Genomic DNA, 144179 nt, shown 5'->3' with positions numbered 1-144179 from the left:
AACGGTAAAGTTTGATGAGCGCAATTATAGCGAAGCACGGTGAGCGCAGTGAGCCACACTTACTAATATTTGCTAAGCCACCTGCCACTCTAGACAGGGCTTCTGCTTAGGACAGTGGCTCCCAAACTGTGGGCCTTATTCTGGTTGGAGCGGCCAAACGTGCGTACGTTCCAAAACAACGTACGCTATCCGTACGCGGCCGTTGGGGTTAAGTCCACCCACAACTCAGCCGCATACATACGGCCAGAAATAACGGCAAAGGGGAGTGGCGTACAATTGAGCGTACGCCAACGTACACGGACGGGCCAGCCCTTACACTCCGACAACTGGCGTACAACTGAGCGTACGCCACCGTTTACGGACGTCTCTCGTCCGTCTTCCCACCGACTTCTTGCGGAAATCTGAGCGTACGCCAGCTTGCACGGACGGGTCCCTATTGTTTTCAATAGAAAACTCCACTTATGTCACCGCTCGTGAGAGTGAGCGTACGTCCGTGTACGCTGGCATACCCTTCACATATATGGACCTGCAAATCTTGCCTTTCAACTATAATTATGAAAATTAATTAATTGATTGAATTAATTAATGGGCAAAATAGTGCCCATGGGCTTAAAACATTGCTGAAACATCCTTTGTAGGTGTTAGATGTGGTTTATGTTACTGTATCATAAATACAAAACCTATGTTTGTATTAGAGTGAACACGTTGACACATGTCGACTTGTGTAGATTGAGTGTGCTACTGTGTAGTCTATGAAAGCATGTAGTGAATGTGTATAACTGTTTAACAAATACCTACCTTAGCATATATAAGCAGGTCTTAAAAAGATTCTTACCTTAAATTAAACAAACCTTTAAATGTCGAGAAGTATAGAAAGATAAGCTTCCAATGTGTTTGAGTGCTGTGTGTGGCTTGCAGGTAGTGAAATCATGGTTTGGACTTAATAGACTGCAGCATTGGTTATTACATTCAGGTGTATGTGTTTGGTAGTAATCAGCGTAAATTAGCAAACCCAGGCGCACGCTGGCATGCGGTATCTGTAGGGGTGGTTTGAGATGGCGGTTGGCGGCCGCCTGTTTTGTGTCCGAAATGAACGGTGCCTTAGTCGATCGTGCGGTAGTAGCACCGCTCATTTTTGGTGCACACCCCCGTGTACGCCCATATTTACGCCCATTTTCCCTCATTATTTCGGCCGCTCCCCTCATCACGCCCCTATGCCGCCCCCAATGCCCGTACACTCGCGTATAGGTTTTTTCGCACGTAGAGACCCGTCCGTAAGCGTTGTGGAGTGTTCGCGCCTGCGCATTAGCGAATGTACGCATGCGCAGATCATAAAAAACCCCGGGACGTACGCGTACGGCCCGGCCGCTCCAACCAGAATAAGGCCCTGTGTGCCTAGGCACTATGGCGTGTCTCAAGGCTTTTGCAGGGGTGTCTCGGGTTGGTGGTTCAGGTCCAAATTAAATTGCTTGCCGTCAAAGTGATAGGTGAAACCAGCGCTGGTTGCGGCCAGTCATAAAAGGGGACAATCAGAAGAAGAACTCTGTACCTCACCTAAGGTAGGACAGGTAGGAACAATTTACTTACATTTGGAAATAAAAAAATTGTGTGCAGCAATTATTATGTATTCATCCTCCCAATCGTACCACCAAAGGAGAGTGCCTTGGCTGCAGTGCTGACTCCTAAACAGTGACAGAAGTTGGGTTCTACAAGTAATGATACAGAGCACCCGCGTCAGGACACTTACAGTGGTGCCTTGGGTTGGTGGACCAGGATTAATTCATATTAGTTATGTGCAATGTACCAGGCAAAACCAGTGCTAGTGGCTGCCAATCATAATATATGTGGACAAACAGGAGCAAATCCTGCCCCTCACCCAGGGCCGGCGCCACCACTAGGCAGCTTTAGGCATCCGCCTAGGGCGCCGGCCACTGGAGGGCGGCACTGAGTTGGAGAAAATAAGCCGCCCGCCATGCAAGGAGCATGAAAACAGCCTCCAGCCCATTTATCATATCAGCTGGACAGGCACGCTGCACTATCCTTCAGGGAAAAATATGTTATCCAGCCCCCAGCCACGAGTAGCCCAACAGGTCAGCAGTGGTGCCCGGTCCCCCACCCCTCCTCCCCCATATGGAGCAGGTTGGTGGTGGCCGCTCGCAGCACTCCCCCCCACCCCACCCCACAGCATGGAAGTCAGCTGTTTCTGCGGGTTGCGCCCGCACCTCCCCTCCTTGAAGCAGGTAGGCATCGGCAGGCTGCAGCACTCTCCTGACCCCACAGCATGGAAGTCAGCGGTGGCTGCAGGTAGTGCCCGCACCTCCCCCTCCTTGAAGCGGTGAGAGTTACACTTTTGCCTAGGGTGCTGTGGGACATTGCACCGGCCCTGCCCTCACCACATAACTGTGACATATAAACACAATGTGCTTAATTTTATATTTTTTCCTGAATTTCTCAATAAGACACATTTGGCCTAGGGTGCCTTGAAAACATTTTGATGCTCTAGGGTGCCGTGATTCAAAAAAGTTTGGGAACCCCTGCACTATGCCCTGGCATCCTGCTCCCACAAGTGCAGCATAGTGCCTCTCCTCTGTGTAGTGAATTAGCTCCAATGCTAATGTGATTTTGTAGAGATGAGCATTGCTACCACAAGAATCACATACAGTAGTATCTGCATGTGTGGTATCCCACTTCTGAGGTACCCCTGTTTATGTGTTTAAACTGGGAGTGCAGCCAAATGCTTCTTATGGAGCCCTTATGGACTGGGGCTGCAGGGGTTAATTGCCGTTCCTGGTGGTCTGGTAACAGGAGCAGCCAAAAAAGAGAGCATCTGTAGATCACTAGGACCCAGGGGAGTTGTCAGAATCCCTGAAAGAGAGGAAAACAGAGCTGTGCTGCTATTGGGCAGAGGTCAGAGAAGTGAAGGTTGAGTTGAGACAGAGGGGTGTATTCAATGCCGCGGCGAGCGGCCAGTGAGGATTGCAGAAAACCTGCGATCCTCGCTGTTTAACCCCCGCACCGGCCACTCGCTCTATTCAATGTTCTGCGGAATTCCCCAAAACAGCGAGACCCGCGGCTAAAGCAGGAAACTCGCTGTATTTAGCCGTGAGTCTCGCTGGTTCAGGAGCACCGCATACGCCAATTCCCCCTCGCTCAAAAAATGGAGCGAGGGGGAATTGGCGTATGAGGGGGCTGCGTTTAATACTGTCAGGGTGAGTGGTAACAGCGAGCAGGAAGCCCTGCTCGCTGTCACCACTCACCCACAGCATTGAATACCTGCCAAAGAGTGAGGAGAGCAGCAGCATGACATGGCTGCAGCAGAGTGAGAAGCAGTGTGGCAAGTGATGACAGGACCACATGTGAAGAGGACACAGCTTGGCAAGTTGTGGAGGACAGAGACAGCAGCTGCAGACAGAGTCAGCGGCATAACTATAGCACCGCAGCCCCCGCCACATGTGAGGGCACCGGGGGCTGCGGTGCTATAGTTACACCCCCCCCCCCAAATCCCCCGCAGACTTACCTATCTCGCTGGTCCCGGTGGCTCCGTTCTTCTGCTGAGGACCACCACAAAATGTCCGCCCCCATATAGCACACTGTTCTCTGAAACTGTCTGCTGTAGGGGGGCGGCCATTTTGTGGTGGTCCTCAGCAGAAGAACGGAGCTGCCTTGGACCAGCGCAATAGGTAAGGCTGCGGGGGATTGGGGGGGTTTGCATGGGCGGCGGGGGGGGGGGGGGTGCCTGGCGGGGGGGGGGGGCCCAAAACTTAGCTACAGTACGCCACTGAACAGAGTGTGTGCCTGTGGGAGAAGGAGCCACAAGTGGGAAGTGATTGGCAGAGGCCAGCAACTACAGCATACCCTCCAACAATTCCAAATACAAAATCGGTACAGGCCAGCGGGTGTGGCCATTTGTAAAGGGGGCGTGGTCCATGAGCCCCGGCTTCTGTGTCCTCCCACCACCTGGTCGCCGCTCACCTGAATTCCCTTGACTCGGCGCCCAGGTCATGTTGAGCCGGTGCGTGGGGTCAGGGCTCCAATCCGCCCGTCCAGCATGGAGAGGGCATGCAGGTCCCAGCTGCAAGAGGGGAGAGGGCGCTTGGAGGGGGGAGCGGCTCGCACACGGCGCCCCCCACAGTGGGGTTTTCTGGCGGTGTCATGGTGGCGCACGGGTCCGGGAGACAGGTTCTGGCTGCTGTGTGGAGGTGAAATCCCGGGGTGAGCGCGGCAGCCTCTCCCGGACATGGGGAAGATGCACGCCCAGGTGTCTGTCAACCTGGGTCTCTCCTTAAGCAGGGGGAGGCAGTCCTTCCCATGTCCCACTGCTGTGCACCCTGGGAGATGTAGTCCTGGCCAGCCGCTCCCCCACACTCCCTGGGGAGCAGTGAACTATAGCTTCCAGAGTCCTTCAGCGAGGGATATTAAAAAAATCGGTACAGTTAGATTTAGCCGGTACAGACTGTATTGGCTAAATCCGTACAGTTGGAGGGTATGCTACAGCAGTTAGTACAGGTACCCCAATAACACACAGCCCTTGCCAGTCCATGAACCCCTTGAGTATCTGCCCTGAGAGACTGCCCCTGTATCCACCTGAATGTATCCACAGTACCCCTGAAGCCCAGGCAGCGCATTTCAGGTAGCACTGGCCCCTTCTTGTCCCTGTACGTGCAGCAGCCACAGATACCTCAGCCCATGCCACACAGTTGCAAATTAACCAAGTTTAATTTCTCACAGTGTGACTTGAAAGAGACACTTATTCACCTCCCACTATAAAGGCCTGTGAGCACAGAAAGCTGCAGGAAAAGGACACCTTACTGCAAACAGCCCAGAGAGAGACAGAGACTGTTCAAGTAGGTTTTGTTTACATACAGCCCCCTCCATTGGAAGCCTATGCTGTACATCGCAAATAACTGCTCCATAGCACCACCACTACAAGTGCCTGTTCCAATGTACCTGTTGGATTATAAATACTGGGCACCATACTTTACAGCGCCCTCTGCAGGACATTCATGCATGGAACAATATATTACAAGTTCAGTCATACTTCGCAATATATCTCCACCTTGTGAGCAGTTTACTCCTTAATGGATTGATAGACTGAAAAGCTCATTCTTTTTTTTGTGCTGTGATTGATGATTATCTTTGACGTTATTTTATGATATGTGACTATTGCAATTATCGGTACTCTTTACCTAGCACGGCGCCCACGATGTCCATCGCGGTCATCGGGTGTAAAAAATCGCGGGCATCGCGTCCATCGTATGCACTAAAGTAACGAGTGCGACGCGACCGACGCGATGCCCGCGATTTCCCATAGGGATCAATGTTAAATTTTTCAATGGACCCGATTTTTCACTTCAATGCCTCAATGCCCGCGATTTTGCCATAGGAAACAATGTTAAATGGGCCACAGAGCCCAAATAGGCATCCTTAGCAGTGAAATGTCCCCCACAATTTTTAACGCCACCCCACGATCCACGCGAACCCGAAGCGTGGCGAGCGCAGCGGTACGCGCCCTCCGACCTTTTCATACCCCCACTATCCACGTCGGCGTGGAGTTGAGAATAGAATAGTGTGGCGAGCGCAGCGAGCCACCGAGCCCGAAGCGTGGCGAGCGCAGCGTGCCCCGCGAGGGGACGCGGATACCTTCACAGGTAAACGCGGCCCTACGCGGGCTTCACAGGTATCCGCGTCCCCTCGCGGGGCTCGCTGCGCTCGCCACGCTTCGGGCTCGGTGGCTCGCTGCGCTCGCCACACTATTCTATTCTCAACTCCACGCCGACGTGGATAGTGGGGGTATGAAAAGGTCGGAGGACGCGTACCGCCGCCCCTCGCGGGCTCGCTGCGCTCGCCACGCTTCGGGTTCGCGTGGATCGTGGGGTGGCGTTAAAAATTGTGAGGGACATTTCACTGCTAAGGATGCCTATTTGGGCTCTGTGGCCCATTTAACATTGTTTTCTATGGCAAAATCGCGGGCATTGAGGCATTGAAGTGAAAAATCGGGTCCATTGAAAAATTTAACATTGATCCCTATGGGAAATCGCGGGCATCGCGTCGGTCGCGTCGCACCCGTTACTTTAGTGCATAAGATGGACGCGATGCCCGCGATGGGCGCCGTCCTAGGTAAAGAGTACCCAATTATCTGATATTATTTCATGTTCTAGTGTGACGTTATACCTGCTAGTTATTACAAGATGTGATCTAACCTGAGTATTGCATTGATACAGAATATTTGAAATTGGTAGTAACATTTGCAGCGGTGACCAGTTAATTCCTTGGTTAATAAATATTGTTGTCACTGTCACTTCGTGTGCTAGTTACTGTATGTGTGTGGTGCTTGGGGTGTTCATCCTTCTGCCACAGGCTCCTGCTAAGGAAGAAGAAGTTGTTGAGTGCTGAACCCACCCATCATCTGGAAACCAGGTACAACACTACACCATCACAGGGGTGCTGTTACACATGCATTTATTAAGCAGCATGACTGAATGCAACTTGCACAGCCATGAACACCTACCTTGCTTGTGTTCACAGAGGATTATTTGTAAATAGTAATACATTTATTACTTTCCTCTTCAATAATATCTATTTAGAATCTGAATTTTGCCACAATGGGACTTTACTAGCAGCAAGCATTCTTCCTGGCAGTATGATAATCACCATCTGCTCTTAACACAAGTCCACAGCATGACACAGGTGCCCTTTAGCTGAACTTCCATTGTTAGAACGTCAGGACAATCACCATCTTACTGTAACTGAGTAGAACAACACATAGCGTGCTATAAATGGCAGCAGGCCAAACAAAGTGACTCATCTCTCATTCACAGCAACATTAGAAATTCCAGCAACCTGTCCGCTGTCTCAAACACATCCACAAATAGCTTTGTCATTTTCCCACTGCTTTAAATAAAGGTGCAACCCACAATTTCCTTGCAAGAATGCAGAGGACAACTGATTCATAATTTACAATATAACAAAAGGGTTACTGGTCAAAGGGGTCAATTTAATTAGCAGCGAGTTGGGATATGCAATTCATTTTCCCAGCACACTTACATTTTTTGTGCCAGGAGATACAAAGGTAGGAAAAATCATTACATTTAAATAAAAATGTGGGGATATTGGGCCTGATTCATGTTTGTGAGGCCTCTTTCACACTGGACCTCGGGCCCGGGATATTGCAGGGTATTTGACGTAACGATCCAGGTTGAGCAACCTAGCAATTGGACCCAGTTTATAAGAAGGGTTAAACCCGGGTTGCGCTTTGTGTAATAGCAAAACAGGTTTAATGTGAATGCGCCGAACCCAGGTCGGAGCCAGGATCGCAATCACAAGACCGACATGGCTTTGCGAGGTAAAAGAGGCATTAGTAAAGCAAAATAGCCAACAACTGGGCAAAACCACGCTGCACTAACTCTGTAACATGTGCAGAGAACTTATTGTATTTGTGGGCTATAGGTATTTACTCTGCAAAGAAACAATATAACCCACCCAAATCTAAACCTCTTTGGCCCACCTGCAGTGCAACATGAGACAGGCCCATAATGCAGAACCTCTGGTCAGAGGCGTAGCGAGCCCGGAGCCGTAGGAGCACACGCTCCGGGCGCAGGAACATAGCATGGCGCCGGAGCTGTGCTGTCACCGTCAGCTCGCTTGCTCACCCGCTCCCCCGCTCCCCTGCCCACTGTGTGCGGGAGAGACGTCCGTGCTGCTATGTAAAATTTATTCATAGCTCCCACTGGACCGCTAGCCAATAGGCGCTCGCGGTCCAGCAGCCACCAGTTGATTGGCTGCTGGACCGCAAGCGCCCATTGGCCAGCGGTCCAGCGGGAGATATGAATGAATTTTACATAGCAGCAGCACGTCTCTCTCCCGGGGGGAGCGGGGGCACAGCCACAGGACGCATTACAGCAGCACAGGCAGGGGGGGGACTCAGGATACACGCAGCACAGGCGGGGTTGAGTAAGGTCAGGAGTACTCCCACCCTGCTGCACCCCACCCTTGCACCCACCCTGCTGCACCCCACCCTCGCACCCACCCTGCTGTACACTAGTGCAAATCCACCCTGCTGCACATTACTGCAACCCACCCTGCTACACCCACCCTGCTGCACACTACTGCACCCACCCTGCTGCACACTACTGCACTTACCCTCCCACACCCACCCTGCTGCACCCTACTGCACCCACCCACCCTGCTGCACACTACTGCACCCACCTACCCTGCTGCATACTACTGACCCACCCTCCCTCCCTGCTGCACACCACCGCTCCCACCCTCCCTCCCTCCCTGCTGCACACCACCGGTGGTGCATTGAATTGAAAATAGCAGCCGGGAGCAGTCCGCTGCACAGTTCTGTCCCCCTTGGCAACGAGCAAATTCAGTCCCCCTTGGCATCGAGCATGAAGCCCCTTGGCAGCGAGCTTGAAGCCCTTTGGCATCGAGCATGAAGCCCCTGGCATTGAGCATGTAGGTAAGTGGCACTTGTGTGTCATATGTGTAATGGGCATTATGGTGTGTAATATAGTATGCAATGGGCATTGCGGAGTGTTATATGGTATGTCATGGGCATTGCGGAGTGTTATATAGTATGTCGTGGGCATTGCGGAGTGTTATACAGTATGTTGTGGGCATTGCGGAGTGTTATATAGTATGTCGTGGGCATTGCGGAGTGTTATATAGTATGTCATGGGCATCATGTGTGGGCTTATGTGTAATTGGAATTACAAAGTTCACTAATGTGCAATGGGCATTACGGTGTGTGGTATAATGTTGGTCCGTGCCCACTTTTCACTGCGCAGGAGCCTCACCTATTACAAATTGAGGGGGGGGGAGCGAAACATGCCCTTGCTCCGGGCGCCGTGGCACCTAGCTACACCACTGCCTCTGGTACATTTCTTCCAATAAATTATCATGCATTCGGATGGGTTTGAATACAATAATGTGCCCAATACAGACTTAGGTGTTCATTTACTAAGTGCTGATTTTGAGTTTTTCTGCGATTTTCTGCCAGACTGCTTTACTAAAGGCAAATCTGACCTTAGAGGACAATAGACCATTGGACATACAGTATTATAGATTATTTTAAATAGGCAACAAAAGAAAAGTTTTACTATCCATCGGATTTAGAACCCACTTCAAAGCTGCTCAAAGAAAATGTAGTAATGCATCAGACAAATAACCAGTTTATTTGAATGACCGCTTCTGTCTATTTTCCAGTGATTAGGAGCATATGGTAATATATGGGCGTAAATTAACATTTACTCTAATACATTACCAGATTTGCATTTGTTCAAGAGAGTTGTTCAGAGTTGATTGCTTTTGTGTGAATTCACAATCCTATCGATTATCACACAATTGCGCATGCATACGGATTGCAGCCTGCATGTGAGAGGCCAAACAGTGACAGAAATAGCAAAAATATCTATTTGCAATCCCCTCACAATTTGACGGACAGGAAGCTACCGTTTGTGGGTGAACACCGGCGTTTTCTGGGAGTGTCAGAAAGAATGCAGGCATGCCCAGGCGTTTCATTGAGTACCTTGATCAGCTTGATTCTGTCACAGAGTTGTGGAAGCTTCTCACATTTGTATAGAGTGAAAAAAATCATTTAGGGCCTTATTTTGGTTCATTCTTTCTGACAAAATCCTTCTTAGATGGGCAAAACCATGTGCACTGCAGGTGGGGCAGGTGTTACTTGTGCAGAGAGATTTAGATTTGGGTGGGGTTTTACTTCAAAGTGAGATCTATATTGCAGTGTAAAAATAAAGCAGTCAGTATTTACCCTGCACAGAAACAAAATAACTCACCCAAATCTAATTCTCTCTGCACATGTTACACCTGCCCCCCCTGCAGTGCACATGATTTTGTCCATCTAAGAAGGATTTTGTCAGAAAGAATGAACCAAAATAAGGCCCTCAATAATGAGCAGGGCTGCCACCAGTGATTGTGAGGCCTGGGACTAACAAAATAGGTAGGGGCCCCCTTTCCTTTCTTAAACACCGGGAAGGCCTGGCTGGTAGCACTGGCCAAACTACTCAACCTCCACATTGCTTCATGGGAAATGTGAACTTTGTTTAAGACAAATGAATTATACTTTATAAAATTTAGTCCTGGGCCCGGGGTTGAAGTCCCCACAGTTCCCCCTGATGGCTGCCCTGATGGTGTGTAAACCGCGGATGGATTTGCAGATGAGCAATCAGGTATGAATTAGGCCCCAGATTTAATAAGGTATACATTAAAAAACAACAACGCACAATAGGCATCGTAAAAGCTTGGATAAGCGAGGAAAACAAATAATTACATAAAACAATGTAAGTATTGCAGTCACATGACAAGAGATAGCGGTTAATATTAAACACTGCATGATTAAAACTGCCCTTGGGGAAACAAGATTTGTGGTGCAATAATGATTAACTCAGGAAAATCATTTACAGTTCTGCCTGATAGCTTTTATTTTCTTAAGTTCCAGGTGCAGAATGTAGAAAGAATGCGGTCAGTACTCACAGGCTAAGGGACTTTCACCTGCCAGCCAAACAACTCTGGATTTCTAGCTAGGCTTCCAATTTAATGACTGAGCATTCACTTGTTCCATGTCACCTTGTCTGATGAACCACAGAATAGTTTACTAAATGACCAGCAGGGCTGTACTTAGGGGACCGGGCCCCCTGGCAAGGCGAAGGAATTGATGTCCCAACATTTTCCATATAATAATTTTCTTTTATAACTTGTACATGCATGCTGTATAGAAACTTAAAATGTAGACGTAGGGGTTAGATACTTCAGAAAAAGGTGGGACAACAAACTTAGTGTTTCTTATGGGAAACTGAGAAGAAGACTATGCAGTAACTGTGGCAGGGGGGGTTAGGAGAAAGTAACAAAAGAAGTATAGGGCGCAATAACAATTGTGTCCGCTCCACTAATATATGAACGGAGATAATGAAGATCCAATTTGGTAGCTATGGTGGGTTAAACAACTACTCAAGGCTGCTCCCAGTGGCAATCTGGAAATTGCCTAAATAAGAATCATGTAAGAAATAAAAATACAATTGCAGTTTCAAAAATGAGTTTATATATATTTGGCGCTCTCACATATATATATATATAGAAACTAAATTTTGAGATTACAATTGTATTTAAATATCTTACAGGGTTGGGAGAAAGGGTGGGACAGAAGTGTAATAGGATAGGAGGGAGAGGGGGTTGGGATGCAAGGGCAGGGCCGAAACTAGGATTTCTGGTGCCCAGGGCAAACAACTAATTTGGGGCACCCCTAATCCCCCCCCCCCCAAAAAAAAAAAAACAGTCCGGGGGTACATACCCATCTCATGCTGGCTGACCACTGGGTAGTGCATACCTTCTCACACCCACCTGGTTAGGGTATGGTGCCAACCTGTGAGCATGTCTCCTGCACACCTGCACATAATAGACACCTCTGAGGTAAGTACAGGTGGGACACTCAACATGGTGCCACTGCAGCAGATGCCCCCCTAATCCAGCGCTTGGGTCGCATGACCCTCTAGCCCCCCCTAGTTATGGCCCTGGAAAGGGGCAAGGTGTGTCTGTCTTCACTGTGATCTACTTTCTGAGTACAGTTGCTGGACCTGCCTACTAAATGTGGAGGTTGCAGCCCGGCGCTACCCATGGAACGAGGAAATTAAGTTCAATATAATGAATAATAATAAAATATTATAGTGGGTCATCTGGTTAGCAGACAAGCCCCTAGGGGTGGTAGGCTGAAGCAGGTGGTGCCTCCATTTGTCCAGCATCCATGGCAAACCCTTAGTTACAGCCCTGCTGACCAGCACTACAGTTACAGCAATCCATAGCAATCATCATGCCTCTCAATGTTGGATTTTCAGCATGTTTTAATCAACATTACAAGTAATGGAAATTAAAAGAATTTTGTTAAATATTAACCTGGCATACAACAGAATGGAGACAGCTGACGAAATTATATGCATGACTGAAAACAAATAAATTATTCTGACTGAAGTAATGCAATAATAGTCCTTAATGGAATAAAAACTATGAAAATTAGTTGTGCTTAATTGTGCCTAATCAGGCATGAAGTATTTCCAATCAGAGGGTGAAGTACAGTATGTCCAATTTTCTGGTCCCTGTAATGCGCTGCTATGTCCCCTTTACCATGGTTCTGATTCCTGCACACTAAAAGGTTGGTAGGTATGCATGCATTTTGTTACTGCCACCACTTTATTTGCTTTCTGTCATATCTGTAGACCATTTTGTCCTGCTGAGAATGGTGGTGGGGGTTCTAGTAGTCTCCAGATCAAGATAAAAGGTAAACACATGAAACAAATGACCCACCTATGTGTAATAAGGACAATCTAGATGGGCCGTGCAAAAAATTTGCATGCAAATAAAATATGATTCATTTTATAGTGAAGTTGGTGGTTTGTAGTATTGGCAGAGTGTCTATATATACGTGCTGTGTGGTTGTTAGACGACACACTTTATAAGATGTAACCAGCTTGAGATTTATTCAAGTGATAAGCTTGCAGAATACAACAGTACTTCAGTGGTTAACTTCAGGTGTAATACAACTGATGCAGGAATCACAGTTTCAGGTGTTACTTATCTGTAGCGTTCAGCTTGTGCAGGGTTAATGGCAATTGACTGGTTTACGCTGCGGTATCTCTCCCAGCGATGCTACTGCCACAGATGATGGATCTCCCTGTATAAAGGACACGCTTGTAACGGGAGTACAGCGGGACTTGCTCTTACGCGCTCCGGTGCACGTGGAGCTGGAAACAGGCATGGAGGATGTCACATACGCGCACACACGCTGAGGCACACACTATCACTTCCCGACAAGAAGGAAACGCTGCCAGCAGGGTCAGGGGACTCTGCCCTGCTATTCGCTATGTGAGCTGTCACTCAGGGTGACGTCTAGCTACAGTGGCTGCAGGGGGACAAGGCAGTCTGTAGGCTGCCCACTAACCAGTGTATGGAGACAGACGCAGGGCGCTGCTTTCTAACACTCCCCCTCGCTCAAGGCTGTCTTCGGCTACATAAAAGAACTTAATACAATACTTCGTCCTTTGTTATACCTGTAACCGAAAATATGGTTAGAGAGAAAGACACTCAGAACATCAAAACTTCAAATCAACATTTTGAACTTAAACAAGTCCACAGTCCTTCACGAACTTAATAAGCAAGTTTGTCGACAGTCCTTTAGTAAGCATGTCAGCGACATTCTGTTCACTTGCAATGTATTCAACATCGATGGACTTGCTCTCCACTAGTTCCCTGATGAAGTGGTGTCTAATCGCGATGTGTTTCGACCTTCCATGGTGCTTGGTACTACAGGAAAGATCTATTGCTCCCCTGTTATCACATGCGATGCTGATAGTCTCTTCTTCATAAAGTAGACCTAACTCACACAAAGTCTCTTTGATCCAGAGTGCTTCCTTTGATGTCTCTGTAAGAGCCATGTACTCGGCCTCAGTTGTCGAGAGAGCAACGGTTGGTTGTTTTCTACTCGCCCAACTAACTGCTGCCCCAGCCAGTGTGAACAGGTAACCGGAAGACTTTCAAATTTGAATTGCTTGTCTTGGCGAACTATAATTTCAAAGAACTTGTACCTTTTAGGTATCTCAGAATCCTCTTCACTGCGATCCAGTGTTGCCTTCCAGGATTTATTGCAAATTGGCTCACCCGACTGACTGCATGAGTGATGTCTGGACGGGTTCCAATACTTGCATACATAAGACTTCCAACCACGTTCTTGTAAGGAACATCTTGCCAGGGCCGGTGCTAGGGTGTTTAGCGCCCTCCTGCGAACTATAAATTTGCGCCCTCACTCTCATAACTTCAGCGCATGTAACAAAACTAAAAGGCTTACTCTCACAAGAAGCATTGTCACACAAAGGTACCCACGTTTCATATTACACTGCAGAGTGGCACAATCTTAATCACAATACACCACATAGTAGTCTACCTTTTTCAAATACGGACTGCTTTATATTTACACTGACATATAGATCTCACTTTGAAGTAAAATCCCACCCAAATCTAACTCTCTCTGCACAAGTAACATCTGCCCCACCTGCAGTGCACATAGTTTTGTCCATCTAAGAAGGAATTTGCCAGAAGGAGTGAACCAGAATAAGGCCCTAAATCCCTATCACCCAATACCCTGAACTACATCACTACACTACATCCCCCAATCCTCTGCACGACATCACTACACTACCCTCTACACAAGGCATGTCCAACCTGTGGCCCTCCAGCTGTTGTGAAACTACACATCCCAAAATGCCTTGCCACAGTTTTGATATTAGGGCATGCAAAAACTATGGCAAGGCATGCTGGGATGTGTAGTTTCACAACAGCTGGAGGGCCGCAGGTTGGACATGCCTGCTCTAAACTATATCAATCGCTACATTCCCTATTTATGCTGCACTACATCACTATACTACATCTCCTTAAATGCTACAATACACAACATTAACATTACAGCTTATGCAGGAAAGGGATCTTTTCAGATTCCTTTTCCCTGCTCTTCACTGCCTCCAGCTCAGTGGCCAAAGTCTGCAACACGTTGAGCCCTGCTCCTGCCCATTACCCACACCTCCTATCCCCCTGGAGCACAGATTTTGTCTGCTGAACAGATACTGTATTGTAAATATAACTCACCAAGTACAGAGACGCAGTCAGTGCAGACACATAGGGCCCATTCGGCCAAGTCCGAATTCGCATTGGCCCGGCTGTGAACGGCCTAGGCAAATATTTCTATTAGCAAGCTGCTCGCAGCGTGATAGGGAGTGGGTATTTGAGGGTGTATCCCAGACATTTCATGTACATGCAAGGAAATATGGTGGGCGTGCCCAACAAAATGCTGGGAGTGTCCAGGAAAATTCAGGAGAGTCTATGCCTGCTAGCGGTGGGCGAAGGACGTTGGTGCCCGGCCAGAAGTGACTATTTTGCTCACAGACGCTGAGTAAGCCCTAGGCTACATGGCGGCTGGGATAACCAGGGACCAGAGGAAAAAATCATCCGAAGGAGAGTGAAAAATCAAATGATTTTTCCTCTAGACGGCCACATGCGAATGGATGTGTACCTGTACACATCCATTCACAGACCCTGCAAACAGATTCGTAAGGTGGGCTTTCATGGGGCAGTAGTTACCTGCTCACTTGGCGCCAAATACTCGAAGTCCAGTCCCATAATTTGTCCACTGGCCACGTCCAAAGCATTATTCTGCCTGGTGGGGGTTCCACAGAGTGCTTTGGGGTAGGGGCACCACCTCTGGGTGCCTTAAGAGGGGAAGGATTGGGGCTGTTAGAGGGGAAGACAGGGATAGGTCTAGACCTTGGAATGGGAGGAGTCAAGCACATTAGGTGGGAAGGTGAGCTGCATTGTGGCAGAGTGAATGAAGACTGCAGGCTATTGTGCATGACCACTCACAAAGCATTGTGCATAGTTATACAGCACAGGGCTTATACTGTACACACGGCATAGGGAGCACTCATTAGCACAGTACAGTACAGTGTATGGAGGCAGAGCATTGGTAGCACAGCAAAGTGATCATTACCATTAGTCAGCAGCCCAGGATGTCACTGACTTGTGTTAGCTGCATGGTACTGGCCGCAAGTGCATCATGTACCTGAAGTCTAGGTGCAGGGTGTCCAGCTTGGAGTCGGGGAACACCCAGGGCAAGCTGGAATGCCTAGCTCAGCATCCGCATTCAGGCTCTCCCGGGCACCCTGTCCTCCTTCCTCTGGGGCTGCTTGCTGTGCTTGCTCTCCTTGGAGGAGCAGGGCACCTGCTTTCTGTCACCGCTGCTGGCTGTGGCTGCCCCGTTTTCTCCTGCAGCCCACCGCAGCCAGAGCCAGCACTAGCCAATTTGATGCCCTAGGCAAAATTTTGGCTGGTGCCCCCTAGCACTCCCACTAGTTCCACCTCTGACCCAGCATCCATCACCTAGCAGCACAGATCCCAGCAGCAGCCAGCAACACTCACCATCCACTGGCGTATCTATATATATTACCTGTAGGTGCAAGGTGTGCAGTGCACATGGGCCCCTGGGTCGAGGGGGCCCCACACACACTGTACACCCTGCACCTATTTAATTCTACTTACCTCTCCCTTGGTCCAGCATCACAGCTGTAAAGATCACTGGGAATACTGTATGTCCGCTGTGGGCGATTTCTGGTGTTTCATGCATGTCCTCAAGCAGTGTGGGTACCATGATCCTGGAGACAGGAATTCCAGGACAATGAAATATGAATATGGGTCACTATGTGCTGTTTAATGTAAATAAAGGTCACTATGTGCTGTGTAATATCATTATGGGTCACTACTTGCTGTGACCCATATTAATTTTATTATTTATTAGCGCACACATATTCCGCAGCGCTTTACAGAGAATATTTGAACATTCACATCAGTCCCTGCCCCAGCGGAGCTTACAATCTATATTCCCTACCACATGTACATACAGACATTCTAGGGTTAATTTGTTGGGAACCAAAGTATTTTTTTGGATTGTGGGAGGAAACCGGAGTACCCGGTGGAAACCCACGCAAGTACTGGGAGAATATACAAACGCCACGCAGTTAGGGCCATGGTGGAAAATTAACCCATGACCTCAGCGCTGTGAGGCAGTAATGCTAACCATTACACCATCCGTGCTGCCCAATATTCACATTACCTAGCACGTAGTGGCCCATAGTCATATCACACAGCATGTAGTGACCTATATTCACATAACAGTGCGTACTTACCCATACTCGCATTACACAGCGCATAGTGTCCCACAGTTACATGACACAGCGCATAGTGTCCCGCAGTCACATGACACAGCTTGTACTGACCCTTTGTCACATTACACAGTCGGGATCCTGACAGGCATTTACCCGATGTCAGGATCCCGACTGTCACAACACTGACAGCCGGGATCCCGACGGCCGTCGGCTATTTTCCCTCGTGGGGGTCCATGACCCCCATAGAGGGAGAATAGAATAGGTGGCGAGTGTAGCGAGCCACCACACCTGCAGCGTGGTGAGCGCAGCAAGCCCGCAAGGGGCTTAGTTGGGCTCACCATGCTGTCTGGGTCCAGCCAGTCGGGATCCCGACGTCGGGCTAATGACTGTCGGACCCCTGTACCACACCCACTTAGTGACCCATATTTAAACACACACACACACAGCAAAACACAGACAACCAGTAAACATCACTAACACCCCCAGCAAAGCATTAATGATAACCCCCCTCAGCAAACATCATTTACTGACAACCCATCTCCCATGAAACATTACTGACACCCCAGCAAAACATAAATGACAACCCCCCAGCAAACATAATTTACTGAAACCCCCCTCCAATCAAACATTACTGACAGCCCACCCCACAGTAAACATTGCTGTCACCCCCAGAAAAACATTAATGACAACCCCCCCCCCCCCAGCAAACATTACTGGCATCCATATTAGGACTTGCCTGAGCCCCTGTTGCCCGAGTCTATGCTCCTGTAGTGTGGCTGCTGCTTTGTGTCTGCTGGCCGGGCTCCTCCATTGCACACGAGTGACTTCCTGTTCAGGAAGCCAGAGAGGTCAGGTGGCATTGTGTTTATATCAGTGGTTCCCAAACTGTGTGCCGTGGCACCCTGGGGTGCCTCAGAGCACTTGCAGGGGTGCCCTGGGATGGTGGTCTAGGCCTAATTCATTTTATTTATGGTCAATGTAAAAGGGAAAATCAGTGCTTGTGGCTTCCAATCATAAAATATGTGAACAACCCAGAGTGAATACTGTCCCTCACAACATAACTGGACTTAAGGATCACATATAAACACAATTTATATATAAGTAATCAATAAGAAACTTTTGGCCTAGGGGTGCCACGAAAATAATTCTGATACTCCAGGGTGCCGTGATTTCAAAAAGTTTGGGAACCCCTGGTTTATACTGATGGGAGGGAGGAGGGGGGACCCGGAGACGCTGTCTGTCAGTAATAGCTAGCCTCTAGCTGCTAGCATGACAGGGCAGCGCGGAGGAGAGGGAAGGGGGAGCCTGCCTCCTTACACAGGAGATAGCACTGCCAGCGCTGCTGCTGCTGCTGCCTGTCGTACAGTATGACAGGCTGGAGGCTGCAGCAGCAACACTTTCTCCACAGCCCCGCTTCCTTCTTCCGACATGTCCTGCCGCCGGCGCACAACATAGCCCCACCTCCTCCTACTGACCTCCGCAGCCAGGGGCGGATTGGCAGCAGCGCATAGCAGCAGGGTTGGCATAGCAGGCCGGGAGTGCGCCTCTCCAGACCGGCGCCTCCCTGCTTTGCAGGCGCTGCTGAGCGGGCAGCGCCGGCCCTGCATCTTGCATTTCCTCTACCTCTTCTTGTGTGGTTGGTGACATACCTTTTGTAATCTTGATACTTTTGTCAATTGGTGTATTTACTGACTTGAAGTCTGCCATCCCATACTTCAAGATTGTTGCCTCGATGTACATTTGTTGGTCGACTGTGACTGTTCCCTTTTGCAAGTCTTGAACAATTCTCATTCCCAACAAATGATTGGCTGGACCTAAGTCTTTCAACTTGAATCTCTGTTTTAGTTGACCTCTCACACCTATGATGTGATCTTCGTGACCTGCTATAAGTATATCATCCACATAGACTGCTATGATGAACAACTTTTCTCCCAGATCTTTGTGATAAAGGCAGTGGTCAGTCTCTGATCTAATAAAATTCATTTCAAGTAGTACTGCGTCCAATTTTATGTACCAGCAACGACTACTCTGTTTTAGGCCGTATATGGATTTCTTCAGAAGACACACCTTCTCTGTCTGAAGCTCATCCTCATTATAATGATCTGGCGATTCCATGTAGATTTCTTCAAGTAGTTCTCCATTTAGGAATGCTGAGTCGAAATCTAGTTGGTATAGCAGTAAGTTTTGTAAGGTGGCGACTGCAATTACTAATCTAAGAGTGCTATACCTCGCAACTGGTGAGTATATCTCCCCATAGTCAATTCCGGATCTCTGTGTGTATCCCTTAGCAACAAGACAGGCTTTTTAACGGTCAACTTCTCCGTCTGAATTTAACTTCTTGCAGAAGACCCACTTGTTTTTGACTGTCTTGCGGTTGCTTGGCCTATCTACTATGGTCCAAGTATTGTTCTCTTTCAGTGCTGATAGCTCTGTGTCTATTGCAGATTTCCATTTCGCCCAATCACTGCACGCTTTCGCTTCTCGAATACTCTGAGGTTCACTGAAAGCAATGTTCGCATATTCTTCCTCATACCTTCTGGCTGGTATGTCCTTGTTGCTTCTTACGGAAGCCCTGTTTGTTGGTTCGCTTCCCTCTTCGGTATTTTCTATTTCAGGTATGCTTTCTATTTCGCACACCTCTACTAGTGCTTGCTTTTCTTGCTCTTTTGCTTTTGTGGGTGATGCTGTTTCTTGAAATATCACATCTCTTGATTTCAGAAGACGTCTGTTCTCTGCATCCCAGAGCCTGTACCCTTTGCTCTCCTCACAATAGCCTAGCAGTATGCACTGTCTCGATTTCGGGTCAAGTTTCTTTCTCTTCTCCTTTGGAATATGTGCATAAGCTCTGCTCCCAAAGACACGGAGATGACTGATGTCTGGCTTCTTCCCAGACCAGGCCTCTAAGGGGGTTTTTCCCTTCACGGCTACTGTAGGTGTTCTGTTTTTCAGGTATACTGCAGTAGATACAGCTTCTGCCCAAAAACTCTTCTCCAGGCCAGCATCGTTCACCATCGCTCGTGCTCTTTCAACGATTGTTCGGTTCGCCCTTTCACTTACGCCATTCTGTTCAGGCGTGTAGGCCATCGTCAGCTGATGCTTTATGCCATGTTTTCTGAGAAAGTCGGTTAGTTCTTCATTTTCGTACTCTCCCCCATTGTCGGATCTCAGGGCTTTTAGCTTTAGGCCCGTCTGAGTCTCCACTAGGTTCTTGTACTCCACAATTTTCTTGACCACTTCACTTTTCTTCCTTATGAAGTATACGTGTGTCATTCTTGTGGCGTCATCGATGAGAGTCATGAAGTACTTGTAACCACTGGTTGACTCCTCTTCCATTGGTCCGCACACATCTGTGTTCACCAGAGCTAACTGTGATTCTGCTCTGCCTGCTGACTTGGGAAATGGGTTGCGGGTCTGCTTGCCTTTTATGCAACTCTCGCACACAGGTCTTTCGGTGTCTTTCACTGTGATCCCTGTTGCCTCAGCTAATTTCTGGACATTGTCATATCCTAAGTGTCCCAAACGTCTGTGCCAGAGTTCCATCGACTCATTTTCAGCAGAGGCTGCCAAAGCTACACATTCATATGTGTCTAGGACGTATAGTTGGTTGCATCGGGTTGCTGAAGCAATTACAGTCCCTCTTTCATTATGCACCATACACCTGCCCTTTGCAAACTGGACTCTGTAGCCTTTTGCCTCGAGTACGCTGATAGCGATGAGGTTACTTTCCAATTCTGGTACATACAGGACGTCTTGGATATCTGTGACTACTGTCTGTCCCTCAATTCTTAGTCTCACTGTGATTGTCCCAACACTTGATGCAGTAAGGACCTTTTCACCAATCCCTGTAACTGTTGTGGGTGTACACTGTGTTAAAGAATTGAACCACTCCTTGTTGCAGCTGAAGTGTCTAGAGGCTCCCGAGTCCATGTACCAGCAATCCCTCCTTGGCTTGTCTGCTACATTCAGTGCTGACTCGTTCTTCTTGTCATGCCGCTTGTGCGTACCACTAGTGTTCTTCATCCTGCACTCTGAAGCCTTGTGCCCTACCTTGTGGCACACATAACATTTGAATGTGCATTTCTTGGGTTTTGCACCCTTTGCTACTAAGGCAGAACCCTCAGCTATGGCATCCTTGTGGATTCTCTCTTGGAACTGTAGTAGCTTGGCCCTCACAACTTCTGTTGTAAGCTTGGTTTCATTCGACTCTAGTGCGACAACTAGGAAGTCAAATTCTTCTGTCAAATTCTGCAGCATTACCATCGCCACTTCTTCCTCATCCACTTTCACTCCTACACATGCCAATTGCTGAGCTATTGATAGTATTTTATCAATGTAATCGTTCATGTCCTTGCATGCATTCAACTTTGTTCCATACAGTGTGCGTCTCAAACTTATCCTCCTCATTAGGGCCCTTATTCTAATTCGGACGGTACGGCCCGCGTGCGGCCGTACCGCCGATGTTTTTATTCTGCACATGCGCAGAGGTCAATCTGCGCATGTGCAGCCCCCTTCGCCGCAGACGTATTTCGTCCGCCGCAAAGGGGGCGTATAGGGGCGTGAGGGGCTTCATACCCTCATTTCCCTATGTGTACGCCCCGCGTTTCATGGGCGTTCCCATGCAAACGCGGGGCGTATGCATGGTAATGAGGGTATGACGCAACTCATGGGGGCGGAAAGCTGACGTCGCCGGATGTCAGCTCTCAGCCCCCATACAAGCTAGCACACGGACGATTGTCCGTGTGGTCTCAGCTTGCGGGAGCTGCTGGGGCGTGCGGACCTGCCTTCGATGGTCGACGACCATCGAATGCAGGGGGCAGCTCCCACCATGGTGGAGGCGTACGCCTCCACCATTTTTATGCGGATCGCCAGCCGTCCGTGTACGGACGGCCGTGGCGATCCGTCTCGTGGGCGGGGATTGGTTTGTGCGGCCAGAGCACCGTGTGCGGCTCTGGCCGCACCAACCAGAATAAGGGCCTAGGCCTTTATTCTCATAAGCACCTTGTAGAGTTGTCCACATGTCCTTAGCGGACTCTTTCCCACAGATTGTAGAATAAACATGCTGCTCCACAGCCAGGCCTATTGTGCCAATGGCCTTGTCTACCTCTTCTGGGTTTGGACTATCTCCTGGGGCTATTGTGACTTTCCATAGCTTCTCCCTCTTAAGCTGCATTTCCATAGCGAACTTCCATGTAGTGTAATTCTCTGAGCCTTTGAGTTTTGGAAAGTTCATGCTATGCCCTGTACTGTGCATTCTCGTTAACTCTTCCACAAATGGCAATTTAGAAATATTTCTTTGTGTTCTTTTATGTACTGCGCTAGCACTTGGTCTTTAGGGGGTTAATCTTCGCGCACGTGACGTGCTGGGCCCATAACCTATTGGCAGAGTGTCTATATATACGTGCTGTGTGGTTGTTAGAAGACACACTTTATAAGTTGTAACCAGCTTGAGATTTATTCAAGTGATAAGCTTGCAGAATACAACAATACTTCAGTGGTTAACTTCAGGTGTAATACAACTGATGCAGGAATCACAGTTTCAGGTGTTACTTATCTGTAGCGTTCAGCTTGTGCAGGGTTAATGGCAATTGACTGGTTTACGCTGCGGTATCTCTCCCAGCGATGCTACTGCCACAGATGATGGATCTCCCTGTATAAAGGACACGCTTGTAACGGGAGTACAGCGGGACTTGCTCTTACGCGCTCCGGTGCACGTGGAGCTGGAAACAGGCATGGAGGATGTCACATACGCGCACACACGCTGAGGCACACACTATCACTTCCCGACAAGAAGGAAACGCTGCCAGCAGGGTCAGGGGACTCTGCCCTGCTATTCGCTATGTGAGCTGTCACTCAGGGTGACGTCTAGCTACAGTGGCTGCAGGGGGACAAGGCAGTCTGTAGGCTGCCCACTAACCAGTGTATGGAGACAGACGCAGGGCGCTGCTTTCTAACATGTAGTAGGATGAAAAAAGAACCGGTTCATTTGTAGACATTTCGAGTAGCCAAGCAAAACCGATCATCTTAGCCATGCCATATCAATGCATCCAGGGAAAGAACTCTAGAGCCAAAAGTACATTTTTTTATTTTAAATGAACAATTCTTCAGAAGCGGAGAATCTTTAAAATGGTGTCCTCATTTATTGATTTAGGTTAGGGATGAACGGAGAAAAAGGGATCATCAGCAAAAATCACTTTCTAGAAATAATATATATAATACCTTGTAAGTAAAAACTGAATATTATTTATGACATATACTTTCCAACAAAACAAACCCATAAAATTTCAGAACTGGTCTCTGAAGAGCAGTGGGCATGTGATAAAAAACACCAAAGAGAGCTGCCTTCCTAAGGTCAAGTCTTAGCTTTTGCTTACCTTGCAAGTGCTGCCACGACAAGAAAGGAAGCTACCAACAAAGAACAGGCAACATTTTAAAGTGCAAAACTAAAAGGGGATTGAGAGAGGGTCAATCAGTGGCGTAACTAGAAATTTTGCTCCCCCCTGCCAAAAAGTTTGTGGCGCCAACCCCCTCCCGGCTCCTCTCCAGGGTGTGACGCATAACAGAGAAGCTGAAGCGGGAAAGAGGAAGAAAAACCAGCAGAGTCTGAGCAGACACTGCTGATTCCCTTGGTTCCGACGCATCCCAGGCCGCCCCAGCACACCCATCCTGAACACAGTAGCCAATAGCCGGCGCTGTGTACAGTCAATTGAATCAGTGGAGGGATTTGTCGTCTCTGCCATGGCCGCACCCGCGCTGAGGCTGACTTGCCTCTGGTGCTCAGCCAGTGGGCAGTGGCAGGCAGCAGCATGTCAGTGCGTCCAGAGGGTGCTGGCGCCCACATAGACCCCACTGTGGCTTGCTACCCCAAGCGGCAGCTGGGGCTGCCTTACAGTAGTTACGCCACTGGGGTCAATGCAAAAATAGCACAAAATGACCGCAGCTATTTAAATGACTATCACTTTAAATAGGACAGCCAAAGGGTTAAAGTAGGAATGGAAATAACTGTGTTTCGTATAATACATTTTAAGACTGTACTAATTTTGATCATTTATTATGTGTCCTCACCTATGCCCATCCTCTATGGTTGTGGTATCTTTGGTATTCATTCAATAGGTTGACAGTGTCTATGTTGACAGTCCATAGGTTGACCACTATTGGTCAACAGGCAATAGATCGACACATGACACCGGTCCACATGGTCTAGATCGACATTGTCATAAGGTCAACACACGCAAAAGGTTGACATGTCAATGGAAAGGTTTACACAAGTCCAGAGGCGTAACTACTTTTTTTGCGCCCCCCCGCCGGACATTTCGGGCGCCCCCCCTCCCCCCTCCTGAAATATTAACCCCCTCCTTACCCGTCCCCATTGCCGCCGGCGCTTCTGCCTCTAACCCGACACGCAGATCTGTGTCGGGTGACGGGGGTCCCCGGCTCCGGCTGCAGTGCTAATATAATAACAGACACTCGGAAAATGGCTGCCCCCATACAGCATTATGGGGGCAGCCATTTTCCAAGTGTCTCTTATTATATTAGCACTGCAGCCGGAGCCGGGGACCGCCCGTCACCTGACACAGATCTGCGTGTCGGGTTAGAGGCAGCGGCGCCGGCGGCAATGGGGTAATGAGGGGGAGGGCAGGAGTCGGGACCAGGTGGTAACTATAGTCCCGCAGACCCCCCAGGCGCCCACACCTGCCTAGCGCCTCCCCGCCACCGCGGGGGCTGCGGGACTATAGTTACGCCACTGCACAAGTCTATCATTTTTTTTTCTTTTTAAACCGACTTGTACTCACATTGTGATCGAAGTGGCCATAGAGGGAGAGTAGTGCCCGAAGCAAGAGGGGCCCGATACACTAATCATGGTGTTCATGTCGACCAATAGACACTAATCATGGTGTTCATGTCGACCAATAGACACTAATCATGGTGTTCATGTCGACCAATAGACACTAATCATGGTGTTCATGTCGACACAGACACCACAAAAGTGAAAAACAATTGCTGAACTTTTGCTTGTGTGGACCCTTTGTCTATGACGACCTAGACCATGTCTACCTTTTGCCTGTCAACCAATATTGGTCAACCTAATGACTGTCGACCTACACATTGTCAACTTATTAATCCAAAACCATCATCTTTTTTAGGGTTAATCTTAGGCCATACACAGAAGCCTGTTTAGATAAAAATGCAGGGCAACCCCGAAAGTCATTGTGGAAATAAAGAACATTATTTTAGTGCTATTTAACATGGTGCCATCGTTGGGTGAGTAAACCGTAAAGTAATAACTGGTGCTGTCACTTTACTTCTGAGTTAGGACACAGCTGCACATGTTCATTTCAAAATACAACAGGCACAGTGGCCATCATATACAGCTGCAGCACATCAAGTAGGGATCATAAGATCCCTCTGTGGACGGCTTGCTCCATAAAGGTAAGTGGGTTAATGCATTCTTCAGATGCCTTTACCTAACGCAGATAAGATATGAAAAGCTTTACAAATTTCCCTACCAATACCTCCCCATACATTGCAAGGAGATGGGGATATGCTACGAATGTGTGTCAAATGTGGGATAGATCCATTACTGTATATCTCCTGCTCCATAAATATAAATACATAAATAATGCAGAAAAAGCTAGTTCTCCATTATCATTATTTATGGGGCTGAAGAGCTAGCTAAATTGACCCCTAAGACTAAAATTCTTAACCAAGGTCACCAAATGCTTTGCATCTACCTAGACAAAGTTTTACAACTAAAAAACTTCAAGGACCACAAATCACTCTCCCAGCACAAGTAACTAAAAGGATAGTGTTTGAGATTCTGTGACTGAGATAAAGAAGTAGATGCAGAGACCACGGGTGTCCTTCTGCCTATCCTCTGATGGAGGACTGTCTCCACGCTGATGTTTGAGGCTTACACAAAATGACAAAATGAGCGGGAAGGACTTTTTTTTTTTCACTTTTATCATATGGTAAACTGTCTCTTTACTTTATTTTTAGGTTTTCCTTCATTTATAATTCATGTGTAACCAAAATTATTTTTCCAGTATTGATGTTTGTCATTGATTTTCTCCTCACTGTAATAGCCAACATAAGTGATCTATTAAAAGACTGAAGTGCTGTTAATTTTTAAAGGCATAATATATACTACTCTGCATTTTTTATTGCTTGTTCATACCAATTGGAGTCTAATTCATATTGTAAAATAGACTTATACCCTGTATATATAAATAGTTTCATAAGGTTAGGGATGTTGAGAACTGAACTGGGCCCCTATTTAAAATCGGGGAGGTGTGGCTAAGTTCCCTGTGGGCGAAAAGAATGAATAAGCGCAGCACCCCTAAGCAGCACCCCCCATCAGTACTCGCTGGCTCTAGCATTATCGCCATATCACCTGTTTTATATATACTTTAATTAATGGAGATACCCTAACCCTATAGAAGCCTACCATTTGTTACAACGTATCTTTGCAAGCATTCCTTTTCGAGGATGATAGACATAAAAATGAACAAAAGGAACCGACTTTACTGCAAAAATGAAATGAGAGTGGCACTTGCCAAGGTGAAGATGCGCATTTCTGAACTTGTCTCTTAAAGGCAACAGCAAAAGTCACATTGATTTGCAGTGAATATTCATTGAATTATGTTTTTGTGTTTTGTGTGACATTCATGTTTCTTTTATGTTGTTCTTTAAACACAGTGATTTTATGAGCAACTGATGCATGGTTCATTTTGTGCACTAATAAAATATATATCTTTAGGTTTTGAATTAAAAAATTCCTATGAGGGTTTCTGTGAATGCATTTAAGAAACTTTCAGGGTTAAGTACCTCCAACAAGGTTAAGAACCACTGTAACAGACAATGCAACTGATTTTCAGACTACATGGATTACTGATTGAGAGAACAGAGAAGTCATCAGTCTGACTGACAGCAATATGGAGTTGTGACCCCATGCTGACATGGTCGTGACCCACTTTGGGGTCAGGACCCACAGTCTGAGAACTGCTGAGTTAAGGTATGCAGGATATCGCAGTTGCCATTACTTTGCAACATTTTCTAAATCTTAGCTTCTACCCATATTGAGTGATCGGGCCGAGGATTCTATATTTATGAGAGTGAAGCAAGTTATTCATTGGCATTTATTTTTTGTATAATATTTTATATTCTGACCTGCATTACCATACATGCTTATACACCAGTGTTTCCCTAATTGTGTGGCTGTATACCATGGAGTCCCCAGAGGCTTCTTCTTGGGTGCCTTGCTTTGGTAATCCAGGACCAAATCAAAATATTTATCGTCAAGTTGATAAGCAAAACCGGTGCAAAAACAGAAGCACAGCTGTACATCACCACATAACAAAATGACAGAATGGCACAATTTTTTTTTTATTTTTTTTTCAAAATATTTAAATAAAAAAGTTTTTATCCGAGGGGTGCCTTAAATTTTTTTTAATACACTATGGCACTGTGTACATGTGCAGAGTGTCAACGCCAGCCCCGGGGCATGCTGGGAGGGATCCCTCACAGAGCGCTGCAGAGAGAAGCCCTTGGGAGTATCTCAAGGGCTTTCTTAGCAATAAGAGGGTATGGTACAATTTGGTGACACCAAAACATAGAGAGCGTTGTTGTTCTGAAGAATTGCTGTTGAACCTTGCTCTGCTGAAGTTAAATGATTTCATTGAGGTACTCATCATTGACATCTGTTATCGCAACACTAAACGTGAACATCTGTCTCACCCATGCTGCATATGACTCTCTGTTGGGGAAGTATCCATCGAGAGACTTTGCGAGCTCATCTAAGTGCTTGGCCATTGCCTCCTTCAGTTCCCCGGGTACAGAAATGTTCCAAACTCATCTTCAAATGTTCTTACACAGTATTGTGTGAATTGCAAAAGTATAGCAATGCACCTGGCAACTCTGGCAAACGGAATGGACACACACCTGCGCCTGAGACTGACTCACCGGACACCTGGGGTTCGATTGAACTCAGGTTAAGAACCATTGGTCTGTTACTTCAGACTCCTTGCATCATTTTGTGCCGCCACAATACTGCCATTCATTTTGGTCTAATGACCACATATGTGTGGCGACCATTCTGTGGTAACTTGCTGGGGTCCTGTTATAATTTTTATTTTCCTGTGTAAAGTAGTTTTTGAACCCCTGCCTTAGCGGAATGCAGCAGATACTTATAATATCTCCATGCCTTCAGCCTTTGGTAAACTGCATGGAATTTGTTGCTTCTGCATGATTTAAGGGTTTGATAAGGGTCATAAATAAACCTTAAAGTTATATCAAAAGAGGGATTTTGAGATCAGATGTAAAACTAGGTGTATAAATTATTTGAAAAAAAAAAAAGATTTTCCTGTTTTACGTAATATGTGAAAAAGAAGACATAGAAGCTTTGATCAAGAAGTAACCAACATCCATCATCCTGGTACTTACTAACACATGATTGATGAAATATGGCAAGGCTTGTGTATGTGCGTGTGTGTAGGGGAAATTACTCTAGGAAAAGACTTAAAAGTTCCCAGAAACTGGAGAGCAGACCTTGCAGGAATCACTGTTTAATGTAATTTGTGTAATGTCTTTGTATGTATATTTGGGTAATTCAGACCTGATTGCATGGCGGCTGATTAACGACATACTGCACATGCATATGGGCCGCAATGCACATGCGCAACGCTGCGCAGCGATGAGAGCCTTCTACTTTTTTTTTTTAAACACATTTAATTGAGTGAATCACATTCAGGTGTAATAGAGTACCTTGGAAATTACAAATCAGCATTAGATTAGCTTACGTTAAAGTGATTCAAAATTTTTACATTTGAGAAAGAGAACCTCGCGGCGACGGTGTGGCAGACCGCCCGAAAAGGCATTTCAGCGAGGCAAGTATAGTAACCGAAAGCGAATGATGGAAAAAATGGAGAGAATAAGAAGAAAGGAAACAAGCAGGAAAGAGAGGGAAAGAAGGACAGACAGAAGGAAGGAAAGAAGGAAAGAAGGAAAGAAGGAAGGAAGGGGTGACCTCATAGCGATGTTTTAAAGACTTAATGGGGGGGGGGGGGGGGGGGGTATTTTGAGAGGACAGCCAGGGAGACCAGGATTTATTAAATGTTTTGAAGGAGTTACGTATAACAGCCGTCATGTATTCCATTTTATAAACATACCTAATACGGGACATAATCGTTTGCATGGGGGCTGGAGAGGGCTTTTTCCAGACAACGGCAATTTGACATGTCATAGCAGATATTATATGATAGAATAGTTTATTCTGATGATGAGTGAGAGAGGGTAGAGTTAATGGAAGCAGAAAGTATTTGGGATCAGTGGGAACAATAACATCAAATAGACTGGAGAGGAGGGTGACGACCTTCCTCCAAGTATTGGCAATTTTTGGACAGGACCACCAAATATGTATAAATGTCCCCTCTGCTGCGCAACCCCTCCAACACCTATGTGAAGCATCTGGGAACATAGTTTTTAAACAAGAGGGTACATAATACCAACAGTATAGCAGTTTGTATACATTTTCCTTAATTCTCACACATATCGAGCTGGAAGCAGCATTATCCCACATTTCAGTCCATTCTTCGGAATCTATAGAGTGTCCTAAATCTCGTTCCCATGCTAGCTCATGCAGTTCACGATTATTACTCGTATCCTTTCCTAGGAGTGAATAAATGATAGATCAGTCCTCTGGTAGATGATTGTTTCCAGCCAATATATTAAAAGGAGGTTAGGGGTCTGGCAGTGAGGGTGGATACAGTTTTAGAGTGGAAGTGTCGAATTTGCAAGTATCTGAAAAAATCTGTGGTTGGGACAGCTGTTTCATCACGGATATCTGAGAACTGAGGAAAACTGGTATCACTGGCTATATCGTTCAGATAATAAATATTTCCAAGTCTCCACTTAGTAAAGGAGGATTTACAAACACCAGGAGGGAAATCCGGGTTGTGATACAATGGGATCAATGGGGATGGGTTTGGGGCCAAACTAAAACTTTTATTAGCAAAGTCCCAGATAGCTAATGAGCGAGAGACCACTGGGTGGGCGAGTGCCGTACGGGGACGCTTAATCCTGGGGAGCCACATCAAGGACGACATTGTGGCCAACCCCAACTCTCCTGCCTCAATACCCACCCAGATCTTCTCCACACCCCCGGGGCTGCTCCATTGGACACATTGTGATAACTGTGCAGCATGGTAATATTTTCGAAAATCAGGGATACCCAAACCTCCCTGTCTAGCTGGGCGTTGAAGCAATTTAAGTCTAATCCGTGGGCGTTTTGCATAAAAAGTGGGTGGTTTGATGTTGTAGGAATTTAAAAACGTAGGTAGGGATATATATTGGAAGGGTTTGAAATAAGTAAAGGAGACGGGAGAGAAAATTTATTTTAACAGAGTTTATTCTACCTATCCAAGAAATAAAATAGGAAGACCACGTAATGAGATCGGATTTAATGGTATCTAAAAGGCGGGGGAAGTTTGCCTGAAACAATTGATGATGGTGGTGGGTCAGGTTGATTCCTAGATATTTGATTTTCCTTTTGTGCCAGTTACAAGGAAGAATGGCCTCTAAATCTGGTCTGAGTATTTGTGGGATATGAAAATCAAGGCCCTCAGTCTTTTCTACATTAATTTTATAACCGTAATGTTCAGAGTACAGTCGTATCTCAGAGGAAAGCCTTCTACTTTTATTGATTACTGGCTGTTTGCAAGGTGATTGACAGGAAGTAGGGGGTGGTGACCGGCCATTTAGTGTGAGTGCCAAGAAAAACATGCTAGGCGTGCCTAAGAAAATGCAGGCATGCCTAAGCGTTTTAGGGGAGGGGGTGTGCGATTTCAGCAACAGGCCGGATATGTCTGTTTTCATCATAGCCACCGAGTAAGTCACTGGTGAGCCTGTTATGATGGGATTTGGACATACTGTACTCACACGGCTGCAATTTCACTCCAACGGGGTGGCGTCTACCTGAATGCTGGCTGCTGCGAATTTGCGGCCGTGGGAACCGGTCTGAATTACCACCATTGGATGCAGATTAGCTGGCAGTGCAGTTTGCATTGCAATAAGGGTGCCACCCAATGGAGAGTGAGACGCAGCTCAGATCACTACTGCAGGTGCCTGCTTTTATTAGACTCCCCCTGCTACATTACCATACAGCACTATCAGTGGAAGCAGCAGCATACCTTCCAACATGGCCCATTCCATTAGGTACAAAATGCTCTGTTTCTGGACTTCTTTACCAGTGGCAGTTGCAGAGGTGGGGCTGCAGCACAGTCCAATATTCATAAAGGGGAGCCACACCTAATGCCACTCCAAACATCATTGTCCTGGACTCGCTGGCAGTTGATGTGCCCCCCCTCTTTAAATTTTGGACTGTGCTGGAGACCCACCTCTGTAACTGCCACTGGCAGGGAAGTCCAGGAACAGAGCATTTTGTACATAATGGAATAGGTCATGTTGGAGGGTATGCAGCAGTGGTAGCACCTACAACCACATCTGAGTATACTTCTTACTTACAGGATGTGTGTGTCACGCCACCATGGCTGCTACCCAGTTCCCCTGTGCTGTGCCTAGCCCTAGGTCCTGCATCAGCGTGTCTTCTACCCTGGCGCTCACATCAGCTCCTGTTCCTTGTGCTGGTGAGGTGCATGTTCCCGCACTGTCACCACGTGGTGACAGTGGTGCCTTGTGCTCCGGTGCCTTGCAGGGCATGGGTGGTGTGAGATGTGAGCCGCCATGTGTGTCTGTGCCTGGTTAGGCCTCTGGCTAGAAACGCCGGCAAACTGCGCAGCTGCGCACACTCACCGCCGGCTGGTTTCTGTCGCCTCCGATGGCGGTCGCCATCTTTTGGGTTCCTGCAACCTGTACTGTGCGGCTCCACCTCCACCTGTCAAACGGATATCCAATCGCCGCACAGCTCACTCCTTAAGTACTGACTGGCCGGGCAAGACCGGCAGTCAGTACAATGATGTCCATGCCTATGCATCATTGCTCACTCCTGGTTGTCTGTAGTGGTTACTACAGTTCTTGCGCCTTCGGTGAAGTTCCCTTCTAACTCCTGCTGATCATCTCACTGCTACTCCTGTGTACCACGGAACCTGCTGCCGCCAATACGGACTGGATAAGGTTAGCCCCCCAAAGGGGTTTTATCTTTCTCCTCACTCCTGACGGTTATTCTCCACGGTCACTCCCGGTTCTGCAGCCACGATCCAATCCAGCAAGGACATTCAAACTTCATCATTTAATCTTCAACCAATTATTCTTTCAACCACCCAATCATCCCATTGTTCTTCCAACCATCCCATCTTCATCCAATTGTTCTTCCAATCATCCAATTCTTCATCCAATCCTCATTCAAGCATTCAACTCTTCATCCAATTCTTCATCCAATCATCCAATCCTCATTCAAGCATTCAACTCTTCATTCAATCATCCAATTCTTCATCCAATCATCCAACCCTAAAACCAATCATCCAATTCTTCAACCAATCCTCCAATACTTCTTCCAATTACCAAGCATCTCCATCCTCTTCAATAAAGTATTGTATTATTTACTTTTATCATTCCATAACCTACAGTATATTATTGTGCCACCATTTACAACCTGTATCGTAGTATCTTCATTAAATAAGGTTTTACTTTATCTCATTGCTTCACTCTCTTCTGTCGTTAATGCAACAACCTTATATCAAAGCACCCAGCCTCCGTTACACTCCAGCTGGTGCTTCACGAAACGTGACAGTGTGGATTAAGGGGGGGGGGGGCATGATTGGGGTCAATCGCCCCCACTAGCATTGTGTGGCTGTGTTCACTATCCCCTGCTGGTAGTATTCCCCGTATGGCAGCTTTGCCAGGTTCAAAGATCTTGCATTGATTAAGCTGTATGCTACAGTTTAGATGTATTTAATGCTGAGCTGCTGATGAACCTTGGTGCTCTGAGACCCCTGAGCAGTAGCTGCTGTTGTGTGCGTGAGGATTGGTAAACTGCCCACCTAATAAAGAAGTCTAGATCCGCCCCTGTTATACAGTAATGTATTTTGCAACAGTAAAAAAAAAATAAGAATATTGGTCCAAAAATAGATGCTTAAAGCTGTCTACACATGGTGTGATTTGGGCTATCGATTCTGATTATATAGCCAAAATCGATAGCACGATAGTGCAAATCGCAACGCGTTTTCCACGCCCAGTCCCGATTTGATCCCAATGCGCAGCCTATTTGTACTATCTCGGAACAAGGGCCATGTTGCTCAGTTAAGTAACGGGCCCAATAATTAAGACTCTTCGATGTTAGGACCTGCGCCACAAAGATTCATTACAGTGCTATGAAGTGGCGCATGATGTGCAGGTATGCTTTATTATAGCAGTACTGGTGATTCGGCAATCATCCAATGCGATTCAATGAGGTAAGGTTGCAGTCTGTCACTGTCATCATAGAAAATGTCTTCCAAATAGAAGTAGACCTGGTTACCACACATGTAGACATAGCATTTTGGCATGTCCTGCACATCAATATTCAAGACATTTTCCATCTTCCATGTCATCTTGTGGACTCTTACCTACCGCCGTGGGGATTTGCGGAGAATGTTATATGCGAAAATGTTATTTGAAAAGAAAATCTGGTACAAGCAATCTGTATTCTTAATTGTGATGTTGATATAACACTTTAAAAGGGTAGTTATGTTTCTCCTATATTCACAGGGGACACTGAAGACTGGTTATGCTAGGGGATAGAGTGAGTGTTAGTAGGAGTCGGCACTTTAAATTTTTTTGAAGTGTGGCAGGCTCCTCCCCTTTATCCCCCCTCCCAGACTCCAGTCTTAGAAAAAGTGTCAGAGGAGTCGGTTCCCTGGGACTTGGTCTCCTTAGGAGGCTATAGTTTTTCTTTTTCTTTTTATTTCAAGAACGGGCAGACTGGGAGCCTCCTGGGCAGCGGCTAGAGGGATGTCCATGTCACAGCTTTGTAGAGCTGCCACCTGGTCTAGTTCTCACACCTTTATCCATCACTACAGATTTGACACCTTTGAATCCTCAGCTTCTCGCTTTGGACGTACGGTATTACAGTCCTCACAGCGCTCTCCCTCCCGTGGGGGTAGCTTTGGGACGTCCTCAGCGTAAGCAGACTTCAGTGTCCCCTGTGAATGTAGGAGAAAACAAGAATATGGTACGTACCAATAATTCCTTTTCTCTGAGTTCACAGGGGACACTGAGTGCCCTCCCAGCACTGTTTTGTCTGGTAAGTGGTGTGTGAAGTGCTGGTCTTTTCCATTTATTCTACTGTCAGTTCTCTGTCTGCTCCTCTTTCTCATGTGTTCCCTGGTCTCTCTCTCTCTCTCCTCTCAGGCACAGTTTTTCTAAGACTGGAGTCTGGGAGGGGGGATGAAGGGATGGAGCCTGCCACACTTCAAAAAAATTTAAAGTGCCGACTCCTACTAACACTCACTCTATCCCCTAGCATAAGCAGTTTTCAATGTCCCCTGTGAACTCGGAGAAAAGGAATTATCGGTAAGTACCAAATTCTTGTTTTTCCTTTCTATATTAATAAATGTATTAGTTAAAACGTTGATGCGGGTATGGGTAAAAACCAGAACCAGATAGCAACCCCGAACACCGAACCGGACAGGCTCCATTCATAGATATCTGTCATTCCGGATCTTGTAGTGTCCAGTCCATTGGGTGCCTGTCTGGGGGTTGTCCTGTCTGGTTGGGCTGCCTGTGACACCTGTCACAGGGAGAGGAGGAGGGGGAGAATAAAGCCTCCCTGCATGGTCTGGGGATGTAATTAAGGAGGGAGGAGGGGGAGAATAAAGCTTTCCTGCATGGTCTGGGGATGTAATAAAGGAGCGAGGAGGGGGAGAATAAAGCTTTCCTGCATGGTCCGGGGGTGTAATAAAAACCGTAACGGTCTGGACCATACAAGGAGGCTGTAATGTTCCCTTCTTCCTGTCACCGGTGAAAGCTATCACAGACACCCTGTCACCATGTCCGGACATTACTAGCTGCTCTGGAATGCAGTTTGATAGTCTGGTCCAGCATTCCTGGGTATGGGTCCGGTTTTTGCTTATACCCCCCCCCCCCCCCGATAGCAAGGGCGTAACTACCATAGGTGCAAGGGGTGCAGCTGCTATGGGGCCCAGAGCTGAAGGGGCCCATCTTTACTGTCTAAGTAATATGATTTACATACAATTGTCACAATCAGTTGCTAAATAGGGGGCCCTTACAAACCTTTGCTATGGGGCCTACGGCTATCTAGTTACGCCACTGCCCGATAGTCATAGGTGCCGATTTATGTTTTTGCTGGTGGGTGCTCAAGCCAAAAATATAGAGGAGTGGCTTCATGGGGAAGGGGTGTGGCCACAAAATAATACCAATTTATATTACGGAGCACAGTTGTCTCCAATATTCAAATTACGGCAACAGAGTTCCAAATACATAAATGCCCCCACAGTGCAGGTACAGAAATGCCCCCACAGTGCAGGTACAGAAATGCCCCCACAGTGCAGGTACTCCGCAGACAGAATACACTCTTCCCGGCATTCTGTTTCCCAGGTGGCTGCAAACTAGCAAGTTAATATGGCGGCCCAGCAGCGGGACTCGGCCTGTGGGTGCTCATCAATTTCTGTGGGTGCTCGGGCCCTTGAGCACCCATAGAATCGGCACCTATGCCGATAGTGTATATCGTTTGCCTTTTCCATTGAATTTCATATACTCTTCTGCATCTCTGGAGCAATCAATGCTGTGTTCAAGCATTTATTATAATTACATAGTAAGCACATTAACGAAGGGGACAGTACAAATTCTCTCTAAGATAATAGATATCTGTGTTTAATATTTAATCTGTAAATGTTTTCTCTTACGGCATTATGCTAAAGTGTGATTTACATGAGAAAATAAAACATAGAGCTCATTCAAAAAGCTACATCTCAAGTATCAAAAAATATATTTTTTCCATCATTTATTCGAATCGTGGTGTTGGCGCCCTATGAACACATGTGCCCGGCGCTACATAAATACAACAAGCTCTGTCTACTAGGGAAAAACTATGCAGATGACATAATCTCATCTCAGATTCAGAAACAAAACCCCATCGGACCTCTAGAGGGCGATAGATGCGAGCACAATATAGATTCGGCCAAATAACCAGGATCCGCCCCCCCCCCCCCACAATCGACTGTAACTATAGCAACAACACACCCAACGCTGGGTACGGCTTCTGAACAGAACAGCGCTCCCTCGTCAGCTACAATCATTGGTCAGTTGCTGCCGATGCCCCGCCCTCCTTTACTACCAATATTGAGTTCTACATAGTCGTTTGCTGTTCTCCTGGTAACGTCATTAAGTTGCCACCAGTGAAAGCGAAGCTTCTCGCAGAGCTACGCCCCCTCGACTTCTGTCACGAGAATTCCAGGAAGTGTACTGCTCTCCTTGTCGCCGTTGCGGCTGAGTCTCCGGTGTCATGGCGGCCAGTCAGCAGTGGGTGCTGGTGGAAATGGTGCAAGCGTTCTATGAGGTTAGTGAGCTCCTGAAGTTTGGGAACCGAGCTCTGCACGGGTGATCCTAAAGTTCCGGCCCGGCCTCGGTGTTTTAAAAGTCACCGGCACTCAGTCCGTGTGACTTCCGTGTGTGCTGCCCTCATTGACATGAGTCCTGTCCCCTCTGGTGTCATGTAGCAGATGGAGGCGGCTACCGGTGTGTCAGGTGGTGGAGAGCAGTCACAGTCTCATTCATTAGTAGTACATCATTTATTGCTGCAGAGCTTTAATTGCCCCCTGCTTTTTATTATCCCTCTATAGTGAGAATATGTTCTCTTTCTACTGTTGTATATAGATGTGTATCTATAATGCATAGAAAGGTAGTGGCTCTCATTCCTTGGCAAAGCATAGTGTACAATTCTACGTGCATGCTTTTGCTGACATTACCTTCCACATCAGAAACCCTATTAAATGGTGTAAAAAAAATCTTATTTTCCCTCGTGGGGGTCCACGACCCCCATAGAATTGAGAATAGAATAGGTGGCAAGTGTAGTGAGCCACTGTGCCCACAGCGTGGCGAGCGCAGCGTGCCTGCTGTGCTTCGTTGAGCTCGCCTCGCTGTCTTGAGTCCCGGCAGTCGGGATTCCGATGTCTGGCTAATGACTGTCGGAATCCCGACTGTCTGCGTGTTATACTGTGTTTATACCTGCGCTGTATTGTGTGGTTGGCAGCTCTGCTGTTTTATTTTTTGTTTTACCCGATTTAGCCATTCACATAGCCGCAAGAGGAGTATACATAGATCTTGAGGGAAAGCGGGACATCAGGGACGGATGATTTTTAAATGTTACTAGGATCCTGCGTCATCATTTCACCTTTCCCAGTCTAACATTACTTGGACGTTTAGATGGGGGACTCTAACACCCTTTACTTTGAAGGTATCATATAACACGGGACACTTTTAGCTAAAACCCATAGTTGGGGCTGCCCAATGATCACTGTGACAAATATACAAATAGAGAAAAATGAATGATTGTGTGGTTATAGAAGAAATATACACAAATAAACGCATAAAAGGAGAGAAAAAGGACAAAGATAAACGCATAAAAGGAGAGAAAAAGGACAAAGATAAATAAGTGTACGAATATGACTTTCCTAACAACATAAGGAAAGAATACTGTGCCTTGGTGTATTATTTAACACCCTCCCTTTTTTTTTTTTTATTGTGCACCAACAAATTTGTACCATTTAAGGTGCGTACACACGGGGGGAGATATATTGCTTGCAATATATTGCTGAGCAATATATTGCTCAGTGTCTCCTTTTCAACAAGCGACCAGAGATGGTCGCTGTTGAAAACGAACCTCTGCTGGGGGAGCCGCAGAGGTAATTAGCTGGTCGCAGGAGCAAGCTCCTGCGACCAGCGATTACAATGGGGCAGAAAACGGGAGAGCGCACCCGGCGATTTATCGCCGGGGCACACTCCCAATCACTGGCAATATGGTCGCCTGCGACCATATTCCCAGCGATCATATTCCCAGCGATTATAGCCCCGATCTCCCCCGTGTGTACACAGCATTAGAGAGGTACCACTGATTCCAAATACCGTGAAATTTAATGTGATCCCCCTTAGAGGCATAGTGAAATTTTTCGTGCTCATATACCACGTTAATTAAATTAATCCATTCTTTAAAGACCGGAGCTGTCTTTGCCATCCAGTGCTGTGCAATTATCATTTTAGCCGAGGCCGTGAGCGTTAATAGAAGAGAGCGCTGCTCTCTAGATATGGGTTCTTCTTGCCATGTTCCCAGAACCATGTTTTTGGCCGTAAGACTATCTCGTGGTATCCCCATGTCGACCAAGACCTGGCTTATTTTATCCCAAAATTGGGGACAAAGTTGCTTTACTTCAGTTTGCATTCTTACTTTTGAATATTTTGTTTATTTATTAACAGTTTCTTATTTCTTCTATAGCACACACACATTCTGCAGCGCTTTACAGAGAATATTTGAACATTCACATCAGTCCCTGCCCCAGTGGAGCTTTTAATATATATTCCCTACTACATGTACACGCTCACACAGACATGCTAGGTTAGTTTGTTGGGAGCCAATTAACCTACCAGTATATTTTTCTACTGTGGGAGGAAACCGGAGTACCCGGAGGAAACCCACACTAGCACAGGGAGTATATTCACATTTGGCCATGACTTAACCCCCTCCCCCTTTTTTTTTTTCAAACTGAATGCAGTGGCAGCCAGTGGTGCCACAGGTTGGTGGCCTACAATCAAGTCAAACTATTTATAGCTAATCTGATAGACATAACCAGTGATAGTGGACAAATAGAAGCCATCCCTGTCCACCAACATATAACTTTTTTCCTAATTTTCAAATAATTTTTTTCCTAACCTAAACTTTTGGGCTCGAAGTGCGTGAAAAAATCCTGATATTATAGGGCACAGTACTTCATAATTGACAAGTGCATTTTTAGATTTGACCACACTATGGGCCTGATTCAGTATGGGATGTTTTTTTCCAGGATTCCCAAAACTACAACCCGCACTGGTAGTCAGGGGGATGCCCACCACATGGAAAGGTGGCACCACTCACCCGATCCCACTCTGCAATGCGCCTTCAGTATTTTGCGGGTGCATTTCTAATGTGCAAAGGTTTCTGTACACAGTGAAGACCTCACAATTTATCAGCTGTCCCCCAGATGTGGGCTGACAATTTTTTGGGCAGTCGCGGCGACAGACCTGAAGATGCTCGGTCGCCAAATCCACAATGATTTCTATACACCCTAACAACCCTCCATTGTGCAATTTTTCACAATGCGTCAAGTTCTCAGCCTGGCGCATGCAAAGATCTACAAAAATCGAAATATGTGATTTTTTTGCAGATCTGCTGCCCTTAGTGAATGAGGCCCAACATCATCCGAAATTATGGACTTTGTAGGGATTGCAGCTTTCCAGACATGTAAAAGCTAGGGGTAGCTATGTTACAGGTTATGTAAATGAAAAAAAAAAATTTCTTACAATCTCTTACCTATAATTCTTACCTACCATCCCCAACTTGCACATGCTCACATTCCTTTCCCCCTTGCTCCCTTCATAGCTTTCAAAATTCCCCCAACACCGTCGTAATTAACACTGAACACTTTACAGTATAGAAGTCACCTATGAGTTTAGCAAATCTATAAAAAAGTGTATTGTACAAACTATTTCTTCTTTTTTAGGCACCGGCTTACCACTTGATACTCGAAGGATTTCTTATCCTGTGGATTATTCGACTTCTATTCTCCAAGACCTACAAACTACAGGAACGATCTGACCTCACTGAAAAGGTCATTTGAAATCTAAGGCTTTATGTTTAACGTATTCTTGTCTATTAATCTAAGTACACACTATAATAAATTTTGGTACTTATGTAATATCTGGGTTCCCGTTTTTCTTATGAGACCGCGTCCCCTTGCGGGGCTCGCCACGCTTCGGGCACGGTGGCTCGCTGCACTCGCCACACTATATATAAAATCAACTCCATGCGTAGTTGGATAGTAGGGATATGAAAAAATGGGGTGCATTTAACATGGGAGCCCAGATAATACATAAGTACCTATATTTTTGAAGCTTATGTATGATAACGATATTGTTAAAAATGTTATCGTTAACAATATCGTTATCACACATATGGAAGTAAAATTTTGCCTATGTCCTTTATGACTAGATGCCTATAGTTCATTGAGTACAAACTATAAAGATACAATTTTCATATCGCATAGTATATCATGGTCACTTGTAAAGCATATATATCTTTATAGTAGGACTGCACTTATCGTATAGTGTGTACCCAACTTTATTATTTTGTCAGTTGTAATATTGTCTAATTACATTCAATATGCAGTGTTTATTTATAGCCATACTTATGCATTTATCTGTGAATATTTTGTATATTTATGTGATGGGTATTTTTATATTTAGATGAACTTCATTCAATTGATGTCCCCTTTAAAAATGTAATACGGCCCCATTGTATCAGTGGCAGGTTTAAATGCAGTTTTTCTATTATTCTCAATAATATCTATTATTCTATACAATTAAAAAGCTAATTGGGGGGGGGGGGGGGGGGTTTGAGAATATTCAAGTTTTTTGTGCTAGATGAAGCAAGTGTTAATTAGTATGGGTGCATACATCCTCTGGCCCTGACATTATATTTTGCCATCATCATGATAAGTTGGCAACTAGAGCAGTATTAAATATATATATATATATATATATATATATATATATATATATATATATATATATATATATATATATATATATATATATTATATATATATAGTACATTTGCACTTTATTCATCACCCACTTTGATATATAAGGGTTGGATGGATTGTATTTGTTTAGTTTTGTTTGGCCTCCTGTTGAACAATGCTACAACTGGATGCTCACAGTGTGTGGGAGAGCAGGTAATTCTCCCGACCTGCCACAAGTTAAGCATGATTTTGATGAGAATAGTATCATTGCACTCCACCCAAATCAGTAAGCACATGTGCTATTATATCAGACCGCTAGAAAGATGACTTGGTTTGGTTCTGACATAACACACCAATATAAAATTCTCCCCTCAAGACCGAAGTGTCAGAATTTTTTCTTAAAAGTCCAGGAAATCTAATCAAATGCCAATGCTGCTACCCTCCGCTTCCTGGTAAGATGCTGAAATGGCAATATGAATAAAATGTTTTGATCACCTAATATTATTCAATGTAGTACAGAGAACCTTCTCCATATCCAGCTCTGAAGAAATGATTGATAAATGTATAAAATTATGGTTTTGGTTGCTTAGGAAATTTTATCAGAGTGAGCTGAGCCTTATGCATAGGAAGATAATGCAAATGTCAGGAGTCAGAGTGGGGAGGAGTGAGAGCTGTCTGAGGACATGGGAGAATGAGTAATTGTATGCCAGAAATGTGATTACGAAAGCAGCAGCTATAGGTGATAAATATGTTGTCACTTGCTGTTGGCATTCATTGTTACAACAAACCCATACCATTTACATATTTCTATCGCCTTCTGGACTAAGCAAATATATATTTACAAGCAGTCCAGACTAGAAAGAGAATGAAGGATTTGGGAAATTCTACTAATGCCCCATACACACGGGGCGAGTTGAGCCTCTGTGCTGAGCAATCTAGCATCGCTCAGCACACAGCGCTGCACTAGCAATGTGTGTGGCGCAATCTGGCATGCCGTGTTCTCTGGGGAGAAAACACTGGCAATGACTAGATATTTCAAGCATGCTTGAAATATCTAGTCTGGCAATAGCGACACGCGAGACCGGGCATTGCCGTTGTCTGGGGCCATAAAAAAACCAGTGATACGTGCTTAATTCCTCAGCGATCTAGTCACACTGCAGTAGCCGCCCTTGTGTATGCCCCATAAAACCTTTCAGTGATTTAAAGAGGAATAGTTCCAGATCTATCCAAAGGCTTTCAGACTGAAGAATCTGGCTACAGATATGTCCGCCTACATGACAATCTTCTAGCGCTAGACTTTTTTTTTTTTTTCTTGAATGCGTTTTAGTCACAACACAGTGTGGCTAGTATGCATGTTGAGACTGTGGCGATTAATTTGAAATTACACTTGTACAGTATATCTGTGTGCTAATGTACCGGCCGCAGCTTTTTCCAGTACAAGTTCTATTCTTCTCTGTATACAGATTCTATCACACACGATGGGCCTGATTCAGACTCAATTGTAGTTTAGGGAGGATTTGCTAAACTCTTGGGACTGGCCTGCAGGGAGTTGCTCAGCACAGGTCAAGGCGACCCTGCATGCTGGGTCCGGCCTCGCGATGTGCCCGCAGCATTTTGTGGGCACATTGCTAAAGTGTTCGCACATTACAGTCTACGCAGTATAGCTGTGAAGAAAGACGAAGGCCGGCCATGTTTGGAGTCACAGCAGCTGCATGGAACGTCACTGCTGGTGTCCACCGAATGGACCAGAAACACCTGTGGTGTTTGAACTGCTTTCCCAAAATGCAGCTACACCATCCATGTAAAGGTTTGTCGCCGCCAGCCTGTCACTATTTATACTGCAGTAACGGCAAGACTGCAGTTTATATGTAGTATATATATCAAACAAATCAGCATGGTCTCCTCGTGTGTCCTAGATGCCTGATCTTAGCAGAGTTTCATGGGACTATCACTCTTAAGCATCTCGCTCTGAATGGAGAATTGAGACTAGATGTATGAGGATACAGCTATACCTTGAGCTTCAGAGAGAACAGAGAGGGTGTTCTAAAAAAGGACTCCTATACGCCTTTCACACTGCACAAATTACCTGGGGCGGTGTGAAAGGGCCATTTTGAATGTCCCTGGTCCGGCAATCCGACCCGGTATAAAGTCAACTGGGAACAAATATTAAAAGAAAAGTTAATACGGTTCTTGCAACCTAAGAGATCAGATTAATTTCCACCATGAAGAAATCTCTACCTCTCCCCAAGTGTCCAAAAAATAGCTGTAAAAAGGGTATCTGAGATGGCAATTGTGTTGCGAAGCGCTCACACTTTAGCTATGTGCTGCCAGCCTTGCTCTGTGCCCCACCTGAATGCTAGACCTGTGAGTTGTGGTTTAGCGAATTATTGATAAACTACAACTCACTCTGAATCAAGGCCAAAATCCATTTATGCTAATTTGTGATAGGATTGCTCAAAACCGTTTGTGTATTTTGGTGAAAAGACCTTTCCAGTGCTTTTTTCCACCAGTAGCTGCACAAAAATGGCACATCAATGAATTTTTTTGCTTATTGGAATATGCCACTAGGGTTGGCCAACACTGTCCTCAAGCTATAGACCGTTCACATTTTCCAGACGATATAGCTGGTGCACAGGTGCACTCATCAACAACTGTCATATTTCCAAACATGTGTTGCTTTCATTTCTAACTGACACACTCTACAGATCCACAGATGACCTGAAAACCATGAATGGTAGCCAGAGCCCAGGGTAGGCTACCCCTGTGTTAAAGAATAATATAGGAATCCTCTATTTACTTTTTATTTTATTTTAATAGAGTAATTTTATTTAGGTAACATAGGCAATTACATTACAGAAGTCAATTTAATAAAACTTTTTTTGACAACAGGCTAATGCCATTCATATATGGCATTGGCATTAGCTGCGGGGGCCAATCTCCAGAATCCTTTGCATTCCAGAGCTGTTTATATCTGACAGCATCATATCAGGGGCTGCTCTACCTATCTACTACATTCAGGCGATACTGAATATTGGTGGTTTTCCCTAACTATTTTATGATAAATGTGCGCCTTAGAGAGATCTTTTATCTTATGATCACTCTGAAGTGATATTGTGGTTGACTTGTTGTGCACTGCTTTTCATCCAAATGCTGCGTTATTAGGCTCTCAGATAATCTAGGGCAGTGGTTCCTCAAAGCCCCCAATAATTTATCATTTCCAGGTGCACTGGTGTACTCATTACTCAGACACCTTTTTAACTATCCGTAAGTGATATTTCCCTGATGATTCTGTTGGGAAACCTGTAAAAATGTGCACTGGTTTAGGGTAACTGAATAATATCCACAACTTAGATGAAGTAAATATTTTATTGTTTTGTCTAGTGTAATTCAAGTTCTTTAATAAAAGTGCCGGCAATTGGTTAAAGAGCACAGCTTGAGGGCTCCCTCTTGTGGAAAAAGAGCGTTATCACCCATTCCTTTCAGCCCAACTGACATAAATTGAAGGTCTTGAGATGGATTACTAGACCACAAGGGCTTCTTAGAAGCAGGAGCTCACCAAATTTGTCACTGTGTGACTCGGTGGCGTATCTTTGTGTATGACTTCTCCCATTAAAATGCATTTTACTCACAAAACTTCAGATTCTGCTGAGTAGTGATATGCAGCATGCCTATATTTAGTAAATTACTCCCGCTGTATGGCATAATAAATTAAACATAACCACTATTCTCTTTTCATTTACTTTTGTTTTGTTTGATTTGCAGGAAAAGGAAGAATTGATTGATGAGTGGCACCCGGAACCTCTTGTGCCACCTATCTCTAAAGATCATCCAGCACTCAATTATAACATTGTTACGGGGTAATTGTCTCTTATTCTTTTTCACCCAAGTGAACATGTAATTCAGGAAGCACTGTACAGGTTTATAGCGGGGACCACCTTATATATGGATTTAGGTGCATTAAAAAGTGTTAAATGTCTCTACAGTTCGCAGAAGCATAGCAGCTTGCTGGTGTGTTGGAATATGCTATATGATGACATGCATAGATCATGTTGGATAGACACTATTGTACTCTTTTGTTGCCTAAAACATCACTGCGGAAACACTCCGTGTGTATTCCCTGCAGCGATGCCGATGCGCGGTTCCAGACGTTGGTATCTCTGGCTGGGAAAGTCAGTGCTTGCACTGGCTTTCCCCAGATCTCTGGGTCCATGTTGACTATGTTCACATTCGGGACAAAACCCCCGAAAAACCTATGTCGGCCTTTTGACTGTCGACCTTAACAATGTTGACCTAATACTTGTGTAGACCTTTTGACCCTGTCTACCTTAGGCATGTCAACCTTTTGTCTGTGTCGACCTACAGTGGTCTACCCAATGCATGTCAACCTTAATTTGGTCGACCCAATTACCCATTTTTATGCTTCCAATACTCGCTGTATCCAATTTTAAAAAGCTCTGAAAATCCTGCGGTGGAGTTGGAGGGGAGACCACTTGCTCCGGGTGGATTCGGTATGAAATCTTGACAGGGTCGAAATCCCGAATGGGTCATAATACCGACAAGGACAAAATCCCGACATTTAAAATCCCGACAAGGACAAAATCCCGACATTTAGAATGTACAGGGGTACTTGTGTATTATAGCGGCGCCCCCGATTTCCATTGCCCGATTTTTTAATCGCATCGCATGCCATGCACCCGATGGCATGCGATGCGACGCGATTTTTGCCCCCTATACGATGAAAGATTGTATAAGCACCCTAAAGGGTGCTTTTAAGCACCGTAATGGGTGCTTACAATGTTAAATGCACCCCCACGCCACCCCCCCACTATAAACGTGAACCCAAAGCGTGGCGAGCGGCGGCGGTACGCGTCCTCCGACCTTTTCATACCCCCACTATCCACGTCGGCGTGGAGTTGAGAATAGAAAGTGTGGCGAGCGCAGCGAGCCACCGAGCCCGAAGCGTGGCGAGCGCACGCGGATACCTTCACAGGTATCGGAGTCCCCTCGCGGCCTTCACAGGTATCCGCGTCCCCTCGCTGCACTCGCCACGCTTCGGGCTCGGTGGCTCGCTGCGCTCGCCACACTTCCTATTCTCAACTCCACGCCGACGTGGATAGTGGGGGTATGAAAAGGTCGGAGGACGCGTACCGCCGCCCCTCGCGGGATCGCTGCGCTCGCCACGCTTCGGGTTCACGTTTATAGTAGGGGGGTGGCGGGGGGGTGCATTTAACATTGTAAGCACCCATTAGGGTGCTTATACAATGTTTAATCGCATTGTATGGCATTGTATGCCATATACAATGTCATACAATTTTAAAATTGTATGGCTTTGTACAATATCGCGCGATATCGCGTCGCATCGCATACCATCGTATGCCTTATGGTATGCGATGCGATGGGCGCCGCCAAAATACACAAGTACCTGTACAGGTAAAACAGTCAACATGACTTTGTGTTAACAGGTCGCGAGGTCGACATGGGTTTTGTCACTGTTTTTTTACCCGAATGTCGACACGGACACAGTTTGAAGTGAACCGCAGCCCCTTGCCCTTCGGGCACACCATTTTATTCTCCCACCACGCCCTAGTGGATGGTAGGGCATGAAATACCGCCTGTTGGCACACTTCTGGTCAAAAAACAGTGGGGAAAAAAAACCATGTCGACCTCGCGCCCTGTCGACACAGTCATGTTGACTGTTTTACCTGTACATTCTATATGTCGGGATTTTGTCCTTGTCGGGATTATGACCCATTCGGGATTTTGACCGTCGGGATTTTGACTGCATCCCCTCCGGGTGGTCTCCACATCATCTTTATTGCTGGAAGGCTCAAAGGGTGGTGGGAGATGATCTCACACTCGCGCAATACACTCACATTGTCAGCGGAGCTGCAGGAGTCCCAATCCTGACACTGGATGAAGAAGACACTGCTTCGGAAGGTGAGTAATTACTGACTAAGCTAAAGGTGCCCACACATGGTACGTTTTGCATTGAATCTAGTTCAAATTGTGAACTAGATGCGATGCGATCTAGTACAGAAAGTACGCAAGCCTACATAAACACAGTGCGATGTGAACTGCATGCGATGCGTTTTTAACTAAAAAGTTCAAAATGCATTCGACCATCACACCGTGTGTGGGCACCTTCACTAGAAACGTCCAGTTGCTTAAGTAGTTCTCGTGGTTGTGCCTGGTCAGGATCACTTTCACTAAAAATAATGAATTTGGAAAAAATCAGGGTACTTGTTTCCTAGAACGGCCACAATCGTGAGTGATCGTGGCTCTTAATTAAGGGACACGATCCTCACGATGTGGCCGATTTTTTACAATTTTTTCACTTTGATTGACAGAAATCGGGTCAATCGGTCGGTCGCGACCAATTAAAATCGGCCGCGATGCGACCGACCGATTGACCCGATTTTTCCATAGACTTCAATGTTAAAAAATCTTTTAACATTGAAATCGGTCGGTCTTGTGCCATTATAATGGCACAAGATGAGATGGACTTGATTAAGTCCATCTCACATAGGGAAAAATGATAAAAAAGGTGAAATGGGCCAATATGACCCATTTCACATTTTTTATGTGCCCGCCATGACCCCACGATAGACGTGAACCCGAAGCGTGGCGAGCGCAGCGAGCCCGCGAGGGGCGGCGGTGCGCGTCCTCCGACCTTTTCATTCCCCTACTATCCACTAGGGCGTGGAGTGAGAATATAATAGTGTGGCGAGCGCAGCGAGCCACCGAGCCCGAAGCGTGGCGAGCGCAGCGAGCCCCGCGAGGGGACGCGTATACCTGTGAAGTTAGACGCGTCCCCTCGCGGGGCTCGCTGCGCTCGCCACGCTTCGGGCTCGGTGGCTCGCTGCGCTCGCCACACTATTATATTCTCACTCCACGCCCTAGTGGATAGTAGGGGAATGAAAAGGTCGGAGGACGCGCACCGCCGCCCCTCGCGGGCTCGCTGCGCTCGCCACGCTTCGGGTTCACGTCTATCGTGGGGTCTAGCACACTTATTAACATTTGGGGGGGCAATTTAAACAAATCTGGTGGAAAAAAAAAAAAAAATCGGGTGAAAAATCGGTCGATCGGATCGGTCGCATCGTATGCGACCAAATCGCATGCGATGCGATCGATCCGATTTTTTATCTTACGACCACAACGATCTAAATCGTTGTGGCCGTTCTAGGAAACAAGTACCAAAATCAGACCTGCTCTGGGATGTGTGAAAAAGATGCACCAAGCTTTAAAAATGATAAAGTGGAGAGTGATAAACAACCAGCCAATCAACTCCTAATATTTTTTTTAAAACCCAGTCTAAAACATGACAGTTAGGAGCTGATTGATATTTGTTTATCACTCTCCACTTTATCACTTTTGGAGCTTGTTACATTTGTTTCCCAATATTTTCTGTTGTGTTTCTAAATTGCCTTTTAATGTAAACAAATGACAGATTGTACAATAATACTTGTAATGAGACTCCTGGATTAGCTTACTATTGTTTCCCGTTATGATCTGTCTTGCAGGCCACCAAATCACAAGATTATTGTAAATGGAAAAGAATGTATCAACTTTGCCTCTTTCAATTTTCTTGGTCTGCTTGATAATGATAGAGTTAAGGTTAGTAGCATTATTGTTTCTCTCTGTTTTATAAGTCCAATGCCATGTCCCATTTTCAGCAATGACTCTTTGCATCTGGCTCATTGAGTTGGTCCTCTGGTTATACAAAATGACCAGCAGATGGCACGATCAATGGTTTGGTTAAGCACTTCTAATGTGGCTCATTAGGTCGGCTTGGGTATGGATCCAAGGCTAGACCTTTTCTAGGTTGACATGAAAATGGTCAACATGCACAAGGTTGACATGAGGTTTTTTTTCAGTTTATTTGGTTTTTTTTTTGTGTGTTTTTGTAGACACCTGAGCACATGGACCCCCCAATAAATGTAGCACATACCCTTGCATGGCTTGCTATGCTCCCTGCCACTTTACCATTCCAACCCGTCCGGCACCCATTTGGGTCAATCCACTTATTGACTAACAGGATTTTTTTATTCTGTCCTATCGCCATCCTATATAAGGATAAGATTTTTATTGGATTTTACTAATAGCTATGTGTGGGGTTTATCTAAAACAATCAGGTACATAAATTAAATCTTTCTGTGTATGGCCAGTTTTACAAATTTGTAAATAATGTCAGAAATATATTTAAGTTTATGCTCTTCGTACTTTTTTCATTCCGATGTGGTAAACTCTTCTTTAGTACAATATGGTATGCTTATTGTAAACGTGCATTAACCCCTTCAGTGGTGTGTTTTTATTTATTTATTTTTATTTATTTATTTTTAGGGAGCGCTCCCCACTGGGCTAGTTTTTTCTGGGGAGGGCTCCCTAAAAAAAAAAAAAATACACCACCACTGTGTCTCCAGGTCCAGGCAGCGCCGGCAACCGGCGTGACGTTGCCGCACAGTTATAGACCGTCACACAGCCGGGGGAGGGGAAGGGGACACCCTGCCAAGCACCTGGAGCCGGGCAGCGCTGAGCCGGGCAGCTTCAGCCATCAGCTCAGCGGTGCTGCCTGGCTCTAACAAGCGGTAATCCCAAGAATTCTCCGTGCTTGCCAGTCTGGGCAGTAAGGCATAGCCCAGAAAATTCTCGGGATTACCAGCGAAGGGGTTAAGGCACTAATTTAGCCACTTCGTATTCATTAGTATTTTTGAGTACATTTTCACCCATGCCATTTCACTTTTTGGGGGGGAGGGGGTGGGAATGGATTGGCATGGGTGAAAATGGACCCAATAATAGTCTTCTAAAACACTCACAAATTTTACCAAAAGTAGTACTAGACTGTGGTGGATCTGCATGAGCATTATACTGAATCCAATTCGCCCTAAAAAGGGCAAAAAAGGCTGAGGTTTTTTTTTTTTTCGACTGGTCGAAAAATCGGACAATAATTGAATGACCCACCTTAAGCTGGGTATATGCTGAGCGTTGTGTGCCCATAGACTGTGGGAGACTGGAGTCTACATCGGCAAGTGCATACACACTTGCCAATGCCGGCGGCATCTGAGTGCTGGTGGCAGCCAACTGAGCATGATGCGTGGGAGCGTGCTTCATCAGCAACATAGCGGGTACACACCAGTTGATGTGCCCCATATGACACTCTGATTTGTTGTACTACATCAAGTGGTTACAGCTAGAAATTGCTAGGGCATTGAACATGATCATTTTGCCTATACTTTACACTTTTAATTGTTTTCTTCAGTTTACACAAGTGTTTGATCTTTTTTTTTAAAGTTTGTCTTTGCTGCTGCTGGCTTTTTGCCATGTTAATCATGCAGTGTTCTGCAATACAGCAAAATTAATTTGGTTTGTTTAATATATTATTTGTTTATTGTGGTAATTTCTTGCTGTAAAATAAAAAAAAACCATCATGTTCTGTAATTGCCTGTTAAGTACTGTAGTTATTGTTATGTCTTTTTTTTTTTTTTTTTCCATATCAATTTTTTTTTTTTTCTTCTTCTCGCCATCATTTTAGAGTGCAGCATTGGCATCACTTAGGAAGTATGGTGTTGGGACATGTGGCCCGAGAGGGTTTTACGGTACATTTGGTGAGTACCTATGTTATGTCTTAAGGTCACTGCAGAACCGATGAGAGGCGCCTCCTATTGTATTCAAATCTTATTCCACAAACTGCTTCTTTAGAAACCTGCAGAGAATAAAAAAGCCTGTCTGTCCTGATAATTCTCACTCGACACGCAGAGAAAAGAACATGTACCAGGTCACACCTCCAGGTTTCTTACTGGACTTTGTTATGTTGGCTTTACTCAACCGGCAACAAATTCTCCATGTTTCCTTTATTTATGTGCTATGAGGTGTTTTTTCTTTTTTCCATTATTTGACCTATGAAGCTTCCAGAAGGAAAGAAAGAGCTTTATACCATATCCAGTATTAGTGTCTGGCTGGGGGATTCTATATACTTGGTGGATTGTCTACACTTTGCACTATTGGTTAGAACATGGGTCCTCAAACTGCGGCCCTCCAGATGTTGTGAAACTACAAATCCCAGCATGCCTTGCCACAGTTTTAACACTCCCTTATAGCAAAACTGTGGCAAGGCATGCTGGGATTTGTAGTTTCAAAACATCCGGAGGGCCGCAGTTTTGAGGACCCATGGGTTAGACATTTTATTCACATTTGGGGTTTTATTGGGAGTTATATTATATCTCTTATATATTTGGCCACAACTGTCAGCCTGTGACTGTGTGTATAATGCTGGGTGGAGTCATGGGTGGAGTTATACACACAGTCACAGACTCCAGTCCTCACAAACACTATAGCTCAGCTGCAGCAGGGAACCGAAAAAGTTCCCCATCATGTGCACACATCCCCACAGTTCACACACATTATGCAGTGATGGGGAGGCACCAGCACAGCCACATACCTCCCAGGTCCTCCTAGGGTGCAATACTTCATTGGTCCGGCTTGTCCCCCAAAAGCTGCCTCCTTTTAAGCCCAGGTTAGTAGACACACACACACACACACACACACACCCCCCACACCCTAACTCTGCCTATACACTCCCTCACCCCGAAAGCCTAACTCTATTTATACAGTACACCCCCGCAAGCGTATACACATCCCCCTCCCCGCAAGCCTAACTATCTTGCAGAACACCCACCCCTACCACTGTACACTGTCACCCACCTGCAGCCACTCCACGTACCCCACTTCCCCAACCGCACTACTAATGCACTCACCCTCACCACTCAAACCTCCTAGACCCCCACAACACTCTACCTGCCCATTACCCTACCGCATTACCAACGCGCCCATCCGTCCCACACCACCACCGCCTCCACACCAATAAGCACCCTCCCCCACCCACACCACTACAATACGCACGCAACACAAACGCACCCGCCCCTCCAGCACCCACAGGAACCCCGCATTCACTTGCACAACCGCCCCTCCTACACCTACACTACACTCCATCTACCTGCAAAAACACTGCACCAGCCCCTCCTAGTCCGAATACACCAACACACGCCACCCCTCCACCCCTCCACCCCAAATTCCTTAACTCAAAGTATCCATGCACCCACCCATGGTAACACCATACCCGCCCATCCCCCACCTACACTGCCGATGCACCCATGCCTCCCCCAAACACACTACCCTTGCTACTACACCCACACCACCACCGCAAATGCACCACACTAAAACGGTGCACCACCACACCTAACCAACCCACACCACCCACATGGCCAACCACCCCACATACACTCCACCACACACAATATCCCCCCATCCGCCACTTCACAACACACACCACACCCTAATGCCTTTTCACACCCTTGCACCCAACCTTCACACACCCACCACACCCCTACCTACAACAACATCACCCCCCAACACCCGCAGCACTCCCACATCCACCTGCAAAAACACTGCACCTGCCCCTCTCCATCCCGCAGTACCCCCCGCAACAAGCAGCACCAACACTGCAACCGCCCATCCCCCTCCCACATTACCCACACACCCATCTGTCTCTTAACCACACCACACACTTCCCACAGCACCCCCGCAAATGCATGTTTCGCAACCGGTGCACCCACGCATCACACATACACACACCACCCACACGGACCATCACCCCACGTGTAACTCCACCACCCACACTATCTCGCACCTCACACTAGCCCACCCACAAGCAACCTCCGCCACACTTGCACACCTCTTCCACACACCATACTACAACACACACCACACCACTGCACCCGCTCCTCCACCACGACCCATAGCACCCTGCCATCCACTTGCGCAAACACGATAACTGCCCCTCCCCCACCAACTCTACACCAGCCTTTCACACATCCACAACATGCCCAAACCCCTTCCCTAACCCACCCCCAACCCAACTACAGCACCCTCACCCCTGCACCTCACACACCCACACCATCCACATGCACCTCCAACGACACCAAGCCCCCCTCCCCCTTTCACCACACACAGCACCCCCACATCCACCTGCCAAAATGCTGCACCTGCCCCTCTACATTCCGCATTACCCCTGCAACCAGCCACACCAACACCACAGACTACCATCGTCTGTAAGCACTGTTCATACCAACAAAATACCCTACACCCTCTTCACAATCAAATTCCCTTTTCATCTTAAAAATGAAACCTCTAACTATAGTACCAATACAGGTAATCCTCCATATAATACAAACCAGATTTCACACACTAAAGGCGTTCACATGTTAAGTGGGTGGAGCCCCTTACGACGGTGTGAAGAGCGCCCGTAGGGCACGATAAATCACCTAGTATATAATATGTGTGATTGTGTGCAATACCATACATGCCCATTAGAAGGCGACCCTTAGCCACTTTCTTTGTGAATAAAACTGATAAATATAGGGGATTTTTGTGAAACTTTTTTTTTATTCTTCCCCTTGAATTACTTGTTATGCCTATGGTCAGAGTATCTCATTCCCTGTGGTATTTCACATTTGTAAATGTGGTGTAACAGCTTTTTGTTAGGAAAGCCAAGGTATGCATTGATTAAGACCCTAATACTTATCTAAAAAGTGGAACAACCATGAACTTACTCACTTGTAGCCCTATGTCTAACCCCGACTTACTACTATTGTATTTTTGAAATGTCATAATTTTTTTTTCTCATAAAGAAGGCTAATTGTATCAGCTTTACACTACTAGCTTATTTGCAACTCATTGTGCAGTATTATTTAGATGTTCCTGTCATACTTATGTCTGACCTAGTGTTAACCTTTTTCTGTGTCGACCGTTGCAAGTCGACATTTTGTGGTCAACGTTTTTACTCTCAACTTAATGAACCAAACTCATCCTGAGCATATTAGTTGATGCATTTGCAGCACCTTTTATAAGGGCACTTAACTTGGATTTCTGTTAAATGCAGCCTGCTGGATTTAACCACAAATTGAATTTGGCCCACAGTTATGTATTAAGGCCCATACACACTATAAGATTATCTTTTCATTTGCTCCCAAAAATCTGCAAATTTTTGGGAGCAAATCACAATTGACTATTTGCTCCTAAACATGAAAAACAGACAAAAATGGTCAATCGGACAAATTGTTTAAATCAGTTTATGCCGATTACTTCTTTTGTCCATTTTCCAGTTTTGGGGTGCAAATGGCTTATTGTAAATTCTTCCCCCAAAAAATCCAGATTTTCATTCCAACCAGCCAGATTGGAAAGCTATCATATATTGTTGTATGGGCCTTTAAACCCAAACATTATTCAGAAGACCAATGGTCTTAAGGAAGGGAGTGTAGCTAGTATGTGTCCATCTGATTTGCCACTTGTTGTTATCCTCTAAAATATTTCAATGGACTATCCTGAGGTAATTTGTTCACTATCTGAGGCACAAAATGAAGTATACAGATGTGTCCTCACACATATAGCCTCGTGCAGCAGGAGGTGTCTGGCGTAGTGAGCCCACAGGTCCTGTGCAAGGTGCAACTCTGCTAGCATTGAGTTTTTTTTTTTTTTTTAGACAAAAGCTAGTATTATAAATGTATGCGAAGGTGCAAGTGTGCCCTGCACATTAAGCCTCTACTGTTTAATGTGTTCTCCCACTTATTCCTTTTTTCTCCAAACTAGTGTAACATGTCTGGTGCATAAGCACTTCTGTAAGTGATACTTATTAAATAAATTTGATGAAATATTAGCTAAATCTGGAGCCAAAATACTATTTTTCCTTTAAACAAGCAAAAAAAATAACCCTGCAATTGTTCAAATGGTGAAGGGATTCCTAAAAATTCCTTTTAAGCGTATTTTGTGGGCATCTAGGTTCCATGCATCCCAAAAATAAACACAGGATTGAGGCTATTTAGCCCACATGGTGCGGCTTCTACCCAATCATGCTGCACTGAATCGTCAACCGAATACATGGTTTCAAAATTTACTTTAGGCCAGTTACTGAATGATATGAACCTTAGCTTGGTCAGTTTTTATTTATTTATTTATTTATTTATTTTTATAGTGTTCATTCTAGCACCCGCCATATTTGAAAACCCATGCAGTTCCTCTTCCCTGCCTGGGGAGTCGCTGTCGGCTCTGGTGTTTCTAGCACAGGTCTGTTTTGCATATCAGTGCTGATATACAGACCACACTGTGCTAGAAGCACTACAGCAGACAGCGACACCCCAGGCAGGGAAGAGGAACGGCATGGGATTTCAAATATGGCGGGTGCTAGAATGAACACTATTTTATAACTGTTATTGTTATTGACCGGAAAAATCTTTACAATACAGAAATTATCGGTTTTCTTGTTATGTCCTTGAGTTGCAGTGTCATATGAGCAATTTAGAATATTCACAAAAACTACCACATTATTTGAATGCAAGTTTTAACTATAATATTAAAGGTAATTAGGATCCAGAATATACCAATGTGATTTTGTTCTCATGACATTTAAATGTAAATGCCCCCATACATAAGGCCATCTTGTCCAAAGGACAAGTCGGACCTGATTTCCCTGACAACTCCCTGGGAGGACTAGAATATGATTAGGCAGTTGATGTCCCAAGTTTTGCTTGTGATAAATCGCATGCGATTTATCACATGCTGCAGACGAAGGGAGCCGTGATCTGTGGGGGGAGTTCGCAGAGAGCCGAACAGGGGAGTCATGAGCCAGGAGCCCATCTTACATATGAATGGGCCAACATCCTACCATTTAAGCTCTCAGCCAATCACTGGCTGCCCATTCATTTGTATGGTGTTTTTTATAATTTTTTTTTTTTTTTTTTTTTAAGTCCAATTGCTGCCTGGCTTCCCCTGCCCACCACCTCTGTGCCCTCCCAACCTACAGATTCCGATCCGATGTGCATGGGACTGTGCATCAGGTCGGACAGGATGTCAAACACATGAGATTGTTTGATTTATCGGCCTGATTTTTCATAATCTGGTCAAATTGGATCAAATCTCACTAGCCTATGGGGTCTTAACAACTGAATAGCTCTTGAGTTAGGTGGACAAGATTCCCTATTGGTTAATGTTACACAAGGAAAGATCTGGTTAGGAGTCCACCGCTGATCCTACTTCTAATATGGAGGACTGGTAACCATGCATATGACATTCACTCTTCCCAAATGTAATAAACATTCCTCAATAGTTGTTCTTGACCTAATTCAATCATAATAAAACCCAGACAATGTTCTGAATATTTTAGACCGTTAAGTGTATAAAACTTGAAGCGGAAATCTTTAATGTACGTTACAAGAGTTCATTTTATTTAATTTTTTTAAATGAAAAAGTTCCATGTTTGCTGTGGTTTTATCTAAAGCTTCCATTTGAAAGCTAACTTGGGAAGTGAAGTCATGGACTGCATTATTATTGCAATGTGCGTACATATGGTAGGGCTTACCATTTGGAAATGAGGATGGACTGCTGTTTAAAGTATGGTTACAATTATATATCGTATATGTCTGCTCATAAATTATCAAACGCAGATTTACAGTGCACCAAGCACAACAAACAATGTTCACAGGAACGATTGAAGTTTGAATATACTGAGTTGCTTCATTACTGCAGAACAAATGGATGCAATATAGTAATGTACAGATGAGTATAAGTAGTAGTGCTGTTGCATAGTGGAGGGTATGAAGTCTGTAGTGCCCGTACACTGTGAGAATGGGCAGACTCTGCTCTGCAGATGATGGAGCCGGCTTTGTTATTTTATAGCCTTCCGTAATGACTCTGTTTCTATCTAGGTTTAGCCTATTTAATGAAACACTGAGATTCTTAAGCTGGGTACACATCTATACAATCCCTGTTTTCTTCCGACCGACCGCAGACCCGTCGGACCGTCCACAAACAACAGCCGATACGCGCGTACACACCTGTACAATTTTGCTTGCGACGTCCGATGTACTCGTGTCCAAACAGTCACAAGAAAAAGATTGTACCACCGTACACACTGTCTCGATTTGGGCTATTGACACGTCATATGTAAACAAAATTATCATAATGGGCTGGGCATACTTATAGCAAACCACTATATACGCGAAATTAGTCAGCCAACAGAGTGACTGAACTTCTATATAGACGAGTTGTGCGTCTAAATTTTATTCAGCCGGCAGGGTGACTAAACTTCTATATAGATGGGTTATGCGTCTATATTTTAGTCACCCTTTTACCCGTTAAAAATAAAAACTACGTGGGGTCCCCCCCACGGCTGTAACCAGCACCAGGCTGAAGAGCCGGGGCTGGTATTAAAAAATCAGGAAACCCGACAAATAGGGCTTCGCTGATTTTTTTTTTTTTTTTTTTAAACCAGCTCCAGGTCCGGTTCCCAAAATACAGGGGACAAAATGACTAGGGGTCCCCCGTATTTTAAGAACCAGCCCCAGGCCAAACCAGCCAGCAGTGTAATGCCACAGCCGGGGGGGAGACCTTTTTATACAAGTCCCCCCGGCCAAAGCATTCAGCCCTCTGACCAGTCAGCTTGGCCAGGGGTCCTGGGGAAGTGGGGACCCCCCCAATAAAGGTCCCCCCCCTCCTCCAGGACTTACCTGACCAGGCTGAAGCCTGGTGCTGTCCCCGGTGACCCTGTGCGGTGGTCACCGGGCTGATTGAAGTGTAAAAAAAAATAGAATAAAAACTGTTGTCTTTTACTGTGGAACTATGAGTCCCAGCAAGCCTCCCCCGCATGCTGGGACTTGGAGAACCACAAGTCCCAGCATGCGGGGCATTAAAGGGCCCGCTGGCACTTGCAGTTCCACAGAAAAAAAATAGTCAAATAAACACACTGACACACACTGAAAATAAAACTTTTATGCATCCAAAGCCCATACATACTGATACTTGCCTATCTTGAGCCCGTCGGTAGGTCCCTGGGTCCGGTCCGGTGCCTTGGTTCCAGGGCTCCAGGGCTGAAGAGTCCAGGGTCCCGGATCCGAAGAAATCTTACTCACCCAGGTCCTCTGGCGAAGATCCCGTCATCTTCTCTGTCTTCTCCGTCTCCGCCGTAGTCAGCCGCCGGTACCCATTGGACTTTGAGAGGCGCAGAGCAATATTGTATATTTAACAAAGCAGGTTTAAAAGCTTCATTCAGAATTTTTCAAATGACAACATTTAAAGATGGACCTTGTCTGTCTTATACAACCAATGTTCCTAAACCAGAAATATTTTCTAATGCACTTAATGACCCATTACATTTAGGACTCTTTTTATTATGTTTACGTGTATGTGAATAGTAATGTAGGGTACACACCAGAACGACCATAATCATGCGACGATCATGAAACGGTTTCCTGAAATTGTACGATGGCTGCTCAATTGTGTTGGAGTACACGATTTGCAGCAGGTGAAATCTCCAAATCGACCAAACGACTGGCAGGAATGCGCATTTGAAGCATGTACAATCCTGTGTGTGTTTTTTTTTTTTATTTTTTTTTATTTTTTTGCATATGATCGGTCTTTAGACTTGTCGACTTTGGAGGGAATTGAGCCCAAATTGTTGTGGCGTGTACCCAGCATTAGTGTCCTTACTGCCAGATACGGGTTGAGTATCCCTTATCCGAATATCCGCTATCCAAATTATTCCGAAAACCATACATTCCAGAAATAGATTTTTGTTTTTTTCCTTCTAAAAGCACTACTGGGGACATCTGTAACGGCACTCCTGGGGACATATGTCACTGGCACAAAATATGTGCAAGAAAATGATTGCTTGGCATTTAAATTCAGTATCTGAGATAGTACACAAACTTTGTTTCATGTTTTGAAACCTTGTTTTATGCACAAAAAATATATCTTTTTGTGTATTTGAAATGTTTGTACAACTTAAGTGCAAGATACATCATTGAAATACAAAAATATTCTGAAATACGGAATAATCCGTTATCCAAAGTTCTTCAGGTCCTGAGCATTTTAGATCAGGGATACTCAACCTGTACTATTTCATTGTACTTTACACGTTTTGTTTGTATCAATAGCTTTGAGGCTGCAGTTGCCTCTATTTTGGTACAGAGGTCAGTGGATATTGATCCTTTTCACAGTATTGTAAGACTAATATACATACCAAGAACACCAAAATGAATTGTTGAGTGGCCAAATTTTATAACCACCAGGCAGTTTTTTTTTTTTTTGTAAATGAGCTGTTCTTCAGATACTGATGTGTCCTTTTACATCTAGCATCCAAACGTCATGTAGCGCCCTCGGCTACTCTTGCTAAGCCAAATCACTGCTTGCCATTCTAAAGGGGTATACACATGGGGCAATGTGTGCTTTGCGTTCTGTACAAAGCAATGTAGGCTAAGCGATTTCCCTTTAGCTTCCTTGTGTCTAGATCACCCATACACACATGGTGATGTGTGCCAAGTGATATGTAGTAACCAGTGTTCTGTATGCACTTGCTAAGCGATTAAACTAGATTTTGCCATGCATGTGCTAAAGATCTGAGTTTGCAATGTCGACATGCGGGTCCTCATTTCACCATAGCCTGTACCAGGGCTTAAAGTGGTGCTGGAGCGGTGGTGGAACTTGTTTCCCTCTGCCACCTAATTTCCCCCCCCCCCATTAGGCAGAGTCAGGACCAGCAGTAGGGTATTTGGCATCCCCCTGCAAACTAGAATGCTTTTCTGTTAGAATTACTGTGCAGGGCCAAGGTGGAGGTCAAACTAGTTCCACCTCACTATTATATGTGAATGAACCCAGTTAACCCTCACTTTAACCCCTATCCTGTACACACTGAGCCATTTGTGTCTAGAATGATCGCTAAGAAAAATTGCTCCTGCATGAAGTCACATTGTAACATACCATTGCAATTTGAACCCCAGACTGTGCCTATGGGAAGCAAGTACCCTATCCATTAGGCCAGGCAGGGCGCCTGTAAGGAGTGTTACCTGTTGTGACAACAACTACCATAGAGTTATTTAACCCCTTCCCGACATTTGACGTACATTTACGTCATCGTCGGGATGTACTTCCCGACACATGGCATAAATGTACGTCATGAATGTAAACTGTCACCGCGTCTATAGACGCGGTGACAGAGGGACGATAGCTGCTGTCCCTGACAGCAGACATCTTCCCTCGTGGCCCAGGGGGGGCAGCGATGCCCCGCCCCCATCGGCGATCGCTGTGATTGGCTGTTCAAATGTGAACAACCAATTACAGCATTTTCTGTGTACCGGCGAATAACGTCGCTCGGTAACACAGGGATCGGTGGTGATTGGTGCTGTTAAGTACAGCACCAATCACCACCGGGTGTAAAGGGCTCACTGGTGGTCACCCCACCTGCCCCCAAGGCTGTGATTGGTCCGTCGGACCGACGGACCAATCACAGCCATTACACCTCACAGAAAATAACGGAGACAGCCCTGCAGCCGCCATTCCGGTCAGGAACAGCGTGCAGAGCGGTCTCCGTGCCCATCTGTCCCCTTATACTGACCTGATCAGCGTTGGTGGCATCCGTGCTGCCAGCTGCTGGTGCTTCCTGGTTGCTGTTGCTTCCTGGTGCTTGTGCTGCTGCTGCTGCAGCGTCATTGTGTCAGAGAATATAATATTGTGTGATATAATTTTGTCTCTGCTGCCCCCCTTTTGTGCTGATCAGTATAAATTAACTGATCAGCAACTTTTTTGGGGTGCAGGTTTTTTTTTTTTTATATATACCCTGTCAGGTTGCACCAAAAGTTGTGTGCTTGCTGCCCCTCACTGCTAATCAGTGTTGCATCACTGATCAGCAGTTGTTGTTTTTTTGAGGGTGCTGTGGTTTTTTTTTTTTTTTTAATTTTTTTTACACCCACGGTGATTTTGTGGGTGTCCTGTGGCCGCTGAGCGCTGATCAGTGACGTACATCACTGATCAGCATTTTTGGCACAGAGTTGATCTAATTTTTTTTTTTTTTGGATCAAATTCCTGTTGCCTTTGACTCATCAGCAGTTTTTTTTTATTTTATTTTTTTGGAGGGTGCTGTGGGGTCTATTTTTTAAATTTTTTTTACACCCACGGTGATTTTGTGGGTGTCCTGTGGCCGCTGAGCGCTGATCAGTGACGGACGTTACTGACCAACATCTGTGCTCAATTTTTGGCGCAGGAGCTTTTTTTTTTCCTTTTAACTTACACGTGTTAAAGCACTACATACACACTACATACCCCCCGTGTTGAAATAAAGTTTGTACCCCCCCCTACACTATACACGTGTTGAAACACTACACTTACACAAACACAAAAATAATAAAAATGTCCCAATCATCGCAAAGACTGTTTTCAGCGGAGGAGGCATATGCCCTTATTGCCTCTGACACTGACACAGCCAGTGAAGAAAGCGATGAATTTGCATTCGTCTTAAGCTCCTCTTTCTCCTCTAGTGATGAGGGACCCCCTCAAAGACGCCCCCGTAGAGCAGCTGAGACCCCCCCCCCCCCAATGATTGATCTCGTATGGACCCCACCACCAGACAATTTTGAGCCCCAGGTTCCTGAGTTTTTGGCCAACCCAGGAATCCAATTTGATACTACAGGCCTCAAAGAAATTGACTTTTTCAAAGTCTTTTTCTCTGATGATTTTATAAATTTAATGGTGGACCAAAGTAATTTATATGCCCAGCAGTTTATTGCCCAAAACCCCACGTCATCATTTGCTAGGTGGACCCCTGTAGATGCAGTAGAGATGATGACGTTTTGGGGTCTGGTGTTACACATGGGCATAGTTAAAAAGCCAGAAATTAGGCAATATTGGAGTACAGATGTTCTGTACAGCACCCCACTTCATCGTATGGCCATGACCCGGACTCGTTTTGAGACGATCCGTAAATTTTTGCATTACAACGATAATGCACAGTGCCCACTCAGAGATGATCCCACCTTTGACCGGCTATTCAAAGTCAGACCGGTCATTGATCATTTCAGCGCCAAATTGCTGAGATGTACATCCCCGAAAAATTCATTTGTGTAGACGAGTCACTTATACATTTTAAAGGAAGGGTTAAATTCCGCCAGTACCTTCCCAATAAGAGGGCAAGGTAAGGTATGGCATAAAAATGTATAAGCTGTGCGAAAGTACCTCAGGGTACACCCACAGGTTTAGGGTATATGAAGGGAAGGACACAAGAATTGAACCGCCAGAATGCCCCCCCTCCCTCGTAGGTGTTAGTGGAAAGATTGTCTGGGATTTAGTGCACCCCTTCCTGGATAAGGGTTATCACCTCTATGTGGATAACTTTTACACCAGCATCCCCCTGTTTAAGGCCCTTGGTTCAAGAGGTACAGCAGCTTGCGGTACTGTGCGCAAGAACCAAAGAGGCCTCCCAAAAACGCACGTTGCCCAATTACTGAGAAAGGGTGAAAGCAGGGCACAATCCACCGAAAATATGTTGTTGGTCAAATATAAGGACAAGAGGGATGTCCTTATACTGACAACAATTCACGGAGACAGTACCACCTCCGTCCCTGTACGAGGTACCAGTACCCACACCTCAAAACCTATTTGTATCCTAGATTACAATAAGTACATGGGCGGAGTGGATCTTTCAGATCAGGTACTGAAGCCGTACAGTGCCCTGCGGAAAACAAAAATATGGTATAAGAAGCTGGCCGTGTATATCATCCAGATGGCACTGTATAACGCTTACGTACTATTCCGTTCTACCAGCCAGACGGGGACATTTATGCACTTTCAAGAGGAAGTCATAAAGGGCCTAATATTTGGGAACCAGCAGGCAGAGGGCCCCAGTACTTCTAGTACTGGCCCCAGTACTTCTAGTACTGGCCCCCGTATTGTATCAGGGCAGCATTTTCCTAACGAAATCCCCTCCACTGGAAAAAGGGCAGGACACAAAAAAGGTGCAAAGTTTGCTATAAAAAGGGAATAAGAAAGCAAACTATTTTCCACTGTGAAACTTTCCCCGACAAACCCGGCCTATGTATGAAGGAGTGTTTTAAAATATACCACACATCTATGGATTATTAGGTTCATCATTTCACCGTGCTTCGGGGGTCTTGCTAATGCGACATAGCACCCACCATTCATTCCACCAGAATCTGTGCTGCAAAATCCAAATATCACTCCTTCCCTTCTGAGTCCTGCCATGCACCCAAATGGTATTTTTTGGTCACATATGAGGCATTGCCGTACTCGGGAGAAATTGCGGCACAGATTTTGGGGTGCTTTGTCTCCTTCATTCCTTGTGAAAATGAAAAATTTTGAGCCAGAACTGCATTTTTGTGTAAAAAAAATGTAATTTTTCATTTTCACAGCCCAGTTGTACCAAAATTGGTGAAACCCCTGGGGGTTTGAAATGTACACTATACCCCTAGATGAATTCCCTGAGGGGTGTAGTTTGCAAAATGGGGTCACTTGTGGGGGGGTTCCTAACTTTTAGCATCTTATGGTGCCTAGAAACCTACATGGTGCCTAAAAAATAATCTCATAAAAAGGAGGCTCCAAAATCAAGTAGGTGCTCCTTCTATTATGAAGCCTGTGGTTTGGTCAACGGGCACACTAGGGCCACATATAGGATATTTATGAAAACAAAAGAATTGGGGGAATCAATTTTTAGTCACATTTCTCTAGTAAAATCTACTGTGTTCCTTAGAAAAATGTATTAAAATTGCAAATCTGCAAAAAAAAATGAAATTTTGAAATTTCACCTACACTTTGTTTTAATTCCTGTGAAACACCTAAAGGGTTAACAAACTTCCAAAATGCTGTTTTGAATACTGTGAGGGGTGCAGTTTTTGAAATGGCATCATTTATGGGGGTGTCTCACATACAAGTCCCTCAAAGTCACATCAGAACTGAACTGGTCCCTAAAAAAAATCAGTGTTTGAAATTTTCTTGAAAATTTGAGAATTTGCTATTCATATTTTAAGCCTCCTAGTGTCCAAAAAAATTAAAAGGAGGTTGAAATAATGATGGCAACATAAAGTAGACATATGATCTTTGTTAGTTATTAACTATTTTGAGTGGTATGATTATTTGTCTCACAAGCAGAAAATTTAACATTTTGCAAATTGCAAAATTTTCAATTTTTTTACGACATTTTGGTATTTTTCACAAAAAAACACAGACTGTATCGACCAAAATTTACCACTAACTTGAAGTACAATGTGTCACGAGAAAACAATCTCAAAATCACTGGGATAAGTAAAAGCAAAAAAAAAGTTATCCCCACATAAAGTGATACATGTCAGATTTGAAAAAAAGGGCTCTGTCAGGAAGGCAAAAACAGGCTGCGGCGGTAAGGGGTTAAACTAGTTAACGTTCAGGCCGGCTAGAGTCCAATGCATATCTGTAGCATAATGCAGTATAGAAATTAACGTGAGGTGCCAAGCTACAAAATGGAGAGAGTTCAGCAGAGTAGCCAAACATTATTTAACATGAATTCTGCTCACTTAGTGAAATGCTGAGTTTGTGGGGGAAATTTAATAGGATGAGAGATTCAGAAAGTGAGAGATTTGGTAAGAAATCTCCAGTTATTTTAAAGCGGCAATCATTTACACTGCAAAACCAGTTTAATTTGACGTGTAAATGATTGCCGCTTTAAAAAAATCTGGAGATTTCTAACCAAATCTCTCACTTTCTGAATCTCTCATTCCATTACATTTCACAATGTGTCTTTTAACCACCAAAGTTACTGTACAGTTTGTGTGCCATTTTGCGTTTTGCTAAAGCAAGTTCAATGCAGCTCGGTAGCAGTAGCATAAAAATGAAGACTGGGAGTTTTGGGAGGAGGTTTGAGTGACCATTTAGATTGCCTGAATGTGTTTGGCAAGCTGACCCAGCATTGTTTTCAAAACTGCAGTTATCATCCGTGGAGCATTCACCACCCAGTGTGTATTGCGCAGTGTGTACTGTGCGCCATAAAAGGCTGTCTCTGGGATGCCACTATGTTATGCAGTGACTGTAAAGCAGTGTACACACAGTGTGATGTGCTAGGCAATTTTGACTAGATAGACCATGTGTACACTGTGGACAATAGCAATACGCGGTGTCGCTATCGCTGGCAAAATACTGTGCAGGCAAGGCAATTTTGACTATGCCTCATAGTGTAGTGTATTTGGCCTATGGTCGAATCGCCCATGGGCTAAGTCAAAATCGGCTATACCTCGCACCGTTTGTACACCCCCTTAAGGCATGAATGCCGCAATATGAGATGCAAGGGGGCACATCTATACTGATGTAGGACACATCTGTAATGCTGATGTAGGAAAAGCAAAGGTATGCAGAATCTAAAGAGCTACTCATGAAATAATGGGTAAATGATACAATCTGACTGTGGAGTGGTTTTTGGGGCAACACGGAATTGTTCTAGGCCACCAGTTTTTATGTACTAGCATTGTTAACATATGGCATTGGCATGGCTTGGACTTCCATACACTTAATCCAGCCATGGGTGGGCATTGTAAGTTTTCCAACACATGCTCAGTTAGAATCGGTAGTTGAACCTTCTCTCCCCAACTTTTCTTGCAGATGTGCATTTGGAATTAGAAGAAAGATTAGCCAAATTTATGAAAACTGAAGAAGCAATCCTGTATTCCTATGGTTTTGCAACCATTGCAAGTGCTATACCAGCTTACTCAAAGAGAGGAGACATTGTATTTGTGTAAGTACTATTACTCATGACAGCACTTGTATATTACTTCTCATGATTCATTCAGTAACCCTCCCTCTTCCCTGCAAGTATGGTATTGCCCCATGTATTCTCCTCCACTTCCTTTTTCTTGCGCTGCCCAACCCTCTTCTTTCTTGCTTTGTTCCTTCTTAAGGCCCATACACACTAGAAGATCCCTATCAACGCTGATATTGGTGGCGGCAGAGACCGGGGGGGGGGGGGGGGGTAGGGGAGGTGAGGCATACTCCACTGCATACACACTTGCCGATGCCGCACACGAGAAGGGTGACGGTCATGCTGCGGCTACAGCATAATTGTCATTAATGAGGTATTCCCTCGTCCAAATATGTTTGGACGAGGGAGCAGGTCGTTAACTATGTATGTACAGTGTACACACTAGGCGATATTGTTCACAATATCAGTCAGAAAGCCCTTTCTGGTCGATATTGTGACCAATATTGTCTACTATGTATGGACCTTTACTCTTTATTGTCTTATTTGTTCTTTCTGTCTTTCTTGGTTTGGTCTGAACTAATTTGAGCATCTACCACTATCTGTATGTCTTTCTTGGCTGCAAGACTGTATAATTTGTATGTATTGTACACTAGTAAATACAGTATGAGACTTGCAATATAAATTGGCTTTTTACACACTCGGTACACTGCAGAAAATCTGAACTTTCTGGCATGTAGCGTTTGAACTGAAAATTGCAACAAGCCCCAGCAGCCAGTATGCTGAAACCTGCTGTTCAAAAAACCATGGCAGAGCGAAGTTGTGTAAGTCTGTACTGCAGCATCCATGGGTTTATTTTTTTATTTGTCATTCTCTGTAACCTTAGAGTACATCATCTACTTTTATTAGTCAAGTGCAGCTGTGTTGCTTTGGGGCAAAATTATTATTTTTATTTATATTTGACTGAAACCATGTGTGCTGATCCTACAATCTAAACTCCCAAACATATTTTAATATACACGGATAATGATCCAGTGCTGGGAGAGAATTGAACCAGTGGGATCAGGGAACTGCCAAAAAAACCTTTTTAAATTCTACAGTTTTAATATGTTTTACTAGAGGAGCCCAACTGCGAGTTCAGGGTGCAAAGTTTGATCTGTATATCTTCAGATTTGTTCTTTTTTTAATAAAACTTATTAAGCTTTGAGTTGTAGCTGACATCACCATGGTCCTTAGCAGGTTTGCTAACATTCCATAGTAGATAATGTGACGAACCCATAGCAACTACTCATACAAGCAAACTAAATATCAAACTTCATAGTCATGGGAAGGGAAAGGTACAGGCTGTGTTTTCTTTATTTAGAATGTACTGTCCCCTCCCCTCTTCTATATTAAAATATTTTATATTATTTGCCCCCACGACCTATGTAAGTGCTGGTAAGGCACATACTGGGATGGATAAAAGGCGGGGGGGAGGGGCGATTGATGCGGTCGCCCCCCTAGACATACAGTCTATATCCTTCCCTGCAGCACCCGGACTGATATGATAACGAGGACGTAGCAGCCACTCATGACACCAGGGAAGGTGACGCGCTAGAGCAGGGGACCGGTGGTGGCGATGTGATGTCCATGACCGTCCTGGTGGACCCGGTCGGTGGTGTGGAGTCAGCGCTGATGGCAATAGGTGCCGCAAGGAGCAGGGCACTGTAGCAGTTGGACAGCTGCCAGTGCCCGCGCTGCAGGGAAGGTGCTTAGCAGGGAAAGTGAGCATCGAGGAGAGCGGGGCTGTGCAGCCCAGTAATCCTGGGCAGCTCGCCGGATCAAGCTGCAGCAGCTTAGTTCAGGCTCGGCATTGGCAGCGGGCGGCTCTCCCTTGCACTCCTACTGAAGATGGTGAGTGGGGAGAGACACAATGCCGGCCCCGCCGATGATTCCCAACGTATTTCAGGCTCCCCCCCCCCCCCCCCATCTGCGACTGACTAGCAGAAGACATTCCCCCTCAAATGCATACCCAGACGATGTCACTCTGCAAAGATCCTGCCTGCCCCAGGCCATGTTTCCCCCCCTTGTAACTGGTAACGTGAACCAGGACTGTATAGAGAGAGAGAGAGAGAGTAATTGGGACTGTGGAAGAGGAGGAGATGGGAAAGGGGAGGAGTCAGGACTGGTGGGAGATGGTCAAGATTAAAAATAATACCATTATCCCCCCCCCCCCCCCCCCCCCCAGAAGAAAAGTCTAGATCCGCCCCTGGGCACATACACAACTTGGCCTCCTCATGTAGCAGAGATTGTTTTGTTAGTGTTGTAATTTTGTGCTTTGTTTCCAGGGATGAGTCGGCATGCTTTGCCATTCAGAAAGGGTTGCAGGCTTCCCGAAGCAGCATCAAGTACTACAAACACAATGATATGAATGACTTGGAACGACTGTTAAAAGAACAGGAACTTGAAGACCAAAAGGTGACTGATTTATTGATAATATTAACAACTAAAATGCCCAACGAAAGTATGCTATCCATGGATCTCCTTATACTGAAGAGAAACACTTAATGATATAGTTGTAAATAGTTCCAAAATTCTAAATATGGTAGGTTCTTGGTTTGTATGTCAGAAAATGGGCAAAACACAGACTTGTTTATCAGCTGACATGTAAATCCCCAACTGACAGTAGCCATAGGAGTAATCTTTTAATTGACCGAGAAAGGTGTGAGGGAAGATAAGACTACCTCCGGGACCTTCAATTATTTTCACCAAATTCTAATCTAATAAATAATATAGGGGAATTGTACCTGCGTGTTTACATCTATATATAGTATCCTATCTAAGGAGACTAATTGGTTATGGGCCTCACCTTTTTATTTTACAGAAATGTCCAATGTTTTTCATCCAGAGCATATTACCATTGTTTGTTTGGTTAAGTAGTATCAACACTACAAACGTTAAGTAAATTATATTGTAACATTGATACCACCACAGTGCTGGACTAATTGGTTGACCAAGGATCATTGTTTGTTGAGTTTGTATGTTCTCCTTGTGTTTTTGTGGGTTCTCTTAAACGTGTGAAAAATGTATTGGTAGGGTAACTAGCTACTGATAAACTGCCCTTTAGTGAGCTCAAGTGAAGCAGGTACTGAGGGGAATGACTCTGTATACTCTGTACAGCGCTGAGCAATATGATCAGTACCATACAGATAAACAATGATAACTAGCTACAGCCTCCATGAAGATGAGCAAGCACTTCGGTATTGGGAAAGGTGGAAAATCTTTGCTGTTCTGCCTGTACACCTGAAAATCATACACCTATTCACTCGTGATTGTTGGCAAAGGTCAAATAATTTACTCTTCATATAATCATTCAACACCTCTTGTTTTTCTTTACCAAAAGGTTACTTTATTTTTTTGTATCAATTCGTGAGATCATAGGTCAAGGGTCTGTATTAATACATAATAGACTGTGTTGGCTAGTTGTTAATAAAGGAAATTATTGTAAAGTAATCTTTTCTAGATTGCTACAAAGTTGTTCAACCAGGGAGAATTTATCTTTTATGGAAACCTCTATGCTAAATACACTTTTACTTATTATGGTGAGTCTTTCTGCTAAAACTTGTATCCATGTAAATCTCACTTGTGGCAATATATGATAATTATTTGACTACTTTACAACACTAGAAAAATGAGGCCTAGTAACCTCAACAGGCCAATAAAACGAGAAGTAATAATAACTTCTTTGGATATAAGGTCAGACTCTCTTTAATGTGGTGTAACAAATTGCAGACAAATGTAACATGAGGATTTAATGTACACAGCTCCAGTAAAGAGGTAAATTATCCCACTAGGTATATAGCTCAAGCATCCAAATTGCAGAGTAGAACTAGGAATAGCCAAATTTGTAGATATATTGGTGTTTTATTTGTTTTTCCTTTGCAGTAAGAGCAGAAGCAAAACAAATGTGTTGAAAACATATTGGACCACACTAAAAGGGATCACACATGCTTTATTGTAAATGTTATGAGTAACAGACGTGGATTCCTGTGTATGGGCCAGTGCTAGCAAGAGCCATCTTAGAAAACAGAAAATTGATTAAATAAATATACAAGCACTCTGATTTATAACAATTTCTACACTCTTTGGTCTTTTTGGAGACTTATTTCATGGCCAACAGTGGAGTGTTACATGAGAAATGACCACAGTAAAGTATTTTATTAGGGAAAAGTTTACATTGTTTGTGGCTGACAAAAGTGCACAAATCCCCATAAGGGAATAGTAAACTGTAGAAAAAGAATGTGTGAAAGATTAGAAAATTAAAATACGCTGAACGCTGTATAGATTATACAGTATAATGCATAGATAAAGCCTGTGTGTGTGAAATCTATATAATATACATAAATATATACACACACACACACACACACACACACACACACACACACACACACACACACACACACACAATAGTGTTCTAGAGGTATACCACACCAGTAAAGGTTTATATGTTCATTCATTAGTGAAACAATTACACCAATCATTATGGATATTTAATATAACAAATGTAGTTTAAAAACAATGTGCGTTTCGTCAAATACTTCATCAGGGGTAAAACTCCAACCATGATGGAATAAGTTTGGATTTAAGCTGTAAGTAGGTCCCTTTAGCTGGGCTTCTCCGTTTTGTAGATGCTCAATAAAATCCAACGAAGTTGGTACATCGCAAATATTACGTATTTAAAAATTGGAAGAATAAACCAGAGCTTTAAAGTCAGGTAGGTATGTGTATCCCTCCAAAGGGTACTTAGCAACACAAACAGCAGTAGTTAATTAAAGTGAATTGTGTAGTGTGTGTGTGTGTGTGTGTGTGTGTGTGTGTGTGTGTGTGCGTGCGCGCGCACACATACATACATACATACATACATACATACATACATACTTTGGAGGGATACACATACCTGTGTGTTGCAAGGAAAAGATAAAGATATACAAATGGATGTAATTAACTCTTGTGTCATAAAATACGCCAAATTTTGCTATTCATGGTCTCTTACCATTTCAAATGAAGGTGCAAATTAGTTTTTCCTTCTCAAGGCTAATCTTTCTGGTAAACAAATGGGAAAGTACTGCAGAGGATAAAATTATCTGGAAAGCGTTATCATTTTGACTGTTAGCCCTGAATAGCTAGGATATATTAAGTGTGCAACATCTCTCAATGTCTTTTTGGATAAATCGGAAGTGTACATTTTATTCATATTTTGGGGTATATGTACCCATAAATAAGTAATTTATTGAGATGCCTACTTAATATAAATATTTTTTTGCCAAGATAAATAAAATGATGAAGCTTGATTGAGATTGGCTCCCCCAGCCATCATTTTATTTATTCACTGGAAAATCTGTCTATACTGACTAAGAACTTAGGGGTGTATTCAATGGTTATTCCGACTGTCGTAATGTTTCCGACAGTCAGAGTATCGTCTGTTTCGGTGTCAATTGGACCATTGAAATTTTAATCTTCCGACTGTCAAACGTTCCAACTGTCTGAATAAGTGTGTATTTTGTTGAAAACTGACGCAGAGAGACAATTCAGCAGCCTTTTTCGACCATGCAGATTTTTGTACCGCATTTAATACTTGTGTGCCGATATTTCTGACTGTCAGAAATATTGTCACACATTGAATACCCCCCATGACACTGCACCCGTACACCCCTCTACCTGATGACCCCATATTGTCACAATCTTTTTTTTTTTTTTTTCTTTCCTTTGTTTTGCTCCCAAATACTTATGTGCTAAATAGGTGGTGCAAATGTGTAAAATTATAGGTACACTTTACCTAGATGGGCGCCCGTCGTGGTGATCGCGGGTACATTTATGTGTGGCCGCGACGCGACCGACGCGATGCCCGCGATTTCCCATTGAAACCCATGTTAAACATGGAAATCGCGTCGGTCGCGTCGCGGCCGGCCATAAATGTACCCGCGATGCTCCCGATTTGCCATAGGAATCAATGTTAAAAGGCCCGATGGACACGATTTTACTGTTAAATGCCTCAATGGAGACGATTTGGCCATAGGAATCAATGTTAAATGGGCCACAGAGCCCAAATAGGCACAATTAACCCTTAAATGTCCCCCCAAATTTTTAACGCCACCCCACGATCCACGCCAACCCGAAGCGTGGCGAGCCCGCGAGGGGCGGCGGTACGCGTCCTCCGACCTTTTCATGCCCTACTATCCACTAGGGCGTGGAGTGAAAATAGAATAGTGTGGCGAGCGCAGCGAGCCACCGAGCCCGAAGCGTGGCGAGGGGACGCGGATACCTTCACAGTTATACGCGTCCCCTCGCGGGCTTCACAGGTGTCCGTGGCGACGCGGACACCTGTGAAGCCCGCGAGGGGACGCGTCTACCTGTGAAGGTATCCGCGTCCCCTCGCGGGGCTCGGTGGCTCGCTGCGCTCGCCACACTATTCTATTCTCACTCCACGCCCTAGTGGATAGTAGGGCATGAAAAGGTCGGAGGACGCGTACCGCCGCCCCTCGCGGGCTCGCTGCGCTCGCCACGCTTCGGGTTGGCGTGGATCGTGGGATGGCGTTAACAATTTGGGGGGACATTTAAGGGTTAATTGTGCCTATTTGGGCTCTGTAGCCCATTTAACATTGATTCCTATGGCCAAATCGCGGGCATTGAGGCATTTTATATGAAAATCGCGCTCAATCAGCCTTTTTAACATTGTTCCCTATGGGAAAATCGTGGTCATCGCGGGTAGCAGATTTTTATGTACCCGCGATTTACCCGCGATGACCGCGATTTTTACCCCCGACGCCCGCGATTTCAATCGCGGGCGCCCATCTAGGTAAAGAGTACCAAATTATATTAGGTATTGGTCATCTTTAGGATTGGGTGAGAAATATTGAACACAAAACATGACAGTATGTATTAGATATTACATAGAAATAATGCACTATTATTAAGGCAAAACAAAATGAAAAGTATTTAAAAGCGCTGAGGAGATATGAGTAATAGAACTAAACAATCGAAAATGAGCCAAGCCTCATTTGATTTAGGTTGTGGATGGAAGCCTCGTTTTTGCACATTACCATTTAAGTCGGGATCGCACAAGATCAAGGAACTTAAGCCAAGCTGCATTATGGTTTTGGTAGTGATATGGGAAAATAGAGCCGAGATCGGCAATAAATCTTACAGTATATGCTGATGGAATAAACTAGAAATAAATAAACTAAAAACACATGGGATGAAATCGAATAGCCTGCAAGATGCAGGTTGTTTGGGAATTCCTGTGAGTGTGCCTGTGTTTTTAAAGCCGCAATCATTTACAAAGCAAAATCAACCTGATTTTGCAGTGTAAATAAGTGGTTGCCCACCCTGGTTCTCAAGTACCCCCAAGTGTGCACCTTTTGCCAGGTCTCCACACTGAATCACAAGTGAAATAATTAGGCCACTCCCATGTGTTTTTGCAGCATAAGCATGGCCGAAATCACTTGCACTGAGAGCTTCTTTGACTGCATGTTGAGGATTTACAGTAGCAGTTTGCAAATGCAAATCCTACACTTGGAATCAGCTCTGGACTTTTTGTGCACATTGTTTTGCCCATTTTCCAATGTGCACTGCAGGTGGGGCAGATATAACATCTACAGAGAGAGTTAAATTTGGGTGGGGTGTGTTGAAACTGAAATCTAAATAGCAGTGTAAAAATAATGCAGCAAGTGTTTACCCTGCATAGAAACAAAATAACTCACACAAATCTAATGGTGTTTACACACTTGTACAATCATGACTATATTACAATTTAGACTATCTGCATACAATATTTACAATTTAGACTATCTGCATACAATGTAGACTATATAGTGCAGATCTGCACTATATAGTCTATGCAGCCAAGACTTTCTGGCTGCGATACGGGAGCAGGCATCGGGATCGCAAGGGTTAAAACCTGTGCGATCTGCATGAGATCCAGATGAGATTTTGACTATATAGTCAAAATCTCATGCACATTGTACAAGTGTGTACACACCATAACTCTCTCTGCACATGTTACATCTGCCCCACCTGCAGTACACATGGTTTTGCCCATTTTCCAAACAAATTTGTACTGCGATCAGATCTGAATAAAGGCCTTTGAGTGAATTTGCCAAAATAGATGTGAAAATTGGCAAGCAAACATTTTTATTCATCGTAATGCCCTGTAATGTTTAACTTATATAGGAAATATAATATTTTTTTATCCAGGATTTTTTATTTGTATTTATATAGCAAATGTGTGCAACGCTGGCATTTTTTGCTCTTATTATTCGCATCTCTCAGATGTTTGCACGCAACGGTTTAAACAGCGGTTTTCCTAAAACCATCCTTCAATTTGGATGTGAAAACCGTCAAATCAAAGCTGTCAGTCTGCACTTTAAAAACCTATTCGGCATATAACTGTAGCTTAAATTTGTTTAGGTTAACAGCTTAAATTTAAAATTGTGTCGGTGTCCAAATATATATGGGCATAGTGCGTCAGAACATCAGCTGCCAGAACATGTCACAGGTGGGGTGAAGTTGCCAGGTAGTCCAGCGCGACGTCACGTACAGGTTGATGATGGCTGCCGGAGCAACGCGCCGCTAGATGAGCAGAGTGGCCACGAGCGTACAATATTGTCTATTGACTCGTGGAGATGATGACGTGATCAAAGAGCACAATGTCTGTTTTGCGGCTGGGGGCATGTCTCCATGTGGTAGGTGCACTCCTTCACTTCTGTATACAATCGGTGTATGTACACTCGTTTGTTTGTATGCAAGTGTTCTTGACAAAACTCTAATGACTAAAACGTTGAACAAGATCCACAGAGTGGTCGTGAATTCTTTTTTCCTAGTCCTGTGAGTGCTGCCATCTATATCTTTGATTCACCTGGTATTCCCATACCCTGGAAGGCACCTGGGCAAGTAAATTCCAAAGTTTTGGAGTGCAGGCTTTGTCTCTCTTATAGATAGATAGATGTATAATACAGGTGTTTTTTTTTTTTATTTACTATTTTTGCTACATCCTTTCAAATGTACACAAAAATGACCACTTATGTGTTCTTGATCCCAATAGAATCCACGTAAGGCCAGAGTGACAAGACGATTTATCGTTGCTGAAGGACTGTACATGAACACTGGTGATATCTGCCCTCTACCACAACTGGTATGTGCATTATTATTATTATCGTTTATTTATATGGCTGCACAAGGGTTCCGTGGCGCCTTACATGAGCAAAACAAACAAACAATTAAATAAAGAATTGCAGTACAATGCAATTGAAGACAAGCACTTGGTAAATAAAGACAATTGCGTTAGGGAACAGGACACTCAAGCAATTATCAGGGTGGCAGAGAGATAGAGATATATATATATTTATTTATTTTTTTGAAGAAAAATCATGAGGAGACAGGGCCCTGCTCGTGAGATAAATATATAAATAAATAAATATCCAAGTTTATTTACTGCTTCACTTTTTTTTTTGGACTGATATATCATAATCCCCATACAATGGCGAATTTGGCAGAGTTGCGCAATACCAGCGATTTCAGACCCAGTGTTGCCTTGTAAATGATTGCCACTTAAAAAAGAAAAAAAGGTCAGAGATCAGCTGCCATCCGGCACTGCCGGCAAACTCTGACCCTATTACATATGCCACATTAATTGGGCACTACTATTTTCTTCTAAAATTTAAGTCCATTTTATTTACTTATTTGGCACATATTGAGCATTATTTTGGTGATTATATTGAAATGTGCACTTGTTACAAAATCAGGTGACCATCTTCTATATATTTAGAATATTACCAGAGAATTTCATTGAAAAATAGTCACCTTCAGTAGTACAGGAATATCAAATGTGGGCTCTTCCAAAGAATGTCCTTGCAGTATGAGTTGGCTTGCGTCCTATCAGATATGAACTACTGTGCATATTTGATATGATTGTAAATTTCTTATTTTAGATTGAATTTTCATTTTAAACTTCTCGTGTGTCTTCTAGATGCATTCCGTTAGAAGACAAGTTTGTGAGACTGAATGCCATTGTACAGTATATTGTTGCTTGGCACAAACCTATCAGTTAAAATACAAGATCAATGTCCAACCACTGCCAAGTGCAGTTTACAGAGTTCACTGATTACTCGTACAGCGCGTAAATGTTTGATTCAGGGGACAACTCACACCATTTTCTTGTAGCTTGCAAAAATAATAAAACTGTTGTCAGGAACATGAGTCTATTTACTCGTTGAACCAACCATCGTGATTTGAGACCTATTGTGGCCTGAGCCTTAAATGAGCTGACAGTAGCCTCTCTTTTAGAGTAGGTCTTGCTTTAATTCAAGTGCAACTGCTTCCTTTATTCTTCAGATAATAAAGCAGTGAATGAATAATACTTAATAATGGTTGCATTGTATTTTTTTAAATTTAGAAGTATAAAATAATCTGTTGCGCAAACATCCCTTATTTTTGTCTTTTAATATGTATATTAGCATATCCCGACCATTGGGTAATACAACCTTGTCCCTTTTTATTTGTATACATTTGCCTTTCATTTTAGTTTTTAACAATTGTATTTTGTTATCTTTGTTAATTGCAGGTTGAGCTAAAATACAAATACAAAGTGAGAATATTCCTTGAAGAAAGCCTCTCGTTTGGTGTTCTGGGGGAACATGGACGAGGAGTCACTGAACATTTTGGAATTAGTGTAAGTATGATCTTCTAAAGAACTTTTTTGTTTAATTTTTGCCATACATATCTTCCTACCTTCCTCTTGTGTTTTTCACCAACCTCACCTGAAAGCTTCTTACATACAGTACAAAGCTGATCTGTTTATGTTCAGTGTACACGCTTGCCATACGTCATGATTACGGGTAAAAATAAATGGTCCAGCACATGTGGAGACTGGTGACCGTGCAGAAGGAATCTGAAAGGGCAAGCATATGAATGGCTTTGCAGTCCTAAATGTACTAAACCTTTAGGTAATGGTCAAAATTAAATTAAAATATAAGTGCAGAAGTAGACCTATAGGTATAATGCTGGATTCTTAGTAGATAAGAGCTCCTACATTATATTCATAGTAAAGCTTTCAGTACTCTTTACCTAGAAGGGCGCCCACGATTTTGATCGTGGGCATCGTTAGTAAAAAAATCGCGATTTCCCATAGGGAACAGTGTTAAATGTCCCAATTGACCCGATTTTTCCATAGGAAACAATGTTAAATGGCCCACAGAGGCCAAATAGGCACCCTGAAGTGTGAAATGGCCCCCACAATTTTTAACTCCACCCCACGATCAACGTGAACCCGAAGCACGGCGAGCGGCGGCGGTACGCGTCCTACGACCTTTTCATACCCCCACTATCCACGTCGGCGTGGAGTTGAGAAAGTGTGGCGAGCGCACGCGGACAGCTGTGAAGCCCGCGAGGGGACGCGGATACCTGTGAAGGTATCCGCGTCCCCTCGCGGGGCTCGCCACGCTTCGGGCTCGGTGGCTCGCTACGCTCGCCATACTTTCTATTCTCAACTCCACGCCGACGTGGATAGTGGGGGTATGAAAAGGTCGTAGGACGCGTACCGCCGCCCCTCGTGGGCTCGCTGTGCTCGCCACTCTTCGGGTTCACGTTGATCGTGGGGTGGCGTTAACAATTGTGGGGGCCATTTCACACTTCAGGGTGCCTATTTGGCTTCTTTAACATTGTTTCCTATGGAAAAATCGGGTCAATTGAGACATTAAACAGGAAAATCGGGTCAATTGGGACATTTAACATTGTTCCCTATGGGAAATCGCGGGCATCGCGTCGGTCGCATCGCACCCGATTTTTTAGTGCATTCGATGCCCGCGATGGGCGCCCTTCTAGGTAAAGAGTACCAAGCTTTCTACTATATACGGGAGCACAGTTGGTTTATTGGTTAAGGTGCGTACACACGGATAGATTTGGCCAACGATTCAGTCTCGTTAATAATTTCCTCTGAACCTCCTGCACAAACGCTTTGGTGTCAAATGATGAACGATTGAGCAAACGATTACACATGAACGATTGATCTTTAACAATGGTGGAGGGAGAGGGAAGCCAGTCAATTAGCCTTACCAAATCGTTCATCGTGCATACACATGAAACTATTGGTACACATCGCTAACGATTGGTCGCTGATCTTTCTGCATGCAGGAAAGATCAGCGACCTCTACCAACGACCATCGGGTACGCGCATCGTCCAATATATCATTCATACACACAGAACGATTTGAGCGATTGGACGTTTCAATCAGTCGGGAACACCCAGATCTTTTGCCAAATCTATCCGTGTACACGCCTCTTTAGAATTACTGATGTCATTGGTCCAATTCACATCCCAGTCCTGTTTTACATATTCTCCTTGTTGGCTACATGGTTTTCATCAGGATACTTTGGTTTTCTCGGACACTCCAAAAATATTCTGGTAGGTTCATTGCCTCCTGACCACAAATTAACCTTAGTGTGTATATACAGGTGCAGCCGCACTCATCATTGCGGCAATTTGGCCATTCCTGCTTGTTTGTCACACCAAATTAGATGCTTGCTCGTGGGATTGCCCCAATTGCCATGGGGATCTCAGTCACTCAAGAATCAGGAAGTGGTCATCGCTGATGGCACAGACTGGAAAAACTCCTTCACAAACACCCAGAAAATGACCTGTTTCTGCCCCTAAACACAAGCTTCCTGTCAGTTAAACGGCGGCTTCTCTGTGGCTTCTGTGCATATAAGTAATTGTTCGCTATTTGGTGCTATGCATACCTGATGCGAATGCTGCACGTGTGCAGTCATTCGATAATCGCTAAATTTGCGAGTTCCTGAATTAGTGAACCAGGCAGAATTAGGCCGAGAGTGCCGCAAAGTACTGTATCCCCCCCCCCCCTTTTCATTGAATGCACATCTTATACACCCTTTCTTAATTTTTTTTTTGTTATTTGCTTGCTAAGTTTATTCTTTTGCAAAGGGAAGGCTCAATATTACAAATAAAAGTTATTTAACACATTTGACTTAATCTGCAATCAATGGGAGCTGCAAAGAGGGAAACAGTCTGATACATACAATGACTAATTCATGTTTATTATTAAAACCCTTTGAGTGCCAAAGTTGCTGTGAGCGAGCTTCAAAATATCTGCTAATAATGCCAGCGTCGCTCACCATTCTTTTTAGTGTAAATAAATACAAATACAGCCAAATCAATTAATTGAAGTTTAGTTAAATACTGCACCTAAAAAAAGAACATTCGCTGTGAGCGGCGTTGGCATTTTTAACTGATATTTTGAGGATCTCTCAGAAATGTTGGCACTCAAAGGATTAATTTGTGTTAGTGACGTAGTGAAATGCACATGAAGGTATTCTCTGTAGTATGTGGCATGTAGGGGAGTCGAAATGCAGTATTTTACTTGTTAACAAAGGGAAGTCGTTTTGATTACAGTAAAGGTTTATGTGTAGATATTTGCTTTTTTGCACATTTACTTTGTCGAGTGGTTTAGGCCGAAGCACTCCATGAAACCTGTTAGAAAACTCTATTTGTGGTGGTTCCTTCATACAAATGAGTCCATATTTAATACACAAACCCTTATTGTAAATTCAAGGTTAGCATACAGTTGGTCAGCAATGAACGCTCCATAGACCTTTTCGTGGTGTGTAATCCAAGGCTGCAAGTATTAATAAAGTTCCCGGTCAAATAAAATGGATGTATAGCATTATGGCTAATACAGAACTGACCGTCCTATAGAGTTGTTCCAGATTTCCTTTTCAGCAAGAATGACTGGTTCTGCTTATTACCAGGTACTTTCACAGGTCAGCTACCATAACGCTGTTTAATTGTCTGTTGAAATCCAGCCTTGTGCTTTGCCGATATTAATCATTTCCCATGTGTGAGTAATGCTACATTGAATTCGCTGGCAAATTGTTCTTTAGGGTTTATTAAAAAAGCATCTTGATGATTAAATATGAATGTAAGTCAATTGGTAATATAAATTAGTCCTAGCCTACATGTAGGCTTATTTGATGGACTGCTAATTGTGAAAGATTTTGTATTACCAGTCCATCAAATTGTGCACATGACTTAGTGTGAATGAATACCTCGATGCGCTGGTAATTCAGGGAGAGCCTGCAAAGCTCTGGCCAAACTGCAAAGCAAATACTAAGTGACTTTATTCCTCTTCCAAATAAATGCTAAGGTACAGTATACATTGTATTAAATATTTGTTTTAGGGATTGTACTAAACATGGATAAATTAAAACAAGTGCATAGCAAACTACACTTCTGCGCCATACACAGGGGGCGTTTGCAGCTTTATTTCTAAGCAATCTGACTAGATCAAGCACTGATCGCTCCGTGGGTAGGCAGTCTGACAGTGCGCGGTCCCACCCGTCGCTTTCGCCTTGCTATGTATATACTGCATGCAGTATAAATCTAGTCATCGCCCGTGTTCTCTCTATTGAGGACAAGGGTAGTGCCAGATCGCTCAGCACACATCACTGGTGTATCGCTGTTTGCTGAGCGATCTGTGCTAAGCAGTATCGCTCAGCGCGGAGGTGTATAGGATATTGCAGTATATCTAATGGGAGGTTTACAATTAGACTGATAAAAACCTGCTTTGGTTGCATATCACCAGCAACTCTGCCCCTCATTAGACCTTTTGTTTTATGCATTATGTTGACTACTGGTATAAGTATAGATATATTTCACTGGATTGAATGTGGCAGAAGCTCAATAGCTGTGTAAATAGTAGACTGCACTAGTCTAGTGGTAGCTGGAGCTACAGTATGTATAGTTATACCTGGGGCTCAACCAGGGACATGAACTACAGAAGGTTTAGCAATGGACTTATGGGAACAGAATTGGTATTGGTGGGTGACCATTTCCATCTGTAGTGGTAAATTCTTGTTTCACTTATGTGACTATTATATTGACAATTTAATACAGTTCCATCTCTTCTGAGGTACAGCCCCATATTTTAGTCTTCTACATCCGATCTCTACTTCTGGCACCAATTTGTGACCTAGAGCTTGGTTGGATATAAATGAGGGAACAGAACAGTGATATGCAATGGGGAGGCAGAGTTTTGACTATTAAAATGACTAAAATAATACAAATATATAAATATTGTGACTTATAAATATCATCTTTGTATTATAATAATTTCTATTGTCAAATCTCATCAAATTTGCACCACTCTGATGGAAATACACGGACAGTCGGAAAGACCAGCGGTAAAGCAGCTTTGAGACTGGCCAGTGCCTCCCCAGGCATGGACCTTGCCACACCCTTCTGAAACAGGATAGGGGCTAGTTAGCTGTTGCTGGATACTCTATAAATGTGGCTGTATATTAAAGGTACCACTACACTTAACTAATCTATTATAGCTTCATACTGCTTTTTATCATGTTATGTTAAATACCAGTGTGCACTTGTATAACCCCCAAGCAAGATGATTGAGAGGATCACAAAAATATGCTTCAGATGCACTCTTCCTCAAATACCTATCTCTTATTAGTAATTAATACTAATAATCCCTGACCAAGCAATCCAGTGACCAACCAATAGAGTGGTGTACAAGGACTTTTACAGTACTGCTTCTTAAATTAGCAAAAAACTAGAATTTGCTGGAAAAGTCCTGTTACTGCAGAGAAAACTATCTCAACATAGCAATAACAGAACGCCATCCAATGAGACCCAAGATATTATATAGATGACACGCACCCACACACAGTAGAATTTGATAATTAAGGAATGAATGGTGGAAAGACATTGCATTATTATTTTTTGTAATGACCTTGAAAGTAAGATTTTAATTAATTCAATTCATTAAATTCTGCTGAGTCAGGTTTGCTGGTATAGCATGTTAATAGGCGATGGGAAGCACTGTTTACGTGAATGCCTATTTAATTTTTTTTTTTTTTATTAAACGTTAGTCAGAGGTGCACCTGAATATTAGTTCAGTGTGTGTGTGTTTGTGTGCGGTTTGTCCAAGGGGGTCCTAACCGCACACACTGCACCCATTTATTAATACTTACCCCTCCGGAGTCCTGCGATGAATGCAGCAGAAAAATGGCCACCGCGCCAGAGGTCTGCGCTTGCACAGTAGAGTCTGAGCGCTTTAGAGCTTGGCCTATCTTGTGAGATTGGCCTTCTCATGCGTTCACACGGTTGTCTGTGAGTCTTGGACAGGAATGGAATAGTCCCCGAGGACTGGCTTGGGTGGTGGTGGGCATTAGTAAAGATTTTCACTAGGTGGTAAAATGTAAATATGGAAAGCTATGGTTAGTATGTGATGTTGTTTACTCTCTCCCTTAGATTGATGACATCGACTTGATAAGTGCAAATATGGAGAATGCACTAGCTTCCATTGGAGGATTTTGCTGCGGCCGATCATTTGTTATTGATCACCAGGTATTACCAGTTTATCCTGATTGCTATATGCCAAGATGTCAGATACTCTTAAAAAAATTGAAAAATGTCAGAGCTGGTGCGAAAAATAATTTTTATTGTATCAGTATTTTATCCATTGCAACAGTTTAGTGCTTTTTATCTGTAATGAAGGCAATAGTCTAGGATCTCCTCAACTGCATGTATATGATCATCAATTTTTGCTTCACTTTTTTTACGCATACCATTTTTACACAGGTTATTGCATTTAATAAATGTATGCCCTCGCAATTCTAAAAATGCTGAAGCTTTAGGGTGCGGTGATTCAAGAACGTTTGAGAACCACTGGCTTAGCGTATGTGACTTTCATTTCCTCATGTGTTTAGGAAAACCAAGTCTTATCCATAGGTCTTCTATGTTTCTTACAGAGACTATCTGGTCAAGGCTACTGTTTCTCCGCTTCTCTGCCACCTTTGCTGGCTTCTGCTGCTATTGAAGGTCTTAACATTATGGAAGAAAATTCAGGTAACCCATTGCTTAGCATGGACCTTTTGTAATCCTTTATTATGTGTTGTGGTCATCAATGCTGCCTAATAATTGATCCTGGTACACTGAGATTCTTAAAGACACTTCATGGAGTCCTAGGTGTCAAGAAATGTCTTTAATAGTGGTGTGTGTGTGTAAGAAAATACAAGTGTTAAGGCCCATACACACTGGGCGACTTTGATCTGAAAGCCACTCAAAATACCAAGTTTGAGCTGCTTTCAGCTCAAAGCTGCCTAGTTTGTATGGCCCGGCGATGAGCGGTGAGTGCTGCTGAGCGCTCCCGCATCATCGCCCGGAAAAGCCGCTCATCTGCTTATATTACCAGCAGATGAGCAGCTTTGAGGACGGCTTTGCATAGCGCTGCGCTATGCAAACCTGTCCTCCCCGCTGACGGCGCCGTGCAGGGGGAAAGCCGCTCAGTGTATATGCACTGAGCGGCTTTCCCCCCAGCGATGATAGCGATCATCGCTGGGCATAATCGCCCAGTGTGTATGGACCTTAAGTATGATATGACCCAATCAATTGTCAAAAGTGAAGGGAACGAAAAGTTTGGAAGCAGCATCTGTCCATCCAAACTTATAATGTTACAGATTAATCCACCTTACATCCTGGCGTGGGACTATTGAAGTTCTGCTATTTGGGGATAACTGGATAAAATATGAGAGACATAATAATAATAATAATACTAAAAATAAGTCAGGACATTCGCACAAGAATAGAATACTCTGATTCAAAGTTGTCCGTATAAACCCAATTGTGTAAGCACAACTGTTGTTTACCTATTGGCTCATGCACAGCATCTGTGCTGATCTTTGAAGTCACTTGTAGTACCCCAAAGCTGCAGCATGACTTACATGCAGCGACTTTTAGGTGTTAGGAGCAGGGGCAGTGTCAAGAACTGTTTTAGAAAACGGTGTTTTGTGGCGCAGATTTCCTGGCCCCTACAGAGCAGTTCTTTCACCCATTCTGAGTACACTTAGGCACATATTCAATGTAGCCGGCAAGGGGTTAAATGGTGGGGATTGCCGAAAACAAGCGACTCCTCCCATTTAACCCCCAGCCGGCCGCTCCCCCTATTCTAAGTTTCATGGGAAGAGTATTCCCCCAAACAGCGAGGCTCACGGCTAATGCAGGGACACACACCGCTTCCCTGTCGCTACAAAAACCTAGCGACAGCACTGCTTGCTGTCACAGATTGCAAAAATCATTAAATATACCCCATTGACTTGCTTAGATGACATATGACTGTGACCATTATACCAGTTGCCTCCTGCTCAGTTAGCATATTTTCACCTTGCTGTTGCATCTTTGGATGCAGATAGCACCCATCTCTGAATCAGGCCCCGTCATAGGTTTTTGTTTTTTTATTTAATGCAAAATACTACACCTTGCACTAAACAAAATATCTAACAATTGAACTTAAGAGATCAGATATTGGCCAAGGTTCACTAAGTCCCTTCCCATTCCTCAAAGTATTTATTTCTTAATTGACGCACAGTTTCCTCATTAAATTATTGTTTCATTATTGAATTAAGAAGAAATTGCTACAGGTTTCAGTTGTAATGGGGATGGTGTGGGCTAAATGTATTGATGGTAAGAGAAGTGAGCACTAAGGCTGGGCACACACTGGAGTCGTGTGTAGCCGTATGATATGTCAGGCTGACACATCAGAACCTTGGTACTGTGTAATTAAGGTTGTATTGCTATAATGTTCCCTCATGTATAATTGCTGTGGACACTAGCGTTATTGTTAAGTTTAATGTCCAGCACATCGGACCTAGTGATGTTGCTAGTGACCATGGGCAACAGCAAATTGTTGGTACACACCAAGCAATTGGCTCAATATCCCCAATGCACCCAAAACAAATTATTGGAACAATATTGCTTCAGTGTGTACCCAACTCTAGTGACAACCACTTAATATATAGCTCCCATATGTGCTGATTTATTTATTCATTTGCTACCCAAGAACTTTGCCATGACTTGTTATGCCATGACACGTTCAAGGAAAATGTGTGAGTAGTTTCCTGTAGGTGTCTTACCTTGTTAGCCACCTAAAAGTAAGCCTGGATAAGATTGTATGACAACCGTCAGCTCACGTGAGGGTCGGGACTTTGGTTCAAATTAAAGGCAATCCAGCTAGTACTGTAACCTGAGAAAGCCGCTTGCTGGTTGACCTCTTAGGTGTTTTTTTTTTTTCTTTCCTGTAATGGTTTGTTTTGTATTATGGCAATTGCAGAACTTTACATTAGATACTACTTACAAGGTGACATTTTCTTTTTATTCATACAGAAATTTTCCACATTTTGAGAGAAAAGTGCAAAAGAATGCACAAAGCATTGCAGGGGTAGGTATCTGCATTTTCCCTGCCTCAGATTAATTTGTGGAAGGATCTTTAATACATTTTGCTAATTGCAGGAGGAGAAGATGGTGACCAAAAAGGGACATCCGAAAATGTACTGTAACATGGGTCACACAAAGCTGTAATACTCTTAAATACTCTCCAGAAATGACCAATATAAACCGCCATAAAAAGGGCCTTGTTCATATCCTATAGTGTACAGATTGGTGCATATGTAGGGCCTAGGGTTTTGTGAGCCGGCTCAGCACACAATGAGCTAATAATGTCTTCCCTTGATCAGCTACATAAGAAATTCCTGACTTATGCTCTGATGTAAAACATCATGCACAGGAAGCAAGTTCTGAGCTTATTTCTCTTTTGTATGTGACCTTTTCACTTTCTCATCGTATGTGCTGTATGACAAAGAGCAATAAGATCTGTGCGTGAAACACTTAGCCTGCACACATTACTGTCAACTATTCTTTTTGAGAACTGAAAGATCTCTGTAAATGGTGTTCCCTGCACAAAATTGTTTTGTGTCAAGCCCCCGGGCAATTTCTAGCTTCACAAGAACTGTGGCAGATGTCTTCAATCCCCTGTGACCCACCAAAGACATCCAGCAGTCATCACTCCCTCTTATTAGGTTATTTGATTTTTTTTTTCTTAGAGCTTCTTTGTAGAACAATGCATTGCCTTTGGTTAGTATGGAAAGTAGACTGCTTGTGGCATATTGGATTATGGGTAGGATGTACTAAACCCTAAAATGCAATTATTTTTTTTTGTTGTTTTTTAACAGCTCTTCCATGAGTACTAAGCTCCAGCTTAGTCCCACAGGGTAACACCATTTTTGGGTGGTGTTAGTCAATAGAAGCATATTGGCCTCTCTTTTTCGTGACTCCCCAAAACTAATTTATTCGGATCCCTTACAGCACCCCCCCAGAGCACATGTGTCACACTGCACATGCAAAAAAGGGCTCCTAGGTCTAAACATTGAAGTCATTGTATCATAATGACAGCTCTCATTGGGAGGGCTGGCCCTTGCAAATTTCTTGGTACATGTGTTGTTGTATACGCTGGTATGTACCTGATAAATGGTAGGATGTACCACATTGCAAATGCTTGGTACGCCTCATCCTATGGGTGGTGGTCTGTTATTTGAGCCTCTAAATCAGACTTGGCCGAAAGGTGGATTGCGATCTACTGCTAGCTCATAGGGCATCCACCAGTAGATCATGACCAACTTAACAAAAACAAACCTGTGATGACTTCTGGGGTCTCAGAAGCACAGCTGCCGGTAGTGCAATAAGCATTTTGTTTGCAATTAGTTGCAACTTGGATCCATATTAATCGCTGCATAGAGCAAAAATGAATGTCCGCCACTCTTTTCCAAGTATGCAGTCACCACCACTAATGCCAGCAATCCTGCATGCAGCTTCGACTACCATCGTATGTTTAGGTCCATGCCTGTGCAGAACCGTCGTTTTGGATACATATGTAGTAATACAATGGCTCAACTGTACAAACATCAGTAAAGTGCTCACCTATGTGTCAGGCCCTGTGATGGCATTTTGTGGATCCAGGCTAACAGAAAGAACATCACTGCCCAGAAAATATTTATTGTTTGATGTGTACAGGATTATTGATGTTTTTTTTGTTTTGTTTTTTTAATATGGGCATTATTATTAAGGATATTTGACCACTTTAGTCCCTGCTTATTATTATTATTTAGTAACAGTTTCTTATATAGCGCATACATATTCTGCAGCGCTTTACAGAGTATAGTCCAGGACAGGCCAACCTGTGGCTCTCCAGATGTTTATTTATTAACAGTTTCTTATATAGCGCATACATATTCCTCAGCGCTTTACAGAGAATATTTGAACATTCACATCAGTCCCTGCCCATTGAAGCTTACGATCAGATGTTGTGAAACTACAAATCCCAGCATGCCTTGCCACAGTTTCAACACTCTCTTATAGCAAAACTGTGGCAAGGCATGATGGGATTTGTAGTTTGACAACATCTGGAGAGCCACAGGTTGGCCAGGCCTGGTATAGTTGAACATTCACATCAGTCCCTGCCCCAGTGGAGCTTACAATCTATATTCCCTATCACATATACATGTACACAGACTTTCTAGGGTTAATTTTGTTAAGAGCCAATTAACCTACCAGTATATTTTTGGATTGTGGGAGGAAACCGGAGCACCCGGAAACCCACGCAAGTACGGGGAGAATATACAAACTCTGCACAATTAGGGCCATGGTGGGAATCCAACCCATAACCTCAGTGCTGTGAGGCAGTAATGCTAACCATTACACCATCCGTACTGCCTGTACTTATGGTTAGGAATGAGTACTGTACCTACCCACCCTGATTATTCCAAGCTTTTGGGCACGTGCAGTTCAAGCGATATCATCAATACATTTTGCATTCAGTTTCAGTGTATTGATGACGGTAGATCATCACTAAATAAGTGAATAAAAAGTAGCTCCCAGGTCCAGGCACCCTTGCTCTAAGTATTCCACATCCTTTTTACTGGGGATCATTATCACATTCCTCCTGACCTTGTTCAAATGTAATTTCTCCATTTGAGGAAAATATAATATCCATTTTTCACAAAATGTATGCAAATATTATGTCAACGCTTTAAGTTTGTGTTTTTCTACACAAACCGAAAATCTACATCTGTATATAACTTGGTTCATTCTGATTTTGTAGAGTAGGGGATTATTTTTCCATTGTTTGGCCATATATCAGCCTTTAGTTTTTCCCTAGATGTGAGAAATTTAATACAAAAACTAAGAAATCAACATATTGCATAAGAGGCCAATATAACCGTAATGTTGAAAATGTAAAAATAGCTACCTGTACTTGTTGCAATGCCACCATACCTGGAGTAACCACATTATTAGGGTATGCGGTCAATGGGTCAACACTCAATACGTCGACCACTGCTGGTCGACACATGCAGTAGGTCAACATAAAAAGCCTTTTTTTAGTTATTTTCCCAGAACAGGTGTTTTTTTTTAATACTTAACTATCCACGTGGACATAGAGGGAGAATATAATAGTGTGCCTGAAGCACGGCGAGTGAAGCAGTAACTGATGTGTCTATGTCGACATAAGTCAGCATAGATACCAAAAAAAATGAACTCTTGTCGAGCTTTTTTCATGTTGACCTTTTTCTATTTCTACATATTGCTTTGTCCCTCTCGATCCTAAGACATGTTGACCTTTTTTTTGGTGTCATTCTGTGGCCAATAGTGGTAAACCTATTGAGTGTCATCCTTAATTGGGTTGACTCAATGACCCATACCCATTATTATGACCACCAGGCAATTTTATGCAAAGTAGCTATTCAACAGGCAATGCTGATGTTTGAGGTCTGATCTGTATAAGAATGGAAATAGGAAGATATACAAAGACAAATGAATTATTTAATTGATAAAATAATGGGTAAACCTGATCTGATCAACTAAAGGCCCCCATACATTAGTCTGACTTATGAAGGACAAGTCGGACCTGATTGTCCCTGCAGCTCCCCAGAAGGGGTCACACACGATAGGCACTTGATGTGCCACATTTTGCATGTGATAAATTGCATGCAACTCCCGGGAACTGCAGGCGGATGGAGCAAGGGGGCAGCAGACATGGGAATCCTGGCGAGGGGGACAGAGAGCCGGGCAGGTGGAGCAGGGAGCCAAGCTGCAAGAGAGCTCTTGGTTAATCACTGGCTGTCCATTCATTTGTATTTCTTTTTCTTTCTTGCAGCTTGTTGGCTCCCTGCTTCTCATGCCCAGCTCGATGTTCTTCTCACCGGCTTGCCCTGCCTGCCTCTCTGGTCAGCTTGCGGCTTCTCTGCGCCCGCCCGCTGCTTCTCTGCGCCCCCCTGCCCGGCTCCGCATAAGATTTAGCAAATCTTATGTGCAGCCAGTCCGACCTCCTGACTCCGAACCGATGCGCACGGGACGGCGATGCACATGCAATTTGGGCCAATTTCACGGCCCGATCCATCCAAATCGGGTGGCCCCAATTTATTTATTATTTATTTACAGGTTCTTATATAGCGCAGCAGATTCCGTTGCGCTTTACAATAGTAGACAGTGATAAAACAAACTGGGTAACAACATACAGACTTGGAGGTAGGAGGGCCCTGCTGCAAGCTTACAATCTATAGGGATATAGGGGGAAACACAAGGACAGGCACCAGTAATACCATAGCAGTCCCACCAAGTTACAAGTCCAGAAGGGTAGCTATATAATACATAAGTGCCTCAGAGGGTTATGCATGTAGAACTTAAACATTATAGGCTTGCCTGAAGAGGTGAGTTTTCAGGGAACGCTTGAATGTTTGGAGGCTATTGGAGAGTCTTATTGTGCGTGGAAGGGCATTCCATAGGATGGGAGCAGCCCGATGAAAGTCCTGTAATAGTAAATGGGAGCTGGTGATCCGTGCAGAAGAGAGACGCAGATCTTGTGCAGAGCGGAGTGGTCGAGATGGGAGATATTTTGTGATAAGTAGAGAGATATATGCTGGTGCAGTATGGTTAATAGCTTTATAAGTTAGTAGAAGTGTTTTGTATTGAATACGGTAAGATACAGGTAACCAATGGAGGGACTGGCAGAGCGGATCAGCAGACGATGAGCGTCTTGCAAGGAAGATCAGCCTAGCAGCAGCATTTAAAATGGATTGTAGTGGTGAGAGTCTGTTCTTGGGAAGACCAGTCAGGAGACTATTGCAATAATCAATGCGGGATATAATGAGTGCATGTATAATAGATTTAGTAGTTTCTTGTGTGAGATACGGTCGTATTTTGGATATGTTCTTTAGATGCATGTAACATGATTTGGAGACAGATTGAATGTGGGGAAGAAAGGACAGGTCAGAGTCGAGGATGACCCCTAAGCAACGAGCTTGTGGGGTAGGGTAGATGGTCGAGTTGTCAACAGTGATGGAGATATCAGGATGGTAACTGTTCTTAGTTGGCGAGAATATAAGTAATTCTGTTTTTGAAATATTGAGTTTGAGTTGGCGGGAAGACATCCAAGATGAGATGGCAGAGAGACATTCTGAAACTCGGCCCAAAACCACTGGTGACAAGTCTGGGGTTAATAGATAGATTTGAGTATCATCCGCATATAAGTGATACTGAAATCCGAAAGAGCTTATTAGTTTGCCAAGAGAGGAAGTATAGATGGAGAACAGCAGAGGACCTAAGACTGAGCCTTGCGGAACTCCGACTGACAGAGGTAGTGAAGAGGAAGTAGAGTCAGAGAAGCGAACGCTGAAAAAGCGATCAGATAGGTAAGATGTGAACCAGGAAAGGGCTGTATCATTAAGACCTAGGGAGTGTAGTGTTTCTACAAGAAGAGTGTGATCCACAGTGTCAAATGCAGCAGATAGATCTAGAAGAATAAGTAGTGAGTAATGGCCTTTAGCCTTAGCAGTTACCAGATCATTCACCACTTTAGTCAGTGCTGTCTCAGTGGAGTGTTGAGAGCGGAAGCCTGACTGAAGCGGGTCTAATAGGGTGTGAGAGTTAAGAAAGTTTGTGATGCGAGAGTAGACAAGTCTCTCCAGTAGCTTAGAGAGGCATGGGAGCTGAGAGATAGGACGATAGTTAGAGAGAGAGTTAGGGTCAGAATTCTGTTTTTTTAGAATAGGAGTAATCACTACATGTTTGAGCAGAGATGGAAAAGTACCAGTAGCAAGAGAGAGATTGCAGATGTTAGTTAAGGTTGGAATAAGCACAGGAGATAGATTTTTTATAACTTGTGCAGGTATAGGATCAAGATGAGAGGTAGTAGAGTAGGAGGATAAGAAGAGTGCAGATACTTCCTTTTCATTTGTGGGCTCAAATGAAGAGAAAGTGCCAGAGGGTTCAGGTAGGGAAGAGAGCGGGTTAGAGGTAGTAGAAGAGCATACCATTTCATCTCGGATGTTATCAATCTTGTCCTTAAAGTAGGAGGCAATTTCTTGTGCACTGATGGTAGCCGGTGGGGGAGGAGGGGGAGGGTACAGAAGAGACTTGAAGGTGTTAAAAAGTCGCTTAGGGTTGGTGGCATGAGAAGAGATGAGAGATTGGTAGTATGTTTGTTTGGCAGTGTCCAAAGCATTGCAGTAGGAGTAGTAGCTAGTCTTATATGTGAGGAAATCAGTCATATTACGAGATTTACGCCATTGGCGTTCTAATTTACGTGACTGATTTCGTAGTTGTCTTGTTGCTTTGGAGTGCCATGGTTGGCATCTAAGCCTACGTGGGGTATAGTGGGTAGCTGGAGCCACTTCATCAAGGGCTGTTTCAAGAGTCTGGTAGAGGTGGGAAACAGCAGAGTCAGGAGAGGTAAGTGTAGAAATTAGTGAGAGCTGTTGTTGCAGGGAGGTGGTAAGTTGTGGAAAATTTATAGCTTTAGTATTTCTGCGGGTTAGAGTAGGCATGCATGATTTCTGTGTCAGTGAGCTTGGGGTAATGGAGGAGAGCGAGAGGGTTATGAGATTGTGATCAGAGAGAGGGAAGGGAGTGTTAGTAAAATCAGAGACTGAGCATAGCCTGGTGAAAACAAGGTCCAGGCAGTGACCTTCCTCATGAGTAGCGGCGTCTGACCACTGGGAGAGGCCGAGAGAGGAGGTTAGAGAGGGGAGTTTGGAAGCATGCACAGATTGTGGACTGTCAATAGCAATATTGAAGTCACCCAGGATGATAGTGGAGATGTCAGAGGATAAGAAATGGGGAAGCCAGGCAGAGAAATTTTCCAGAAATTGAGATTTGGGAAGCCCAGGTGGGCGATAGATAGCAGCCACACGCAGAGAGAAAGGGGAAAAAACCCTAATAGAGTGAACTTCAAATGATGTAAATGTGAGTGAAGGAACTGGTGGTAGAACGGAGTATGTGAAGGCTTGTGACAGTAATATACCAACTCCACCTCCTTTGCAGTTACCAGGCCTGGAGGTGTGAGTGAAATTTATTTATTTATTTATTTATTTGCAGTTTCTTATATAGCGCAGCAGATTCCGTTGCGCTTTACAATAGTAAACAGTGATAAAACAAACTGGGTAACAACAGACAGACATGGAGGTAGGAGGGCCCTGCTGCAAGCTTACAATCTATAGGGATATAGGAGGGAAACACAAGGACAGGCACCAGTAATAGCATAGCAGTCCCAACAAGTTACAAGTCCAGAAGGGAAGCTATATAATACATAAGTGCCTCAGAGGGTTATGCGTGTAGAACTTAAATATGATAGGCTTGCCTGAAGAGGTGAGTTTTCAGGGAACGCTTGAAAGTTTGGAGGCTAGCGGAGAGTCTAATTGTGCATGGAAGGGCATTCCATAGGATGGGAGCAGCCCGATGAAAGTCCTGTAATAGTGAATGGGAGCTAGTGATCCGCTCAGATGAGAGACGCAAATCTTGTGCAGAGCGGAGTGGTCGAGATGGGAGATATTGTGTGATAAGTGCAGAGATATATGCTGGTGCAGTATGGTTAATAGCTTTATATGCAAGTAGAAGTGTTTTATATTGAATACGGTAATATACAGGCAACCAATGAAATGGAAACCTCCATGTGACAGTGCTGCAGGTGATGCCGTGTCTAATTGTGTGAGCCAGGTTTCTGTAATAGCCAGCAGGTTGAAATTGTGAGAGATGAAGAGGTCATGGATGGATGTTAATTTATTGCAAACAGAGCGTGCATTCAATAGGGCACATTTAAGTTGTTTGGGGTGTGGTGGGAGGCATGTGATATTTATGAGGTTTGATGAATTTCTAGTCTTAGAAGCAATTAAATCTGAATGGGACAGGTTATTGGGGCCTGGGTTTGGTGATATGTCACCAGCTAATAAGATTAAAAAGGAGAGATAGATAAGGGTGGATGATTGTGGTTTTTTGTATTGGTGATAGGATGTGGATGTGAAAGTACAAGTAGAGAAGTAAGTAAAGAGCTCATGAGTGCTTAGAAGAGGGGAGTGCATAATGGAAGAGGCAATGTGCACAGAATTGTGAGTATCAGGGAGATTATAGGATGGTTGAAGTTTGGTGATTATGCCGTGTAATGAAATGAGAAGTATCAATGTAGTGAGCATGATCTGAATATGTTTGTGATCAGGTTATGAATAGTACCCCCCCGGACATTACATTTGATTGCCTTCACCAACCTGAAGAATTGTAGCAATGCAAAATGGGTCCATGGTTTTGTGCTTTTCTCAATATCCGCACCTTACCATCTGCAGGGTATAATTGTAAACATCACACATTTACTGTCTAATGCATGTGTTCCTGGGCAAACAGGTGGCTTTTCTGATGGTTTCCGATCACATTGGCATATGGACATGCCTTATTCTTCTGTAGACCATAAAATGTAATAAGCTGCTTACGATTATCTGAATTGGTCCATGATCAGCTTATCCAGGGGTGGACAATTATTTTAGCTGGGGGGGCCACTTAATACCTCCAGCAGATATTCGAGGGCCGCACTCCAGAAATAGGGGGTGTGGTCACGCCAAAAGGGATTGTGTCTTTGAATGTATTGTAGCACACCATAAACCCCTTTTACATCATGCAACACAATAGTAGGCCCCTTATACTTGCCCCTGTGGTATCCCAGGATCCCACTACTGTACCTGCTTTAGTGATAAGGAAAGTATGTGCATAAGCAATGAAGGAGGTAGCTCTCCCATGCTGTGTGTCTCTGGTTTAATGATATAGAGGACACCCTGTGCGGCATTGGCTGCAGTGAGATGCTGCTGCAAGCAAGTTACAGGGACAGACAGCAGGGCAATAAGCCCATTATGGAGACAGAGCCTGGCAGAGGGGCAATGCCTGGGAGTAGGAGGGATGGGGCCAGGCTACATGACAGATAATGCTGCTGGCTACTTACCCCCCCCCCCCTCCGCCACGCAGTAACAGAGCCAGGAGTGGATCACTCCGGCTCCTCCCCCACGTCACCCAGCATCTGATAGGAACCCCGGCTGCCCCCATGATGCCGCCAAGTTCTCCTCAGAGGTGCCGCGAGTAAGGAACTTCAGTGCTGTAGCGCTATGACATGCAGGTAGAGTTGTCATAGCGCACAGGTGGAGGGCAGCGGGCCAGTCTGGATTGGGTCACGGGACATAGGTTGCCCACCCCTGAGCTTATCTATAACTTGGTGAACTGTTGGCTGTCTGTGGGACTGAGCAAGTCCGCCTACTGTCCGTTCCAATTAAGCATTGAGTAATAGTTTACGAACACAGACTTTGGGCTCAGACTCATATTTTTGACCGTTGGACCACTGTGCACACTTTTTGAATTGCTGCCCTTTATTCACATGTGCGTTTTATTAATGCTCTCATCCCTTCTGCAAACACCAACAATCATTACACATACAACATCTGTGATTGCATTGTTTCATTGGTATGCGGTCACCAGATAGACGAGTTTTAGGTCGACATGCATGAAGGTCAACATGACTGAAGGTTGACATAGGGGTCAGTCAACAGGGTCATTACATCGACGTGGGCAAGGTCGATGGTCAAAAGGTTAACATGGGGGTTTTCACTTTTTTTTGTGCCGACAGGTGGTATTTCATGCCCTACCATCCACTAGGGCTTGGTGGGAGAATATAAATAGTGCCCGAAGCATGGAGAGCGGACGCAGTGCAACATTTCAATGTCCATGTGTTGTGTGTTGACATTTGGGTAAAAAAACAGCGATAACCCCCATGTTGATCTTGCTCATGTGGACCTAATGCTTGTCGACCTAGTTTCTGTCTATTTATTAATCCATACCCGTTTCATGACTGATACACTACAATTCATTCCATTTCTGTCCTGTACATTGTCCTGTCCAGATTCAGACCTCAAATATCAGCATTATCCGCATAAAATCTCCTGGTCGTTGTAATCCTTTGGCTACGCGGTGCATCCTTGATGAACATATTTTTGATATTTTAAAAGGCTTCATTTTGTAATGTCGCAATCTTGCTTTTATTTTATGTAGTGTTAAATGTTTAAAAGTTGTTGGCGAGAGTTTCTCCCCCGCATTACATCTGCAATTACACAAAAGCACAGGAAGCCGGGAAAAAGATATGAGGCTACTACAAGATATCGTAGAGCATGTAAGTGTTATAAATGATCGCTGGTTTATTCTTTGAGTGATTTTAAACTCCTGCAAATGCAAAGTATTATAATAAATGACAGTAATTATTGCCAGATCTAGCAGACTTCTCCTTGACCCTTTCAACCAATCCCTTGGAGACGAGTGTTGAAACTTTATGCAGTAATAAGTGCACTGTGCAATGAGGACATGCAATTTATCCGTGTTATCTGTACTTTTTATGTCATTGTACATGTGTAATTACTTGGTTAAACCCCAAAAATTTAGATTGTTTGAAAACAAAATGTTATGCGTCTTGGTACAATTTACATATTATTCTTATCTTCGTTAAAGAAGGCAACACTTAGAGACTGAAGACGTAAAATATCCATGTTTATTGTTGGTGTTTCATCAGGGCACACTTGTGGCAATAAAAAACAGATTTCTATACATATTGGGATTATATCTGATCTGTCTTTATCGATCTATATTGGTCTATAGCGCTCCTTCTAGCAAGGATAAAGATAATGGTATATCACTTGGTACTTGTGTAGTTTCATGGCGCCAGCTCTACGCTACACTATGTTTGAATCCTGGCAGCTGTACGCCCAATGGCTGCCTTACTTCTCTAAGCTACATTATCAGCGCCGGCAGCAGCGCTACGCTAAGTTTGTTTGAAGCTACGTTATCAGCGTAGTCCAACGGCTGCCTTACTGCTGTAGTTAATTTGAAGCTATGTTATCAGCGTAGCTCATAGGCTGGCTTACTTGTGTAGTTTCACGGTGGCAGGTTGAACTAAGTTTTCAGCGTAGTGACTCTGCGGCAGCCCAGTGCTGACAGGTCATTGTGGCACTTGTAGTTTCACAGAGAAATAGATACCCCGGCAAACCACTAACAAAGGGGGCGTCTGAAGGGTGCATCTAGTACTTAGACGCTATAACGTCTAAGTACAGCGCCGGCAAACCGATAACAAAAGGGTGCGTCTAAAATTTAGATGCTCTAGCGTCTAAATTTAGATGCTCCGCTAACAAGGATGCATGTAAATTTAGATGCTAGAGCGTCTAAATTTTAGTCTGGTATAGGGGTGCCTCATTATTCCAAAAAAGACACAGAAAATGTGAAAAACACTAGTTAACCTGTCGACAATGACACTTGTCGACTTAACAGCTGTACGTGTCCTACCGACCTTTTCATACCCCCACTATCCACGTCCGTGTGGTGTTGATTTTATAAAGTGGCGAGCCCGAAGCCTGGTGAGCGGACGTGGGTAACTTCACATATATTCCGCGTCCCCTCGCAGGGCTCGGTGGCTCGCTGTGCTCACCACACTTTATAAGTTCAACTCCATATACCATCGTGGATAGTGGGGCTATGAAAAGGTCGGTAGAACGCGGGGCTCGCTGCACTCGCAACTCGTCGGGCTGGCGTGGATAATGGGGGTGTTTCAGGAACACATTTACACCTGCCATATCATACATCTGAGACACTAATGATGACATGTGTTAACTGGTAACTACGTAACTGCCACACAAATGACTGGCTACGCTGACTAAGCTGGTCAACAGCACGCTATTTATGACTGACTATGCTAGTCGCGGGAACAATATGCCAGTTTTGACAGGGACGCTTACGCGACTACAGGGACGCTACTTTATAGTCGCGGGAACACTACACTGGTTTTGACAGGGACGCTTACGCGACTACAGGGATGCTATGTTATCAGCGTAGCGCCGGCAGCAGAGCTACACTAACCCAATTCTGAAAGGCACGATACGTTCACTACATAACTGGCGCCGTGAAACTACACAAGTTCCTATCACTTTACCAGTGACCATTTTGTTTTATGAAAATATTGTTAACGCTCGTCATTATCGTTCACACTGCATACACACTGAACGATATGCACCTAGTCGTCCACAACCTAGGCAAAATTTAATTGTTCAGACAACAATGGGGATGTGGGGGAGAGGGACGTTAACCTACGGGAGCAGGTATCGTTAACAATATAGTGAGTACATACAAAGTGATATGCATGATACTATAACGTGCATAGATATTTAAAAATTAAAAAAATCGGTACTTATGTACTATCTGGGCTCCCATGTTAAATGCACCCCATTTTTTCATACCCCTACTATCCAACTACGCATGGAGTTGATTTTATATAGTGTGGCGAGCGCAGCGAGCCACCGTGCCTGAAGCGTGGCGAGCGGACGCGGTCTCATAAGAAAAACGGGAGCCCAGATATTACATAAGTACCATAAAATCTCCTTGAAGAATATTATTATACATTTAGTATACACTGGGCAGTATTCAATGCTCCCACTTAGCTGTTCTTTTCCAGGGAGGATCTCTTTTGGCGAGAATGCCAGTCCTCTCACCAAATTTGGTCCTCGCCCTATTCAACGCACCCAGTTCACCAAAAATTAATAGCGAGCTTTGCCCTGTTCGCCACTTGGTCCTCGCTGGTGTTTACTGATGGGAAATTTTGCATTCTTCGCTGTTTGTGTATTCAAATGCTAAAACTGAGAATGCTGCTCGCTTCTTTTTTTTGGGGGGGGGAGGGGGGGGTATGCCTCTTCGTTTTGCTCTTGGCATCTTTTTTTATATGAACTCAAAATTTATTTTCTTTGTTTTTTTTGGTGTCTACAAGTCTATTTTTTTTATTATTTGAAGGATCTATATTTTTTTTTCTTTAGACGCACCATATTAATATATTTTAATTTTTTTTGTGGTAATTTTGTTTCCTCATGATGCTTTTTTTTTTTTTTTTTTGTCCCTGTTATTCTACCCGTAATTCACCTCGGTTATTACATATGATTCACCTCAGTTATTACCCATGATTCACATCTTCTACCTCACTCCTTCGTTTGGCCTTTGAGAAGATACAGCATTAGCAGTCTGCTGATTTGGAATCTTTTTTTAAGCTAATTAGCGTTTCTCAGTATTTCTCTGCAATATTTAAAAATTGCCTACAAATGGAGCCATTTACTCCTCATATGCTGCATTGGTCAATGCTGGCCATCAGGGGCAACGTGCAGCTGATACATTGAATAGGATGGCGAGTGTAAAATGGCGTACGCTGTGCTGAGCTCGCCGGAGCATTTATTACTGCCCAGAGAAGGCAAATGAGATAGATAGCGAAGTGCTTACAGATAAATTGTTCCGACTTCCAGAATATACTTTAAAACCTTGACATTACAGATCAAAATAACTACTTAAAAAGTCAATCATGTATATAAACCAAATCAAATGCTTTTTTAATTGAAATTTTCATAAAATGATTAAAATAATAGTACACCCCCTATTGGTTTATTTCCACATACACTGTCGCAACACCTTCTGTTCATATTGAAATTAAAATTCTGGTTCTCCATTTCTTGGATGCTAGCTGACCGCAGTCTGATCTTTGGTCCACCCGAGGGTATAGGGAGACAAACCACAAAGGAGAAATGTAATTTTCACAGGAGTTGGGTCATGCGCTAGTATTCTCCATACCAGACTGGGATCCCTACAATTTCTAACGAACCTTCCGTGTATTACTTGAGAGGTTTTAGATATAGTTAATTGAAAATGGTTGTTAGATCATGCCTGACCTATTCATCCTCTATTACTCCATTCGCAACTAGGATGGCCTGTTCATCCCCCCAGCTCATAACTGAAATTCAAATGTTGCGTAATTCCCCTTCCAAAATTGTCTGATATACTTGAGCTTCATCGGAAACATTTAGGCTTTCATATTACTGCATATACCACCTGACTCTCTGGACTCTTCTTCATCATCAATCATTATTATACTGTAGTAATTTCTTCCTGAACTTTTTACAACACTGCAAGCAAATCAGTGGTCCACATTTGACCATCAAATATATAATGCCCACTACAATTATGGTAAACATTACATAATCACATCACAAACATTACATCCGGTAATAAGGCCGGATATGATCTAAATGGGTCTGTGAAGGATAGTACTGTAAAAAGGTTTAGTGAAAACTGTTATGGGTTTGGCATGCCAACTATTTAAATCCACAACATATGGTCCTTATACTAAATGTAATTCATTCATGTTTCAGTGCATGAATAGGAAAATTGCATTAACTCAAGCTCGTTATTTGGAAAAAGAGGAGAAAAATCTCCCACCACCGAGGTAAGTCAGATTGTATGACTTTGTTTTCCAAAACTATGTAACCGGAAAATCTTCATTTTGTTTCCCTAGGTTTTCGTTGTATTTCAGAAATCTTAACGGAGCTAGTATTAATGCTCATGCAGACATCATGGCTGTCCCCAGGATATATTGCAAATATTACTCAGAAAGTATTGTGTGCATGTTAAAGATCTGTTGCTATGTAACTAAACCAGTGGTATTATTGTATGAAAGTCTGGAAACGTTAATCCCTCCATCCAAATGCTCAAGTTTTGGCACAGTGCAGAGAACGTAAATTCAAGGCTGTCTGCTATGGAAGGCATATTGTGGTTTCAGTTTTCAAGTATTTTTTGATTATTTTTTCTACCATTTCAATTTTTCCCCCCCTTGACATCCAACCATCTCCTGTCCTTAGTGCATTTGGCATTAATCTTCTTTGACCATTAACTTTTTATTATGTTCAACAAATCCTGCAAAGCTCATAGAGTGGTAGCACTTTCAGGTAGTATGTCTTTTATCCTCCACTACTGCCGTTTCACACCTCTCAGGTGAGGTGTGCCGGTGCCAGCGTTCAGGTGTCATCATGTACCTAGCCTCAACGCTTGGTGTGAGTGTGCCATGCCAAGCAATGCGGCATCTCTTTTGCACTTTTTGCCACAACTTACATCATACGGGGTGTGACAAAACCATGTTCTAAGACCGCACCGATCAATTTGATTTACAAAACTTATAGATCTGTGTGCAACTGAGTGTCACTCTGTACTGTATATGATGCACAGTGTAACAATCCTGTGTAAAAACCCTGGCCGCTGCATTTCACACTTCTAACACAGGTTCAAACTCACTTGCACACTAATAAGCGTGGCATATCAAATTAATCCGTGCAGTCTCACAATGTGGTTTTGTTGCATCCAGGTTTCAAATTTGGACAGAAAAGACGCTCTTTACAAGCACGCATGTCATCTGGCACACATAAATCACTGTTCAGCTTAACTACAGCTATAGTGTATGAGGCCTGATTTAAGGAAGGTTTGGAGAGTGTGAATAAAACAAAGGTGGATTTTAGCTCTGGGCGAAGGAAGCATAGAATGAGTATTATAATAATAATTATAATATAAAAACATTCAACTTTCTGGTTTTTGTGTGGATTGTTTATTTTTTTTTCTCTTCTTACTCACTGAGCCAGATTTTCTGTACTCCTGCATCACCTGCTTTCTGTTCTGTCTTACAGCATTAGAGTCATCTTAACTGTAGAGCAAACAGATGAAGAACTGGATACAGCTGCCTCAGTGATCAAGCAAGCCGCATCTTTAATGCAGAATTAATTCTTTCTTTTTGAAAACCATACATTTCTCATAAATTGGTGGCATCCTAATGGTTGTGTACTCTTGTACGGTGTGAGCAATTCATACAGAAGATATCTCATAACGAATAGAGCAGTGTGTATTACAGGAATTGGAGGAGCTGAGCCGAAAGAATATAGTTGAAAACCAAATCATTTTATGTCATGTGCCTTTTTTTATTATTGGTATGCTGTGATTTTTCTACTTTTTCTTTTTTTTTTTTTAAATCCTGTTTACATGCAAATAAAAACTAAGTTATTCCCTCACATATGTCTAGAAGTGCATGAAAATATTTATGGATTAATTTTCATGTAAACTGGAGCAAAAATACTAATGTATAATTAAATTTCATGTCTCCTACTACTTTTTTTTTATTTTTTTTGTACATACAGTCTACTATCTAGTGATGTACTGTATACTGTATTTTGGAATCATATTAAGTGGGAGCAAATTGTGGTGAGTTGTATGTATACGTGTCTATGCATAGACTTTTGGCTAGGTTATGTATGTGGAGAACTTAACACAATCACATTCCACGACCATGGGCACTAACCTGAAGTTAGTCCCCTATCTGCTACAATGGCTTCCACTCTTCTGTGAATGTCACAAGAGCATTCTACACCAAACTCAGCAATTTACTTTTTGATGGACCTTACTTTGTGCATGTTTTAAAACTGTAAGCTGGATGCACACAACATTATAGAACTAGTTAAAAGCCCATCAAAATGACAGCTTCTGCTATGTACTTTCTCTTACCACCCACAGTCCCTATCTGCTCCTACCTCCAATCTTCACAGCTCCCTCTCTTCAGTAAGTTTCAAACAAATCTGTGCCCATGCAAAAACTTTATAAAACTTTATATTGAACTGTCCGGGTTGCTAACCGGAACAGTTTATGGGGGCACCCGTTCAAGTTTACTGTGTTTTGTGAGTGCCGGACGCCAGCAATCATTTTCCTTCACAGCCCAAACCATGAAACTCACCCTGGTCATTATTATGTCTTCTTCATCCAATGTTACGGTTGACGGTCTACTTTCGAGCAAGAATTGTTCTCCTGGCCAAAAAATCCGGATTTGCCCATCAGACTTTCAGATATTGAAGTGTGATTGGAAGCTCCAAATGCTGCATTCCCATTGCTTGAGCGTCCAGAGCTAATGTGCTATACACCCCCTCCAGCGTTGACATGGTAAATTTGACATCCTGTGTCAGTGCCACATTGACCTCTTCGGTATGATTCATTCTACTACGAATGTTTGAATATGGAGATTGCTTGTATGCTAAGATTTTGTATTTCTTCTTGAAATGACCAAACCTAGTAATTAGAAGGTATGTTCACATCCTTATGGCTATGTAGTCTGTGTTTTCCAACTCCAGCTTTCAGGGAACCATAAGTGTGTTTTCCATATTGCCCTGCTGATGCATAGTTTTATTCCTTAAACTGGCTACAAACTGCAGGGCACGTTACCTCTTGCATCTTCTGAGTGTTTATCAGATCACTTTACTCCCCGTACATACTGAGCAAATTTTATGCTCTGGTTGTACAATCTCTATGGAGTTCACGAGGTCTGGCATCTCCATGTTTAAACATCTCATAAGATACCACCTCCTAACCTGCGCTTACAGTAGCTGGGAAACTCCAATGTATATGATACTCACATTAACTTAAGTTACATACCGTAGACATTTAATGTTGGCTTCTTTCCATTATTTCACATATTTAACAAAAAAAAAGTATTTTTTTATGAACCGGACTATCTATTTTTTATTTGCTGATTGTGTTTAGTACAGTATATAAAATAGAATAACTGATTTTTGTTTTTATGAGCTAATATGCCTTTTCCTAGATCTCCAAACTTGTATTATCACTTTATAATGACCATATATAATTTACATACAGTAGTTCTGTTTAGATTAATCTGATTACATACTGTAACTGAAAATGTAAATCTCTCTCCAGTGATCAAAATGTTGTGGTCAACACTAATGTATGTATATGTGTTCTACTTCTAATTACTGGTCAGTAGCAGTAACTGAATATGGCATCGCTGAGTTATGTCTGGGAGGGGACGGCGGTGCCATATACTTACATTTGTCTATTTTATGTTTGCTTGTGGGGTTTTTTTGTATTGGTTTTTCTATATAAACTATAAATAGGTGCAAATTTGCCTTTATAGTTATTAACCTTTGCTGTGCCATATCAGATTTTTACGCTGACATTGCAGATATCTATAGAGGTTCTTGATGACTCATTATGACTGGCTTTAGACACCTTGATTATGCCTAGGTATGATATAGTCCTTTTAGCTGTCCATCTTATACATGATGCGGAGCTTTTCAAGGTGCAGCTTTTGTGACAGTTTTCAAGTGTCTATGCCATGAATGCATGATGAGAGTAACCTTACATTAACTTAGCTTACCACTAGAAATTATCACTATTTCTAAAATGCTTTTGATAAAAGAGCTGCTAAAAAAAAAATCTATAAATCTATATGGAAAGTGCAAGTTAGAACTCTAAGGACATTGGGCCGGATGCACTAATCTTTAAAAGTGATAAAATGGAGAGTAATAACCAGCCAGCTAACCAGCTCCTGTCTAACACTTTTCAAACACAGCCTGTGACATTGCAGGTAGGAGCTGATTGGCTGGCTGTTTATCACTCTCCAATTTGTGACATCCCTGAAGCTAAATTTATCTGGCCAATTCACCCAATATTGGCAGGTCCCCCAGATAATTCTACTGTGTATGCGGGTAACTGCTTTGAGAATATTGATTGGTCAGGCATGTCTGATCACCTGGCTTGTCTGTACAATGCAATATTCTGGTTGCATCAGACAGTGTATGTTCGGCCAATGCCTACTGACAGAAAAAGTCTCCATCCTAGATGAAATCTCGGTGTATGACCATGGCAGGGTGTCCGGCTCCATATAAAATACCTGTCAGTCTGACAAGCGTTTTATCTGCACCCTTTTGCCCAGCTGGTGTTAACAATATAAGTAACAATATGTAGCCAGTGTTCTGAGATAGAACACATAATTTAGTCCCCGTCCCCCAGCCAAAGACAGCCTACCAAAGTTATAACATTGATAAGTCTGTACCTGTGCCAAATGATTGACTGTGACCCACAATGTGATGCTTGGCAATTACAATTTCAAATAGGCAACAACAAGATAACACAGGACTATAAAGAAATGCATGAGAATACCTGCCACACTGGGCCAAAGGTAATGCTGCCCAAGTTCGGTGGCTGTGTGGGATTTCCAGCTGAACTTAGACATTTTTTTAAAGAGGCAATCACTTACAAGGCAAACCATACCTTCTTAGTGATTGCCTCTTTAAAAAAACATCCAAGTTTGGCCAGAATCCCGCACAGCCGCCAAACTCTGCCCACTGTGCACTGTCATGTGATAAGATGCACTTGACTATTAACTCTACTCCGTTTAAAAGAAGCACAATAGAATATAGCGATCTAAAGCTGGGTACACACTATATTGGCGGTGCCGCGGGAGAATTATATTCTCCCGTCAGTGCATTCACACTGACTGATATTCACAATATCTGTCAGTGACGTCACCTCCCCTCTCCCATACATGCAAGCTCTGACAATATTGCCAGATTGAGTCACATGTACAGATGACAAGGGGGGGGGGGGGGGGGGTACACACTGAGGCCTTTATTCAGATCCGATTGCAGTACAAATTTGTTTGGAAAATGGGCAAAACCATGTGCACTTCAGGTGGGGCAGATGTAACATGTGCAGAGTTACATTTGGGTGGGGTGTGTTGAAACTGAAATCTATTGCAGTGTAAAAATAATGCAGCCAGTATTTACCCTGCACAAATACAAAATAACTCACCCAAATCTAACTCTTTCTGCACCTGTTGCATCTGCCCCACCTGCAGTTCACATGGTTTTGACAATTTTCCAAACAAGTTTGTACTGAGCTCAGATCTGAATAAGGGCCTCAATGATTTGCAGTTTATATCATTATCAATATTGTACATATTGTTACTATATCGCCCAGTGTGTACTCAGGCTAACAATGTTATCTTACCTTTAGTTCTGTCTTATAGCAGATTATATTTATAGCCCTTTCTAAAGATTAGAGTAATGAAAACATTTTTTTATATGATGCACATCCCTCATTTATAACGAAAATATGATAAATTATTATAATTACTTGTATATTAACTACATAAACTATTATGGAAATTGTTGATTTATTGTAATTTCTGAAACTTACAAAATAAACTTTTTAAATAAATAATTTGTAATTGAAATGTTTTGTACTGAATTTCCTTTTTTAAGGTTTTTTTTTATTAAACGTGCCTTTTTTGTTGCTGCTAATCACACTACATTGCTCAAATAAAAGTTTGAAACCAATTTCTTTTGTTCTATCTTTACATATACAGCTCTGTTTAACCCTAAAGATTGCTATGCCTTGTAAATAAGTAAACATTTTGGACCGCTATGCTTACATTTTTAAGTAAATTGGGTACTTGTGAGTTATCCGGGCGTCCGATTTTTTGATTGTATGCCTTAAGTTAAGGCATACAATCAGATGCGATGCGATATCGCATCGCATCGCATCGCATGCGACCATCGGATGCGATGACCCGATTTTTCCATAGGAATCAATGTTAAAATGATTCCTATGGAAAAAGGAGTCCTTTTCATACCCCTACTATCCAAGTGGGCATGGAGTTGGATATAAACCTGTGGCGAGCGTAGCGAGCCACCGAGCCCGAAGCGTGGCGAGTGAAGCGAGCCCCGCGAGGGGACGGTATTCTGTGTCCCCTCGCGGGGCTCGCTACGCTCGCCACGCTTCGGGCTCGGTGGCTCGCTACGCTCGCCACAGGTTTATATCCAACTCCATGCCCACTTGGATAGTAGGGGTATGAAAAGGACCCTTTTTCCCATTGAATTCCATGTTAAAATGGACTCAGTCCATTTTAACATTGATTCCTATGGAAAAATCGGGTCATCGCATCGCATCCGATGGTCGCATGCGATGCGATGTCCCGATCCGACCCGATTTAAAAATCGGACGCCCGGATAACTCACAAGTACCGTAAATTGTAAAACATGGTTCATGCCATTGTTTTATTACGCTGAATTTCTGAATAGAAATCTTTGATTGGAAATACAATAAATAAAAACTTTCCTTGAGGGTGCTGTCATGTTGAATCCCATGAACTTATTTTTGTCACAAATGTCATAAAAATCCTTCTAGCAAAATAACCGCCTTGTAATGGTGATCCTGTGGCTCAAAATAAACCTCTTGAAGATAAAGATTGGAGGCAGACACTAATACCCCTTTCACATCGCACTTTTAAAACGGTATATTGCCGTTTTTTTCCATTTTAAAATGTTTAAGGCTGCAGTGTGAAAGTGCCAGAGTTGATTTACCGGTTAAAGTTAACTGGTATTTCAACACGTTTAAAAAGCAGAGTCCTACACGTTTCAAAGCCGTTTTCTAGGCAATGTGAATGGCTTTATTTCTATGGCTTGAAACGTGTCCCTTGGGGGTTAAACGGGTTGAATGTGTTAATGGTATTAAATGCTTTTTAAAACTGTTTTCACCTGCAATGTGAAAGGTCTTAAGGGTCAGACCTGCTTTAAAGTCCTATTTAAGAATACAGGGTCAATACCCGTTTCTGCAATGTGAAAGCAGTATAATAGAGATACTATATATAGATGAATATAGTTGGAGCAACAATGCACTTGTATTTGAGAACTATACAGTACTAAATGCAACTTGTACTGTATTAAAAACTAGAATAAGTCACATACTATACATGAAACAGCATATATACATAGTAATGCCCATCACATTGATGAATGTTCTTTTTAAAATACAAATAAATAAAATAACAATATAATTAATATCCTTTAATTACATGGTCTACAAGGGATCCGCAGAACCTAATTAAAGTACATAAACGAATAAGCAAAACAAGAAAACCGTGACTTAAGCCATGTACACACGGGGAGATTGTACATCATCAAAAATGCTTCAAAGGTTTGCCTGAATCTCCCCGTGTGTACACAGTGGGCGATAGCAATGCGCAGCACTGTAGCGTCGCCATCGCCTGGCTTAATAGACACTGTTCTATTCGGCTGTACACGCAGGCTGCTTCTAGGGATGGCCGCCAAATTGACTAAGAGCCAAATCGCTTAGTCAAAATTGGCCAGCCTCCAAGCTGTCTCTACACCCCTTAACAGTTTAAGACCAGATCGGCAAGTATGGGGAATATAGACATAGCTACATAAGCAAATGACACTGAAATTAGTTACAGGAAGTGGGTAGTAGGAGAAAAAACCTCAGCGCACTTGGTGTCCCTTAAAAAGATTTTTATTTTATTTCATCATAAAAAACATCAAAAACATTTTCTTAAAAATCCACAAGCATCAAAAAATAATAATAATGAGGTTTCCTGATAAATGAAAAAAATAGTACAATCCTCCTTACCCAGATGGCGGGGTGGAGCCAAAGGGATGGTGTAACAGGGTGTTTTCGTGGACAGAAGAATCACCCTGTAGGCTCCACAGGCTTCTGGGTTGGAGTAGGTCCTCCTGGGTTAGTAGCAATCCTGGGCCAACGCGTTTCGAGTCCTGGAGACTCTTTATCAAGGCTCAAAAAGGGGGTGCGCAGCAAAAGGGGGTGCGCAGGGGCACTCTAAGTTCAATTTTTTCCTTCTGACACTGAAATTAGTATTTTAGCCATGTTTTTATACACAGTACACTATTTTGAGGGGCTCTAATGTAATTGAACAAATTATCAATTTATAAATAAAATGTTCATTTTTAATACTTTGTTGAATCCTTTGCAGTTAATGACCTGAAGTCTGGAACCCATCATTATTACCAAATGCGGTGTTTCCTTTTTTTGCTATGCATTGCCAGTCATTGCATGGTAGTGGGTCCTAGACATACTCATACTTAGGGATGCACAAAGCAATTATAATAAAGGGTAACAGCGCTAACACTAGTATTTAAAATGTAATCACATTTAATAAATTATATATTTAATATAAAACAATGGTAAAAATCAAAATAATAAATAAATTATAAAAATTTAAAATTGAGGACTATTCAATGAAAATAACCACAATTGTGAATGCTTGCGCATGTGGTAGGGATTATAGATTGTTAGCAGGGATAGATGTGAATGTTCAAATACTCCCTGTAAAGCGCTGTGGGATATGTGTGCGCTATATAAATTACTGTTAAATAAATAAATAAATCTTAAATGATCAATGAGCCTGTTTCAGACCGGGTTGCTGCTGTGTGAATTTGCAGATGGCCGCAGCCCACACTGCGTAAAATCGCACCAAGTGCAAGTCTGCAAATTACTTGAGAATGGATCGCTGATCTGCAAATCGATTCAGTTTTTGTGTGAGTAAAGGCCCCCATACATTAGTCCGACTTGTCCTAAGGACAAGTCGGACCTGATTTCCCCCTGCAGCTCCCCGGGAGGGGGACACACAATTTGGCACTTGATGTGCCAAGTTTTGCAAATGATACATCGCATGCGATGTATCATTTGCAACTCCCGGGGAGCTGCAATGTGGAGCGAGCAGGGGGGCTGGGGACATCGAGGTGGCGGGCGGGGGATGCTACAAGGTGGCTGGGGGGACGGACGCACGCTGCTAGTAGTGCGGACGCTGCGGGGGACACAGGCGGCATTAACATAGAGCCGGGCGGGGGGAGCCGGGAGCTGTCAGTACTGAAAAAAAAAAAAAACCCATACAATGAATGGGCAGCCTGTGGCCTGTGATTGGCTGAGCGCTCTCTCAGCCAATTGCTGACAGGCTGAGAGAGCGCTCAGCCAATCACAGGCTGCCCATTCATTGTATGGGCTTTTTTTTTTTTCAGTGCTGACAGCTCCCAGCTCCCCCCGCCTGCCTCTACGTTACTGCCGCCTGTGTCCCCCGCAGCGTCCGCACTACTAGCGGCGTGTCCCCCCCCCTACCCGGACGGAGCATGACAGCTCCCTGCTCCGGCTCCCCCTGCTGCCCCCCTCCCTCGCCGGCGTCTCCCGCCCCCCTCCCGGCTGCACATAAGATTTATCTTATGTGCAGCCGGTCCGACGTCCCGACTCTGACCCGATGCACACGGGACCGCGCATCGGGTCGGACCGGGTGTCAAAACCTGCGATTTGGTCCGATTTCACTGCCCGATCCATCTGGATCGGGCAGTGAAATCAGGGCCAAATTGCATAGTGTATGGCGGCCTTAACTCTTAGCCTACCACAATTCTGCGTCCGAGACAGGCTGGTCGAGACTGGAGCTGATGTCACATGCTGTCCCTGAAAACGCCCAGTCACCCCTGCGTTTCTCCTTACACTCCAGCACCCCTGATGAAAGTTGGCATCCTGCCAGTTGAAATAGCTGTTGGGTCGGCCAACAGGCTTGTGAACATGATGTATATCTGAAATATATCTCTTCTACCTACAAAAACGTGAGCGCTTTTTCGTTCTTTCCCTATCAAGGGAGAAAAGTGTTGCTTTCTCCTGACACTGAAAATGTCTGGTTACCACCCCTAAATGGCGGCTTCTCCTATCAATCAAATTGTGGGGTGATTGTGAATAGAATCATGGCTGGTTTTTGTTCTGTTTGACATTGAGCAGTTGCAGGATAATCGATAGACTTGCGAATTCACATAACAGCGATCAGGTCTGAATAACCTCGCACCTTACTAGATTGTAAGCTCCTCCGAGTAGGGCCCTCTTCCCTCCTGTTGTCAAAGCCCACTTCTCTTCACATTTCACTCACAGCTCTCCTTTACTCCAACACTCAGTGACCATCTTCATACTCATCTCCATCATTGGCCTCAAGCCTCTAGTTGTATGTTGATTGGGTCCTCACTACGTACATTTAAGCTGTAATGTGTATTGAACTGTGGTGCTCTTTATTTGTACTGTATTTTTGTTATTTATTCAATGTTATGCCAAGTTTTGTCTCCCTGTATTGTTCCTTTGTACGGCACTGCGAAACACTTGTGGCGCCTTATAAATAAAATAATAATAATAATAAATGTCCAGTATCTGCAGTGTATTTTCAGTTGTTTATTTGTTGGGAACATATCTATAATAATAATAATAATACTTGAATTCCATGATATTGTTAGTGCTATAAGTAATGTTAATATCTTCAGTGTGTATACATGTGGATAAGCATTTTGAGCTAGTTACTTGCACTTTGCCGCAAGTAACTGCTCTAGAAAGAACAGGGTGCACTGGCCCAGTGACAAAACTAGAAATTGTTTACCTCAGGGCCGGTGCAAACCCTGTGAGCGCCCCAGGCAACCTACCCCCGTCCGCTCCTCTCTGGGGGGGTAGGTTGCCTGGGGCTGTCCAGCATGGGGATTGCCTGGCGCTGAGGGGTGGCGGACGCAACCCACAGACGTGCTCCGGAGGGGGTGCGGCGCTAGATTGCCGCGGGATGAACAGCAGGGGGGGAATCAAGGATGGGAGTCCTGCGCATTGGGGGGTTCTCACTGCCTCACCTGCAGCCTCTGAAGCGCAGCCCCTGCTGACAGTTCATCATTGCCTGAGGATATTCCCCCACAGCAGTAGACTGCACGCTGGGCCCCCGTACGCTGCAATATCCCAGGTGGTGTATAGCTGAGTGGCCGATGTGCCTGCACTCTCTGGCTGTCATACAGCAGCCAATCAGTGTTCAACAGTCACAGCAATAGCCAATCAGTAAAGGCTGTGGTCTTTTCCTGGTCAGGAGCATTCTGGGAGTTGTAGTTTAGTTTTTGTATAACTTCTTGGCTCTCCTCGGCTGCTCAGTACCTCCCTCCAGTGGCCGGCACCCTAGGCAAATGCCTAAAGCTGCCTAGTGGTGGCGCCGGCCCTGGTTTACCTACATACTCATTGCCAGGGTGGTAATGATTACAGAGTACAAGCACTTCCAGGTAACTCTGCATGCTGAGCTCCCTTGACAATGTTAGAGGTCAGGATTTGACCAACCATATAATTTGTAACAATTAGCCCAGAGAGTGTGGGGTAATAATTACCTAGTCCCGTGCCCATGATCCACTTCCCCTCTCACCAGTGGATGCAGCACAGTGCAAAATTCAAATAAAGGAGCAACACCAACTGCCATTGAACATCCAAAGCCTGGTGTGACTCCCCTATTTGAATTGTGTACTGTGCTGCAACACCACCTCTGGAGCCACCACTGCCTCTTGCCCTCCTCTTTACAAGTGATCCAGCTAGCTGCTGCAGACATTCTCTATAGCCCAGCCTGTGTGCTGGGTTGCTGTGAGTGCAGCAGTCTGTCTCTGTCTGCAGGGGTTAGTGATCTTTCTGGTCTTTTTTTTAAATGGTAATATCATACCTCCCAACTGTCCCAATTTTCTTTTCTGTCACTTGCTGCTCTGCTTAGCAGAGCAGCAGTGTATAAGCAGCAGCTCATAGAGTACTGGGCATGCCTCCTATAATGGGGGCGTGGCTCCATGGAAAGTGACTTGGTCATGGTCACGCCCCCTAGTTGCCCCCAAGGCAAGCATGTTTGTTCCTACTAGCCCCCGGCAAAAGTTGGGAGGTATGGTCATACTTCTGTGATTAGGCAATGCCCCTGGCTTTATCGGGGCCTGGCGAGGCTGGCTACAGCCCTGTCTCTACACAGACATGTTCCTTCTTTAAGCTATCAAAATAAATTTGACAAACCATTTCCACAGCATCAAGTGTAAAATAACAATTCATCTGATTGCTTTATATCTCTTACTTAATCACTAGAATAGCTACCCCAGCATAAGGCATTGGCAACTCCAAATGATGACCAATTGTTACAGTACTATTGATATGATGTATTTAACCTGGTTACTGCAAGTATGTTAAGCCAGTTTTCATTGGAAAACCTCATTATTTGCAAGAAATGCATGAGGTATTTATTAAAAAGGAACAGTTGTTTCAGCTTTGATTTTACACTTTTGAAATCTGATCTGGACCCAATCACAAAAGGGTGTATTGTCTGTCCTTATGTCACTGCATCTGGACATGATTACTCCACTCGCAGAGAACTGGCATCTAGTGATCTATTAAGTGTTGGGTCTCCTAATTTACTAACATAACTTCAGAAATCCACATAAATGTACTATAAATGTTGCTTAAAGCAAAGAATCTATTGATGGATTATAGAAGAATGTGTGTGCCCACAAGTCTCAAAAGGCCTCAAAGTAATGAGGAATGTTGTGGCATTATGTATTTGCCTTGACCAACACAGTGTGCTTCAACCATGCCATTAATCAAATATTATAATTATTAATATAATATAATAAAAAAAAAAATATATATATATATATATATAAAAAATTAATATCCTTGTTCAAGTTTATATATATATATATATATATATATATATATATATATATATATAAACTTGAACAGGGATATTAAATATATATAATTTATGATGAAATATCCTATTTAATAAAAGGCAAATACTGCTCCTCAACTCTATAGCGGGAATTCAATGTTTTGTACCACCAGTGACTCAACGGATCAGTTATTAAAGTGTTATGTTCGGGTGCGTACAGCCGCCATTATTGACATTCCTGTTATGTAACATTTACTGTCACTATGACGGGCTGGTAACTTATATATATAATACATACATTGGGGTATGGTTGTAATATATAAGGGGGTGTTTCTAGTATTAAACTTTGAATGCTGTCTTGCTTTTTATTTCAGAGTAGATGATTAAACAGCTACTGTTACCTGCCACATAAATACACCTGCAAGCGATTAGAACATTCGCGTAACGCTCTTTATGCCAAGTGTAATATTCAGCTAAACACAGGGAACGGATTTGAATTTATTCTGTAATTGGAGAAAATGCCATTTTGAACTAAGTTTCAGGTAGGAGGTGCATGAGTAGACTGCTCGCCTCCTCATTAAAGCATCGTCCTACATGGGTTTGTGCAATTAGTGATATAGGCTAGGTACACACTATACAATTATTGGGCCAATTTTGTGTTAATAAGGTGATCAGTATGTTTATCATGTAGCGTGAGGATATGAGGTTTTGGCCAAACGCTGATAATAAAAACCCCTCTCCTTCGATTAGCCACTCTGCCAGTCTGGACAGAACATATCACAGTATTGTGCAGTGTTTGCGTATTCGCTATATTTCCTGTGATTTAGCCTATATCATTCTCTGTGTGGGAAGGACACTTACAACTTTAATGAAATTACTTACAAACATTTCTCTTAGTGGGGTATTCAATCCGGGATTCCGGCTGTCAGAACAACCCGACAGTCGGATTCCCAGCTGTCATCGACAGTCGGTATTCAATGTACCATCTGTAGAGGGTCAGAAACATTTGACAATCCGTGACCGTTTCCGACAAAACAGATCCGACTTTAAAAAAAAAAAGCTGGATCTGAGACCCTGCAATGCTGTTGGTAACGGCAGCATTGAATAGGTGAAATATTGGCACAGGTTGAATACCCCCCGTAATGTGAGGTGCAGAAGTTGGGACATTTATGTGGCAGAATATTCATCCTTTTTGTAGACCGGTTGTACAGGGGCTGATTGGGATGGAAGACTAGCCTGGGAAATTTTTAGGTGCAGGGTCTTTCTCCTGGACAGACTTCTACTTTATTCATACTTCCCAACATTTGAAGAACTTAAAGAGGGACTCTTGCATGCTCCCAACATTTTGGGGCATGGTCAGTCAGTAAGGGGGCATGGTCTACAAATCACATCACTTCCACAAGGTCACACCCCCGTTTTGCCACTGGGGGCATGGCCAGCGGCTCTGTGAGCTGTTGGCCATGTCCCCAGTCTATCTGCCTGTGGGAATAGACATTTTGAGCATCATTGCTCTGCTTTTATTAACAGTAGGGGGCAGTATCTTCCCAGTTATGGTTATTAAAAAAGGGGTGATAATTTTATTCATTGATTTGTCTGTAGATTAATATCTTGGTTGAACCCTCGACACTGGAAAGCCCCATACACACTAAGCGATAGTTTAAACAAGATCGCTCATTCCGCCAATATCGGCGGGTACACACATCGCCTAATGTATACCCAGCTTAACACTATAATTCAACTATTATACTGTAAATACAGCAATTTAGGCTAAAATGGCCTCTGTTCTGTGCATGATAAATTTATGTGGAATAGAGCAATAACCAATAAATATGTTTGTTCATTAAAACAGCCCATAAGGTTCCCCAGAAATACATGCAATAATGAAAAGAAAAGTGGTGCAAGATAGAATTGTCCTTGGGCCCTTCCATGCACCTTTATGTTGTATACTAAAGTACATACAGTTTCACAAACCACACACTTCAGCAGCAGGGACTGCCACTTTTTTAATGATGTGCTTGGTTTGATTGGGCCCCCACATACCAATTTTTTGGAAGGACTACCTACTATCATTAATGTCAAAGTTGATGATGAGGGTGTTGGCAGTGGAGATTGCGTGTGCTGGTCCAAACTGCTGGAGGAAGTGCCTAGATAGTTAACATAATTTCCTCTACTACTAACTTTGCCCTCAAAATAAGATGCCTTCCCAAATGTTGTCAGGATTTGGGTCAAAATAATTAAACACACAGTAAGTGGCTCTTTGGTCTTATGCCCAGGCATGACAATGTCCTTCTTTTTATCTCGGGTAAGATCTGCCGCTGGTGGTTGGCTAACTTTAGCACAAACAACATCCTCATTAGCATCAGATACACAAATATACTACTCATCCATTGCACTTCAACAATAGCATCTGTAATTTTTTTTTTTTTTATGTAATTTTAAATTATCTGTACTTGAACTGCTTAGCCCACATTTGCCGAGGTTGCAGAAATGGTGGAAGGAGTGTTGTTTTTTTAACAAATACACTCCCATATAGCACTTGTGGACATCCCTAGACTACAGTTTATTCTTCAGCCTTAGGGGATATTCAACCCCATGTCACAACTGTCGGTACATTCCGACAGCCGTGACCCTGGCCATTCTTCATTTTGATTAACAATAAATCGCCAGGTGGGATTCAATGTCTCGCCTGCCGATCGGCAAAAAGGGGGCGTGTCTGCGTAAACGGCCGTGGATTGTCGTGATCCGGGCCGTGATCGCAACAATTCATGGCTGTTCTCGCCAAAATGGACCGAACAGCTTTTAAAGTCAGGACCGTTCTGGCGATCTGCCTCTTCAATGCTGTCGGGAATAGGCGCCCACCGCTATTTCCCCTGTCGGAAATAGCGGCAGGGATTGCATACCCCTTAGTGCTTTTTTGGGGTGGCATTGATTTTTCTGTTTTAAAGGTGTTACATAATCATATGAGGTTACAGAAGAAATTGCTGGCACTGCAATAGCCATGTTTTCTAGTGCACATAACACCATCAACAGCACCATTTGCAAACAAAGGTTGTGGCTTGAACCTTTCCAGTAAATTATCTCTTTAGACATGACATTTTATTTAACATTGTGAAATATTGTAACCTTTAGCAGATATTGAAGTACTACCATAACTGGCAGCAGCCGCAGCACTAGTACTGGGTTGCTACCCCTACTCATCAGCTTACCCATATCCATATTTTTTCTTACACACTGAGCGTTTCTAGTATTGGTGGCATACTAGTATTATTATTGAACAACACAATGCCTGAACCTGAATAAAGCACACTTTTTTTTTTACACCTTGCGACTCACAGCACTTCTAGTAAAGGTGGCACACTGGCACCTAATTAATGTTGTTGGTTTTTTTTTTCATTTTTTAACATGTTGCTTGCGCTGAATTCACAACACAGTGCTTTACAGTGATGTAGCTCACAGTGCTACACCCTAACCCTCCTGTGTACTGTGTGAAATAATTACCAAATCATTAAGGGAGGGACTTTTATATAATCCAAAACATGCAAGGTCAGATGCCTGGAAGGTGACTTTTGCCTCGTATTGATATTCCAGACTAGCTGGAAGACCTAACTCGGAGCTACTCATCATAAATGGCAAATTCAGGTGGGTTTGGCATTCAGAAAACCAAACCCGCAAATCTCTAGTCGACATACTGTATAGACAATGTCAACATTTTGGTTCTAAAAATTGTAGCTGTCCAAGTATGGGGTGAAATGTAATAGGGTGTGAGAATCGGAAACTGAGAGATTTTGATAGAGTTTATTAATATCTCTTTTTTTTTTTTAATGCAATCATTTACACTGAAAAAGCAGGTTGATTTTGCTATGTAATTGATAAAAAAAAAAAAGGAAACTCTCCCAAAAACCCCCACTTTCTGATTCATACACCCTATTACATTTGGCCCTTGGTGTCTATATTTTGAATGTCTAAATTTGTATTATCGAATATACCCAACCCATTAACTAATGCTGCTTTAATAGTCCTGCTATAAATCAGAGCGAAGAGATATTTGCATATTTCTTATACTATACTTAAGTATAGTAAATGAATAGTATGAATAGTAAAATAGAACACCAGAGTGCATTGCTGTCTTGTAAGACTTCTGACACCTCCAAGCTCATTGCTTGTGCTGATCTCTTAATATGTTCTTTAAGTAGTAGCTTTAAAGTAAGCTGTGTGATCTACTGTATCTAATCTGAACATTATAAATACATTAGTAACATCCTCTAAGACCAGAATTATCTGCTACTGTTCTCTACTTTCTTATTTTTTTTATTTAATTGCCTTTTCTACATGATAATAGTGCAAATTGTGTTATTTGTCAAATCAAATTGTTTTTATAATATATTTTTCCATAAGAAAAGGAGTACTCACAATTCACACACTACAATTCAGACTTGAAACAACAGAAGGAAAAAACTGTTACGCAGCCGACTAGTAGGGCAACCTAAACACCAATATAAGGAACTGTCAAGCACCCTTTTTTCTGCTAGACAGGAATCTAGGAAGAGAGGGCACGAGTTTAGATTAGAAGAAAAAAGATTTTGTTCATCTAGAAGAAAAAATTTCTTTACAGTCAGAACAGTCAAACTTTGGAACTCTCTTCCTGAAGAAGTGGTGTCATACAAAACTCCTCAGAGATCAACAGGTTAAATGGTATACTGAGTGGAATGAATGATCCAAATCCGTCAGATTCTCCCCTTATTCTGTGTATAGGGGAGACATAATGAAAGGCAACATAGTGCAGATCAATCGGATATAAAAAGGTTTAACCCCTTCCCGACATTTGACGTACATTTACGTCATGGTCGGGAAGTACTTCCCGACACATGGCGTAAATGTACGTCATGGCTTTAAACTGTCACCGCGTCTAGAGACGCGGTGACAGTTTAAACATGTCTGCTGTCCCTGACAGCAGACATGTCCCTGCATGCCCAGGGGGGGCTGCGATGCCGCCCCCCCGTCGGCGATCGCTGTGATTGGCTGTTCAGTGTGAACAGCCAATTACAGCGTTTTCTGTGTCACCGGCGAATAACGTTCGCCGGTGACACAGGGATCGGAGGTGATTGGTGCTGTAAAGTACAGCACCAATCACCACGGGGTGTAAGGGTGACACTGGTCTCACCCCGCCCGCCCCCAAAGGCTGTGATTGGTTCGTCGGACCGACGAACCAATCACAGCCATGGAGGGGGATTTAAACTAACGGTGACTGCACTGCAGACGCCATTCCGGTCTGGAATTGCGTGCAGTGCGGTCACCGTGCCTATCTGCCGTAGTATACTGACCTGATCCTTGCAAATACTTACCTGATCACTGCTTGTAGCGTGCTGGATGCTTCCTGGATCCTGTTACTACTTGTGACTTCCTGTGTTGTGCTGCTGCAGTGTGATAGCGTTATAGATAGAGAGAGATAGAGAGAGATAGTGACAGAGAGTGCTATATTTTGTGCTGCTGCAGTGTGATAGAGTTATAGAGAGAGAGATAGAGAGAGATAGAGAGATAGTGACAGATTGTGCTATATATTTTTTATATAACTGACTGCTGCCCCCCCTTTTGTGCTGATCAGTATAAATTAACTGATCAGCAACTTTTTGGGGGCGCAGGTTTTTTTTAATATATATACCTGTCAGTGCTGCTGCTGCAGTGTCATAGAGTGATAGATAGTGAGAGATAGAGAGATAGAGAGAGATAGTGACAGAGAGTGATAGAGAGTGCTATATTTTGTGTCTGCTGCCCCCGTTTTGTGCACCCCCAGCAACTTTTTGGGGGTGCAGGGGTTATTTTTTATATATATAACTGTCAGTGCTGCTGCTGCTGCAGTGTCATAGAGTGATAGATAGTGAGAGATAGAGAGATAGAGAGAGATAGTGACAGAGAGTGATAGAGAGTGCTATATTTTGTGTCTGCTGCCCCCGCCTTTTGTGCTGATCACTATATCTGAGGTGATCAGCAACTTTTTGAGGGTGCAGAGGTTTTTTTTTTTTATATATACCTGTTAGTTGCTGCCAGTTGCACTGTCAGTTGCACCAAAGGTTGTGCACCTGCTGCCCCTCACTGGTAATCAGTGTCGCATCAGTGATCACCTTTTTTTTTTTTGAGGGTGCTGTGGGGTCTTTTTTTAATTTTTTTTTTACACACACTGTGATTTTGTGGGTGTCCTGTGGCCACTGTGCGCTGATCAGTGACGTACATCACTGATCAGCTTTTTCGGCACAGGGTTGATATATATATTTTTTTTTTATCAAATTCCTGTTGCCTTTGAGCGCTGTTCAGTGACGGACGTTACTGACCAACATCTGTGCTCAATTTTTGGCGCAGGACCTTTTTTTTTTTTTGTTTTTTAACCCCTTCAATTTTTTTTTTTTTTTAACCCCATCAATTTTTTTATTTTTATTGGGATCAAATTCCTGTATAAAGTATTTTTTTTTTTCTGCACTACATACACACTACACACTACATACCCCCCTGGTTGAAATAAAGTTTGTACCCCCCCTACACTATACACGTGTTGAAACATTTCACTACCAGAAACACAAAAATAAAAATGTCATCCCAAATGTCATCCCAAATGTCATCCCAGTCATCCAGAAGAATGTATTCAGCGGAGGAGGCATATGCCATGCTTGCCTCTGACTCTGACACAGCCAGTGAGGCAAGCGGGGAATTTGAAGGATTCAACTTAAGCTCCTCTTCCTCCTCTAGTGATGAGGGACCCCCTCAAAGATGCCCCCGTAGAGCAGCTGAGACCCCCCCCCAATAATTGATCTTGTATGGACCCCACCACCAGACAATTTTGAGCCCCAGGTTCCTGAGTTTTTGGCCATGCCAGGAATCCAATTTGATTCCACAGGTCTCAGAGAAATTGACTTTTTCAAATTATTTTTCTCTGATGATTTTATAAATTTAATGGTGGACCAAACTAATTTATATGCCCAGCAGTTTATTGCTCAAAACCCCACGTCATCATTTGCTAGGTGGACCCCTGTAGATGCAGTAGAGATAATGACGTTTTGGGGTCTGGTGTTTCATATGGGCATAGTAAAAAAGCCAGAAATTAGGCAATATTGGAGTACAGATGTTCTGTACAGCACCCCACTTTACCGTATGGCCATGACCCGGACTCGTTTTGAGATAATCCTTAAATTTTTACATTACACCGATAATACACAGTGCCCACCCAGAGATGATCCCACCTTTGACCGGCTATTTAAAGTCAGGCCGGTCATTGATCATTTCAGCTCCAAATTTGCTGAGATGTACATCCCAGATAAATTCATTTGCATAGACGAGTCCCTTATACATTTTAAAGGAAGGGTTAAATTCCGCCAGTACCTTCCCAGTAAGAGGGCAAGGTATGGCATAAAAATGTATAAGCTGTGTGAAAGCACCTCAGGGTACACCCACAGGTTTAGGGTATATGAAGGGAAGGATTCAAGAATTGAACCGCCAGAATGCCCCCCCTCCCTCGTAGGTGTTAGTGGAAAAATTGTCTGGGATTTAGTGCACCCCTTCCTGGATAAAGGTTATCACCTCTATGTGGATAACTTTTACACTAGCATCCCCCTGTTTAAGGCCCTTGGTTCAAGAGGTACAGCAGCTTGCGGTACTGTGCGCAAGAACCAAAGAGGCCTCCCAAAAACGCACATTGCCCAAGTAATGAGAAGGGGTGAAAGCAGGGGAATATGCACCGAAAATATGTTGTTGGTCAAATATAAGGACAAGAGGGATGTCCTTATACTGACAACATTTCAACAATTCATGGAGACAGTACCACCTCCATCCCTGTACGAGGTACCAGTACCCACACCTCAAAACCTAATTGTATCCTAGATTACAATAGGTACATGGGCGGAGTGGATCTTTCAGATCAGGTACTGAAGCCGTACAGTGCCCTGCGGAAAACAAAAATCTGGTACAAGAAGCTGGCCGTGTATATCATCCAGATGGCACTGTATAACGCTTACGTGCTATTCCGTTCTACCAGCCAGAGGGGGACATTTATGCACTTTCAAGAGGAAGTCATAAAGGGCCTAATATTTGGGAACCAGCAGGCAGAGGGCCCCAGTACTTCTAGTACTGGCCCCCGTATTGTACCAGGGCAGCATTTTCCTGATGAAATCCCCTCCACTGGAAAAAAGGGCAGGACACAAAAAAGGTGCAAAGTTTGCTATAAAAAGGTAATAAGAAAGCAAACTATTTTCCAGTGTGACACTTGCCCCGACAAACCCGGCCTATGTATAAAGGAGTGTTTTAAAATATACCACACATCTATGGATTATTAGGTTCATCATTTCACCGTGCTTCGGGGGTCTTGCTAATGCCACATAGCACCCACCATTCATTCCACCAGAATCTGAGCCGCAAAATCCCAAAATCACTCCTTCCCTTCTGAGTCCTGCCATGCACCCAACTGGTATTTTTTGGTCACATGTGAGGCATTGCCATACTCGGGAGAAATTGGGGCACAGATTTTGGGGTGCTTTTTCTCCTTCATACCTTCTGAAAATGAAAAATTTTGAGCCAGAACTGCATTTTTGTGTAAAAAAATGTAATTTTTAATTTTCACTGCCCAGTTGTATCAAAATTGGTGAAACCCCTGGGGGTTTGAAATGTACACTATACCCCTAGATGAATTCCCTGAGGGGTGTAGTTTGCAAAATGGGGTCACTTGTGGGGGGGTTCCACTGTATTGGTGCTTTGGGGGTCTTGCTAATGCGACATAGCACCCACCAACATTCCACCAGAATCTGTGCTGCAAAATCCAAATATCACTCCTTCCCTTCTGAGTCCTGCCACTTTTTGGTCACACATGAGGCATTGCCGTACTCGGGAGAAATTGGGGCACAGATTTTGGGGTGCTTTTTCTCCTTCATACCTTCTGAAAATGAAAAATTTTGAGCCAGAACTGCATTTTTGTGTAAAAAATGTAATTTTTCATTTGCACAGCCCAGTTGTATCAAAATTGGTGAAACCCCTGGGGGTTTGAAATGTACACTATACCCCTAGATGAATTCCCTGAGGGGTGTAGTTTGCAAAATGGGGTCACTTGTGGGGGGGTTCCACTGTATTGGTGCTTGGGGGGTCTTGGTAATGCGACATAGCACCCACCAACATTCCACCAGAATCTGAGCTGCAAAATCCAAAAATCACTCCTTCCCTTCTGAGTCCTGCCATGCACCCAAATGGTATTTTTTGGTCACATGTGAGGCATTGCCGTACTCGGGAGAAATTGGGGCACAGATTTTGGGGTGCTTTTTCTCCTTCATACCTTCTGAAAATGAAAAATTTTGAGCCAGAACTGCATTTTTGTGTAAAAAAATTTAATTTTTCATTTTCACTGCCCAGTTGTATCAAAATTGGTGAAACCCCTGGGGGTTTGAAATGTACACTATACCCCTAGATGAATTCCCTGAGGGGTGTAGTTTGCAAAATGGGGTCACTTGTGGGGGGGTTCCACTGTATTGGTGCTTTGGGGGTCTTGCTAATGCGACATAGCACCCACCAACATTCCACCAGAATCTGTGCTGCAAAATCCAAATATCACTCCTTCCCTTCTGAGTCCTGCCACTTTTTGGTCACACATGAGGCATTGCCGTACTCGGGAGAAATTGGGGCACAGATTTTGGGGTGCTTTTTCTCCTTCATACCTTCTGAAAATGAAAAATTTTGAGCCAGAACTGCATTTTTGTGTAAAAAATGTAATTTTTCATTTGCACAGCCCAGTTGTATCAAAATTGGTGAAACCCCTGGGGGTTTGAAATGTACACTATACCCCTAGATGAATTCCGAGGGGTGTAGTTTGCAAAATGGGGTCACTTGTGGGGGGGTTCCACTGTATTGGTGCTTGGGGGGTCTTGGTAATGCGACATAGCACCCACCAACATTCCACCAGAATCTGAGCTGCAAAATCCCAAAATCACTCCTTCCCTTCTGAGTCCTGCCATGCACCCAAATGGTATTTTCTGGTCACATGTGAGGCATTGCCGTACTCGGGAGAAATTGGGGCACAGATTTTGGGGTGCTTTTTCTCCTTCATACCTTCTGAAAATGAAAAATTTTGAGCCAGATATGCATTTTTGTGTAAAAAAATTTAATTTTTCATTTTCACTGCCCAGTTGTATCAAAATTGGTGAAACCCCTGGGGGTTTGAAATGTACACTATACCCCTAGATTAATTCCCTGAGGGGTGTAGTTTGCAAAATGGGGTCACTTGTGGGGGGGTTCCACTGTATTGGTGCTTGGGGGGTCTTGCTAATGCGACATAGCACCCACCAACATTCCACCAGAATCTGAGCTGCAAAATCCAAAAATCACTCCTTCCCTTCTGAGTCCTGCCATGCACCCAAATGGTATTTTTTGGTCACATGTGAGGCATTGCCGTACTCGGGAGAAATTGGGGCACAGATTTTGGGGTGCTTTGTCTCCTTCATTCCTTGTGAAAATGAAAAATTTTGAGCCAGAACTGCATTTTTGTGTAAAAAATGTAATTTTTCATTTGCACAGCCCAGTTGTATCAAAATTGGTGAAACCCCTGGGGGTTTGAAATGTACACTATACCCCTAGATGAATTCCCTGAGGGGTGTAGTTTGCAAAATGGGGTCACTTGTGGGGGGGTTCCACTGTATTGGTGCTTGGGGTGTCTTGCTAATGCGACATAGCACCCACCAACATTCCACCAGAATCTGAGCTGCAAAATCCAAAAATCACTCCTTCCCTTCTGAGTCCTGCCATGCACCCAAATGGTATTTTTTGGTCACATGTGAGGCATTGCCGTACTCGGGAGAAATTGGGGCACAGATTTTGGGGTGCTTTGTCTCCTTCATTCCTTGTGAAAATGAAAAATTTTGAGCCAGAACTGCATTTTTGTGTAAAAAATGTAATTTTTCATTTGCACGGCCCAGTTGTATCAAAATTGGTGAAACCCCTGGGGGTTTGAAAAGTACACTATACCCCTAGATGAATTCCCTGAGGGGTGTAGTTTGCAAAATGGGGTCACTTGTGGGGGGGTTCCACTGTATTGGTGCTTGGGGGGTCTTGCTAATGCGACATAGCACCCACCAACATTCCACCAGAATCTGAGCTGCAAAATCCAAAAATCACTCCTTCCATTCTGAGTCCTGCCATGCACCCAAATGGTATTTTTTGGTCACATGTGAGGCATTGCCGTACTCGGTAGAAATTGGGGCACAGATTTTGGGGTGCTTTGTCTCCTTCATTCCTTGTGAAAATGAAAAATTTTGAGCCAGAACTGCATTTTTGTGTAAAAAATTTAATTTTTCATTTTCACTGCCCAGTTGTACCACAATTGGTGAAACCCCTGGGGGTTTGAAATGTACACTATACCCCTAGATGAATTTTCTGAGGGGTGTAGTTTGCAAAATGGGGTCACTTGTGGGGGGGTTCCTAAATTTTAGCATCTTATGGTGCCTAGAAACCTACATGGTGCCTAAAAAATAATCTCATAAAAAGGAGGCTCCAAAATCAAGTAGGTGCTCCTTCCATTATAAAGCCTGTGGTTTGGTCAACGTGCACACTAGGGCCACATATAGGATATTTATGAAAACAAAAGAATTGGGGGAATCAATTTTTAGTCACATTTCTCTAGTAAAATCTACTGTGTTCCTTAGAAAAATGTATTAAAATTGCAAATCTGCAAAAAAAATGAAATTTTGAAATTTCACCTACACTTTGTTTTAATTCCTGTGAAACACCTAAAGGGTTAACAAACTTCCAAAATGCTGTTTTGAATACTGTGAGGGGTGCAGTTTTTGAAATGGCATCATTTATGGGGGTGTCTCACATACAAGTCCCTCAAAGTCACATCAGAACTGAACTGGTCCCTAAAAAAATCAGTGTTTGAAATTTTCTTGAAAATTTGAGAATTTGCTATTCATATTGTAAGCCTCCTAGTGTCCAAAAGAATTAAAAGGAAGTTGAAATAATGATGGAAACATAAAGTAGACATATGGTCTATGTTAGTTAACTATTTTGAGTGGTATGATTATTTGTCTCACAAGCAGAAAATTTAACATTTTGCAAATTGCTAAATTTTACATTTTTTTACGACATTTTGGTATTTTTCACAAAAAAACACAGACTGTATCGACCCAAATTTACCACTAATTTGAAGTACAATGTGTCACGAGAAAACAATCTCAAAATCACTGGGATAAGTAAAAGCAAAAAAAAGTTATCCCCACTTAAGTGATACATGTCAGATTTGAAAAAAAGGGCTCTGTCAGGAAGGCAAAAACTGGCTGTGTCAGGAAGGGGTTAATTAAGACAACACACTTACAAAGTGGTGACTTGTATAAAAGCATAAACAGGGGGTTCCAAGGCAAAACAGCAGGCATGCAGATGTTATGTGAAGTCCTTTACTCTGGGTCCCTTGTGTCCGGAAAACAAGGGGGGCTCAGTCCAGGATACTCAACTGCTGAGATCTTCCACCAGGGAACCACGCTGTCCAGGTACACGCTTAACGCTTTCGGAATCAACTTCCTTCATCAGAAGCGTGTGATTTAAAAGTCCATTATGAGGCATATATATACCCCCATTCAGTGCTATTTTTGTACGAAAATAGGTTTAGGAACTGTGGGCGGGGGCAGAAAGTGGGCGGTGATGTGGGAGGAGCTACAAAAGGGGCAGGCATCAATTGGTGCATTACATTTTTTTTTAAAACATACAATTCCTCCCAACAGTGCCAGTAAAATAACAATCCCCAGCAGAGCATGACCCCCGTGCTTACTTTAAGTCACTCTTATGTCCATGGGGGGCCTACACCACACATGCTGCACCCATATTTTTACTCTCTGGAGACCATCGAAAAATCGTCCAAAAGAGCTGGATGGCTGCAGACAATCTAAGCCACACTACAGTCTCTATTGGGCCATCTAGTGACTGCAGTTTTGTAATACAGTACATTTGAATTCCCCCCATAGAGATGAGGAGCAGAGGTAACCTTTTAGTATATAGGATAAAAAGCAGAAATACCCTTTGCTGCATATGGCAGTTCTGATCAATTTAATTAAATATGTCCCTATAAAAGGTAATGAATGTTTGTTTTAATTTTTAGAGAGTTCATCAGTTTCGTGCCAAATAACTAGTTTACCCCCATCACTGTGGACTCATATCAGTCACCCACTCCAGCTTGCCTGAGTGGAGTCCATCAAGACTTTCCAGCAACAACCCCTGGCACTTTCTCAGCTACGGGCCATAGCAGCTGGCCTGGAGAAAATGTGCACCAGACTGTCTCTCACCCTCCTCCAGTGGCATCAGAACCTTGTCACTATCCTTTGGCTTTATCTGCAAACTCGCCATATGCCCACATGCATGACGTTTATGTGACTGATAACCTCATATATGTTACTTAGAAGATTATAGGCATATGATGCCATCCTAAAGGCTCTTAATATAAGTTACTGTTTTTGTTTGTAATATGTGCACTCCCCATAGGGGAAATCTATGTGGCAATGCAAATAGACTAAATGCCTTCACAGAAGTTACCTAAGACTTTCATAGGAAGAATAAAGACATTTATTATTACTATATAAACTGAAACCCCTCTCAGAGGGAAGTGGACTATCCTAAAAGGGAATCCCCCATAGACTTTCAACACAGCCCAATGGAATGTCCCTGCTTGTAGGGGAAAGCTATTTGAAACATGGTGGGTTTCTAAATAAAGTTTTTCTGCTCAAGGGCAGAGCGGGAAACGGTGCCCAGCGCAAGGACAAGGATAAATAAACCAGCGGTTTTCTAATTGTGCAGTTACCTGAGGAGATGGAAATAAGCAGAGCTGCGCAGCCTAAAGGTGATGGATAGCGGTGCTGACAGGGCGCAATGTCCCTGAGGGATGGATGACAGCAGAGCAGCGCAGCATAGCTGAGAGAGACAGCGGTGCTGAGGGAGCATAAATACCTATCAGGGGCTCCGGTGACTCCCTTTCGGCCAGTGGAGTACGGCGCACACCGGCGGCTTCAGTGGTGGGCGGTGAGCGGAGCCGGCAGGAAGTGTAGGAGATGCTGCTAAGAACAGGCCGCGTCATCCAGTGGGCAGAGCAGAGGCGGAGATTGGAGTGAATCACCACCATGCCCACCCACACAGGCATCACCACCATCATCGCACCCAGCACCCACCTAGATCTACGGTACGGACCCCTCCTAATGCCCTCTGTCCGCACAGCCAGGATTCCTGCCCCGTAGTGTGGAGACTCAGGAGAGCGTCATGGCGCATGCGCACTGCATAGTGGATGCGCTCTAGTTTTTTCTTATCGCGGCACCAAATGATACACGGTCACCGGTACGCTGTACCGCCGTGGGGGCTGCGAGGGCTAGGCCAGGAGGTTCCGGAACGCCGTTCCAGGTGACCTAATTTTTCAGGTCAGCTTCAGGAACGGAGTTCCGGACCGTTCCGGCACAAAAATAGCCCTGCCCCCATTCATCAAGACTAATTACAATACAGCTGCCGCTAATCGGTGTACAACATCTGGCCTCCCAGGGAATCCAATATGGAGGTGCGTTCCACTAGACGAAAATACGTCATTGTTTGCGTTCCAAATACCGGAAAATGACGGCAAAGTAATGCCGTTTTCACAGACTATAGCGCATCATTAATTCGGCATCGCTAAGCGCAACAGGATATTGCGCCTGCGTTCCACGGGAAAGGACATCTTCCTATATAATATTTTAATGCTTGTGTTCCATTTAATTTTATCACTAAGCGCAACAGGATATTGCACCTGCGTTCCAAGGGGACGGACATCCTCCTCTATAATATTTGAATGCTTGCGTTCCATTTAATTTATAAAAACACAATGCAACTTGTTTTCAATGTCTCACAGGGAAACTGGATGTTGTGTACAAAGATATAACAATCTTTCATACAGGCACTAAAAAAAGGAAAAAAGAAATAAACATTAATAATACAATATTCATAAAAAATTATTAATAAAGAATTATTTAAAATAGCACACCACCACCACTTAACGAGTAAATGACTAGTAAGTGAAAATGGGGAGGAAATTCAAGGAAAAGATAGAACATATTTTTCAACTCAAAAGGGGTTTTAATTCAAACTCCCCATTTAAGCCTTTAGGAACAAGAGTTCCTAAACTATGTATCCAGTGCATTTCTGTCTTGGAGAGTCTTATGGCTACATAATTAATACGATTTTTAGGAAGAACTTGTTCGATGGCACAGAAATTTACAATAAAACACTCATTGGAATTGTGCACACTACGGAAATGTTCCGATACTGTGTGCGTTTTAAGTTGCTTTCGGATATTGTAGATATGTTCTGCAGTGCGAGCCTTCAGCTGTCTGCTAGTTTTACCGACATACGAAAGCCCGCAACTGCACTGTAACACATACACAACATTTCTTGAGTGACATGTTAAAAACTGTTTAATTTTGAAATTGTTGCCATTGACAGAGAAATGGTCAATCTTTCTATTTTTAACCTTCACTGTTCTGCAGGCCAAACAAGACCCACAGCAGTGAAAACCAATGGTTCTAACAGTCTGACGGGGATTATTATCTGTGGAACTGTGGACCAAATGGTCTTTCAGTGAAGGTGCTTTTTTGTAAATAAATTGAGGTTTCGCAGGTAATTGAGAGCCAATGACTAGATCATTTTGGAGTAAATGCCAGTTATTGCGGAATACTTTCTCCACATCTTTGTGGACTGAACTGTATCGGCTGACAAAAGCCCATTTAAATTTGTCGCTAGAGTTAACTGATTTTGATTTAGATATCATCAAAGATGGTCGTTCTATACTATCTATTTTTTCTCTTGTTTTTAGTGCCTGTATGAAAGATTGTTATATCTTTGTACACAACATCCAGTTTCCATGTGAGACATTGAAAAACAAGTTGCATTGTGTTTTTATAAATTAAATGGAACGCAAGCATTAAAATATTATAGAGGAGGATGTCCGTCCCCTTGGAACGCAGGTGCAATATCCTGTTGTGCCTAGCGATAAATTTAAATGGAACGCAAGCATTAAAATATTATATAGGATGATGTCCTTTCCCGTGGAACGCAGGCGCAATATCCTGTTGTGCTTAGCGATGCCGAATTAATGATGCTCTATAGTCTGTGAAAACGGCATTACTTTGCCGTCATTTTCAGGTATTTGGAACGAAAACAATGACGTATTTCCGTCTAGTGGAACGCACCTGCATATTGGATTCCCTAGGAGGCCGGATGTTGTACGCCGATTAGCGGCAGCTGTATAGTAATTTGTCTTGATGAATGGGGGTATATATATGCCTCATAATGGACTTTTAAGTCACAGGCTTCTGATGAAGGAAGTTGATTCCAAAACGTGTTAAGCGTGTACCTGGACAGCGTGGTTCCCTGGTGGAAGATCTCGGCAGTGGAGTATCCTGGACTGAGCCCCCCTTGTTTTCCGGACACAAGGGACCCAGACTGAAGGACTTCACATAACATCTGCATGCCTTCTGTTTTGCCTTGGAACCCCCTGTTTATGCTTTTATACAAGTCACCATTTTGTAAGTGTGTTGTCTTAATTAAACCTTTTTATATCCGATTGATCTGCACTATGTTGCCTTTCATTATGTCTCCCCTATACACAGAATAAGGGGAGAATCTGACGGATTTGGATCATTCATTCCACTCAGTATGCCATTTAACCTGTTGATCTCTGAGGAGTTTTGTATGGTTTTGTATATTTATTTATTTCCATAAGGTTCATTAACCTTAAAAAACGTGGTTACCTTTGAGCGCTATTTCACAGATTCACATTTCTTGCCACTGTTTCATGTATTGAGTAGCCTAAGGCAGTGGTTCCCAAACTGTGTGCCGTGGCTCCCTGGGGTGCCTCGGGACACTTGCAGGGGTTCCCTGAGTTGATGGTCCAGGACCAACTCAAATTATTAATGGTTCATTATTTATGAGTAAAACCAGTGCTGGTGGCTGACAATCATAAAATGTGTACAAACAGAAGCAAATCCTGCCCTTTAACACATAACTGACCCTAAGAATCGCATATAAACCCAATCTAAGAAAATAAAAAATTGGCCTAGGGGTGCCGTGAAAAAAATTCTGATACTCTAGGGTGCCGTGATTCAAAATAGATTGCGAACCCCTGGCCTAAGGTGTTTACTACTCTGTGTATTTGTGTTTAGCAGCACTTTGGTTCAATTGCGCACTCTGTAGCCATATTCTTTGTATCTTGAAGAAGTGGTGTCGGCAGACACTATAAATACGTTTAAAATAAGGTTGGATAAACATTTATTGGTTAAAAACATCCACGGGTATGAATAAGTAACAGTGGGGCAGATGTATTAAGCCTGGAGAAGAGATAAACTGGAGATAAAGTGGAGATAACTTGGAAGAGTTAACGCACCAGCCAATAAGCTGTGTTTGAAATATGACAGTTATGATCTGATTGGCTGGTGCGTTATCTCCTTCCACTTTATCTCCAGTTTATCTCTTCACCAGGCTTAATACATCTGCCCCAATCTGTCTTTAAAATATCAGAACATACAGTACTATACAACAAGGTATTAGCTACTATAAACATAGGTTGAACTAGATGGACGCAAGTCTTTATTCAGCCTCACCTACTATGTAACTATGTAACTATATTTTCCAGTGGGTAACCAGGAGAAAAGAGGATAGCAAGGGTGGCTAGGATCTAAAATAATATTATTAGCCATAACTTTACTCCTTTTGGCAAACATATCTGCCATCCTAGGCAAGGTTTGGCCAATGATTTTTTTCTGCAGCCTTAACTACTCTGACTAAGAAAGCACGATCAGAACACTTGGAATTCCCACACCATACTGTGATAGCATGGGTCAGGAGTCCTCAAACTATTTAGCTCTGGGACCCCATCAGACAATAAAAATAATTATAGGACCCAAGCAAGTTACTGCAGAATGGTCCCCACACATGTGAGGTTTGCAGACAGCACATACATGGCAGCATTGGTGGAGGCACAACATGACGGGAGGAGTCTAAAATAACAAACAATTCAACTCCGTAATAACAGACTCCTTGAATCACTGACTGAGATTAGAAAAGTCATCCGCATGATGGTCAGAAACATGGAGTCGCGACCCCATGCAGAGAAGGCCAGGACCCACTTAGAAGTCAAGACCCACAGTTTGAGAACCGTTGGCATAGGTTAATAGGCTCTCAATTACACAGCCATCTGTATTCTCAGTTTATAATTGACAATTGCTTTAGAACAATATTAAATGGAAATAATACATATAGGACCTGCTTAATGTCTGTAAGCAAAGCAAAATAGCAAGCAACTGGGCAAAGTCATGTTGCACTGCAGTGTAAAAATAAAGCTGGATGACATTTGTGATTTACATGCAAAAGCAGCCAGCATTTACCCTGCACAGAAAGAAAAATTAATGTAATACCCCCATTCCAAAGACAAAATGCTTTTTTGCTTTACCGAATCTGGCCCATAGTGGTCATCTTATTTAACTTTGGGTAAAAAATTGGAAGCAAAAAAAGAAATACTACCACCTCCTCTTATGTAGGGACATCAATCTCACCATGCCAAGTTTCACATAAGTTGGCAATGTTACATGACTGTAGATCGATATACATTGTGTAGACCACTGAAGGTCGACACCCTCAAAAGGCCAACATGAGTCTTTGTAGACAGGGTCATTAGGTCGACACAGGGAAGGTCAACAGTCAAAAGGTCGACATGGGTTTTTCAAGTTTTGGCCCCCAATGTCAACACAGTCGCCATGGACACCGTATCAGTGCACCATGTCAGGGGCAAACGCAGGATTTTCAGAAGGGGGTTTCCAGAGGGGCGGAGCAAAGCACGGAGATGGACACTTAGGTGACCCAGTATATGCCGGGTCAGTTAAAGTATTATAGATAGACCAAATTTATATAAATAATAAAAAATAAATAATATATATATATATATATATATATATATATAGACACACACAGACATATATATATATATATATATATATATATATAACAGCAGTGTAGACCCTGGGCATAGCAATGTATTGGGGCCCCACCGATCCTCCAGTGGTAGGGGTGGGGTAAGCTTTGATGTCCCGCGGGTGGTAGTGGGTATTATATCAACCGCTCAGCATGTAGGGCCTGGATCAGTTACTTCCACTAATTACCCCTTTACTGCACAGATGGTGGGAGATTGGGTGGGAGAAGGGGGCATTGGGCTGAATGAAGGGGCCTGAGGATGTTTAATATGCAGAGGAGGGGTGTATAGTGGAGTGGGCTTATTATTCATAATTTTCTGGTGGGAGGACAGCTTGCTTGACTGCAGAGATCTCCAGTTCCCAGAAATAGATTTCTTAGATTTTAATGGAATTAAAAACTAGAGAATCCCACCTACCAAATGGTACTGGGGACTAGGGGATCAAAGTTCAGGAGGCAGAGCAATCTGCCAACGAGAATATAAAACTACATACCAGGTGTGTGGAGCTGGAGCAGTAACCAGCTGCTGGAAGGTTAATATCTCTGGTTGTGGGAACAGTAGAGACAAGCTAGTGTCCATCAAAGGGGGAGAGTTCCAGCTTTTGGAATATATCCTCAGAAAAACTCTAGGTCAGACAGAACCTGAAATATCTGACTGAGAAGAGCAATTAACAGGCTTAGATGGGGACCACTATTTTGAAGTCAGATATCTCCGGTTCCCAAGGGCCTATTTTTTTAATTCCTGTACCGCTGGAAAGAGGGGACCCTCAGCTTTCAGCCTAGGGTCCTTAGACTCCTGGGGGGGGGGGGGTTATGGGTAGTCAGAAACCCCCCCTGCGTGCGCTACTGCACCATGGAGGCTATTCTGATCGGAGCGGCCAAACGTGCGTACGTTCGCCATTACCGCACGCTAGCCGTACGCGGCCGTTAGGGTTAAGTCCACCCACAGAAATACCGTAGAAGGGGAGTGGCGTACAAATGAGCGTACGGGAACGTACGCGGACGGGCCAGCCCTTACACTCCGACAACAGGCGTACAACTGAGCGTACGGCGCCGTTTACGGACGTCTTTCGTCCGTCTTCCCAACGACTTCTTGCGGATATCTGAGCGTACGCCAGCTTGCACGGACGGGTCCCTATTGTTTTCAATGGAAAACTCAGCTTATGTCACCGCTCGTGAGAGTGAGCGTACGTCCGTGCACGCTGGCATACCCTTCACATATATGGACCTGCAAATCTTGCCTCTCAACTACTAATCTGACAATTGATTAATTAATCTATTTGTTATTCAATTATTGTTTTCTATTAACTCAATTGTCTACCTTAATAAAGACCTAATAAAACTACATTTGAACCCACATGACATGTATATTTGTTATGTTCTAATGTGGCATTTTAATCACTATCTATGTGTCCCCATATTGCTGTTACTTTTAAATCAAGTTATGTTGGTGTTTCTGTATATGTACTAAATTATGTCCGTAATTACTTTGTCCAAAATGTGTAACATGTATACCTACCCTGATGTTATGTGTGATGTTTTAATCGAACAACATTAAACATTCATGCATTTTCACTATGTGTTATTTTACTCAAAAACACACACATTCACACATCAATCATTACCCCTCACCTCAAATGACAAGTATAACTTACAGTACACATCTGTATGTACCTACCCTTACACGCCCTCTAACATATTTATTATTAAAAACACAGGCAATTTCGAACTGTAATCAAACTTTTATTTTATACAAAAATAAAAAGGGGGGGGATAAATAAAAAATTAAAGGCGGGCCTCCAGAAGGCTAAAAAGGAGCTGGAGGTACACGAGGGTCAGCATGATCTCCCGTATTAGGGCTGCCACCTCCTCCTGCTGCTGTTCAGTGTCTGTAATGAAGGGATAAAACAAAAAATTAATATATAACATACACAAATGTTTGTTGTATTTGTACATAATAAAAAGTTCTGAGTTATGTGTGAAGGGCACATACATTTAGAAACTACATTGAAGATGGGTCTGCTGTAAACACAGTACTAAAAAATAATATGTTAACACACACATACTGTACATAGTAAATAACATTAATTCAATTACTCCTTCATCAATGAATGTATGCTGTATCCCAATTGTTACTTTGGTTTTGGGGGACTGTCCTCTAACCTCACAATTAGCCTGTGCTATTTAAGGGTTATGACATTGTTGTGGCTTAAGCACTCCTTAGTATTTTAAATTTAGGACATTGCTGTACAAATTATAGGCCTACAGCTATGTTTGTAAAGCATGCATCCGCATGGCCTCACACACTATTACCAAAACAATCTCTACATTTAAGTTGCACCAGTGGCAGATTAAGCCTTTGGGGGGCCCGGGGTACTTTAGAGCAGGGGGCCCCGTTGCACTTGTCATTACTGGCCGCACACTGCATGGGCGAAAATTATACTGTCAAAACATAGAGTAAAGGCAGAATAAACTTGGTCAATGGTTACCTGCAGGGGATATATATATATATATACTGTATATATATATATATATATATATATATATATATATATATATATATATATAGACAGGGTGTTGGCGGCACTCGGAATAATAATAGACCCCATATATATATATATATACACACACCACATGAAAAGCCTGTGTTTGTCCCTCTGCCCCTTACTCTGGAGGAGACCTCACAGTCCTAGTGCTGCCTCTGATTAAAAACCCTCCTATGACTAAGCTGCTGCTGCTGTTCTCCATGGACCTGAGAAGCATGTAATGAGCTCCACCAATCAGAGCTCAGCACAAACTTCTCAGCCTCTGTCCTCTGGTGCAAAGTGTCATGGGACTTAGTCAACTCCCAGAAATGCACTGCACACTTGTGCAATCAGTGTGCCTTGGCTCCCGATGCTCAGCACCATAAATCATTGTCACATTGGCAGATAGGTGAAGCTGCAGCACTACCCCACCCATGCACAAAACATTTAGCTAAAAAAAACAAAACCTAACTTAAACATTTTATTTTAAAAAAATACATGACAACCACAGGGGGCCCCTAGCTAGAGGGGGGCCCAGGGGCACTGACCCCTTGCGCCTCCATTATAATCCGGCCCTGTGTTGCACATCATGCTGGGAACTGGAGTTACCCAACACCTGGAGCCACATAACTACCACACCACTAATGTCGGATATCTCATTGGATGTACTGTTATGTCAATTATTCAAGGGGTGAGGCATGGCCACACTCAAAAAAACCACCAAGGGGAGCCTTGTTCCTGAAGAAGGACAGGACACACCTCATGGTCGGCCTGCAGTGATATGTTGCAACTAATGTTGATGTTGGATACACATATGTGGTTGTTGTGATTGTTTATGTGTAGAAATGTGTAGGTCAACATTAGACACATTATTTACTTACGGCTACTTGAGCCATCCTGGTTGCCGCTGGTTGGCTGTGCAGTGGTTGGGGGGGTCAGGAGCAAGGTGGATGGTCCTGGAGTTTGGCCCGAGGTAGTGGGTGTGAGTGGGGAGTGGAGAGGTTTGGGGGTGGGTGGTGGAGAGGTGTAGGGGGGTAGGAAATGGGGTGGGGAGGGGGGGGGGTGGGGGTTGTGGAGGGGGTGGGGGTTGTGGAGGGGGAAGGGGATGGGGAAATGGTGTGGGTCCAAACTGCACCCATTGTCTCCAGTGTTGGGGAGGGGGTGTGGGTTGGGGAGGGGGTTGTGGAGGGGGTGGGGGTTGTGGAGGGGGTGGGGGTTGTGGAGGGGGAAGGGGATGGGGAAATGGTGTGGGTCCAAACTGCACCCATTGTCTCCAGTGTTGGGGAGGGGGTGTGGGTTGGGGAGGGGGTTGTGGAGGGGGTGGGGGTTGTGGAGGGGGTGGGGGTTGTGGAGGGGGAAGGGGATGGGGAAATGGTGTGGGTCCAAACTGCACCCAGTGTCTCCTCTTCTTCCTCCTCCTCTTCTTCCTCCTCCTCTTCTTCCTCCTCCTCCTCTTCCTCCTCCTCTTTCTTCTCCTCCTCCTCCTCCTCCTCCTCTTCCTCCTCCTCTTCTTCCTCCTCCTCCTCTTCCTCCTCCAGGGCTGCCTGGTCCCGGGCTGCCTGGTCCCGGGCTGCCTGCTCCCGGGCTTCCATACGTGCCCTTGCCCGTGCTGAAATGTTCATGTTGATGGCATAGAAATCGAAGATTGGGTTTCATAAAAAAGGGGGAAAGAAAAATTCACATTAGTCATGCTCATAACCTTCAAAATTATCATTGCTGTGATATTTCAGACATTTATCATGCAAACTATTTGATATCCTACACCCAAAAACTGATCAACTACTTAAACCCCCCCCTATACACCCCCTATACACCCCCTATACACCCCCTATACACCCATATACACCCATATACCCCCCATATACACCCATATACACCCATATACACCCATATACCCCCCATATACACCCATATACCCTCCATATACACCCATATACACCCATATACACCCATATACCCCCCATATACACCCATATACACCCCCATACTCAGGAACATATTTATAAAAAGTACACAAAACATTGCTAAAAAACGCTGACATACTAGTAATCAAAACTTACATCGGGCAATATGGCGGCGAAGGCTGCTGAGTAAAACCGGCTGCCGCCGGCGCAGGTCTGACCAGCGCCGCTCAACCTGCCCCAGGCTTCTGCAGACGCCGGTCGTAGAGAAGATGAGGCGGCGGGCAGCAGTATACGCCCGCCGCTTGTCGGCATTACTGACATATGGGCCCCTGGGCCCCAGGTGACGGTTCATCATTTCCACCAGGGCCAAAAGCTCTGAGGTGGAAAAGGGCCTAGCTCGAGGACAAGTCATATTGGCAATGGCGCAGTTATTAATTGCAGGTACATATATCACTTTTGATGCTTGCTGATTGGTCGAAAAAATTGTTTGTTTGGTATTAACTTTATTAATCCCTCTTACATTAACAAACTGGATGCGAATAGAAACTTACGCGGACCGTTCCGATATACACACACCACAACCAACAGCATGCATTCAATGAACAGAGAAGTACTGTATTTACAGTGTGCGGAAAATAATACACGCAACCCTCTACTTATAACTACGCTGCTTAAAGGGGGCACGATGCACCGATATGCATGGAGAGGAGTACTGTATATACAGTAGGCGGAAAATAATACACGCAACCCTCTACTTATAACTACGCTGCTTAAAGGGGGCACGATGCAACATGTTGCTGTATGACAATTTCATACACATTACATATGTAAGGAAAGCATTATAACGTGATGTTTTGAAATGTGACTCACAAAGCATACACGAACTCCAACAGATACCAGCTGACAACACTCGTCATTGGAATGACAGGTGCCCACATTTCACGATGTAGCACAATGCTCCACAACCTGTGTATGTGCATATTCAGGTGTTTGGTCAGGTGCGTTGAGACCTGCGTAATTTAAGCGGCAATTATCGCGGGAAATATCGGCGTAAATTTGCATCTATATTGCGTGGAAAAAAATATGCCCCCTTGTTCATGGCGGGAAATTAACATATAAATATTCAGTCAGATGCAGGCCACAATTGCTGCAAACATGTCTGACTCTGACGAATCAGCAGCAGAGGACGCTCTGCAGAGAGCACAAGCAGAATCCCTGCTTGAAGCATTACAGAAGAGGGAACAGGAGCGGAGAAGGAGGGCCCAAGAGAGGAGTAGCCTGCAAGATCAAGCGGGCCCCTCAGTAACAGGCCCTGGTGAACCTCCACCAGCTCCACAAGGGCCAAGCAACCAGCCAGAACAAGAGGTTGCATCTCTCCAAACAGGTGTGACCCAGCAGGTGCATGGTGAGAGAACTGGGGCCACCAGAAAACGTGCTGCAACATCGAGGGTGAGGACTGAGCAGGATACCACCACCAGAAAGAGAAACCCTGCATTTGTAGAGGCCGAAATGCGAATTCTAGTGCCCAGGGCACGCGAATGGATTGAATTGGCAACCAGGAAGCCGGGTGCCAGTGCAAGGAGAAACCTTTGGGACAAGATCACAGAGGAAGTGAACCAGGTGGCACCAGTGGTCAGAACTTGGGACGCGGTGAAGAAAAGGTTAGTGTGTTTGTCAGGGCAATTTTTCAGCAGTCTCCAGCAGGAACTGAGGCCCTTATTCTAGTTCACTCTTTCTGGCCAAATATTTCTTAGATGGACCAAACCATGTGCACTGCAGGTGAGGCAGGTCAGGGCCGGCGGAACCCGCTCAGCGAGGGATGCAAAGCAGGGAGGCGCCGGCCAGCAGAGGCGCTCTCCGTGCTCTGCACCCTGCCCCTGTCAGCTGCCGCTACCTGTGAGACGCTGATGAGGCGCCCGGCAACATGAAGCACCCGGAACGGTGCGCTGAGCGTCGGAGGAGGCATAGCAAAGCTCCGGAGTTACTGCTAACTGCAGTACTAGCAGGAGCCACTAGATGCCCCCATCTCAGTGTGGAGCTCTGCACAAGAGAGATGGCCGGGGAGCCGTACAGAGGAGCTGGCTGAGTGAGTTTGTTTTTATTTGTGTGTGTCTGTCTATCTCTCTATCTCTCTAACTATCTATCAATCTATTATCTCTCTCTGTCTCTATCTCTCTCTAACTCTATCTATCTATCTATTAATCTATTATCTCTCTCTGTCTCTCTGTCTCCTATCTATCTATCTATCTATCTATCTATCTATCTATCTATCTATCTATCTATCTATTATCTGTCTGTCTATCTCTGTCTGTCTATATCTTTCTATCTATCTCTCTAGCTCTCTCTCTCTCTCTCTCTGTCAATACCCCTCATGTATCTCTTTCTGTATCTATCTATCTATCTATCTATCTCAGGGCTCGACAAACCCTGGAGGCCAGGTCGCCACGGCAACCAGATTCTGCATCCTGGCGACCAGATTTTTGGCGGGGGAAGCAGAATCTGGTCATAGCAAGGTGTGCTTGTGGTAGCAGCTTTGCATAACATATCCACTGCGGCTATTACAAAACCTGGAGCCGGCACCGCGAACCAGTACTTCAGTGGCAGCAGTAGTTCCGGCTTCTCGCGCACACAGCAGTAGCAGCTCCGAGCTGCTCCTCCTCCGGCGGGGAGGGCACCATGTACCCAGCAGCCGCCACCACTAACCCCTTGCCGCTGTGGGAGCCCGGCCTCCTGTGCACACAGTAGCTTCGGCTGCGGGGCCACCATGTACTTGGCTGCCACTATCCCCCAGCCGCAGCATCCTCCAGCCAGGGACGGATATAGATCACGATCGCCCTCTTTGCCCACCTCCCCTTGGATGCAGCGCTGCCAGACCAGGAGGAGGAGTCAGGGTCATCCGATATGCTGAGCCTCTGGTGGTGAAGCTGCTACTACTGGGCACTGGGAAAAAAGTGAGGTGCACACAGTAGTAGGACAGCCGGGGTGATTCCTGCAGGGAGGGTGATCGCTTCTACCTGTTCCTGTGTTAACCTCTAAGCACTCGGATGGCTGTAAGCTGTGCGGGGAACGCGGGAGTCGGGGGTCTTATTGGCACACTCTGGGTTTGTTTAGTTGTAGTGCTGCCATTGCAGCCTTGCTCCAGGCAACCTGCTGCTACTGCTGAGGGATGTGTTATCTGGTACTGAGAATGCCAGACAGAGAGATGCCCCTGTGGTGACACTCCTCCAGATGTGACTGTATTTTGGAGTGTGACAGCCTGCCAGCTTTGTGACTGTATTCCTGGGGTGTGACATTCCTCCAGATGTATGAGAATATTCTGGGGGTATGATACTCCTCCAGATGTACAGGTCCTCCATCTATGTGACAGACTTTCTAGTGTATTTGTGTGTGTGGGAGACAGTCCTGTAGTCGTGTGACAATACTACAGCTCTGTGTCAGTTCTGTGTCAGTTCTACTATGTGAGTGCCATTTGTTTGCCTACAATAGAGCCCCAAACCACCCTTTTAATACAAGGTGCACAGATCTACTTGTCACTCACTGACACTTCCCAGGTCACCCGGCAGGTGTACTCATTACTCACTAACACATTTTCAAGAATCTAACTTGTGCATCTGTGAAGAGATCTGGAAAACGTGCACTGTGAGGACCAACTTTGGGAACCACGGATATGGAATTATATATATATATATATAATTCCATATCCGTGGTTCCCAAAGTTGGTCCTCACAGTGCATGTTTTCCAGGTCTTTTTACAGATGCACAAGTTAGATAAATATTTATATACCCTTCCCCAAGGGCAGGTCATTATGGCATGTGGTATAATGCATTATGTATAGCATGTGGTGTAATCTGTAATAGGTGTGTGACGTTTAATAAGCATTATGGTGCAAATTTTCAGCGCAAACTGTCACTATGTTTAGTTTGGCTCCTACACTTTCATCCTGGCTCCTAGATTTTAAAGAAATTTGTTGAGCCCTGATCTATCCATCTATCATCTCTCCCTCTCTCTCTCTAAAATCTCTCTCTCTCTGTCTATCTGCCTAATATCTGTCTGTCTTTTTATTTATCTAAGGGTACTATAACAAAAAAAATCAAACATTTTATAGCCCAAAATGTCCCTTTATGGACTATGGACAATGTAAGGGAGGGCGCAAAATTGTAGTTTGCGGGAGGGCGCAAAATTTTAGTTTGCAGGAGGGCGCCAGACACCCTAGCACCGGCCCTGAGGCAGGTGTTACTTGTGCAGAGATAATCAGATTTGGGAGGGGTTTTACACCTGCCTCACCTGCAGTGCACATGGTTTTGTCCATCTAAGAAATATTTGGGCAGAAAGAGTGAACTAGAATAAGGGCCTCAGTTCCTGCTGGAGACTGCTGAAAAATTGCCCTGGTCTTTGTCCCCCTGATAATGTCATATGTGTGTACATATGTTACATGTATGTTTTGAGACTAATAGAAAGGTGTGTTTGTAGATAGTGCTACACTTCAATGTCACATGTGAACACAACCATGTCTAATAACCCACATTGATATATGAAACATGCACCATTGGTGTGATGTGAGGTTATGGGCACAGTTCTGCTCATGTGAAGTATGTGATGGGACAAGAGAAAGTGTGTTTTTGAAAGAGTTGTTGTAACATGTTCCATATGATGCTACTGAAACAAGAATGAGCAAACTGTGCACATGTAGCTGGTGAAAAACTACACATCCCAGTATGCCATTCCATAGTTAAATTACTCCATAATAACCACATTGTCAAGCTATGGTGAAATGTGTAGTTTCACACCAGGTGGAGGTGCCTAATTTGGCCATGGATGATGTCATTTCTGCATAGTGATGTATGTATGTGCATTTAGTGGCCTAATGAATGAGATGAGACACTGAAATGCCTCCTAATTGAGACATGAATGTGTGTGTGGGACATATATGGCAAAAAAACATAAGATCACCCACACTAGCAAATGTCACGTAGCTAGGGGTACCACATAGTCCCTTTAATTCCGGACACATATTAATTACACAGGTTCTGTGGCTGGCTGACTTCAAGACTCCACTTCACCTAATTTTAAACTGCCACAGAACCTGTGTAAGTAACATGTGTCCGGAATTAAAGGGACTAGGTGGTAACCCTACAGGTAGCACAGTGGTGCACATATCTCATGGTGATATTTGTATTTTTAAACTTGTAGGTGGACTGACTTCAAAAGTGCACTGAAGAAGAAGATGACTGACCGGTACAACCACAGCATGTCCACCGGGAGAGGTCCTATGCCTGACCATTTGGAGTATACCCCCCTGGAGCTGGACTCCTGTGACGTGATTGATGTGGGGGAGATCAGGGGGATCTCCAATATGGACAGTGAGCTCCCGGCGGAGGTCTTTGCTGCTGCTTTTGATGGTAAGTCACAGTAATGCATTGTATTTAGAAAGATATTTTGGTACTTGTGAGTTATCCGGGCGTCCGATTTTTTGATTGTATGCCTTAAGTTAAGGCATACAATCAGATGCGATGCGATGCGATATCGCATCGCATCGCATCGCATGCGACCATCGGATGCGATGACCCGATTTTTCCATAGGAATCAATGTTAAAATGATTCCTATGGAAAAAGGGGTCCTTTTCATACCCCTACTATCCAAGTGGGCATGGAGTTGGATATAAACCTGTGGCGAGCGTAGCGAGCCACCGAGCCCGAAGCGTGGCGAGCGAAGCGAGCCCCGCGAGGGGACGGTATTCCGTGTCCCCTCGCGGGGCTCGCTACGCTCGCCACGCTTCGGGCTCGGTGGCTCGCTACGCTCGCCACAGGTTTATATCCAACTCAATGCCCACTTGGATAGTAGGGGTATGAAAAGGACCCTTTTTCCCATTGAATTCCATGTTAAAATGGACTCAGTCCATTTTAACATTGATTCCTATGGAAAAATCGGGTCATCGCATCGCATCGCATCGCATCGCATCCGATGGTCGCATGCGATGCGATGCGATGTCCCGATCCGACCCGATTTCAAAATCGGACGCCCGGATAACTCACAAGTACCGATATTTTTTATTGCGTATGTGATGGTGACATTGTTTTCAATTCTTATCCTAGAAGAAGCAGAAACACAGTATGTACCGGCAGCATCTTCCTCTGCAGAGCCACAGGTGGAGCAAGTGGTCCAGCCTCCACCAACACGTCGCCCCCAGCCCCAGCCACAGGAAACATGGACTGAGAGCCTGTTGGTGACGCTGGACAGGATCGAGCAGCAAGGGGTGGATGCTGCGATCCGTCAGCAGCAGGTGGCAGATTTTCTGGCGGAGTGGAAGGCCACAAACCAGCTGCAGGTTGAGGCCTTGAACCGCATTAATGAAACTCTGGCGGCTGGCATGCTAAGCATTGGCCAACACCTCAGCCAGAATGAACTTCTTGCGGAGCAGCTGTCCACCGCCAGGTCCCTAAGGGACAATCCCCCATCTGCTGCCCCACCCCAAGCTGCTCCCCAACCTTCCACCTCGGCTGACCCTCCTGTGTCGACTAGGGGAAGACGCCGAAAGCCAGCTGAGCCAAAGGCCCCTGTCCCCAAGGCCCCATCTAAAAGGGGCAAAAAAGGGCCCAAATGAGACCTGGTTCACTTCCTCTGTGGTTGGAGGCCAAAGGTTTAAATTGCACTGGACATCCGCTTCCTGAGTTGGCCATCGATCCATTTGCGTGCCATGGGCATGAAAGTTCGTATTTTGACCTCTACAAATGCAGGAAATTTTTTTTTGGTGGTGTGTATCTTGCTTAGTATTCACCCTGGTTGTTGCAGTACGTATTCTGGTGTCCCCATTTCTTTCACCATTGCATTTGCAGGGTAACACATGTTTGGAGATATGCAACCTCTTGTTCTGGCTGTTTTATTATTTATGTGTCTATTTTATTTGTTTATTTGATTTCTCACATTAAAGTGTCAAGCTGTGATGCTGAACAGCAAATAAATTTATTTTACAAATTAAATCTAAATTGTGGTATGTGTCATTTCTTGTGTGAAACAAATACTAGATTTATGTGTACTTACTGACCAGGGTATTTTTGAACATTTGTTGAAGTGTGGTCGAAGTTTCCCATGTGTAACCCTCTCCATGGCCATTCCCATGTTCCTATCCAACTTTTCCCTGCTAATTAGTTTGTGTCAGCACATGTGCAGAGCAACTTAATAGGTGAGAAAGCAGTTTGTGTGCAGGTGAGGTAGCTCCTACAGTAGTAGGTAAAAGCAGGTCCAGAACAATGCTTTCCTCATGGAGTGGGTGAGGCAGACAAACAAGGGTGAAAAGGTACATTTGTGTAGGAATGCATATGTGTCCTCCCTAAAAAAAGATGTGTGAATGGGCCAAACATGATAAATTAGCTTGTGAACAAACATGCATAACTTTTTAAATATATATGATTTGACAGTGTCATAAGCAGATGTAGGAATCCTTTGTTAGAGAGATGAGAGTGCAATAATGTGATTGGTGGCATCTTACATCCAGAGTGTAGTCAAATCCAAATCATAGCAGATGAGATAGTGGTACAGGTCATTATTTTGGGTACTATACAAAGATTGTGTGGAAAATAGTGGTCATGGGCTTCAAACATTGCTGAAACATCCTTTGTAGGTGTTAGATGTGGTTTATGTTATTGTATCCTAAATACAAAACCTATGTTAGTATTAGAGTGAACACGTTGACACATGTCGACTTGTGTAGATTGAGTGTGCTACTGCGTAAAGTCTATGAAAGCACGTAGTGAATGTGTCTAACTGTTTAGCAAATACCTACCTTAGCGTATAAAAAGATTCTTACCTTAAATTAAACAAACCTTTAAATGTGGAGAAGTATAAAAACATAAGCTTCCAATGTGTTTGCGTGCTGTGTGTGTGGCTTGCAGGTAGTGAAATCATGCTTTGGACTTAATAGACTGCAGCATTGCTTATTACATTCAGGTGTATGTGTTTAAGTAGTAATCAGCGTAAATTAGCCAACTCAGGCGCACGCTGGCATGCGGTATCTGTAGGGGTGGTTTGAGCTGGCGGTTGGCGGCCGCCTGTTTGGTGTCCGAAATGAACGGTGCCTTAGTCGATCGTGCGGTAGTAGCACCGCTCATTTTTGGTGCACACCCCCATGTACGCCCATATTTACGCCCATTTTCCCTCATTATTTCGGCCGCTCCCATCAACACGCCCCTATGCCGCCCCATTACCCGTACGCTCGCGTACAGGTTTTTTCGCACGTTGAGACACCGGCCGTAAGCGTTGTGGAGTGTTCGCACCGGCGCATTAGCGTATCTGCACATGCGCAGATCATGAAAAACCCCGGGACGTACGCGTACGGCCCGGCCGCTCCAACCAGAATAAGGCCCCATGTCCCTGAGTCTAGGGGGCCCTCATTGCACCCATTTCTTGAATACTTATGGTTCTAAGGTCTCTGGTCAGGATTGGACGACATCCTAGACTCATAAAAACCTTCATGTGAGCAATATATATATATATATATATATATATATATATTTTTTTTTTTTATCTGTTTTGAACACTGGGTGATCACTTGAGCATTTATTATAATATTTTTAACTACTACTATAATATTTTTAACTAATACCATGTTTTAGGCACGTTTTGCACTTTTGCCTTTTATTTGTGGTTTATGATCACCAAATCACTTTATACAGTAAACCATACGGACACAGTCCTTCTTTATTTATAATCATGGTCTATATTAACAGATGAGCTTGTTCACACTGAGCAGGGATTGGAGAAGGAGGACGTACAGTACCAGGATAAAGAATTATCTACAAGCTGATACTTACCGTTGATCTTGTACACATATATAAGGTTGTCGATATGGATATGGTTCCTGTTTATGGTTTTTAAACACTGAAGGCGCACGTGGTCTACCACCAAAAAAAATATATATTCTGGTCAAAATTACAGTTTAGGCCCTTACCTCCAATCTCTGTCTTCTCAGCTCCCTCTCTCCATATTCAGAAAGTTTGAAACAGATCATTTTGCTTTCACAGTACCAGGCCACAGTGAGTGTGCATATATCTTAAAATCTCAGCAATTACTTCATAACAATAAGAGCCATCATTACCAAATGATGTAATGTAATGGGACTAAAATTGTTGGTGTTTCAAGGTGGAAATATGACTGAGCAACTAGTATACAGTATACAGTATATAATATATATATATATATATATATATATATATATATATATATATATATATATATATATATATCGGAGATGGAGGCACTCCTACAGCTGGCTTAAATGTAGAATCCACATAATGCATGATGCAAATAAATTGGTGCCCTCAATGGTGCAGCTTACACTGCTGTAATACACTAGGGCAGTGGTGGCCAACCCGTGGCTCTTGAGCCTCATGCGGCTCTCCCCCTTGTAAAGTGCGGCTCCTGCTCCCACTGCTGCCCGCCGCCCACCATCCGTCCCAGTCCCCCCTGTTGCCGGTTCCCTGAATCCCTTCTCCTTCTGAGGGGAAGAGAGTGCGCATTGCGCATCTCTCCTACCCCTTACTGTGCATCCTTGTGACTGGGCCGTCTGCCAATTGGAGCTCGCGGGCCAGCAGCCAATCAGGAGCCGGCCAGCGAGCTTTGATTGGTGGAC

The 144179-nt window shown here is 43.9% G+C and overlaps 1 protein-coding gene across 1 annotated transcript; it reads left to right on the top strand.

Annotated features, from left to right (window-relative positions):
- The first annotated feature begins 35990 nt into the window (after nt 1–35990).
- SPTLC1 (serine palmitoyltransferase long chain base subunit 1) lies at nt 35991–104092 on the top strand. The gene is made up of 15 exons (XM_083187756.1): nt 35991–36219; nt 39413–39520; nt 44195–44289; nt 47953–48046; nt 49962–50034; nt 64889–65021; nt 67310–67439; nt 74065–74154; nt 75583–75690; nt 81298–81393; nt 81798–81894; nt 84208–84262; nt 94231–94348; nt 98403–98476; nt 99705–104092. The coding sequence occupies exons 1-15, from the start codon at nt 36166–36168 to the stop codon at nt 99796–99798; spliced, it is 1419 nt and encodes a 472-aa protein (XP_083043882.1). The 5' UTR covers nt 35991–36165; the 3' UTR covers nt 99799–104092.
- Nucleotides 104093–144179: the final 40087 nt, after the last annotated feature.

Source organism: Crinia signifera, chromosome 1, assembly GCF_055691185.1.
Source record: "Crinia signifera chromosome 1, ASM5569118v1, whole genome shotgun sequence".
Classification (NCBI taxonomy): Eukaryota; Metazoa; Chordata; class Amphibia; order Anura; family Myobatrachidae; genus Crinia; species Crinia signifera.
Note: the sequence above shows the minus strand (reverse complement) of the source record. Positions and strands in the feature narration are given on the sequence as shown.

Coding starts and splice junctions, on each gene's coding strand:
- SPTLC1 (XM_083187756.1), top strand. CDS start 36,166: ATGGCGGCCAGTCAGCAGTGGGTGCTGGTGGAAATGGTGCAAGCGTTC. Junction 44,290..47,952: donor AATTATAACATTGTTACGGG/GTAATTGTCTCT, acceptor TCTGTCTTGCAG/GCCACCAAATCACAAGATTA. Junction 98,477..99,704: donor AAAAATCTCCCACCACCGAG/GTAAGTCAGATT, acceptor TCTGTCTTACAG/CATTAGAGTCATCTTAACTG.